Below are 144,179 nucleotides of genomic sequence, written 5' to 3'. Positions count from 1 at the left end.
AGTAACTTATATTTTATTTCCTACTTTGAAATTAATTAAATAGCAGTATTTATTAGCTTATATTATATATTATTCCTATACTTATTTTATATAGCCTTAGGCAAGTTATTATAATTCATATAATTAATTTACTAATACTTTAGCTTTATTCCTATTTAGCTTTTTTTTAGGTAAGTTAGCTTTAATAAAAGAGTTCTAATCCAGAGAAATATAAGGCTTATAGCCCTTTTTAGTTATAAATAAGAACTAGCTAATAGTTTTATACTAAAGGAAAGCTTATTAATAATTAATTATAGTAACTTATTTGTCCTAGTTATTCTAGTAATAGTTAATATACGGGTATAATCTCTAATTAAAGTACTAATTAATAATCTCTATTTATTTATTTATTTAGGGATAATTAGCTATAGAGAACTTGAGCTTTATACTAATTCTTATATAGAATTTGCTTTAAAAATCGGATATAAATTAGGGTCTCTAATCTAATATAATTATTTCTGAAATACCTATTTAGTATATTATATAGAATAAAAACAGAAATATTAGCTATTTAGCTATAATTATATCTTATATAGGAATTGTAATTAGATACTTAAATAAGTAATCTATAAATATAGTAATTATATTATAGCCTAATTTGCTTTCTGGATAGCTTTTAAAATCTATAGTAATATACTATTAGGGATAATTAGAAACTAGAAGGAAATAAAGCAAACTAGGCTTTTTATCTCTAGGTATATATAATTTTTTATAAGTATAATAATTACTATAGTATTAATTAATATCCTTATTTATAGATAGCTAGTAATATTACTTCTTTAATAGCTATTAGAGCTTTATATATTCAGGATATCCAGAAAGAGATTTATTATATATTTTATAAATTAGGGCAGTCTATAAAAGTAATCTGGGGGTTATTTCGTTTTTTGTAATATAGAATTTTCTATAATATAAAAAGAGGCTATCTTATAATATCTAGATATTATTTTTGGCTTAGGCTATTATATATAGCTTTTCTAGATCCGGTAATATATAATTATTCTATAGGATCTTATTTATAAGTTATAAACTACTATATTTAGCGGGAGCCTTTAATAGTACTTCTATAGGGGCTATTATAGCAGAGTCTACTAGTAAAGCTTCTAAGAAAATACTTTTTTCTAGGGGAATTATATCTTTAATAGGGATATTTTTCTCTGGAAAATCTTTAGTATATATTTAGTTTTCAGGGCCGAATTCCGGATTAAGTAAGCCAATCTTATAGAATATTATTATAAGCTATAAGTTATAGATAATCTCCGGATTAATCTTATTTTTAGAGAAAAATACTTGAGTTTATAGCTTTTCCTTAATCTGGCCCTAAATATTTATTTTATTTTATCTTTATAATAAAATATTTGCTTACTTATTTAATTTTCCAGAATAATATATAAGCTTAAAGTAATAGTAAAATAAGAGCTTAGCCTATCTAGCTTATTAAAAAGAGAGCTTTTTAGTAGTTATAAAGTACTTTAAGATATAGTAATTAGAATAGATCTTAAAGAAAATATTCTAAAAGCCTTCTAGCTTAGCTCTCTATTTCTCTAATATTTAAACTATAATAAATATCTCCTTATTATATATATTATAATTAAGCTTTACTAGAAGTATAGTTTTAGAAAAATAAGCTATAGAATACTAAAGGCCTATTTCTGGGTCTTATTAAGAAAATAGGCTAGTAATTACTTCTTTAAATATATCTATTTCTATTATTATAAGCAAATCTAAATTATAGTATTATAAAACTAGAATAGAAATTATAGCTTTTTTTAGGTAAGTAAAAGCCTTTTGGTATTACTTAAACTATTTAAAGGAAATATTCTTTTTTATAAGTAAGGTAAGAGGTCTAGTAATTCGTCTATATTCTTTAATAAAATATTTATAAAAGTTATAGAAGCTAAGAAAAAACTATATACCCTTAATTATTTTTAGGAATTACTAGTTATATATTACTTTAACTATATTAAGATCTATTTTAATACCAGATATAAAAATAATAAAGCCTAAATATTTTATATATATAACTTTGAATTCCGATTTCTTAATATTTATTTAGAGGCTAGTAAGATATAAGTAATCTAGTACTTTTTATATATATTATTTATATTTTACTAGGTTCTCTAAATAAATAAGAATATTATTAAGATATATTATATAAAAGTTATTTAGATATTTAAAAAATATATTATTTATATAGTATTAATATATAACCAGGTTATTTATAAGGCCTTTCTAGAAAATATTATATTTATATATTCTATAATAAATAGGGAATATTATTAGTTCCTAAGAGTCCGGGTCTATAATTATATAATAGAAAGCTTAGTAAATATCTAATTTAATATAGATCTTAGCCTTAGATAATTAATTTAAAGTCTTATTAATAAAGAAAAGAAGATATTAATTCTTTTAGGTAATATTATTCAAGTAATAGAAATTAATATAGAAATATAAACCTTTATTTGCTTTTTTTATAAAAAGAACTAGTAAAGTAAAGGGAGCCTAATTAGCTTTAATAAAGCTCTTAGCTAGATTATTTTCCAAGAAATGCTTGATTTCTAGAAGCTCTTAAATAGACTATTACTAGAGAAATTAATATTTAATATTCTCGGTTTTCTTTAGGCCTTTAATCTGAATTTTATTATTATATAATCTATAGGAAGAAAGAGTATTAGATTTTTTCTTAAAGAAAACAGAAATATATTTCTTGAATTCCGGGAATAATATTTAGAATAACTATTAAAGCTCTATTTCTTCCGGTTATTAATTCTCTAAATCAGGAATAGCTTCTTTTTTCCGAGCTTTAAGCTCCTTATTAATCTTATAAATAGAGATTTAACTAATAATATTATTTTCTCTCTTAACTATATAGTTAAATACTATAGAAATAAGAATAGCTAGATCTAATATTTGCTTTTTATTAAGAACTTCTTCTTATTTCTTTGGCTTTTATTTAGGTATTATATCTTAATTAGGCTATAAAAGCTTCTTTTCTATAGTTTTATATAATTTCCTCTAATTAGTCTAAAAAAAGAAAAACTACTTTAGAATAAAAGATTTCTAGAAATAGCTTATAATAAAATCTTATTAATTAGTATTTTTTTAATATTTCTTATTAGGTTATTTCTCTAGCTATTACTATAAAGTACTAATAATATAACTAAATTATATAGATTTAGGCTTATTTTTTGGCTAAATAAGCCTATATCTTTTATAATTAACTAGAATATTAATATATATTACCTATTTCTTACTAAGAATAATATTATAATCTCTAAGGTTTAGAATAATTATAGATATATTAATACTTTATTTATTAATTAGAAGCAAAACTTCTATATATTTCTTAGTAAACTTAGCTAGCTTTCTATTAAAACCATATATAGTATAAAATAAGGGAAAAGATTATGGTTTTACTTCTAAGAATTACTTTATAAGTTAAATAAGCTTTATATTAATAAAAGTATAACTATTAGCTCTAGTATTAATAAGAAAAAAAGACTTAATTCCTAATTCATTTATACTAATAGTATAGGGTATTATAAGAGTATTTCCTCTTATTAGATAAATTAAGTTAATCTCTACTAAATCTATACTATAAGCCCTTAAAATAGAAACTTTCTTTAGAGGTACTTATTTCCCGGTTCTATACCAGAATTAGAGCTCGAATTCTCTAAATACTTTATTAAAATAATATATTCCAGTAAAATAGAAACTAAGCCTAGTTTAATTCTAGAAAAAATTATCTTAGTTTCCTTATTATATAGAACTAGATAGTATCTAATATAGTAGCCAAACTTATTATAGTTATAGTACTTAATAATTAAGAGATCCTCGGTTTTTATAAGATATTACTTATATTTATAAGGGAATATATATTTAATAAAAGTAATTAATATAGGCTCCTTAGGCTTCTTTTTAGAAATATATTCTTTAGAAATATATAAGAATATAATACTAGAAATAAACTTAACTAAAATAGTTCTTATTTTCTTATATTTCTTAGTTTTCTTATATATAGCCTTAATCTACTAATTATTAGTAATATAATACTAAATAAAGCAAGTAATATTAATAGAAAAATTATTATAGTATATATATACTAACTCCTAAAGCTTTAGTAAGAGCTTCTTATTTAGTTTATATTTAATATCTTAAAGACTAATACTACCTTCTATAAATAGTTATAAAAAAAGAATATAGAACTTCTAAAATACTTAACTAAAGTATATTTAAAACTTATTAAAAATACGGCAAGTATTCTATATCTTATTAGAATTAGAATATAGCTTCTTTAGGTAAGAATAAAGCTCTAAGAGCTAATAGTACTAATTTGGACTATCTTTATTTATATAAGAATTAGTTAGGGCAAAAGTATTATTAGTAAGTTTACTAGAAATATAAATAATCTTGAGATTCTCTAAGAAATATAAATTAGTATTTCCTTATAGCTTATTCTTGACCTAAACTAGCCAGTTATTAAAGATAATATAATCTCTAATAAAGAGAATTAGATCTGGAAGCTTAGTAACTCTAGTATTTCTAAAGGAAATATAAGATATAGGGAATTCTAGACAGGAATAAATAAGAAATAGTTCGGAATTCTTTTAAGAGGGGTTTAAAATAGCTAAAGCAGGTAAAGCAAAAGTAATTAGAGCTATTATAAGCCGATTTACTATAGCTATATAATACTTAATATTATTTTCGAGCTTGGTATTATAAAGCTTAGTATTCTCGAGAATAGCTTTATTATAACTATAGGTATTCTTATATAAAATAGCTCTTTAAATGTTTTCCCGATAGTTCTTTATAATAATATTAATATCTAAAAGCAAGATATCGGATTTCTTGGCCTATTTATATAACTCTCCGGTAGTAATATGATTTTTGGTTTCTAGAAGCTTTATAATAAAAGTAGAAGATTCTATTTCTATAGACTTATTTATAAATTCTCTAGAAATACTAACGGGATACTCGGTTTGAGAAAGGCTGCTAATAGAATAACCTGAACTAGTAGGAGCTTTACTAGAAGCCTTAGCGGAAATTAATATAGTTCCTAGTTATATAGTATTCTAGAAAATTAACTTATTATACTTTTCTTTTACTATATTCTTCCTAGTAATCTCGTTACCGGTATATATATATAGGGCCTATAAGGTTATAGGATAGGGCTTGAGGGTAGTAATTAGGTTACTAGCCTATAGGTACCTATTACTTTAGAACTTGATTAAAGAGTAGCCTTTATTCGAGGTTCTTTGATTTTCGGGTTTTTAGGAGGGTTTCTAATATACTACTAGTATATATTTATAAAAGTATAAATATCTAATTCCTCTAAGGATTCTAAAGCTTTTTGCTTTTATTATTCTGAAGTCTATTACTTGTATTTCTGAGGTTCCGTTATCTTAGCGGCACCTATATTACTAATAGTTCTGAATTAGTTTATTTAAAATCCTCTATAGGATTAAAGAAAGTAAGCTTTAAATACTATTACGGGTACGGTATTCAGGGCTTGGAAAGCAAGGTAGAAGGTCCCTTACAAAGACGATTCAAAGCTAAGAAAAGAAAGCTAGAATACAGGAGGCTATAGGCTTAAGTACACCTATAGTAAGCTAGCCCCTAAGGGGCCTAGCGTCTTAAATATCTCCATATGCATTCCTATACTAGCTATCAGGTAACTATATCAGGTAACCAGAACATCGAAACCTGAACTATAACATTACCCCCCCCCTTTATAATAAGCTCGTTCCCGAGCTTACGAAAACCATAAAAAGCCTCCAGAAACGTCAACGGGGTATTCGGATCAGAAAGGGTCACCAACGGGGCAATCTGATCCAGCAGGAGCTTGTAAACCATCCTACTCCCTATCCGTATGGCCCAATATAATCCTCTGCAAGTAGTCAAGGCTATCTATCTCTTCATCGCAATATTAATCCATTTTCTGGGCTAGCTAACGAGCTTGTTTCTTAACAACGTCCGTAAGTGCATTAATTAGCGTAGTTTGAGCCTCGCCAGAGAGCTATAAAGGTGGAGAAGTGGTTCTAGTTAAGAAAACCGCTTTTGCGAAGGAGACTAAATCGGCCTGGAAGACTGCTTTAGTAGGGAAATAAGGCTCCTTTGGCTTGAGAGAGGTATTAGACTAGCCGATTACAAGCTGGATCAATTAACGGGTATAGCTATCAATTAAGCGTGCGAACTGGTGCTTATTATCGATCAGGGACTATAACTTCCAAGCTTGACATACGGTATCCATTTTAAAAGAGAGAGGGGGAGAGAGAAAGGGTATATATATATATATATATAACAGTAAGGTTACTGGCCTGTGGTACCCAGAGCTCTAGGGCTTGATCGAAAATAGCCTTTGAAAGTAAAGAATTCGTGAAATTCGAAGGATTCAAAGCTTGACGGGTGCGGAGGGTTTAACGTGGGTATTACAGAGAGGACATCGTCTCGTATGATTGTCGTAGCAATTAGTTACTAGCTCTGTAGGTAGCAATAAGGTACAAGCTCCGGTAATAGGGGTGGTTCTGACACGCTACTAGCGTATGAAAATCTGGAGCTTTCGCTCTTGAGGGTTAGTTTATTTAATATCCTCCACAGGATTAAGTAGTTGCTACGAGAGCGGGAGAGATCTTAATACCAGTTAATCCGAGGCTATTTATAGAGGCTCGAATAGAGGGTAACCAAGAGCTAGAGGAGGTCCTAACGCTAGTCGATCCGAGGCTATTTATAGAGGCTCAAATAGAGGAGGCTAGGAGGCTAGGGGAGGTCCCAATACTGGTCGATTCGAGGGTCGCAAGTAAACGCTGGAATGGAAGAGGATCGGGAGCTAAATAAGCTTTAAATACTGTTACGGGTACGGCATTCAGGGCTTGGAAAGCAAGGTAGAAGGTCCCTTACGAAGACGATTCAAAGCTAAGGAAGGGAAAACTAGAATACAGGAGGCTGCGAGGGAGTATATGCACCCCACAGTACACTAGTCCCGAAGGGGCTAGCCTTCTAAATATCTCCAGTACATTCCAAGCATATTTCCCTAGCGAGGCGGCCGCGTCACGTGCGCCTAGAAGGCATCTGGCATCTGGCGAGGCATCTCAGATACCGAGCATCTGGGAATCGTAACAAAACTCGTATTTTACTAAGTTTATAAAAAGCTAGTATTATTATAATTATTCGAGTATATATTAGACTACTATTATATACTATTCTAGATTCTCTAAATAAATTAAAATATTATCTAAATAAACTATATAAATAATATTTATAAGGCCTATTAGTATATAATTAATATATATCTGAAATATTATTAAAATATTAGAAAGTTTAAAAGATATAATATAATATTTAAAATATTTATAATATATTTAAAATACTATTTTTTATTTATTACTTTCCCGTATTTATAACTAATAATAAATATTCTTTAAATCTAGCTTTATATATATCTTTATTTTATAAAGCCTATTTATTGTCTTATTAATAAATAGTAATAGTATTTGGTTCTTAATAGTAATTCTATTTAGATTTCGGTAATTAATATATAAATATAGGCTACTTTCCTTTTTTGAAATAAATATAATTAGAATACTAGCTAGGCTAATAAAATAATAAATTTATTTCTTTTCTAAACTAATATTAAAATATTCCTAAAAAAATTTAAGCTTTCTTTCTAATAAAATATATATAGGACTATATAATAATTAGAACCCTAGTTCCAGATTTATATAATACCTTATTATATAATAATTAAATAATATATCTATAATTTCTATAGAAAATACTCGGAAAAGATTCTAATACTTTTTAGGAAATATAATTATCCCGTTTATAATAATAGTAATAATTCTTTATTTATCTATTATAAAATAAGTAATTAATAGAAAAATATATATCTTATACTTTATTACTTTAGTAAATTTCCTAATATTTAGAACTTTAATTTTCTATAATTAAATCTGGTATTTTTATATTATTTCCCTAAAGGAAATTAGGGAATTAATTTAGTAAAACTATAAGAATTCAAGTATTATATTAATATAGTTTAAATTAAAATTATATAATATAAAGTATATATTAGTCTTTCTTTAGTTCCCTAATATATTTTCGGTAATAATCTCAAAAATATAATCTTTATATAAATAGATTCTTTTTTTCTCTAATAAGAATAAAGGAATTACCTTTAATATTACTAAAATACCTATATCTAAAGCTAATCTCCTTTTTATATAATTAGCCTCTATACCCGAATTAACTAATATTCTAATTCTTTATTTATTTTTCCTTATTTTAATAATAATTTTAATTATTATTCTCGTTTTGGGAACTTTGCTTTTTATAATATAAATAAATATAATTATTATAAAATATATTTATTTCCTGGCTTTTTTGGTTTTAAGTACTTATATAATTTATAGCCTGACTTATTATAATTATAATAAGTCGGTTTCTTTTAATTTAGGTAAATAATAATATAATAACTCTTTTTCTAATAAGTAAAGCAAATTATACCCCGTTTTATAGATTCTAATACAGGTATTATATTAAACTTTATTATTATATTTTTATTATTTCGGTTTTATAAATCTTATAATAGAAATATACTTCTTTTTCGTTTTTCTTTATTATCTTCTTTTTCTTTTTTTTTATTTCTTTTCTTTTACTATTTCGTTAGCTTATTATTATATTTCTATTAAATAAATAAGTTCAAATTATTTTTAACTTTTATAGCTATAAAAATAAGCTTTTCTCTTTCTTATAAAATATTTCCTTAATAATTAATCTTATTTCAAATCTCCTGTCTTAAACTATTAAATAAATTATTCCGCTCTTATAATAAACTCGTATATCCCAAATTATTTAATAGGCTATTTAAATAAAATATAAAGCTTTAAATACTCTGGCCTGGCTATTATTTAGTATTTTTAAATTTAATAAAAGTATTATTATTATAGTTTTCTGGATTTAAGATAGAATTTTTTATAAATTTATTAAAGGTTTCCTAATCTATAGTATTAACACCTATTAATTACTTCTTATATTTTTAGATATCTTTAGCTATATTTTCAAAATAAGAAATATAATATATAATCTTTATTATATTAGTAATTTAGGTAATTTTATTATTTTTATATTATTTTAATTATACCTAGTAAATGAAGTCCTAGGTTTCTTTAATATTCTTTTTCTAGTAAATAGATAGTTCTCGGGTTTTTAAAGTTCTTTAAAGTAAGAATATTACCGGAAATATAACGGGTTTTATACCGGGTATCCAAATATTTTTAAGATAATAAATCTGAGCTTTTAGCTTTTTCAGATTCTTTCTTTATTATATTTCTACTTCTAACTCAATAATATAATAGCAAGCCGCTACTAATTTCTCTATTATTATTATTATTATTCTACTAGCTAGTTCTAAAGATATTTGAGTTCTATTTCCTTCTCCTAATTAGGTAATATAAAGAGTATCTAACTAGGCGCTTTCCTAAATATCCGGCTAGGTTATTCTAATAATAATAGAGGTATTTCTTCTAGTTAATATTCTAGCTATTAATAGTTTTATTTATTAATAGCTTAATTATCTCGTAATAAACTATTCTCTAAAAGTTAAATTAAGTAAAATATAAGATATATAATAATAAAATAATATATAAATAGTTAAAATAAGTAAGTTATAAAGTAATACTTATAAATATAACTAATTCCAAGAATTAATTCTAATAAAAAACTAATTAATACTTCTTTCTAAAGCTAGAAGTATTTCTTTATATATTTCCTAGTATTTAGCCTAGCTTATAAAGCACTTTATTTAACTAGGAAATATAATTTTATATAATTTATATAATTCTAATTACTTATATAATTCCAATTACTTATATAATTCCAATTACTTATATAATTCCGATTACTTATATAATTCTAATTATAAGCTTTATTTAAAATAGGAAACTAAATTTATAATATCTAATACCTATTTATATATTATTATACATACTTATTATAATAATATTAAATTAATAAATTAAAATAAATCAAAAAATATAAAGCTATTATATTATTAGTTTAGCCCGTATAAAGTAAGATATATAGATTAACTAAAAGAATATTATATTCTAGAAAAGCTTAATAGTATTATATTTAGAAAAATATATACCGGGAATTAACTAAAATAATTTATTAAAAGAAATGAATTCTAGTACTTTCCTAAAAATATAATTAATAATAAGTATATATTTATAAATAAACGTCCCAAGATAAATATAAAGTTAGAAAAAGAAATAATTATAAAATATTATAATTAAAATACTATTTAGGAAATCAAGAAAGCTACTAGTATTATTATATATATTCTAAAATTACTAGAATTAGAAAAAGTATAATATATTTCCTTTATAGAGAACTAGAAGAAAGTATTTAATAATAGAAGCTTTCCTTAACCTGAAATAAAACTTATTACTTTTAATTCTTTATATATCTTTTATTTTTTTCTTTTAATTATTATTTATAGCCTTTAGAAAATATTATTATTAGATAATATTCTTAATATAAGATTTTTTTACTAGATTTTAAGAATTAAATATAAAGTATTTCTTTTAATAGAAAAATAAATAAGTAATTAAGAGATTACCTTATAAACTCTTAATTCCGAATTATAATACTTTTTTAAAAGTTCTTATAATATAAATAGTTACTATATATAAAAAAAGAAAAGATAAAAAAAGAAGCTTTTTATATATTTTTTTATTAAACTAGAAATCTTTTAGGAGCTTTATTTATCTTTTTAGCTAGCTATTTTTATAACTTATACTAGTCTAAAGCTTAATTATAATACTTATAAATCTCGATTTTAACTTGAATTACTATTATAAGTTTATTTATAATATTTAAATAAACTTCTTAATTAGAAATTATATATAAACGAAAAAGCCAAATTAGAAGTTCTATAAAAGAAAAAAGAAATCTTATTTAATCTAATAATTATTTCTAAAGATATTTAATAATATATAATTCTGGAAATCTTTTAGATATTAAATAAACTAGATTTACTTATTTAAAGCCTATCTTATATCTAGTCTATTTTATATTAAGAAATCTGTTTTCTTTTTTATATAATTATAATTATACTTAAAACCTATTTTCTAATTATAATATTATTTTATTATTAGAAATTAATTACTTTTTTAAAAAACTAGTATAATTTATTAATTTTTATTATTAATCTATTTCTTATTATTAAATATTATTTAAATAATTAAGAAAATACCTTTAATCTTATATTCTTAATACTAATTTAGAATACTTGATTTTTCTATATTTTATATTAATTTTAATATTAATTATTTTAAACTTAATAATAGTATTATAAATCTTATTTATATTATTTTATGGTTTTTTTTTCTATAATTTCCGAAGCCTTTAATATTACTTTTATAAATATAGATATTATTTTAAAGTTCTAAGTAACTAAATAGTTTTATATTATATAAAATCGACTTTAATAAATATTAAATAAATATAATTAGCTTTTAGAAAAGATATAAATTAATTTCAGAAGAAATAATATTTTATTTTAAATTATTTCTTAATTTTATTATTCTAATTTCTTTTTTATTAATACTTATTTTATACTTTTCTAATATTTTTAATATATTTATATATTTTATTTTTTATATATTTCTTATTATTTCTTTTTTTAATATTATTTTTTGAGTTAATAAAAATATTTCTAATTTATAATTATATTATCTTAAATATATCTAATTATTACATCTATTTTCCCTATTATATATACTACTATTTTAACTTTATTTTCTTATTAGGAAAAAAGAAAAACTCGAATATATATAATACTTTTATATAATTCAAGTTTATTCTAATTTATTTTTTATTTTAGAAAATATTTAAAAGAAATTCTTATAATTTTAAGAACTTTTAATTCTATAACCTATAACTATTATATTAATAATATTTATATAATTTCTTTAAAAATAATAAAATAGCTAAAGAATAGATTTCTTAAGCTAGTAAAGTATAATAGTTAGTTCTTATAAGCTATAGTATTATTAAAAGCCTATAAATTAATAGTATTAAAGTTTAGAATATAAAGAGAACTTAAGTAATTATAGAAAACCTACTAATCCTAAAAAAGATAATTATAATTACTAAATTTAATCTAAATATTTTAAATAAGCTAAATAATATATATAATAAACTCTTGAAATAGAAAACCTTTATTAGAAACAGAATTAGACTAGAATTAACTAAAGAGAAACTAAAGAACTACTAAGCTAATAATAAGAAGTTCGAGAATATTATTAAAGGTATTTCTGAAAGCAGATAAGAAAAGCTTAATAAGATTAAAACTATAATAAATAGTTTTAATATTAAGAATTAGAATAGAATTATATTATATAATAAAGCCTTTAGCTAATATATTAATAATATCTATAATAATTTTAGTAAAAATATTTATAAAAAGTTATACTTTTTTTTAAGATAAAAGCTTTAGTATATAAAGCTATTTAGTTAATTAATAAAACTATTTTAGAATATATTAAAAACAAAAAGTATTAAAATAATAATATATTTACTAAATTAGATATTACTAAAATATTTAAGTATACTAAAGCTATTTTAAAATCTAGAGAATTAGTTTTTAAGCTATTATTAGCTAATATTCTTAAAACTAAATAATATATCTTTAAAGCTTTCGAAATTCTAATTAAGGGAATTTATAATAATAAGTCTTTTTTTGCTTTTCAAAATAAGTCTAAAAAATGAACCCTTATTATATTTTTAGCTTTAACTTAATTAGATTTAGCTAATAAGAATAAAGCTAATTTAATATAGCCTAGTAATAAATTTATTAGTAAAACTAGTAAAATTAGTATAACTAGATAAAAAGAATCTAGTAAAAATAAAAAATAAGCTAAATCTAAAACTTCTAATAAATAGTAAAAATCCGAATACTAGTCTAAGTATAAGGCTAATAAAATAGAAGAAAATATAGAAGAAGCAAGTAAAAAGAAATTCTTTATTCTAAAAAGAAAAATATTATCTAGAAAAACTCCTGTATTTATATCTAGAATTAAAAAATAAAAGACTAAGAATATTAAGTTGGGGGAAATTAAAGCTAATAAGTATATTTATAAGATACTAGTTTCTCTAAATAGAAATTAATACTAGCTTAATAAAATAAGTATACTTTTAAGAAAATATATAATAATATTTTAGAACCTATTTATAAATAAGAATATTATAGAATTACTAATAGATTTTTTAAAACTTCTTATAAAATATATATTTAATAGCTTACTAATATTTTCTCTATTAATATAAGAGATATTTATATTATTAAGAATACTCTAAAGCTAATTACTAAGATTTATAAAGTTATTAAAAGTAAAATATATATTTCTATTATTTAAATAAATAAAGAAATACAGGATTCTTTTTTAGAAAACTAGGAAATTAAAGAATATAAATATAAGTATTATATTTCTAATTAATTCTATCTAAATCTATAATTCTAATTTAATATTATAGTTCCTATTTCTAAGTCTAATATTACTAATCTAGATATAAATAGTTATATTTATAAGAAAAATTATCTAAAGTAAATTAAAAAACTTAGTATTTAAGAGCTCTTAATATAGGAAATAAAGATATTATAATTCTATTTCTAAAAAAATAATATAAAAAATATAGAAATCTAGATAATAGGTATTTTATCTTAGTTTCTTAACTTTTAATAGCAGATCTATTAATATAGCTCGGATTTCACGAGATATTAAATAAGTATCTTATTTATCTAATTATTTATTCTTAGCTAGCTAAATACTACATTCTTTTTATTTCTAGAAATATTAATTATAATTAATATAAAAATAATACTAAAGATCTAGCTATTACTAAAGCTTTAAATAGCGAATTTTACCTTAGTAAAGAGTATTAAAATATTAGCTATATTTTTCTTATAAACTATAAAAAGGCTATTATTTTTAGTAAAAAGTTCTTTAAAGATATTAATTATTTCTTTATTTATAATAATTTTAAGCCGGAAATAGTAAAAGAAATAGGCAAGTATTTATTAAAAGTAATAAGAGGAAAGACTTCGAATATAGTCTATTTAACTAGATAAATAAATGCCTTTAGCTAGATAATTTATAAGTCTGGAATTATAGATAAGTAATAATTCTCGAATAATATAGAAACTAAAGAATAGCTTAATAATAATTTGCTACTTAATAGGCCTTTTATTATAATTCTAATAAGTCTAGTTACTATTAAGAATAAAATATATAAAAGTAAAGTCTCTTATAAGGTTATTAAAGCCTCTTATTTAAAGCTTTCTTTTTTTATTAAAGGTTAATTTAAAAATATTATAGATAATACGAAATTCAAAGAAGCTATTTATTTAAAATATATTAGTATAATTTATAATATAATTTACTATAATAAGCCTTTTTAATATCTAATAATAAAGGCAGAAATTAAATAATAGTTAAAGGCAAATATTAATTAATATAAGAATATAGCTAAGCGAATTCGGATTACTTTTAAGCAAGTTTGGGAATATAAAATAAGACTATTTAAAAGTAATAAATCTTATTTTAAGTATATTAAAAAGAAATTAAATTAGCTAATAAAGGAAAATTCTAATTATTTTATTATTTCGGACTCTAAATAGGATTTTTCTATTAGTTTTAATATTTAGAAAATAAGTATAAATAAATAAGAAATCGAATATAATATAATAAGATATATTCTTTAAAAAATTATATTATTTTAGTAACTTTAAAGCTTTAGTTATATAGTAAAGGCCGCGGTCTTTTATATATAACTTATAGAAATTATATAAGAAAACTAGTTTTTCTATAGTTTTAGAGAATAATTCCTTTTTAGTATTTAATTAATTAAGCTTTTATATACTATATATTATTTATACTTTATTATTTATATTTTTAATCTTATTATTTTACTAATAAGTTATATTTTTTATTCTAGTATATTTTATATAGGTTTTTGTCTTATTATAGTTTCTTTTCTATAATAATTAAAGGCTATTTAACTAAAGTTTTTAAAGTTATTTTTGAATAAATTTTAAAGGATTTTATTACTAATATTATAAAAATATATTAATATAGCTTAATATTTAAATATTTAGTTATTTATTCTAAAATAGTTATAAGAATATTAATTTCTTAATTATATTACTTTATTTATACTTTTTATTTCTTTAATTATAATATTAATAAAACTATTTATAATCTCAATAATTTTAAATTAAATTATAATACTTATATAAGAGATTTAGATATAGAATTAAATATATCTAGAAGAAATAAAATATTTGCCTATAAATAATAAATCTTTTATAACTAGAGGCCTTTTAATTCTTATTAAAAGATATTAGCTATTTTTATAAATATCTTTAGTATTAGATTCTTTCTAATATATATATATATATATATATATATATATAATTTAAAGTAAAAAGAAATAGTTTATAATAAGATTTATAATAAGAAGCTTAGTAATAAGAGTATTATATTTAAAGTAAATATTTTAATTATAATATAAAATTTAGAAGTAAAATATTATATTTTCGAGAAGGCTTAAACCTCGAGAAGTTTAATTTAAAAGTAAAATTAATATTAAAGTTAAAATTAAAGTACTTTAAAGGTATTTTAGAGAATAAACTATTTCAGAAATTGGAATATTATATAAATAAATAGAATAATTAGTAAAAAGATAGTTTTAGGCTATAAAGAAAATAGTTTTAAAGAATAATTAAATAGTTAAATAGCTAATTACTTATTAATTAATAAGAAATAATGTTTTTTCTTTTTACAAAAACGAATTATAAATAAAGTAATTAATAATTATATTCTTTCTTTAATATAAAATAATAGCTTTATTTTTAAGAAATTAAATCTTAGGCAAGTATAGCTTAATTCTTTTTTCTAATTTATATTACGCTTTACCGCTTTACTAGTAAATTTAGCGTCACGTAACCGCGATAATACATGCGGCTATAGCTAGTATTTAGAATACTAAAGCTCCTGTACTTAGAGCTTCTTTCCTTAGTTTAGAATCCTCGGATTAAGAACTACTCTACCTCTTTCCAAGCCCAGAGCCCGGTTTCGTAATAATTTATATATATAAATTAATTAGTATTAGTTTACTTATAATATATAATACTATTATATAATATATATAAAATACTAGTTATATAATTAGTAATTAAATTAATTCTAGAAAAAGAAAAAGTAGTATTATAGTATTAATAATTGCTTTCTAATTTGCTAAGCCTAATTAGAACTAGCTTACTAGTCTAGTTATATATATAATATAAGGTTATATAATTCTTAATATAATAGTTATAATTATAGTTATAGCTATTATAATAGGAATTTGATTATTATATAAATTTCGGACTATATATAAATATTAGATATATAAATAGAGATAAAGAAAATAGAAAGCTAAATAAATAGTATAAATAATTAAAAATAAGGAACTCTAAAAATTAATATATTAAAAAAGCTAATTATATATATAAATAGAAGTTTTATATAATTCCTTAAACTAGTACTAGTATATTTAAGAAATAGAATATATAATAGTAGTTATGAAATAAGAAAGAAAACCTCCTATTATATTATACTAATAATTATAATATAATTTAATAATATAAATAATAATTTTTTGCTTTTAAATATTATTATATAATAATTTGTATTTAATCTATTTTTTATTTTATATTCTTTACTTTATATAATATTATAATATTATAAGAAAATAATTAAAAATACTTCTATTTACTTTTAATTTAATTATTATTAATAAAAAGAAATATATATTATTTATTTATTAAAGTAAATATTTCTTTTTATATTATTTAAAATTGTAATATATTTAAATGTTTTTATTAAATGTTTTAATAAATAATATTATTTTTCCTTTATTAATAATATTTTTTAAAAACTTAAAACTTTAAATAAATTATATTATTATATTAGTAATTTTTTTATTTGTTTAATTAGAACTATTCTTTATAATATATTCTTAATATAACATTAATTATATCTATTATTTTCTTTTCTTTTATATAATTACTATATAAATATTATATATTACTAATTTTCTGTTTTTAACTTTAATATAAAAGAAGCCTTTTATATAAATATTAAATTTTTATAATATAACTATCTCTAAAAAAAAATAGTATACTAGTAATATAGAAATTTTAAAGTAAATTGGGTTATTAGTTCCTTATTTATTAAAGTTCAAAAATCGGGAGTTTTAGTATAAAATGACCGTGCATTGACTCTGGTCGTGCGTTGACTCTGGTCGTGCGTTGACCTTGGATCTCGGTTACCTCCCAGACAAATTTACTATATAAAATACTTGGCCAAATCGCTCGGGTGATCAAATCGCTTTCACGAACCCACCAGGGTGTAAGGGGGAGGTACAGGCGGGTAGGTGTTATATTCGTGAAATACATCGATACCCGATAAATATTTCTAATAAGATCGTCGTTGAGGATATTAGGAAGTCGATTTGCAAGGTGGAATGAAGTCAATGTGCAGCTATCTAGCAAGCAGAATCGCAAGCCAGTGGCCGCTGCTCAATCTACGATCGATACGCACATTAAAACCATGAACCCTGCTCTTGAACCATACGGGAGACTGCTAAGTGGGATATTCGAGAGTTAAGTGGCATCGTTAGTGGACGGTTTATTCGTGCGTTGATTTCGATTCCTGCTGGTCGGTGAGTGGACGCTCACTGACCGTCAAAATTCGATTTGATTTTGCAAATTGGTGAAGCAATTGTATTCAACCCACGATAGCGATTGGGAATTTGTTCAAGTACCAGTATCTTCTCCCGCAAATACAGCACCAGGTGATAGTGTTTCCCTTGTGGATGTTGAAATATTGACCAATTGAAACACGCTCAAATGTCGCCACCAGCAAGATGTACTTTCCCCGGAATTCCCATCAATGGGCATGAAATCCAGACATATCCACCCTTCGCATATTTTTTGCCCTTGCCTCCCAGTTTGCATTTCTGTATTGAAATTTTATCTTCGCCATCTCAAGATCTGCCTCTTACTCGAGCAAGTCTCTTTGTGCCTTCTACATCTCCACTTCAGGTATAGCCTCGTCGGAGATCAAATCACGGCTACCCTTTCATTCATCGCATTGAAAAATATAGTTATACTTATACATTAAGAGGAAAAAGTTTCTCAAGTCAAGTCTGTCCAGACCATTCCCCCCGATCCCTGTAAGTATAACGTCCTCTCAGTCTCTTCGCCGATGTTTGTTTAACCGTTCGTATTCGGAATATACGGGAAACCCAACTTCCCACGTATAACAGCGACGAAGTAACAAAGGGATTGCTTTACCCGTTCTCAAATGTTAGCTGATTCAGGATATGCCTCGGGGCTTTGATTTTGTTGCACGATTTCGGAGATTTTATATTTGTAAATAGGTAAAATGACTATCTTTCAATATCAAGGGACGTCCCTCTCCTTATGCCCACAACTTCACCCATCTAGCGGACTCGAGCCATCTTTATTCGTGGACAAAACTGGCCAAGGTGCCAGTTAGCCTTAATCTTGATTCACACTCTCTCGACCACTGAGGGGCAGCTGCGTAGACGGATCACAATCCCAATGCCAGGTGCCGGATTCCCTCACCTCCTCATTACTTCTCATCTCTCCTCTAAAGATTTCCTTCCCCACCACCTACACAATTCGTCAATCTTAATCCCCGAATACTTTGTAGACAATCGTCTACTCGAGCTCAAGGGTTCCACTCTGTACGAGTCCTTGGTCCATGATTACTAAAGCCTCCGAATTCATAAGACCATATATATAACTTTCGCCGAGGAACTTATACTTACAAGCCTATTGGGACTGGCGAATGATACATGGAGTTGGCCCAGAAAAAGGCACAGACAAGATCTCCTGCTGTGATGTCTGCTGGTCCAATGCTAACGCGACTGTTCCTCGTGCTGAAATATGGACGACCAACACATGCCATATCAACGTTGTCGCCGATCCCTGCCTTTGCACCTGACTGCGCTGTCCTGAAATATAGGAATTCCTTCATCATGTGAGAGTCGTCGACTCGATTTGATATGCCAGCCGTCATTGTGTGTAGCTTATTCGCAATCAATGTACGCCAATGCTCTTCTGTAACACTATTCGGCATCTCGTAGCGCTGCTGGGAGACTTAAGGGACGCAGTTTCCCACTCCAAAGTCTATTGTACAATACGTGGTCGATCGGAACGTGCCCAAACAAAATGCGACGCAACGGTGCAGACGACAGCATCAATGCTCAAACCCTGCACTTGAATATTGTCGGAAATTGATAAAACCTTGATGCCGCTTGACGTATTTGGAAATATTCGGCAACCTGCTCGAAAACCGCAGGCTACTGCGAACGTACCCAGAACATTGGCCGCTGATGGCTGGCATAAATTAGGACACCATAACTGTAGGCTGAGTAGGTCGTTAATTCGGCATGGGCAATGTGATAAATAGAGGGTTGGGCCTATTTCGAGTACAATTTTGAAGAAATTGATAAATGCGGCTTGGATCGTTGACTTGTAATTAATTTGTATGCGCTTCCGGAGCTCCATGCTAACAAGACCAGTAATAGCGTAGATCCTGTTAATATCCACTATATATTGCTAGGGCCAAGCTATGGACTTATAGTGAGCCTTTTCTAGGCGCAGAAAATTAATCTGAGCTACCGCAGAGAAGCCATCCACGCGATCCGTGCGCCTGGAAATCTCACCTCTGATGAAAAAAACGCCAGATATGCCCTTGATATGCTTAAAACCAACGAAGATAGCATATTCTAGTAGCGAGTATACGGTCCCAAATAAACTTTCAAGTTCCTCGCAAGTATAACTTCTTGCAAAGCCCAAAGGCGCTCAAACCAACTGCAGCCAAATATAATACCAAGGGTGGCCCAGACAGGTGATAAGATTGCCAAAAGTCCATGGCACTCAAAATTGGTCCTCGCCACCAAGACTGTTCCGCCAATGTCATCCAATGCCTTTTGAATGGACGGTATTGAATCAAGACCCATTTGCTGAACATTTTGTGGACACAAGAACAGTGTGTCAAATGAATAGATTAGATTAGAATACTGGCTAGTAATCTAATTTATTAATCAAAAATACCCACTAATTATATTCTAATCAGATTCTAATTGAGGTAATCATGAATATTCATGAATACTTTGATTACTATACACGTGACTATCTCACGTGATATACTAACCTAATTAGGTATGGCTCCCGATCTAGCATCGTCTTTGGAAGGCTTTCGACCCACTAATTAGGCAGCGAGGTGGCGCTAAGGAGATACTAGAGCGGGATCTCTACTTAATTAGGCTAGAATTTCACGTGCTATAGTCACGTGCAGAGTAATCAAGGTATTAATGAATATTCATAATTATATATTCTAATCTAATCAAATTATTTAAGGGTTGCGGTAATTATATTTTATTCAAGCTAATTATGAATATTCATGAATATTTGGAATACCTTGATTACTTTTTTGATATACTATATATGAATATGCAGGGAAATTTGGAATTCTAGTTCTGGGGCCCGGCAATATTAGCTAAACGTGAGTCCAAACTCAAACAGGCAATGTAAATACATACGATCTGTACTATTTAGTATATCGAATGATTTTATTTTATTTGATTAGAGCCTACTAATCAAATCAAATCAAGTTATATAGTCTTTAATTAAATTATACTTAATTATAATTAAATATATTTAAGTATATTTAATTAAATTATCACGTGACGATGCACGTGTTTCTAGAGCTAAAATAAGGTTATAAATAAAAACATAAAATTAAACGCTTTTACTAATTAATACTTTAAAATTATAAAAGTATTTTATAATTAGAAAACTAAAAGAAAAGTTATTAGTATTACGAGTTACTTAAACTAATAGATATATATATAGGAAATAGCTTTACTATATGAGTAAATAGACTAAAAAGATATAATAATTAGTATATTAAAAAAAAATCAAGGCTAATTAATTATAATTAATTATAGTTAATTATAGTTAATTATAGTTAATTATAGTTAATTATAGTTAATTATAATTAATTATAATTTGATTTAGTAAATTTTGACTTAATTTAATTTAATTATAATTATAATTAACTATAATTATTATATAATACTAAGAAAACTTGAATTTCTCAAATAACTTAAAAGATTATTAAATAACTAATAACTATATTAATAAGATATAAATAAAACTTATAGAATATATATATAAGTATAAAGCTAGCCTAAATCGGGTATAAAAAACTAGATATATTTCTTAGAAACCTCTTTTTTATCTTTTTTATTCTTATTTATTCTTTTTTATTTCTCTTTATTTTAAGGAAAATTAAGGTTAATTAAAGATTATTAAGATATTTTCGAATATATAAAGTAAAAATAAGTAAGTTTATAATCGAAAGCTTCTTAATTAGAGTTATAATTATTAAGATATTTATATATAAAATAAAAAGAGAAAGAAGTAACCTAAGAGAGATTACTTATTTATATATAAATTCTTTAGAATCTAGAAAATTATTTAATAAGTATTTAATTAGATATAATTCTCTAAATTTAAAGCATTTATTTATAAGAGAGTCTATTTTTAGCTAATTTATTTATTATAATAATATTTATAAAATAGTAAAGAATTACTAGAAAATCAAGGAGGTTTTAGTATCTTTAGCTTATACTGCTTTATTTATTAAATATTGCAATACCCGATTTAGTAAAAAGCGCCTTAAGTAATACCGGATATAAACTAGCCTAAGACTTATTTTAGTCTTATCTTGCTTTTAAATCTTTAAATATATATATATACTTATATAACTAAATAATTAACTATAATTAACTATAATTAACTATAGTTAATTATAGTTAATTATAATTTAATTAAGTAGATTTTAACTTAATTTGATTTGATTTAGAGGCTATAATTAAATTAAACTAAATTATTTAATATACTAGTAATAATAAGATTAGAAGCCTTATTAGCTATTTTATTATATAAGGATATAATATATATTATATAATATAATAGGTATATGTAATAGTATATAAATAAGTATTAGATATTATAGATCTAGTTTCCTATTTTAAGTAAAGCTTATAATTGGAATTATATAGGTAATTAGAATTATATAGATTATATAGAATTATATTTTCTAGTTAAATAAAGTACTTTATAAGCTTGGCTAAGTACTAGGAAATATATAAGGAGATACTTCTAGCTTTAGAAAGAGATATTAATTAGTCTTTTATTAGAATTAATTCTTGAAATTAGTTATACTTACAAGTATTACTTTATAGCTTATTTACCTTAATTACTTATATATTATTCTGCTATTAAATACCTTATATTCTAATTAATTTAATCTTTGGAAAGTAGTTTATTATAAGATAATTAAGCTATTAATAGACAAAATATTAATAGCTAAAGTATTAACTAAAAGAAGTGCCTTTATTATTACTAGAGTAACCTAACCGGATATTTAGAGAAGTATCTAGTTAAGTACTCTTTATATTACCTAATTAGGAGAAAGAAGTAAAACTTAAATATTTCTAGAACTAGCTAGTAGAATAATAATAATAAAGAAATTAGTAGCGGCTTATTATTATATTATTAAGTTAGAAATAGAGATATAATAAAGAGAAGATCTAAAGGAGCTAGAAGTTCAGATTTATTATTTTAAAGATATTCGAATATCTAATATAGAATTCGTTATACTTCTGGTAGTATTCTTAGTTTAAAAAGCTTTAAAAACCCGAAAACTACTTATTTACTAGAGAAAAAATATTAAAGAAGCCCAGAACTTCTTTTATTAAATAAAGTTAAAGTAATATAAAAACGGTAGAATTATCTGGGCTACTAATATAGTAAAGGTTATATATTATATTTCCTGTTTTAAGAATATAGCTAGAAATATCTAGAAATATAGGAAGTAATTAGTAGGTATTAATATTATAAATTAGGAAACCTTTATTAAGTTTATAAAGAATTCTATTTTGGATCTAAAGAACTATAATAATAATACTTTTACTAAGTTTAAGAATACTAAATAATAGCTAGGCTAGAATATTTAAAGCTTTATATCTTACTTAAATAGCCTATTAGATAATTTAGAATATATAGGTTTATTATAAAAGTAAGATAACTTATTTAGTAGTTTAAGACAGAAAATCCAGAATAAGATTAATTATTAAGGAAATACTTTATAAAAGAAAAAGAAGCTTATTTTTATTATTATAAGAATTGAGAATAATTTGAATTTATTTACTTAATAAAAATATAATAATAAGCTAATAGAATAGTAAAAGAAAAGAAATAGAAGAAAAGAAAAGAAAAATAATAAAGGAAAATAAAAGAAAAGTATATTATAGTATAGCAGGCTATACTTATCGAAAATCGTATTATTTTGGCGGTTTTAAAATTTAGGTTATATAGTAAAGGCTATAGTCTTTTATATATAACTTACAGAAATCATATAAGAAAACTGGTTTTTTTATAAATTTAGAGAATAATCCTTTATAAGTATTTAATTAATTAAGCTTTTATATATTATATACTATTTATATTTTATTATTTATACTTTTAATTTATTATTTTATTATTAAATTACGTTTTATACTCTAGTATACTTTATATAGGTTTTTGTTTTATTATAGTTTCTCTTTTATATATTTTATAATAAGTAATATAGGGAGAATAAAAACTTTATAATTAAGGTAATACTTTTATAAAGTTCTAAGAAATATCTATAAAACAGATTATTAGCTTAGTAAGTTAGAGGAGAAAAGGGCTATTATAATACCTTAAGCCTAAGGCTAAAATATTAAGAATATATAAGTATTAATCTTAGTATCTTATATTAATTTCTAATATATCTAGTAACTTGAATACAGGTTAATTATAAAATATAATTACTAGTATAATATATAGGAGTAATAGAAATAGAAGCTAATTATAAAAGAAAAAGAAGTAAAAGAAATAAAATAAGAAATATTATACTAAGATAGTATAAGTTAGACCTTAGTTAGAATTAGACTTTAGTACTCGGAAATAAAGTTATACTATTAATTTATATATTATTTTTAGTTATAGTAAAAGCCGGAATTAAAGTAGCTTTAATCTTAATAATAAAGCTTATTTCTAAGTCCAAAAAAGATATTTAAAAAAAAAATATTCTTAAATTTAAATAAAATAATAAACTAGAATTAGAAATAAGAATTAAAAAGAAATCAGAAATAAGAAATTATATAAATAAACTAGAGAAGCTTCTAGAAAAAGAAATAGATACTAAGTAAAGAAAGAAAAGAGAATTTAGAAAAGTCAGAAAAATTAGTAAAATTATATTTATTATTTTTATTACTTTTAATAGTATTAATAGATATATCTAGTTTAGTGAAATTAAGAAAAAATACTATAAATATTAAGCTAATAAAATAGGAAAGAAAGTATAAGTAATAGAAATAAGACTAGAAAAGCTATTACTTTATTATTACTAATACTAAAACTCGAACTTTAATTATATTTATTATTATTAACTAGTTTCTTTCTAATTCCGGTTCCTAAATTAAAAAATATACTTAAATAGGAAATTAGTTTTTTAGGAATATTATTAATAGAAGTCTCAGGTATCCCTTCGTCGGCCATCAACTATCCACGCTAGCAGGGGGGGCCTGGCTCAGGGCGAAAACGTGTGCCTTTGCTTAGAAACCTATTAGTCATCTATCGCGTTTTTGCCCTGAGCCAAGCCCCCCCTACTAGCGTGGACAGTTAATGGCCGACGAAGGAATAGAAACTTTATAATTAGCTATAGAAGAAATTATTAAGATTAATATAGCTAAGAATAAGTATATACTAGTATTAGATTTAAACCTGCTATTTATAAGAGCTCCTAAAATATTATAATTTCAGGAAAGTAATATCTTTATATTCTTAAAATAATATATAAATATATATAAGAACTATTATATTCCTAATAATACTAAAAGAAAGAGAATTATCTATTATATTTCTCCTATTTATAAGAATTAGATTAAGGCTATACTAGAGTACTATATTAATAATCTAGGAAATTACTAGGAAATCAAGTTTTTTAAAGCCTTACTAAAGGAATTCCGAGAATATAACTAGGAAATACTTAAAATTAGCTATAATTTTCTTAATTAGATTATTATATAAGTTTAGAATAAAGGAATTTTATCTAAGTCTTATATTAATATATTTAATAAAGTATTAAAAAAGTTACTAAAGAGAAAAGAAATAGATAAAATTACTTAGTATCAAGAATTTATAAGGGAATTATTTATTCTAGTAAGAGATTATATTCTTAAGAATATAAACTTTAAGTCTATAGATATTTCTATCTATAAATATAGTAAGATATATAAGAAAATAGTAATATCCTATTAGTATAAAAAGAAGAAATATTATTTTAATATTACTAATAACCCAGATATATCTAGACTTAGATAAGAATACTTAAATATAGTAATCTATAATATAATTTCTAAACTAGAAAATAATTATTTCTTACTAGTTTCTTCTATTATACTTCTTAAAGCTATTATAGGTATAAGTAAGAGGAGAATCCAGCCTATAGCTAATTATATGAAATTTACTAAAAGTAGTAAACCTAAGGGAAATAATATTAACTAACTAATAAGAAATCTGGAAAAACTATTTATTACTACTATAACTTAAGAGAACCTATAAAAATAACTTAATATAGCTACTATTATAATTCGGGAGGATATTTATAGCCTGCTTATATAGCCTAGCTAACTATAATAAGTATAATAGTATTAATAGCCTAGTAAATATAATTTGAATCTTCGGGAAAAATATATTAGAAGTTATAGTAGAAGTTATAAAAAATACTATAGTAGCTATAGTAATTAAGCTAGAATAAGTAAAGGATCTAGATAATTATATTCTAGAAAAAATTAGTCTCAAGTATAATTAGAAAATATTATTTAAATTAATATAGCTTATAATATAAACCCAGAACTAAAAGAATAAATTTACTATAGGTATTATAATAAGAATAAGAATAATAATATTAATCCAGAATATATCTATATCTCTTAGTTCTATTACTTACTAATAAAAGAACTTATAAACTATAAATATACTTACTAATTTAATAGAAGATAATATAAAGAGCTATTTAAGCCTAGATAAGAAAGTATTTCCTTTTTCCTTACTAGTAAGTACTAGTAATTTAACTAAATTATTTCCTAAATCTAAGAAAGAGAATTCGACTATAATTTAAATACTTAACTTAAAAATATCTAAAGATTAATAAGAAATACCTAGTTTACTAGGTAAGAAAAAGAAAAGGAAACTAGCTAACCGGGATTTATATATAAGAATAAGCAAGTTATATCTAAGGAATCTAAATAGCTACTTTACTTTAGAGGAAATTATATTAGAATTACTAATACTTTAGGTTCTGAAATTAATAAATAGTACTAAGATTTAGCTATAAATAGCGTTTCTATTAATACTATAACGGGTTCCTTATTAAGAAGAAAGAGAAAAGAAATAGAAATAGCTAAAGAGGTTTTCTAAAAACAAGCCAGAATAAAAGAGAAGCTACTTTATATAAGAGGCCAGAAAAATACTACTTTAAGTAGTAATAAATAAAAGAATAGCCTAATTAAGAATATAGATATTAATATTTCCGGAAATAAATAAGACAAATTAGAGATCTAATATATTCTTAATTATAATAAATATAGAATTCCTGAAATTAATAATATTTTAATAAGACTACTAAAGAAAGTAATTATTCTATTTCCGAAGATTTAGAAAAAAATAAGAATACTTATTAATACCTTAAAAATACTAGATCTAGTTACTATACTTTAGAACTAATAAATTTAGAATAATACTTCCTATTTTATTATCTTATAAATAGAAAATACTATTATATTAAGTATAGTTAGATATACTAGAAGATTTATAGAACTAGTAGCTATAACTTATATAATAAATAAAATATTTAAAGAATTAGAAATACTAGCTCAGATACCTAATACTAATAGAATTATTTAATTTAAAGGTAATAGTATTAATATTCGAATATTACTAGCTTATAAATATATTATATAAGCTTTATATTTTTGATTTATATTTCGAGAACCTTAAGGAAATATTAAATATAAAGAAATAATTAATACTAGAGCTAAAATTAATATTTTTCTCGAAAAGATCTCTAGAAATATTAGTAAAGTAGTATATAATACTATAGATTATTAAATATTTATTATTACTAGAGTAAAATTTGAATTTATAGGAATAGTAAAACTTAGAACTAAGATTATAAATAAAGTAAAATATAAAGATATATTTTTCCTAATTAAAGGGGCTCTAAAGATCCTACTTAATTAACTATTCTTAGTAAAAATAAAAATAAATATTATATATAGAAATAATAATTTATAAAATAGAAGGTTTGCTAACCCTAAAAATAACTAGAATACCTATATTATTATAATTATTTTACTTTTAAAGAATACCGGGAAGTAAAAGAAAATAATAGTTTAAAAGTACTAAGCTTCCAGAATTAAGAAATTAAATAATATAAAATAGGAAACTAAAAAGAAAAAAGAAAAATAGAGCCTAGTATTATAACCGGTAATAATATTAGAGGAAACGAGAAAATACCGGAATTTCTTATAAATTCTTTTATTTTGGGTTTAGGAATTTAGGAAATTAATAATATTTTTAGAGAAACTAAAGCAGAAATGGTTCTAATTAAAGTATTATTAAGAGTAGTTCCGGAATTAATAGAAAAAGAAGTAAAAAGAATATTAAGTAAAGATATTTCTAAAAAAGAAATAAAGTAATATCTCCTAATAATAAAGAAATATATTCCCGAAACTAAGAAATATTAAACTTAAGACTAAAAAGAATTCTGGAATATATAAGAGCTTAAGAAAAGTATATTAAAATATTAAATAAAAAAATACTCTCTGTATCTAATTAGGAAAAAGCTAAGTAAAAAAGTTATAAATTCTAGAAATTAGATAAAAAGAGTACTAGAGAAAATAGCTATAGCTCTTAAAAAAAAGGATAATAACTATAATTTATTTCTAGTTATAAGAGTATATAAAATAAAAAATAAGAAGATTTAATTAGTAAATACTAATAATAGAACTAGAAAAGGCCCTAGTAAATATCCGGACTAGTTTAAGAGATCTAAAGCTAGAGAATACCTATAAAAATATACTAGAAAATATAAGAATTACCTTTTACTAAAAATATTAGCTATTTTAAGAGGTTTATAACTTATTCCGGAATATCTTAAATAATTAGATATTAGTAACTGGCTCTAGAAAGAAAAACTAGCTATATTTCAAGAATTAATAATTAATTAAAAAGATATAATTATATTTAATTAAAAAGAAATAAGAAAAGTTTATAAGAATATTAGCCTACTTATTCTAATTAAGACTATTAAGTATAAAGCCTAATAAGAGAAGAATTTCCTATATCTCAAAACTCTAGTACTAGTAATAATAAAAATATTATTAGAATATCTAGATTATAGAATTCTTAAGAAATATAATAGATCTTACTAGAATCTATAGTTCTTAGTTATAAAAAAGGTTACTAGAACTTATAAACTAATTAATATTATTATAAAGATAAATTTAGTAATCCTATAAAATACTAACTTATTTCTGTCTATTAATAAAATCTCGGAGAAATTTACTAGATATATTTATATTTTTCTAATTAATTTCTTTTCTAGATATAATTAATTTATATTAGATACTTATAATAGAGATTTAACTATATTTATAATATTTCTAGAACTATTAAAAATAACTATATTACCTTAGGAAGCTACTAATTCTATTATATAGTTTATATGGGTTATTATAATTATTCTAGAAAATCTATTTCCTAAAATTACTATATTATTTATTAATAATATTAGAGTTAAGAGACCTTATATAAAGTATAATAGGTAGCTTATTTTACTCGAAATTTGGTATTTTATATTTAAATACTTTTAAAACCTAGATATAATCCTAAATAAAGTTAAATAAGCTAGAGCTAATATAAGAGAAAAATCGCAGTTCTATTATAATAGTATAATTATTATTAGCTTTATTTATAAAATACTTAGAAAAAGCCCTTTAAGTTTAGGAATTACTAAGATCTTAAGATAAGAATATTATAATAATATAACTAAAAGTAAGGTATTTATTAGAATTATTATTTACTATTATATTTGAATTAAAGGCTTTATAATTATTACTAAACCTATTTATTACTTAATAAGGAAAAATATAATATGGAACTAGGATAATAAATAAAAGCAAGCTATATAAATCCTTTAAAAAAAGCTTACTATAGCTCTAATACTCTATAAGTTATACTATAATCTATTAGAAAATTAGGAAATAATTATATTAGTAATAGATACTAGCCTAAATAAATAGGGCAGAACTCTTAGTTAATATAATAATAAAAGAAAAAAGAAAGTTATATAATATAAGTCTGAAATCTGAAATAATACTAAATAAAAGTATAATATTACTAAAAGAAAATACTAAAGGCTAGTAAAGTATCTATAAAAAGTATAATTCTGGTTATATGAAATTTATTTTATTCTTGAACTAGATACTAATATACTTGTTATATAGCTAAGTAAAGTAGCTATAGATCTTCCTAGAGCTCTAATTACTTACTAGCTAGTATAAATTTAGTTATTTGACTTTAAAGTTAAGTATATTAAGAAAACTAAGTATATTACTACTAATAGATTGTTAAGATATCTATAATAAGAAGGTAATACCAAAAATAATAAGGATATTAATAAATATTTAATAATAAAGCTTAATACTATTAGAATAGTACTTATTAGGCAGAAAATTCGGATAAAAAAAGTAGTTCCGATTTAGTTATATAATATTATTTTAAGGAATTAGACTTCTAAAACCTTTACTAGATATTTGGATAATAGTATTTAGTTACTAGAGATTAATAATTAAAGCTTTACTATATCTAGAAATAAATTAGTAATATTAAAAAATAATAAAATCCGGAAGTTATATAATAAAAGCTATAGCCTTTTATATATAACCTCTAGTAAAATAGTAAATAATAATACTAACTCCTATATTTTATTTAATAATTCGACTATTTTACTAGATTTTTTAGATAATAGCTATTTCAAATAATACTAGAATATTATATAATATCTTATAATACTCTCTAGACTAGAAGAAATATCTAGAGCCGAGTTTTAAAAGTTAAGTAAAAAAGCTTTAAATTATAGTATAAAAGATTAATTACTCTAGAGAATTATATCTAAAGTATATTTATCTCGACTTATTATTAATAACTAAGAATAAAAGGAAATTATTATTAAAGAGCTATATAATAAGATTAGATATACTAGAAGAAAAAGTACTTTTTATTTAGTAGCTAGCTACTATTACTAGAAAGGTTATTATAACTATATATAGAAATATATTAATATATATAAGGTTTATTAGTATAAGAATAAAAGAAAACAAGAAAAAGCTTTATATCTAATAAAAGCTATACCTCTTTTCTATTACCTTAGGATTAATATAATTAAATTACTAGATTATAAAGAATATAACTCATTAATTATTACTAGAAATAACTTCTTAAGATAAGTTAAAGCTAGACTTTTAAAGAACCTAACTAGTAAGAAAATAACCAAGTTTATTTAGGAAGAAATTATTTATAAATATAATTTATTTAGATAGCTTAAGGTAAATAATAGATCAGAATTTAAAGAAATAGTAATTCAGGAACTTAATAAGCTAGGAATTAATAGAATTATTATTTTGGCCTATAATTTTAAAGAAAATAGTATAATTAAAAGAAAATATTAACCGATTATTCAAGTATTTATAATACTTATAATAAGTAAAAAAAAGCCTTAGGTAGATTTACTATTATATATTCTATTTACTAATTAAATTACTATATATAAACTAACTAGATTTACTTCCTTTTATATAATTTATAATAAGAAAGTAATACTACTTATAGAAATACGCTTTCTAACCTGAAAAATACTTAAATAAGACAAAGTCTATAATAAAGAAACGCTTCTAGAGATATATATAAAGTAAATATAAATAATAAATAAAGACATTAAAGAAGCCAGAATAAAAAAGAATAAAAGATATCGAGAAGAAAAAGAGTAATTTAATACTACCTACTAGATTTATTTAAAGCCTATTTCCGAAAAGAATCTAGTTCTTATATATAATATTAAATTAATAAATTAAGATAAGTCAAGAAATATAAAGCTACTATATTACTAGCTTGGCCTATATAAAGTAAGATATACGGATTAACTAAAGAAATACTATATACTAGAAGAATTTAATAGTATTATATTTTAAAGAATATATACCGGGAATTAACTCAAGTAATTTATTAAAAGAAATAAATTCTAGTATTTCCCTAAAAACGAAGTTAATAATAAGTATATATCTATAAATAAATATTTTAAAATAGATATAGAACTAGAAAAAGAATAGTTATAAAGTACTATAAGCAAAATAGTATTTAGGAAATTAAGAAAGCTACTAGTATTATTATATATATTTTAGAGTTACTAAAATTAGAAAAAGCAAAATATATTTCCTTTATAAAAAATTAGAAGAAAGTATCTAATAATAGAAGCTTTTCTTAATCTAGAATAAAGCTTATTATATTTAATTCTTTATATATTTTTTATTTTTTCCTTCTAACTAATATTTATAATTTTTAAAGAATATTATTATTAAACTATTATTCTAGAAATTAGATAAGCTTTATTATTATTTATTTCTTACTATTATCTAATTATTATTACTAGATAATATTCTTAATATATGAAATTCTACTACTAGATCTTAGGAATTAAATATAAAGAATCTCTTTTAGTATAAAAATAAATAGAGAATTAAAAGATTACTTTATAGACTCTTAATTCCGAACTATAGTAATAGATAATAACTATATTTGAAATTAGAGAAAGAAAAGAAAAAAGAAAAAAGTCTTTTATATATATCTTACTAAACTAGAAATCTTTTAAAGGCTTTACCTGTCTTTTTAACTGGCTATTCTCGCGGCTTATACTAGTCTAAAGCTCGACTATAATAACTATAGATCTCGACTTTAACTTGAATTATTATTATAAGTTTCCTTATAATACTTAAATAAACTTCCTAATTATAAGTTATATATAGACGAAATAGCTAAATTAGAAGCCCTATAAGAGGAAAGGAAAACTTTATTAAACCTAATAGTTATTTCCGAAGATATTTAATAATATATAATTCTGGAAATCTATTAGATATTAGATAAACTAGATCTGCCTATTTAAAGCCTATCTCGTATTAAAAAACCCACTTCCTCTTTAATATAATTATAGCTATTCTTAAAACTTATACTAAGGCTTAGTTAGTATATTATATATTCCTATTTCTATATAAAGAGAACTTCTTCTATATAGAACCTATTCCCTAATTAAGATATTATTTTATTACCAGAAACTAATTACTTTTTTAAAAAGCTAGTATAATTCATTAATTCTTATTATTAATCTATTTCTTATTATTAAATATTATCTAAATAATTCCTATATCCTTAATACTAATTCGGAATACCTAACCTTTCTATATTCTATATTAACTTTAATATTAATTATTTCAAATTTAATAATAATATTATAAACTCTATTTATACTATCTTATAGTTCTCTTTTCTATATACTTTAATGCCTTTAGTATTACTTTTATTAATATAAATATTACTTTAAAGTCCCAAATAACTAAATAGTTTTATATTATTTAAAATTAATTCTAATAAGTATTAAATAAATATAATTAGCTTTTAGAAAGGATATAGATTAGTTTTAGAAAAAATAATACCTTATTCTAAGTTATTTCTTAATCTTATTACTCTGACTTCTTTTCTATTAATACTTATTTTATATTTTCTCTAATATCTTTAGTATACTTATATATCTTATCTTTTATATATTTCCTATATTATTTTCTTTCTTTTATATTATTTTTTGAGTTAATAGAAATATTTTTAAATAAATAAGAGATTAGAATATATTTATATTATAAATTTTTTATTATTTCCTTCTATATTTTAATACTTTAGATATTATTACTATATTTATATTTCTATTATATTATTTTCTTATTTCCCTATTATTACTATTTAGTTTAATTTATTTTAATTATTTCCTTAATTATATTTCCTTAGGTATATATATTTATATTTTTTTCTATAATAAAAGCCTAATTCTATATTTTACTTTCTATAATTATTCCTAATTCATAATTATATTATTTTAAATATACCTAATTATTATATCTATTTTCCCTATTATATATATTACTATTTCAGTTTTATTTTCTTATTAGAAAGAAAAAAAACTCGAATATATATAATATATTTATATAATTCAAAACTATTCTAATTTACTCTTTATTTTGGAATATATTTAAAAGAAATTCTTATAACCTCGAGAACCTTTAATTCTATAACCTATAACTATTATACTAATAATATCTTTATAATTTATTAAGAATAATAAAATAGCTAAAGAATAGATTCCTTAAGTTAATAAAATATAATAGCTAGTTCTTATAAGCTATAGTATTATTAAAAGCCTATAGATTAATAGTATTAAAGTTTAGAGTATTAAAGAAGCTTAGGTAATTATAAAAGGCCTACTAATACTAGAAAAGATAATTATAATTACCGAATTTAATATAAATATCCTAGATAAGCTAAGTAATATATATAATAAGCTTTTAAAGTAGAAAACCTTTATTAGAAACAGAACTAGACTAGAATTAACTAAGAAGAAGCTAAAGAACTATTAAGCTAATAATAGAGAATTCGAGAATATTATTAAAAGCATTTCTAAAGATAGATAAAAGAAGCTTAATAAGATTAAGACTATAGTAAATAGTCTTAATACTAAAAGTTAGAATAGAATTATATTATATAGTAAAGCTTTTAGCTAATATATTAATAATATCTATAATAATTTTAGTAAGAATATTTATAAGAAGTTATATTCTTTTTTTAAAATAAAAGCTTTAGTATATAAAGCTATTTAATTAATTAATAAAGCTACTTTAGAGTATATTAAGAATAAGAAGTATTAGAATACTAGTATATTTACTAAATTAGATATTACTAAGGTATTCAAATATACTAAAGCTATTTCGGAATATAAAGAATTAGTATTTAAGCTACTATTAGCTAATAATCTTAAAGCTAGATAGTATATCTTTAATATTTCCGGAATCCTAATTAAGAAAGTTTATAGTAATAAGCCTTTTCCTGCTTTCTGAGATAAGCCTAAAAAATAGGCCCCTATTATAATTTCAGTCTTAATTTAACCGGATCTAGCTAAGAAAAATAGAGCTAATTTAGTAAAGCCTAATAAGAAAACTACTAGTAAAGCTAGTAGAACTAATATAACTAGATAAGAAGAATCTGGTAAGAATAGAGAATAAGCTAAGCCTAAGACTCCTAATAAATAGCAGAAATCTAAATATTAGACTAAGTATAAAGTTAGTAAAATAGTAGAAGGCGAAAAGAAGCCCTCTATACTAAAGGAAAAGATATTATCTAAAAAGATTTCCTTAACTATATCCAGAATTAAGAAATAGAAAACCAGAAATATTAAGTCTAAAGAACTTAATAAAGATATCTAGTATACTTATAAGATATTAGCTAAATAGAAGTTAATACTTGCTTAGTAAGATAAATATACTTTTAAGGAGATATATAATAGTATTATAAGACTTATCTATAAGTAAGAATACTATAGAATTAATAATAGATTCCTTAAAGCTTTTTATATAGTATATATTTAGTAATTTACTAATATTCTCTCTATTAATATATAAGAGATTAAGAATACTCTAAAGCTAGTTATTAAGATCTATAAAGTTATTAAAGATAAGAAGTATATTTCTATTATTTAAATAAATAAGGAAATACGAGATTTCTTTTTTAAGAATTAGGAAATTAAGAAATATAAATATAAATACTATATTTCTAATTAATTCCGCCCTAATCTATAGCTCTAATTCAATATTATAGTTCCTATTCCTAAGTCTAGTATTACTAATTTAAGTATAAATAGCTATATTTATAAAAAGAATTACCTAAAATAAATTAAAAAGCTTAGTATTTAAAAGCTTTTAATAAAAGAAATAAAAATACTATAGTTTTATTTCCGAAAAAATAATATATTAATATATAAAGATCTTAGTAATAGCTACTTTACCTTAGTTTCTTAACTTTTAATAGTAGATCTATTAATATAACTCGGATTTTATAAGGTATTAAGTAAATATCTTATTTATCTAGTTATTTATCTTTAGCTAGCCTAATACTTTATTTCTAGAAATATTAATTATAATTAGTATAAAGGTAATACTAAAGATCTGGCTATTACTAAAGCTTTAAATAGCGAATTTTACCTTAGTAAAGAATATTAGAATATTAGCTATATTTTCCTTATAGACTATAAAAAGGCTATTACTTTTAGTAAGAAGTTTTTTAAAAATATTAATTACTTCTTTATTTCTAATAAATTTGAGCCGGAAATAGCTATAATAGGTATATATAATAGTATATAGATAGGTATTAGATATTATAGATCTAGTTTCCTATTTTAGGTAAAGCTTATAATCGGAATTATATAGGTAATCGGAATTATACGGATTATATGGGATTATATTTCCTAGTTAAGTAAAGTGCTTTATAGGCTTGGCTAAGTACTAGGGAATATATAGGGAGACGCTCCTAGCTTTAGAAAAGGGTATTAATTAGTCTTTTATTAGAATTAATTCTTGAAATTAGTTATACTTATAAGTATTACTCTATAGCTTACTTACCTTAACTACTTATATATTACCCTATTATTACGTGCCTTATATTCTAATTAATCTAACTTTTGGGGAGCAGTTTATTACGAGGTAGTTAAGCTATTAATAGACAAAATATTAATAGCTAGAGTATTAACTAGGAGAAGCGCCTTTACTATTACTAGGGTAACCTAACCGGGTATCTAGGGAAGTACCTAGTTAAATACTCTTTGTATTATCTAATTAGGAAAAGGAAATAGAACTCAGATACCCCTAGAACTAGTAAATAGAATAATAATAATAGAGAAATTAGCGGCAGCTTACTATTATATTACTAAGTTAGAAATAAAAATATAATAAAGAGAAGATTTAGAGAAGCTAGAAGCTTAGATCTATTATCTTGAAAATATTTGGATATCCGATATAGAACCCATTATATTCCCGGTAATATCTTTAGTTCGGAGGGCTCTAAAAACCCGAGAATTACCTATTTACTAGGGAAAGAGTATTAAAGAAGCCCAGGACTTCTTCTATTAAGTAAAGTTAAAATAGTATAAAGATAGTAGAATTACCTAGGCTACTAATATAGTAAAGATTATATATTATACTTCTTATTTTAAAAGTATAGCCAGAAATATCTGAAAATATAGGAAGTAATTAGTAGGTATTAATACTACAGATTAGGAGACTATTATTAAATTTATAAAGAATTCTATCTTGGATCCGGAGAACTATAGTAATAATACTCTTACTAAGTTTAAAGATATTAAATAATAGCCAGGCTAGAATATCTAAAGCTTTATATCTTACTTAAATAGCCTATTAGATAACTTGGGATATACGGGTTTATTATAAGAGCAGGATAACTTATTTAATAATTTAAGGCAGGAGATTCGGACCAAGATTAATTATTAAGGGAATACTCTATAAAAAAGAGAAAAGCTTATTTTTATAGCTATAAGAATTAAGAATAATTTGAACCTGTTTACTTAATAGGAATGTAATAATGAGCTAATAGAATAGTAAAAGGAAGAGAATAGGAGAAAAGAGAAGAGAAATAATAAAGAGAAACAGAAAAGAAGTATATTTCTATTATAAAGTTTATAAAACCGGAATAGTAAAGATATAGTAATAGGGTCTAATATAGTACCTGTATCGGGATCTATAAAACCGGGTATAATTTGCTTTATTTACTAGAAAGAGGGTTATTATATTACTACTTGCCCTAATTAAGGGAAACTAACTTACTATAATTATAATAAGTCTAGCTATAAAGTATATAAGTACCCAGAACTAAAGAAGCCAGGAAACGGGTATATTCTATAGTAATTATACTCGTTTATACTATAGAGGGCAAGGCCCCTAAAACGAGAATAGTAATTAAGGTTACTATTAAGATAATAAAAGATAAATAAAGAGTTAGAGTATTAGTAAACTCGGGTATAAAGGCTAATTATATAAAAAGGAAATTAGCTTTAGATATGGGTATTTTATTAATATTAAGGGCAATTCCCTTATTCTTACTAAAGGGAAAAAGAATCTATTTATATAGAGATTATATTCTTGGGATTATTACTAAGGATATACTAAAAGACTAAAAGAAAGCTAATATATACTTTATATTATATGATTTTAATCTAAACTATATTAATATAATACTTGGATTTCTATAGCTTTACTAGGTTAATTCCCTGATTTCCTTTAGGGAAGTAATATAGAGATACCAGATTTAATTATAGAAGATTAAAGTTCTAAATACTAGGAAATTTACTAAAGTAGTAAAATATAAGATATATGTTTTTCTATTAATTGTTTATTCTATAATAAATAGCCAAAGAATTACTACTATTATTATTAATAAGATAGTTATATTTCCCAAGAAGTATTAAGACCTTTTCTAAGTATTTTTTATAGAGGCTATAGGTATATTACCCGACTATTATATAATAGAGTATTATATAGATCTGGAACTAGGGTCCTAATTACTATATAGTCCTATATATACTTTATTAAAAAGAAAGCTTAAAGTTTTTCGGGAATATCTTAATACTAGCCTAGAGAAGAAATAGATCTATTATTCTACTAGCCTAGCTAATATCCTAATTATATTTATTCTAAAGAAAAGAGGCAGCCTATATTTATATATTAATTACCGGAATCTAAATAGGATTATTATTAAGAACCGAATACTATTACTATTTATTAGTAAGACTATAGATAGGCTTTATAAAGCAAAGATATATATAAAGCTAGACTTAAAGAATACTTACTATTAGTTATAAATACGGGAGGGTAATGAGTAGAAGATAGTATTCCGAATATATTATAAATATTTTAAATACTATATTATATCTTTTAGACTATTTAATACTCTAGTAATATTCCAGATATATATTAATTATATACTAATAGGCCTTATAAATATTATTTATATAGTTTATCTAGATAATATTTTGATTTATTTAGAGAACCTAGAATAGTATATAGTAATAGTCTAATATATATTCAAGTAGTTATAATAATACTAGCTCTTTATAAACTTAGTAAAATATAAGTTTAATATAGAGAAAATAAAGTTCCTGGAATTTGTAATTAGCCTAGATAGTATAGAAATAGAAGCTAGTAGGGTTATAGCTATTAGGAAATAGCCGGCCCTAAAGAATAATATCCGAGAAGTTCAAGTATTTCTGGATTTTACTAACTTTTACTAGAGATTTATTTATAAATATTCTAGGGTAATAAAAGAATTAACTAATTTATTAAAAACTAGTAAAAACCCATAATATTATTTTAGCTAGATAAATAAGGTAGATAGGGCTTTTAAGGAGCTATAAATTATATTTATAATAGTATTAATTCTTTATTATTTTAACCTAGCCTTAAAAATTTATATAAAAACGGATACTTTAGGATTTATAATTATAGATATAATTTCCTAGCTCTTTAGTAAGAAAGCAAAAGCCAGGTAGTACCCTATTGCTTTCTATTTAAAAAAAATAACTATAATTAAGAGTAGGTATAAGATATATAATTCTAAGTTTTTAGCTATTATTCTAGTATTCTATATCTAGTAATATTACCTAGTATATATCCGGTATACTATTATTATTAAGATAGATTATAATAACTTGAAATACTTTATAACTAAGAGAAAACTAAATAGTTAATAAATAAGATAAGTAAAGGAACTAGTTATCTTTAACTTTATTTTAGAGTACTAGCCGAAATATAATAATACCGCTAATAGGCTATTAAGAAGGCCAGACTTTATAGCAGGTATAAATAAAGATACTTTATTACCTATACTTTATAATAAGCTATAAAATATAGAATAGAGAGCCCTATAAGTAGTAGTAATAGGACGCTATACTATTCCTATAATACTATAATTTAAGGCCCAGGAAAAAGAAAATAAGTACTTCTTAATTAGTAAGATACTAAGAAATTCCGAAAAGGAAGTCTATTTTAGTAATAGAGTAATACCAGAGATACTATTATTTAAGCCTATTACTAGTATAACTAGTTATAAATAGTATATACTACGGATTCTAGCTATATAAATAGCTAGGTCCGAAATAGTATATAAGAAAGATAAAGAAATATTACTTAAACTACTATTATAGTACTAAAGGCTCAATTTATTAGTATAATACTAGTAGTATAAATAGTTCTTAAAGGGAACTTTTACTAGAGCTATTAAGACTTGAGAACTTGATATATCTGGATTATTAAGATATTAGGATATTATCTATATACTAAATAAGCCGGCTCTTAAAAAAGAATTACTATAAGCTAACTATAATAATCCTATAGGTAAGCATTTTAGTACTAGTAAGATACTAGAGATTTTCTAGAAAAAGTACTTCTAGTAAAGTATAAAAAAGAATATAAAAGACTATATTAGAACTTGTTCTATATATTAATAAACTAAGATAAAGAAATATCTATTATATAATATATTTAGTTCGTTTTTTCTTTTCTTTAAGCTATAGTAAGAAATTACTATAGACTTTATTATAGAACTATTCTCTTCTAGGTTTTATAGTAAAGTATATAATTCTATACTTATTATTATTAATAGATATATAAAAATAATATAATATATTCCGATTATTAAGGAAATCTCGGCTCCTGAGTTAGTAGAGCTATTTATGTATTATATTATTAAAGATTTCGGTATGCCTACAGGTATAACCTCTAATAAAGAATCTGTTTTTATAAGCAAGTTCTAGTTAAGTCTGTATTTCTACTTAAAGGTTTAATAATAACTAAGTATAGTATTCTACCCGTAAACTAATAAATAAATAGAGAATCTAAACCAAACTCTGGAATAGTACTTAAGGTATTATACTAGCTACTAGTAAAATAACTGGGTAATAAAGCTTACTTTTATAGAATTCATATATAATAACTTTATATATTTAATAATAGGAATTTCCTTATTTTATATATTATATGAATTCTATTCTAGTATTAAACTATATATTAAGAATAATATTCCAGAAAAAGAGGTACTAGTAGTATAGGAAAGAATATAGAGGATTTAAGTAGAACGGGAAATACTAGAGAAATAATAGCAAGAAATAATAAATATATAAAAAAAGTACTATAATAAGAAATATATTAATAAGGAATTTAATATATATAATAAAGTTATACTTTATATAAAGAATATTTAATAGCTATAACCTAGTATAAAGCTAGTAAATAGATATCTCGGCCTCTTTAAAGTTCTAGAAGTTATAAGAATATATAAACAGGTATATTACTTGGAATTACTACTATTATATTAGATCTATAATGTTTTTTATATTTCTCTCTTAGAACTATAGTACCCGCAAGCTGGTATTATAGTAGAACCAGAACCGGTTAAGATTAAGAGTAAAGAAGAATTCAAGATAGAATTTATTATAGCTTATAGAGAGGATAGAAAAGGAAAGAAGTATCTCGTTTATTAGAAGAGCTATTTACTAGTAAATAATATATGGAAACTACTAAGTAATCTAGAGAATATAGCTTAAGAATTATAAGAATACTTGGAAAAAAGTAATATTATAATACTATTAGTTAAATAAAAGTACAAAAAATAAATACTTTTATTAGGAAATTATTAAAAACCATATATTTATTCTTAGAAAAATCATATGAAAATTATTAAGAACTCTAAAAACTCTAATTTCTATATTCTATAAATATCCTATTCTTATAACTACTCTTTATTATTCTTATTATTATCCTTATTAGGATTCTCTCAAGAAACAGGTAGCAAATTAGCCTATAAAGCTATTAGCTATTAGTAAGAAATGAGGAAGAAGTAAACTTACTTAATACTAAAAAATATTAATTATATTATTAAGAGTACTTTATACTTATACTAAGCTAGTAAGAATTACTTAACCTATTCCTTGGATTATTAGGGAAATCCGTTAGCCTCAAATAATAGCTTTAATATGAGAAGTATATACTATTTAGTATAAAAGAAGAATAGTAATAGCCTTTTCTTTTTTAGGTAAAAGATAGGAAAGATGCTTATATATATTAATGGCTTAAAGAAGGCAGTTTAATTATACTATATATACTTGAGAAATCTTAGATAGTATTAGAATAGGAAATAAATAAAGGAAATTATAACTTATAGAATTATACTTCTTATTCTTAAAGTAGTAGTAATTATATATTAAGTAATTATTACTCTTAATATAAGTAAGATCGGGAAACTTAGTAATATTCTTGGAATATTAAAGATAGTAAGGGCGAATTAAGAATATAAGAGTATTAGCCAAATAGATAGTAATAGACTAATAAGTACTAAGAGAAGTATTTATCTTAATAAATAAAGAAGTAGAAGAGGGAATTAGAAGGGAACTTAAATAAAGCTTGAATAAAGTTTGAATAAAGCTTAAAGAAGCTTAAAGAAGGCTTAAAGAAGGAAGATAAGAGACAAGGAAAAGCTGGGTATAGTATTATGGTTAAGGAAAGAAAGATTAGTTAGTAGGAAAAAAGAGACCTTTTTATAATACCCTCTCCCTAAATAGTAATTACGAATTTAGAACCGGCTCTATGCCAGGAATACCCAGAAAATTCTAAAGAAGGGATTTATAAATAAACTAGAAGATTAGATTAACTTTTCCAAGCTCTTGGGCCTATAAAGTAATAATTTATTTATAAATAGAGGCTAAGTTAGGATTTACGAACTAATTAGAAGACCGGAAGAGCTTCCTGCCTAATAGTATATATCATACCTGTACTACCTTTATAAGGGGGAATTACTAGAGGCAATTTGCAAATTAGCTAGGCAGGGTTAGTAAACTATATCCTCAAGTCTATTACCTGGTATAATAATGGGGTAATTATAAGGAGTTTTTAGAGAGGACTAATAGCCGGAAAGATTTCAGGAAATTATTTATAAAGCTATTTATAATTCTCTCAGGCCTCTTGAGAATAAGGGCCCAGAGGGGGAGTTAATATAATAGGTATATGTAATGGCATATAGACAGGTATTAGATATTATGGATCTAGTTTCCTATTTTAAGTAAAGCTTGTAATTGGAATTATATAAATAATCGGAATTATACGGATTATATGGGATTATATTTCCTAGTTAAGTAAAGTGCTTTACAGGCTTGGCTAAGTACTAGGGAATATATAGAGAGACGCTTCTAGCTTTGGAAAGGGGTATTAATTAGTCTTTTATTAGAATTAATTCTTGGAATTAGTTATATTTACAAGCATTATTTTATAGCTCACTTATCTTAACTACTTATATATTATCCTATTATTATATGTCTTATAATAGCTAAGAAAATAGATAAGTATTTACTAAAAATAATAGGAAAAAAAACTCTAAATATAGTTTATTTAACTAGATAAATAAATACCTTTAGCTAGGTAATCTATAAGTCTAAAATTATAGAAAAGTATTAATTCTCAGATAATATATAAGTTAAAGAATAGCTTAATAATAATTTATTATTTAATAGGCCTTTTACTATAGTTTCTATAAGTCTAGTTATTATTAAGAATAAAATATACGAAAATAAAGTCTTTTATAAGGTTATTAAAGCCTCTTATCTAGAGCTTTCCCCTCTTATTAAAGATTAATTCAAGAATATAATAAATAATACGAAATTCGAAAAAGCTATTTATTTAGAGTATATTAGTATGATTTATAATATAATTCGCTATAATAAGTCTTCTTAATACCCTATAATAAAGGCAGAAATTAAGTAATAATTAAAGGTAAATACTAATTAATATAAAGAACTATATTAGATTTAGTATAAGAATATAGCTAAGCGGGTTCGGATTACTTTTAAGTAAGTTCGGGAATATAAAATAAGACTATTTAAAAATAATAAGTCTTATTTTAGGTATATAGAAAAGAAATTAGATTAATTAATAGAGGAAGATCCTAAATATTTTATTATTTTGGATTCTAAATAGGATTTTTCTATTATTTTTAGTATTTAGGAAACAAGTATAAATAAATAGGAGGTCGGATATAATATAGTAGGCTATATTTATTAAAAATTATATTATTTTGGCGGTTTTAAGGTTTAGGTTATATAATAAAGGCTATGGCCTTTTATATATAACTTATAGAAATTATATAAGAAAGCTGGTTTTTCTATAGATTTAGAGAATAATCCTTTATAAGTATTTAATTAATTAAGCTTTTATATATTATATACTATTTATACTTTACTATTTATATTTTTAATTTATTATTTTATTACTAAGTTACGTTTTATACTCTGGTATACTTTATATGGGTTTTTATCTTATTATAGTTTCCTTCCTATAATATTCCCGTTATAAGATTTATAAAACCGGGATAATAAAAGTATAATAATAGGATTTAATATAATACTTATATTAGAATTTATAAAGCCGGATATAATTTGCTTTACTTACTAGAAAAAGAATTACTATATTACTACTTACCTAAATTAGAAAAAACCGACTTATTATAACTATAATAAGTCTAGCTATAAATTATATAAGTGCCTAGAACTAAAGAAACCGGAAAACGGGCACGTTTTATAATAGTTATATTTATTTATATTATAGAAAGTAAAGCTCCTAAAATAAGAATAGTAATTAAGATTATTATTAAAATAAAAATAAATAGGCGAAAAATTAGAGTATTAGTAAATTCGAATATAGAGGCTAATTATATAAAGAGGAAATTGGCTTTAAATATAGATATTTTATTAATATTAAAAGTAATTCTTTTATTTTTTACTAAAAAAAAATCTATTTATATAAAGATTATATTTTTAGAATTATTACTAAAAATATATTAGGGAACTAAAAAAAGGCTAATATATACTTTATATTATATAATTTTGATCTAAACTATATTAATATAATACTTGAATTCCTATAGCTTTACTAGATTAATTCTCTAATTTTTTTTAGAAAAATAATATAAAGATACTAGATTTAATCTTAGAAAATTAAAGTTCTAAATACTAGAAAGTTTATTAAAATAGTAAAGTATAAAACATATATTTTTCTATTAATTATTTATTTTATAATAAATAGCTAAAGAATTATTACTATTATTATTAATAGAATAGTTATATTTTCTAAAAAATATTGAGATCTTTTCTAAGTATTCTTTATAGAGGCTATAAATATACTATCTAATTATTATATAATAGAATATTATATAGATCTGAAACTAAAATCTTAATTACTATATAGTTTTATATATATTTTATTAGAAAAAAAGCTTAAAGTTCTTTAGAAATAGATTTATTATTTTACTAGCCTAGTTAATACCTTAATTATATTTATTTTAAAGAAAAAAGCAGCCTATATTTATATATTAATTACCGGAGTCTAAATAGAATTATTATTAAAAACCAAATATTACTATTATTTATTAGTAAAACTATAAATAGGCTTTATAAAATAAAGATATATATAAAGCTAGACTTAAAAAATATTTATTATTAGTTATAAATATAGGAAAGTAATAAATAAAAGATAGTATTCTAAATATATTATAGATATTTTAAGTACTATATTATATTCTTTAAACTATCTAATATTCTAGTAATATTTCAGGTATATATTAATTATATACTAATAGGTCTTATAAATATTATCTATATAGTCTATCTAAATAATATTTTAATTTATTTAGAGAATCCAGAATAATATATAATAGTAATCTAATATATACTTAAATAGTTATAATAATACTAGCTTTTTATAAACTTGGCAAAATATAAATTTAATATAAAGAAAGTAAAGTTTCTAAAATTTATAATTAGCCCGAATAGTATAGAAATAGAAGCTAGCCGAATTATAGCTATTAGGAAATAGCTAGCCCTAAAAAATAATATTTGAGAAGTTTAAGTATTTCTGGGTTTTACTAATTTTTATTAGAGATTTATTTATAAATACTTTAGAATAATAAAAGAATTAACCGATTTATTAAAAATTAGTAGAAACCTATAATATTATTTTAGCTAGATAAATAAGGCAAATAAGGCTTTTAAGAAACTATAAATTATATTTATAATAGTACTAATTCTTTATTATTTTAATTTAGCTTTAAAGATTTATATAGAAATAAATACTTTAGAATTTATAATTATAAATATAATTTCCTAGCTTTTTAGTAAAAAAACGGAAACTAGATAGTATTTTATTATCTTTTATTTAAAGAAAATAACTATAATTAAAAGTAGATATAAGATATATAATTTAAAACTTTTAGTTATTATTCTAGTATTTTATATTTAGTAATATTATTTAATATATATCTAGTATATTATTATTATTAAAATAAATTATAATAACTTGAAATACTTTATAACTAAGAGAAAACTAAATAGTTAATAGATAAAATAAATAAAGAAGCTAGTTATCTTTAACTTTATCTTAGAATACTAGTAGAAATATAATAACTTTACTAATAGGCTATTAAGAAAGCTAGACTTTATAGTAGATATAAATAAAGATATTTTATTACTTATATTTTATAATAAGCTATAGAATATAGAATAGAGAGCCTTATAAGTAATAGTAATAAAATACTATATTATTTCTATAATACTATAATTTAAGGCCTAAAAGAGAGAAGATAAGTACTTTTTAATTAGTAAAATACTAAAGAATTCCGAAAGAAAAGTCTATTTTAATAATAGAATAATACTAGAAATACTATTACTTAAGCCTATTACTAGTATAGCTAGTTATAAATAGTATATATTACGGATTCTAGCTATATAGGTAACTAGATCCGAAATAGTATATAAGAAAAGCAGAGAGATACTACTTAAACTACTATTATAATACTAAAGGCTTAATTTATTAGTATAATACTAGTAATATAAATAATTCTTAAAGGAAATCTTTACTAGAGCTATTAAGACTTAGAAACTTAATATATCTGAATTATTAAAATATCGGGGTATTATTTATATATTAAATAAGCTAGCTCTTAAAAAAGAATTACTATAAGCTAATTATAATAATCTTATAAATAGATATTTTAGTACTAGTAAAATACTAGAGATTTTTTAAAGGAAATACTTCTAGTAAAATATAAAAAAGAATATAAAAAACTATATTAGAACTTGTTTTATATATTAATAAACTAAAATAAAGAAATATTTATTATATAGTATATTTAGTTTATTTCTATTTTCTTTTAAGCTATAATAAGAAATTACTATAGACTTTATTATAGAACTGCTTTTTTCTAGATTTTATAGTAAAATATATAATTTCATATTTATTATTATTAATAAATATATAAAAATAGTATAATATATTCTAATTACTAAAAAAATCTCGGCTTCTAAATTAGTAGAGCTATTTATATATTATATTATTAAAGACTTTAATATATTTATAAATATAACTTCTAATAAAGAATCTATCTTTATAAATAAATTCTAGTTAAGTTTATATTTCTATTTAAAGGTTTAATAATAACTAAATATAGTATTTCACCTATAAACTAATAGATAAATAGAGAATCTAAACCAAACTCTGGAATAGTACTTAAGATATATACTAGTTACTAGTAGAATAACTAAATAGTAAAGCTTATTTTTATAGAATTTATATATAATAACTTTATATATTTAATAATAGAAATTTCTCTATTTTATATATTATATAGATTTTATTCTAGTATTAAACTATATATTAAGAATAATATTTCAGAAAAAGAAATACTAATAATATAAAAAAAAGTATAAAGAATTTAAATAAAATAGAAAGTATTAGAGAAATAATAATAAGAAGTAATAAATATATAAAAAAGATATTATAATAAGAAATATATTAATAAGAAGTTTAATATATATAATAGAATTATATTTTATATAAAGAATATTTAATAGCTATAATCTAGTATAAAGCTAGTAAATAAATATTTCGGTTTCTTTAAAATTCTAGAAGTTATAAGAATATATAAATAGATATATTACTTGAAATTATTACTATTATATTAGATTTATAATATTTTTTATATTTCTTTTTTAGAATTATAATACTTATAAGCTAGTATTATAATAGAACCAGAACTAATTAAGATTAAAAGTAAAGAGAAATTTAAAATAGAATCTATTATAGCCTATAGAAAAAGTAAAAAGAAAAGAAAGTATTTTATTTATTAGAAAGGCTATTTACTAGTAAATAATATATAGAAATTATTAAGTAATCTAGAGAATATAGCTTAAGAATTATAAGAATACTTAAAAAAGAGTAATATTATAATACTATTAGCTAAATAGAGATATAAAAAATAAATGCTTTTATTAAAAAACTATTAAAAACTATATATTTATTCTTGGAAAAAACTATATAAAAATTATTAAGAACTTTAAAAACTCTAATTTCTATATCCTATAAATACCCTATCTTTATAACTACTTTTTACTATTCTTATTATTATTCTTATTAGAATTCTCTTAAGAAATAAATAGTAAATTAGCCTATAAAGCTATTAGCTATTAGTAAGAAATAAAAAAGAAGTAAACTTACTTAATATCGAAAAATATTAATTATATTATTAAGAGTACTTTATATTTATACTAAGCTAGTAAGAATTACTTAATTTATTTTTTGAATTATTAGAGGAATTTTTTAGCCTCAAATAATAGCTTTAATATAAGAAGTATATATAGTTTAGTATAGAAGAAAAGTAATAATAGCTTTCTTTCTTTTAGGTAAAGAATAAAAAAGATACTTATATATATTAATAGCTTAAAGAAGGTAGTTTAATTATATTATATATATTTAAGAAATCTTAAATAGTATTAGAATAAGGAATAAATAAAGGAATTTATAACTTATAGAATTATATTTCTTATTCTTAGAATAGTAATAATTATATACCAAATAATTATTACTTTTAATATAAGTAAGGTTAGGAAACTTAGTAATATTTTTGGAATATTAAAAATAGTAAAAGCGAATTAAAAATATAAAAATATTAGTTAAATAGATAATAATAATAGGCTAATAAGTACTAAGAGAAGTATTTATCTTAATAAATAAAGAAATAGAAAAGGGAATTAGAAGAGAACTTGAATAAAGCTTAAATAAAGCTTAAATAAAGCTTAAAGAAGCTTAAAGAAGCTTAAAGAAGGCTTAAAGAAGGAAGGCAAGAAATAAGAAAAAGCTAGATATAGTATTATAGTTAAGGAAATAGAAGGTTAGTTAGTAGAAAAAGAGAAATCTTTTTATAATACTTTTTCTCCGAATAATAATTATAAATTCGGAACTAACTCTATACTAGAAATATCCAGAAAATTTTAAAGAAGGGATTTATAAATAAACTAGAAAATTAGATTAATTTTTCTAAACTTTTAGGCCTATAGAGTAATAATTTATTTGCGAATAAAGACTAAGTTAGAATTTACGAACTAATTAGAAGACCAGAAAAGCTTTATATCTAATAATATATACTATATCTATACTATCTTTATAAGGGGAAATTACTAGAGGCAATTTGCAAGTTAACTAGACAGGGTTAGTAAATTGTATTCTTAATTCTATTATCTAGTATAATAATAGGGTAATTATAGGGAGTTTTTAGGGAGGACTAGCGGCCGGAAAAGTTTCAGGGGATTATTTGTAAAGCTATTCGCAGTTTTCTCAGGCCTCTTAGAGATAAGGGCCTAAAGAGAGGGTTAATATAATAGGTATATATAATGGCGTATGAATAGGTATTAGATATTATGAATCTAGTTTCCTATTTTGGGTAAAGCTTGTAATCGGAATTATACGGGCGATCGGAATCGTACGGATTGCATGGGATCGTATTTCCTAGTTAAGTAAAGTGCTTCGCAAGCTTGGCTAAGTACTAGGGAATATATAGGGAGACGCTTCTAGCTTTGGAAAGGGGCATTAATTAGTCTTTTGTTAGAATCAATTCTTGGAATCAGTTACACTTGCAAGCGTCACTCTGCAGCTTACTTACCTTAACTACTTGTGCATCACCCTGCTATTAAGTGCCTCACACGTAACTAGTCGCGCACGTGATACACAACTATAATAATTAGTTATTTAATAATTTTTATAAAAAAATGAATTTTTATTCTTTTATATAATAATTACAATTAATTATAGTTAATTATAAATCTAATCAAATCAAGTCAAGTCAAAATCCTACTAATCAAATTATAATTAATTCTAATTAATTAGCTTTTGATTATTTTTTGACACCCTGGCACTATTTGTTTGGTACGGCGGTGAGTCTAGTCAAGAGAAAAGACTCGCGAAGGAGGACGCGATGTTTAAGATAATGGGACCAATTACGTGTCTTTTAATAGCAAGGCCGGGGACTAGTGACTCGTTTACTCGTTAGAACTGCGCTAAGCACTCCGCGTTTCAGCTTAATTTTGACTCTGGCCAGCTCCCGAAATCCAAGTGTTGGACTTCATTTTATAAAACAAACCTTTGACTGTAGATCGCTGTCAATGGCATTAAAAGACAAGGTATGATCTCCTCTCCATGTGACTTGCATGGATAGATATCGTTGTACTTCCCAAGCATGTCAACCGACCATTCAAGCCTACTCCCAGCCTCTTGAGATGTGACCAAAACTTCAACTCGATAAGCAATCTGACAAAATGGTTGTTCAGAATTTTCCATGTTCGTTTCATGAACTCTGTTTAGCCAAGGTCAAGTGCCACCAACTGACAGGACTAATGCAACTATATCGTCCGCACTCGAACTTCGTCTCCAATCAAGTATCTAGTTTGCCCAGGTACTAATTGGGTATCTGGCCTTCCCAAAGTTGTTCTGATAACACGCTCGACCTCTTGTCATATGCTCTTCCTTGTACCATTTGATAATATAGGAAGTCGGGAAGAAACAAGGGTTTAAAGAGTGGGCATTGACCGAGTAGGGCCGCGCAATGAGCCTTTCGTGGCTTGCCTGGGGTTGGTTGCACGACAGGATGAACAAACTCAATTTAGCAAAATTCAAGAAAATGGTGTGAGCTCCAGCCAGTAATAAAGTCGAGAATATATGAAATGCATTGGTGCAGCGATAAAGGCTATCGCCTCCAATGAGAAGTCCGGGAAAACACGAAATGCATCAACGCAGCAATATTTCTTGCAGGAAATGGGCTCACTGGTGTGTATGCCGCCAAATGAAGGTCCAAGGAAGACACGTAATGCATGCATGAGGCAATATTGTGTGCAGGAATGGTGTGCATATCGGCCAATCCAAAATTCGGGAATGCGCGAAATGCATCGAGTGGGTCAGCAGGACTCCTTTCTCGTTTTTCTTTTTTTGATAAGGCGGATTCGGAGTTGGCTATCTCTTCAAGTATCACTCATGTCGACGTAGTGTGGTAACTGAAACGGGAATCCAGGACCGATGGAGCCACTTACAGTCTATATTTTCCAACTCCAATGTCTTAATGTGGCACACTTCCTTGACAGCTTCCACAAGCCGCCAATACGTGGACTTCATACGGCAGAACCCAACAAGAAGAAATGATATGTGTCATTCGGGTCCGGGTCTGCATGATTTCTGTGTATCTTGCAGTGTGTAGCAGGCGTTTCGTCCTTATAAACGCCAGTCTCTCGCTCCCATCTCTATCTCAAGGTTCTACTCCTCAAGGGACTCCTCGACTCGCTAGCACTTCTCGTCCATTTTGACTTGATTAGTTCGTCTTCGTTTCTCTCTGAGTATATAATTTTGTTCACTTGCTCTCAATACCTCTATCCTCCAGTGCTGAGGCGTCTGGAACCAAAATTTCACCAGGAGTCATAATATGGCCATGTTTTGCGCCGCAGTCAGGGGTTGGAATGCGATTATGCAGGAGGAAGAGAGCCACGATGCTTCTGAGGTAAAACCAAGTCCAAAGGACCCATGTAAGCACAGATTCTACTTCAGATCAATCTGGTATTAAAAGTTTCCAGATTTTGGAAAATAGGGCAAGCTAGTGGCCGGGGATTTTGATTTTTGCAAGATGATACTATAGGGAATCTGGTATTTTAACATTGATTGTCTGGAGAATCAAGGCACGGACCGAGAGACCAGTGTGAAAAATGCGGGTTTGAAGTTATACGAAAAGGTCTCAGAACGACGTATCTTCCTGGCCATGTGAAATTGTCAGACATAATGGTGATGGTTAGGCAAGCAGCTGCCAAGATGTCCAGCATGTTTTCTAGGCCGCAAAATTGTTCGTCTGCTAAGCCTGGGTTTCATGATCAGACAAATATCATTCTACCCAAACTCGGAAATCCACTCACCAGGGTTATGAGTCAGCGCCAGCCTCGGCTCGACCAAGCGATCCAAGTGCCTGAAGACCTCACCAAGACTCTCCGCTTCAACAACACTAGCCCTGTTTGTCGGGGGCTCGCAGATCAGTAGCCTGATCGGTGATAGAAGCCATGATTTGTCCTCATCACGCTCTAGGCTCCCGCGCCTTCGCACAGGGTAGGCCCGAGCTTGTCGTGTACCACTTCAAAACTTGCGGTTTATCGGGGCTTCGGGGTTGGAAAAGTTGTCATGTGATCAGCCGTCTGGAAATGTTTTGTCAGCACTTTGCATAATTCGTACCAACTTATAACTTATCTCATTGGTCTTACCATCCACACCATCCTACAGCCTTGCATTCAGTGCCGCACATAAGCGCCAGGAGTTAGCGTGCCTCGCCGCTTACGCCGTGGTGTCGCGGCAGCTGAACTTCCCCTGTTGAAGCGAGGTGGCTGAGCATCCACAACCAACCAACCCCAAAACACCCCGCTTCTCGCGCTTCAAAGAGTGCCTCACGGATGCCTATACGAGCAGCGGCTCCAATGACCGGTCTTCAAGCTCCAAGGCAGACGCGGCTGAAGATAATGAAACGCGAGGGATCGGAGGAGTCGACATGCAGAGATCCTGGTTCAAGCGCGGGAAAGTATGATGTTGGCTGAGGAGGCGAAACGCGGTAAGCAGTCCCCGGGAATCCTTCCTGATAACGGATCCGGTATTCGAGGCAGCGATTCCTATTTGATATTCAAGCTTTTGATCTGCAATTGCTTGCGTGTCTGTTACTCGGTGAGATTGGATGTTGTTTTCACAGGGAATTGAGTTTGTGTCCCCATGGCTGAAACATTCGTCGTGTACCGTCTTTGCTGGCTGTTAATGGGTATATAAGTGAGAGCTACATTCCCTCTTCCTGTGCATCTTGAAACATCGAAGTATCCAGAGATATCTCATCTGCGATTCTACAAAGTTATCCTCCTATACAAACTTTTCCTTTGCATAGGTGTAGTTTTGCTCACGTTCGCCATGCCAACCTCTATTTTCTCCTACACTTCGTCTCAAGGAGAAGGGAGTGATCAACCAGATACACAACCGCAGGACCCCTGTGGGTAATCATCCAAAGATCCACGGTTGTAACTGACTTTTCACAGTTTATGGACAATGACTCTTGGATCCCTGCATTCCTCAACTCTGAGAGGTATTGAAACGGTGTTATGGCGTTCTGGATTTTGGTCTTCTTTGTATGTGTATTAGGGAGTGGTGTTGTAGGTTAGGAACAGAGAGCAGGGAGGTCATCAATTATCAATCAAATATTGCATTCAATTATTCCCTCAAAGGTTCCAAAGAATGACTAGCCGCCTTCAACAATTTCTGCAGACTACAGAAAGACTCATCAGCTCTTCAGAAATCAGATCAATGCTCATCAAAATTCACCGTAGTCTTCAATGCCACGGCATTTCCAAGGGTGATTCCGGCGCCGGAGGAGAAGGGGAAGTGCATACCGCCAAACACACGACTGTCCCCATTCTCAATGGCCGCTTCTGTCAAACTCGTATAAGTCCTGGTGATGACTCCACGATTGTTAAGCGTGACGTTGGAGCTGACAGTCACAGAAACATCGTCACTTCCATTGTTGTAAGCCCTAATGACATCTCACGGCCTGGACAAGCTGTGGAAGTGGAATGTGGTGTGTATTGTGTAAATATGTAAGAATGATTGTGCCTTAAGGGCGGTGAAGAAGCTATATACGTGCCTGTACGTAGCACGTGACATGACAGCACTCCCAGCACCGCTAAAGGTTGCATGGGTGGAAGGGTAATCTGGATGACTAGGTGTTGGAGACAACAAAGGGGCCCAGGCTGGGTCGGAAACATTCAACCCAGCTGAAAGCCAGATGTCTGTTCGTTGGATTGTTGTGACTGGGCGCCAGTTTAAGCTTTGAAACTTGACGTGCCATGCTACTATTCCTCCATTTGCGAGTGCGAAATTGAGCTGTGCGAAGAATTTCGTTGAAGCTAAGACGTTGGTTGCGAGGGTTTCGCCGATTACTGCTCCTGCCATTCTGTTCCAAACACGGTTTAACTCATGAGTCTGCATTTACACCTTCTATTCTATTTCAGATTTCGGAGGATTTCGGTCTGAACGTACGTAGGACTACTTTCCCGCCAGAAATAAGCAGTATCAGAATCATGTGACTTCCTGACTGTCGAGTTTGCTTCTCCTTCATCCTTCCCATAGAGCAGGTAGCCCTGGTAACCTGCCTTCGCGGGATCTGGAGGCGGAGAGAGAGAAAACTGGGTTACGTCGCCGACGGAAGCGAAGAGTTTCACAAATTGTGCTTGTGGAGTATCGGGTAATGGACTTCCTCCCGGTGTTGCCTGATAAACTCCTGTATTTAGAGGACCGTAAACGTAATCGACAAAATAATTAATCCCGTAATCGGCCATCCTTGAGATCGCGAATCTGGCAGCCTCTCTTTCCCAATCTTTACAGCTGCTTTACCTTCGTCAGAAGTCGGATCATGACCAATTAAGGAGAGGATGGATTTGAGTGACTTGTCGGTAGAAGCATAGTTTCGTGTTCCATGGAAGACCCTTGCGAGGGTGTTGTGTGCGGCGTGAGATACGGCGAGTTGCTGGAAAGCGAGGGATCCGTGGTTGGATTTAAGTGCAGCGAGGTACTGTGCTCCTTGTACGATGGCTGGCGTCCAAGTTGATGGTGGGGATTGGAGGCCCCCAATTATGGAACCGTTGATGATGATGGCGGTCTAGTCGACCCCGGGGTCTTTATAAGCAATAATAAATAGAAGGGAGGGGAGTAAAAATACCAGTATTGACAATATCGCCAGAGTATGCTGCGTTTGTGACAGCTCCACTGAATATAATTATTAACAATATTGAGAATCTCATCATGAACAACAGGACATATTTACTCATTCCCTAGTATGATAAATATCTGATCAAATTGATCTCATGCGAGCTTTACTCGACTTTAATCCGAAGGAACTTAAAATCGCTCCAACCCACTGAGAATCGCGCGAAGCTGCTAAGGAAGCTTGATTCGCGCCCCCTTTCACCCTGGGTTAAGTGTGCCACTCCCGGGGTTGGAACACTAAAATTCTCGGCAACGCGCGCCGTTCGCATGCGCCGCTAGCCGCTGCCCCTCCCTTCCCCTTTTCTATCTCGCTTATTTTGCTTATGCAGGGGTTCACCAAAAACATCCATCTACAAGTTTCGAAGACTTCTAGCCTACATAAAATGTCATACTACAACCTAAATAGGGACTGGCTATAGAATTTTGTCCAGCATGAAAATCAGGTGCCAACAATCTCGACGCGATAGGTAGGGTGAATATCACTGAAGGCAAGATGGCCTTTTCTTCCTCCTAGAAATTGTCAGAGAGTCTAAACAAATCGCAGGCCGTGGAATTGAAATTTTAAATCAGCCCTATTATCTGCGATTGGTACTTCTACTTCCATCCTTCATTGAAATTTTATTATGGGATCGTCTATGCTACGCACGCAACGATCCTCAGCTAACCTGCGACGACTACGAAGGCGACGGGCATTGAAAATCGTCCATCTACAGAGTGCGCGCAAGAACACCAAAATTGCCTTGTGCGGAAAGTCGCACTAATCCCTAACGCAACTCCTAAAACTTTCCATAAGAGTGTTATATAATAGAAAAATAGCACATTAATCTTTTCCAAGATTTTTATAACGATTAATTTTAGGGAGAAATTGCGAGACATTTATAACCGCATAGCCCCTAGACTTCCCAAATCCTCGCTTAGCGAGTTGAACTGATTTTAATGCCCGCCGCCTTCGTAGACTCAAAAACACGCCCTCTAAAGTCAAAATCGCTTCCCGACTACAGTACTTCGCCGCGGAAGACTTCATACTAAGCAGTCCTTTCCCCGGCTACACCTAAATAGCAGACTCTACCCCGATTCCCAGACTCTGCAGAGACCAAAGATAGAACGGATGTATGCTGTACTTATTCGTTGCAGTACAGGGACACCCCCAAGCAGTCGAGAGCTCGCACGAATCAGTGACACCAGGGAGTACACAAAGCAGCCCAAACTTGAGCCTAATATCTGTACAGGTGTCGGGACAACACGGTGTCGGCACATGCAACGCACACGCCCGATCCCATACCCGTAGCAAAAATACTCTACAGTTTCCGAAGTCATTATCACAGTCACGGTCTTGTATCCAGGCGTGTAATTGTCTTGGAAAGTGCGGTGGTGGTTGCGATTACGAAGTCGAAATCGAGAGCGGTGCTGGAAGAGAGAATTACAGTCGCGGCGGGTGGGCGATGGAGGAGCAGGCTAGGGACAAGGCTGAGCTTGGGCGGCTTGTAAGAGATGTCGGGGAAGCGGGAAGGGGATGGCTCCTTTTGGGAGATTGAAGCACGCTAAAACCCTGTGCGCGCTTCTTGTCATGAAACTTCCGCCAAATATTAGGAATCTACGAGCAGTGAGCGATTAGCTATCTGGCTTGCGATGAACTGACTTACACTGAACTGCTTGTTACGTCGTTCTCAGTCATTAACCCGAAAGCTGCTAGCAGGCCTTTAACTTCGATAAAGAAAGAAGAGTATATGTCATAGGGGAGAGAACGGGTAGGTTATTGCAAAAAGAATTGTAACATAGCTCGTGTCAAAGATGAAGGTATCTGTCTCCATGCATTTTGAAACGGTCTTTTGCATAATTTTTGTCAGAGCCGTGGGCGTCAGAGTCATTGCGACAGTTGGTAGCGGCTGAGTAGTGGAGGTAGCTAATGCAAAACCGTGGAGCACTGTCGGGGGCGCCTTTTGAAAAAGCTTTGGATGTTCGAGGGTGCACATATTTTGGGTGGGCCTGCTGTTGCGAACTGGTTCAGCAGCATGACGAAAGTATGTGATTGTAGAAGGCACAAGAGAAAGACAAGTGATGTCATCGTTGCAATTCAACAAGTGTAATAAATTGGGATTAATTCATGACAGAGTATCGTGGGTGGTTCAATCCTGGCGCCAAATTTTTCAAACAAGGTTACAAGAGCCAGGAGAAACGTAAAGATGGGGCCCCACCCACTTAGTTGTCTCCTTTTTTCCTCTTTCTCCACTGCCTGTGCAGGCATGGACATAAATCTTTCCGTAGCGATAATAGTGATAAATGCATGAAGTACTTCGTGACCTAATCCTCAAACTCATCGCGGCTGCGCCTTTCTGGTGAAGCATGATGTTCGCCAGTTCTTGGAAGCCTTACTTGTGCCAAGCGAAGACGGAACCAATTGATTGGATATAGGTTATCTATTTTGGAGCAGCTGAAGGACTTCGTCGCTTGGCATATTAAGTCACCGGCAGGTGGACGGAAGCTGAAAGCTTGAAAGGGGCAGCGAGGGCAAAATAAATTGGGACAAAACCAATTGCACGATTCTGAGACGCGAGGTTACTTGGATGGATCTTTATAATTTGGGGTACATAGATGATCGCTAAGCAAGGAGAATGCTCAGACTTCTGAAGTGGCCTTGAGAGCAGGGCAGGAAGGTCACTTTCGAATGAACGGCGTCTTTTCTATATTCTTCATCACGGAATAAAAATAACAGGAATGCAGCCCTCTCCCCGAAATTCCTAGTAACTTTAAGCGAAACTAACCAAAGCTTAGCGAGACCGCCCCAAAAGAAAGGGGAGCTACCCTAGGAGAAGTTAAAACCGCGTAGTTGATGCCACTTCATGCTATTATCCCTACCTCATTTGTCTATCCTACTATCCTCAATGCAACATCTCGAAGACTTCATGGAAAACCACCTGCACGTGACAGCAAGCTAAAAAGCTTCCTTCTCAGCCTCAGCAGCCGCCACTTGCACCGCCAACGGAAATTGCCACTTCAAGCCAATCATCAGCCCAACGCTCCTTCTTCAACAATTTCGGAGATGAGAAGCTCCAAACCTTGGTTCAGCCTTATGGATACTCCTTTTCTATACGCCAGGAAGCATTTCGGCATGTCTTTGAATAGTAGTACAGCCTCCACAGTTTCGGAGCTCTCTTTTAGCTGTCTTGAAATGAACATCACTACAATCCATCACTCTGTTGATAAATACCACCTTTGCTCCTCAGGGAGAGTGATAAAACACAGCCTTCTACATTTACTCACTTTGACAATTGTGATATCTCTGCGATCCTAGCAACTATCTCCAAAACTGTCGTACATCTTACTCCAGGCGCCAAAATGCTTCAAAACATCGTAACCTTGCTTTCAATAGTCGCTACTCTCCCCTTGTTTGGATATTCCACGCCTGTGAGCCATAATGGCACAAGTATGCTAAAGAACTCTTCCTAGCCTAGCCATTGCCAACATCTATTACAGTTCCCACTACCAACGAAACGGCGCCATATATTGCACCTCACAGGACGCCAGCGCCCCCACCCATTGCTGTTCCCACTTCTAACGTAACATTGCAATACGTCCCACCTCCCACAAACCCTCTCCCTCCAAGGTTCGCACCTTTAAATCCACGAAGCGGCGGCGGAACCAAACCAGTCGTCGGTACACCTACTACTACACATCCGAACTGTGCAACAACAACGGCTGCCGCGTCTCCAGCGACGGCTATATGCAAGTCATCCAGCTCGACGGCGACGGCTTCACACTGGGCGGCACTGCCCAAGTGGGCAGATTCCGGACTTCGGACTCGTCGATCATCTGGGGTGCATATATTATTGCGAGACAGAACAATGGCTTTCGAGATGGGAGTTGGGGCGCAAAGACGGATTGCTTCTTCGAGCCGGGTCCGTATCCCCCGATACGGGCGTTCATTGCGGGTCATGATAATGAGAAGGGGGTTTGGTCGGACTCGACTGATATTGGGAACGTGGGGTGCTCGTTGGTGTGATGAAATGACTTGTTCAATAGACAATGTTTTTGAGTTTGTCAGTATTGTTGTTGGCTTTTTATCATTATGTAACCGCAGCTTTACATTCTGGTCTGAGGGTGGGAATATGAGAGGAGAATCCGAGAATACAGCGAGCGCGAAGTAGATAGGAAATCTCTCCTCTTTTCTAAGCTGGGAGAATGTAGGAAACGGAATAAATCTTGAAGACCAATTTCATGAAGAAGACAGAAGCCCCCGAACAGTGAAGTGCATGAAAGAACATGGCTCACTCGCAAAGACCTCCACTTCTAGCTCCCTTAATCTCAAAGTCAAGAGCAGATCTCCCCAGTTCCCAACCAACAAGTAATCTTGGGCCTTCTCATGCAATTCCTCGCTGCTTCATTACGGCTAACAATCCGGTCTGAGTCACTCGCTTTACAAGAATACGTCCCCTACACACACACATTCTGCGCACACTTCTCCACACCAGTACAATATTTCCCATCATCGCAATCCGCATCAGAAGCATAATACACCACCGGTTTACTCGGCAAAAACATATCCGCCTGCGCATCCTGCTGCAACAAACTCACGAAATTCTTCTTCATGACGAAATTGCGATCTCCTTTTGCATCCAGATTGAGAGCTTTGGCGATAGCGGCGGTTAATTTTGTTCTTCAGCTGGGCGGACTTCCTATCCACACATTTCAACTTCGATGCAACAGCCTCTTTAGCCAGACACGGGCGGATGTCATTCAAGACCGCCGAGGGCAAGACGAAACTGTGTCCTGAGCCCCTGAGTATGACGCCGAGTTAGCTAGAGCCTAGAGCCAATCCTAAGCCTGAATAAGGATTCTTTTCCGGCCCCCTAAGAATTGGGCATTGGCTTTGCGTCTGTTTCTAATAAAAAAAAATAAAAAAATAAAAAATGCAGATACTTAATTTTGAAATATAAATACTTCCATAAACCCATTGAGATATTATAATAATATCTATTCTAGCTCTCTAATCTTATTTATTAAAACTCTTTACTAAGATAATTCAAATTATATATTAAAATAAAACTAATTATTATTATAAGCTAGTATAAGAATAAAAAGTATATCTTATTTTATACTAATAATAATATAAATTATAGTGCAAAAAGCAGTATAGTTACCCGAATACTTCTCTTAATTAGGAAATCAATCTATTCTTAATAGTAAGTGTGTTGTGACGTCAGTGTCACATGACCTGGCCCTAGCGTGGCACCCTGTACTTAGCTCGAGCTCCCCGCTCTCTTCTCTCTTTAGACGTTACATACACACCCAAAAAGAGCTGTTTACCAGACCAGGTCTTCAGCCCAGGGACGTGATAAAGTGCCAGGTCATGTGTTACTTGACCTTGTCCAGCCTAATATTCCTGTGACGGCGGGATCAAGGCAATGGTCAAAGGCTCAAAGTTCCGAGAATCCCATGTATTGAGAGTACTAAGCTTAAGAGAAGAAGAAGGGAGATACTAGCTAAAACCACTGAAACGCCGGCTGACCAGGTGAAACCAGTAATGTGACCGCCACCCCCAATTCACCCTAGCCAGCGCCATTACAATGCCCAGGGGTAACCTGGCCTAGGGGAACTAGGGGAACTACAGCATGCGTCCTTGGAGGGCAAATCAATCTCGCAATGCTTGCTCATGTTAGTTCAAGCGTATGCTCAAACCTTACATACGAATGCTCACCTTTGGTTTTAGTAAATGAAGCACCTGCTGATATGTCAAGCGCCACCCGCCTTTGTAGCTACATATTCTGAAGCATTTTTTCTTGGCTACAAGTCTTGCCTGAGTCGAGGTCAGGCTCGGCAAAAATACCTGAGGCATCGATACCGGTATCGATAGTATTAGGTATTTTTCAGGTATCGTAAGAATTAATACGTATTAATACCTTATCGATTCTTACCCCTAAAAATTATCTCTTTATTTTATTATTTTATTTATATAAGAATGTATTCATATATAATTCCTTTAATTTCTAGTCTTTCTATTAAAAAATTTATTCACTATTATTAATAAAATTTAATAAAATCTTAAATTTAAAATACCTCTCGTATTCGGAGAATTAAGCCCCGTATTCGTATTTCTTATCAAGGCACTAAATATATAAGCGAGCCTTACGAAAATCTCAAAAGCTCATTCTTACTTAAAATGGCCGCATTGAGATTAGTTTTAGCCTAAAGTATAAGATAAGTAGCTAGATAGAAAGCCTAAATTAAGGAGAATATTTATGCTACCAAAAATTTTCTTATAAGAGAAGTAGTTCGAAAGTTAATTGTGATTAAAGGGGAAAATTAGGTTCAGGGAATCGATACCTTACGATTCTGGCATCGATACCTATCGATACCGGAAATTTAGGTATTTTTGCCGAGCCTGGTCGAGGTTCTCTTTGGAGTAACGTAAATGTTTGAATTCTGCCCTCGTTGCGCTGGAGGGTGCTTCTTGTTCGATGGTGTCGATCGAAAATGAGGAGCAAATTGGAAAGCTATCTGATATCTATCGAGGTTTGAGGATTCTCGGCCAATAACTCTTTCTGCATCTTTGGATCCAGGTAGCGGTCGACATAACATGAACCCAACAAAATGAAGTGGGATTGCTCTGGACGAAGGAGCATTGGTGTCAGGCAGCCCTGGATGAGGCAAACCACATCATCTTCTTTTAACTCCACAAAACAGCCCGACCAAGTAAGTCCGATATCTCCACCCGTTGTCACGAAAGGAGTGTCACCGGAGAGCCGATTAGCCAAGTTATGAAGATAGCCAACAGTTTCATCCCCAAAAGTGAATCTCTTCTCGTCCTCTTCAGATAACAGATCTGGATGCATGAAAAGTTCAAAAATCCTGTGCTGGTCGCCAATCGGTCTAGGTAATGGGATTGGGTAGTTCTCGGTTGATGTAGTGACTGGAAAACCCAACTCTCCCAGCGGCGGCGAATGATGCATTAAAGTCCTTTTCCAGATCTCGGCTATATCTTGACTTTTTACATATCTCTTCCGAACAGATGTCGAATTTAGGATTTGCTCTTCCCATGATTTGAGAATTTTGTAAAGGGAGGTTGGACTTAGGTCTCGAAATCCGGGGCAACCCGAGCCAACTGTTGCAATGCGGCTAACGAGTATTGCGTTGGTGCGTAGTGTAAGTCCATCTCCGGGAAAGCCGATATCCGTAGGACTAAGAGTTGATGCGCCTTGGGGTAGAGAGCTCAGATTTGAAGCATCTGCGATGAATTGCACCTTTCCGGCCCAAGTTGGCACCCAAGAAGGGAGCTCATTAGGAAGTCCATCTAAGTCCCTGGGATGCGAAAAAACCAAAAACTCTGCACTCCGTAATTCGCTAAAGAGATATTTGGCAGACTTGATAAATACCTCGGTCGCGGTTGCGTTGTAGTCTGCCCTGAATCCTTGATAACCCGACTGCCCTTCCGCAAACCCCAAGAGAGAAAAGATTCTGTCTCGACGATCAGTCTCCTCAAACCAACCTCCAGTAAAAGAAAGCAGTGTGGCCAACAATCGCGCAGGATGACTTCCACTTAAAGTTAATAGTGAATGTGAAGATCTTATTACCTCAATGGTTGAAATTGACATAGCCCGCATTCGAATGAACGCCTCAGTGCGAGGGGGGAGCGAGGCGAGATTGGTCGTCAAGCAAAGGGCAACGTTCCGAAAGGCTCTCCAGGGCGTTCCACGAGAGCCACAAACAATTCTGACCCTGGAAATGTGCGGCAGTACTACTTCCTGTACGATCCAGCGACGCGAGAACCACTTTCTGGTCAGAAGGTTAAGAAAGGCCCGAAACCCGTCATCCCGATCAGGGTAACCTTGGCCAACGCTATGGGTTTTTATGGCCTGCGAGAAATCCCTATATGATGTATTTGCAAACTGTCGAGCGAAATCAAAAGCCATCTTGGTCCTTTCGGCTGATCCTCCCCAGTTGTCTTGAGTTTCTTCCATATCCATCCCCAGCCAAACTAGGACTTCTGTGGCGTCCTTATATATTGAGCCCATTTGAGCGAGTTGGACGTTCTTCTCTGCGACATCTGCCTGATTTATACACACGGCATCGACCCAGAAAGCCATAATTCCGTATTCGCTTCTGATATGTCGCAGGGCTGCTGCAAGGTTCTTCGTTACTAGATATTCCTGTCCGAATAGCTGGATCGGCACAGTGTCCCTTGGATTTCCCCATTCGTAAGACAATGCAACGTATTTGGGCTTGGAGGCAATTGGGACCTCGATAAGAAAGCCAGTGATATCATCGTTAAAGCAACCCGGCATCAGCATAAGGAGACGCAGTGTCGGTACTGTGGGCGAAAGTTGGGTGTACGGTGGTCCTGCGTATTCTGCATGTTCGAATCCGAACGCTGCATCGAGGTCCAGTTGTTTTGATAGAACCCAATCCGCAATAAGCGGATCTCTTTGATCAACTGTATGTGCCTCTGTACGTGCTTCTGTATGTTCTTTACTCGAGGTATTCTCTGTGGCTCGTGCCCTATGGTCGCGATTGGTCTGTTCGGTCATTGTTGTAGAAGGCAGGTCAGCAGTGAGTATCAAAAGGCATTGTAACCAAACAAGATTGATCAATTGCAATGCATTGAAAAAATTTCAGTTCAAGAAAACTCTACACACTAGCAGAGCGCGAAGGCTGAGGTGGCTATTATTGAACTAGCTTAATAAAGCTAGGGTCACGTGCGTGCAATATAAACCAAGTAATATTGAACTAGCTTAATAATAAAGCCAAGGTCACGTGCTTGCAATATAAACCAAGTAAAACGTAATGAATTAACTACTATTCTATAGTAATAAGTAGCCTGTATATATAGCCCTAAATTCCTTAAATTATATATATTAAATTCTTATATTAGCTAAACTAATTTTAGTTATATAAAGTATTCTAGCTATATAAGATATTTTAACTAGATAAAATATTAAGTTCTATTAATATATAACTATATAATATTTAGTTTTAGGATTTATTAAGCTTATTAAAAGCCTTAGGCCCCTAATTTTAATAAATAAAATATATTAAATTAATTACTATTCTATAATAATAAATAGTTTATATATATAGTTCTAAATTCCCTAAATTATATATATTAAATTTCTAAACTAGAAAGCCTTATATTAAACTATTTAATTTTAATTAAACTAATTAATTTTTATAAAATATATTATATTCTAAATTAATTTTATAAAATATAATATATTTAGTAATTATTACGAGTACGGCATTTAGGGCTTGGAAAGCAAGATAAAAGGTCTTTTATAAAGACGATTCAAAGCTAAGGAAGGGAAAACTAGAATATAGGAGGCTATAAAGAAGTATATATACCCTATAATATACTAGTCTCAAAGGGGCTTAGCCTTCTAAATATCTCTAGTATATTCCAAATATACTTCTATAATAAGGCGGCCATATTATATATATTTAAAAGATATCTGGTATCTAGTAAGGTATCTTAGATACCGGATATATGGGAATTATAATATTACCCCCCTTCTTTGGAATAAGCTCGTTCCCGAGCTTTATAAAAGCCATTAATTCATTTAATTTAGTATTATTTTCCTTTCTAAAATAAACTAGTATCTCGGATATAGATATTATATATAAAAGGCCGGGGCCTTTATTATATAATTTAGGAGAATTTATTATTATTTCCGTATAGTTCTAGATAAGTATTATTTTTTATATAGTCTAGCTAATATTATAGGTTTTATAGAGGTCCTAGTATATTAATATTATTATTATAGAAACTCTATAAAACTAGAGGGCTATTACTTAGTACCGAAGCTAGATACTATATTAGATTCTTATTCCAACTAACCTAATAAATTCTATACTTTAGCTTATTTCTTACTAGCTTAACTATAATAACCCGCTTAATGCCATATTCTTATTTACTATTCTCTAGTATTAATAGGGGCGGTTCCGGATTTATTTAACCTAGTAGAGAATTCTGGAAGTCTTTTTATAGCTTTTTTATATAAAAAACTAGGTATATTTTTATGGTTTCCGGTAATTTCAGGAGAAATAAATAGCTATACTATTCTAGAATCTTAAATAGGCCTTCTATTTAGTTCCCTAGCTTCCGGCTCGGATAATCGGATTTCTAGTACTTTATAGTAATCTATATTTTGTCCCCGACTTTGAAGTTAATTAGATAGTAATATTTATTAGCTTATACTATATATTATTCCTATACTTACTTTATATAGCCTTGGGTAAGTTACTATAATTTATATAATTAATTTACTAATACTTTAGCTTTATTTCTATTTAGCTTCTCTTTAGGTAAGTTAGCTTTAATAGAAGAGTTCTAGTCTAGTAAAATATAAGGCTTATAGCTCTTTTTAGTTATAAATAGGAACTAGCTAATAGTTTTATACTAAAGAGAGGCTTATTAATAATTAATTATAGTAATCTATTTATTCTAGTTATCCTAATAATAATTAATATACGGGTATAATCTTTAATTAAAGTACTAATTAATAATCTCTATTTATTCGTCTATTTAGGAGTAATTAGCTATAGAGAGCTTAAGCTTTATACTAATTCTTATATAGAATTTGCTCTAAAAATCGGATATAAATTAGAATCCCTAATCTAATATAATTATTTCTAGAATATTTACTTAGTATATTATATAAAATAAAAACAAAAATACTAGCTACTTGGCTATAATTATATCTTATACAGGAATTGTAATTAGATACTTGAATAAGTAATCTATAAATATAGTAATTATATTATAGCCCGATTTGCTTTCTAGATAGCTTTTAAAGTTTATAGTAATATATTACTAGAAATAATTAGGAACTAGAAGGAAATAAAGCAAACTAGGCTTCTTATTTCTAGATATATATAATCTCTTATAAATATAGTAATTACTATAGTATTAATTAATATCCTTATTTATAAATAGCTAGTAATATTACTTCTTTAATAGCTAATAGAGCTTTATATATCCAGAATATCCAGAAAGGGATTTATTATATACTTTATAAATTAGGGCAATTTATAAAGGTAATCTGGGAATTATTATATCCTCTATAATATAAAAGAAGGCTATTTTATAGTATCTAGATATTACTTTTGGCTTGGGCTATTATATATAGCTTCTCTAAATCTAGTAATATATAATTATCTTATAGGATCTTATTTATAAGTTATAAACTACTATATTTAGCGGGAGCCTTTAATAGTACTTCTATAGGGGCTATTATAGCAGAGTCTACTAGTAAAGCTTCTAAGAAAATACTTTTTTCTAGGGGAATTATATCTTTAATAGGGATATTTTTCTCTGGAAAATCTTTAGTATATATTTAGTTTTCAGGGCCGAATTCCGGATTAAGTAAGCCGACCTTATAGAATATTATTATAAGCTATAAGTTATAAATAATCTCTGGATTAATCTTATCTTTAGGAAAAAGTACTTGAGTTTATAGCTTCTTCTTAATCTAGCCCTAAATATTTACTTTATTTTATCTTTATAATAAAGTATCTATTTACTTATTTAATTTTCCAGAATAATATATAAGCTTAAAATAATAATAGAATAAGAGCTTAGCCTATCTAGCTTATTAAGAAAAGAGCTTTTTAGTAATTATAAAGTACTCTAAAATACGGTAATTAGAATAGACCTTAAAAGAAGTATCCTAAAGGCCTTCTAGCTTAGCTCTTTATTTCTCTAGTACTTATATTATAGTAAGTATCTCCTTATTATATATATTATAATTAAGCTTTACTAGAAATATAGTTTTAGAAAAATAAGTTATAGAATATTAAAGGCCTATTTCTGGGTCTTATTAAGAGAATAGGCCAGTAACTATTTCTTTAGATATATCTATTTCTATTATTATAAGTAAATCTAGGTTATAGTATTATAGAACTAGAATAGAAATTATAGCTTTCTTTAAATAAGTAAAAGCCTCTTAATATTACTTGAATTATTTAAAAGAAATATTCTTTTTTATAAATAAGGTAAGAAGTTTAGTAATTTATTTATACTTTCTAATAAAGTATTTATAAAAGTTATAGAAGCTAAGGAAGAACTATATATCCTTAATTATCTTTGGGAATTACTAGTTATATATTATTTTAACTTTATTAAGATTTATTTTAATACTAGATATAGAGATAATAAAGCCTAAATACTTTATATATATAACTTTGAATTCCGATTTCTTAATATTTACTTAGAGGCTAGTAAGATATAAGTAGTCTAGTATTTTTTATATGTATTATTTATGCTTTACTAGGTTTTCTAAATAAATAAGAATATTATTAAGATATATTATATAAAAGTTATCTAGATACTTAAAAAATATATTATTTATATAGTATTAATATATAGCCGGGCTATTTATAAGGCCTTTCTAGAGGATATTATATTTATATATTCTATAGTAAATATAAAATATTATTAGCTCCTAAGAGTTCGGGTTTATAGCTATATAATAGAAAGCTTAGTAAATATCTAATTTAGTATAAATCTTGGCTTTAAATAATTAATTTAAAGTCTTATTAATAAGAGAAAGGAAATATTAATTCTTTCGGATAATATTATTTAGGCGGCGGAAATTAATATAGAAATATAAACCTCTATTTACTTTCTTTATAAAAAAAACTAGTAAAGTAAAAGAAGCCTAACTAGCTTTAATAAAGTTCTTAGCCAGATTATCTTCTAAGAAATACTTGATTTCTAGAAGCTTTTAAGTAAACTATTACTAGAAAGATTAATATCTAATACTTTTAGTTCTTTTTAGGCCACTAGTGGGTATCAGAATTAATAGCATACAGACTACAGACCACCAAAAAGTTACTATCTTTATAATATTACAAATACACAATACTCTTATAAAATAAGCCAATTTCAAAGACCAGATTACCTTTAAAGCTAATAAATAGTATAAGTAAGATATATTAATAATTAGGTTATAGAATATTTATAAAGGTTTAGTATTATTATATCTTTAAAGTAGACTAGAATCTTACCTATAAGGCGAGTTTAAGTATAAATTATAATTAATTAAAATAAATAAGAGAGTATATTTCGATTATAATCTAGAAAGATAGATTGATTTTACTTTACGTTGTGACTTTATATTTTCTTAAAGTCGGTAACTTTGGTTGAATTTTAATAAGGATTTCTCGCGTGTGCTATTAATTCTAATACCTACTAGTGGGCCTTTAATCTAAATCTTATAATTATATAATCTATAGAAAAAAAGGATATTAGATTTCTTTTTAGAGAAAATAGAAGTATATTTCTTAAATTCCGGGAGTAATATTTTCTATAGCTACTAAAGTTTTATTTCTTCTAATTATTAATTCTCTGGGCCAGGAATAGCTTCTTTTTTCCAAGCTTTAAGCTTTTTATTAATCTTATAAATAGAGATTTAACTAATAGTAATATTTTCTTTCTTGGCTATATAATTAAATACTATAGAGATAAGAATAGCTAGATCTAATATTTGCTCTTTATTAAGAACCTCTTCCTACTTCTTTGGCTTTTACTTAGGTATTATATCTTAATTAGACTATAGAAACTCCTTTTCTATAGTCTTATATAATTTCCTCTAATTAGTTCAAAAAAAGAAAGATTACTTTAGAATAAAAGATTTCTAGAAATAGCTTATAATAAAATCTTATTAATTAATATCTTTTTAATACTTCTTATTAGGTTATTTCTCTAGCTATTACTATAAAGTACTAATAATATAACCGAATTATATAGATTTAGGCTTATTCTTTAGCTATATAAGTCTATATCTTTTATAATTAACTAGAATATTAATATATATTACCTATTTCCTATTAAGGATAATATTATAATCTCTAAGATTTAAGATAATTATAAATATATTAATACTTTATCTATTAATTAGAAATAAGACTTTTATATATTTCTTAGTAAATTTAGCTAGCTTTCTATTAAAACTATATATAATATAAGATAAGAAAAGAGGTTATAATTCTATTTCTAAGAATTATTCTATAAGCTAAATAAGCTTTATATTAATAAAAGTATAACTATTAGCTCTAGTATTAATAAGGGAAAAAAACTTAATCCCTAATTTATTTATATTAATAGTATAGGATATTATAAGAGTATTTCTTTCTATTAAATAAGTCAAGTTAATCTTTACTAAATCTATATTATAAGTCCCTAAAATAAAGACTTTTTTTAGGAATACTTATTTCCCGGTTTTATACTAGAATTAGAGCTTAAATTCTCTAAATATTTTATTAGAATAATATATTCCGGTAGAATAGGAACTAAGCCCGGCTTAATTCTAGAAAGAGCTACTTTGGTTTCCTTATTATATAGAACCGGATAGTATCTAATATAATAGCCAAACTCGTTATAGTTATAGTATTTAATAGTTAAGAGATCCTCGGTTTTTATAGAATATTACTTATATTTATAAGGAAATATATACTTAATAAAAGTAATTAATATAGGCTCCTTAGGCTCCTTTTTAGGAATATATTTCTTAGAAATATATAAGAATATAATATTAGAAATATATAAGGATATAATATTAGAAATATATAAGAATATAATATTAGAAATAAACTTGGCTAAAATAGCTTTTATTTTTTTATATTTCTTAGTCTTTTTATATATAGCCTTAATTTACTAATTATTAATAATATAGTACTAAATAAAGCAAATAGTATTAATAGAAGAATTATTATAATATATATATATTAATTTCTGGAGCTTTAATAAAAGCTTCTTATTTAGTTTATATTTAATATCTTAAAGACTAATATTACCTTTTATAAATAGTTATAAGAAGAAAATATAGAACTCTTAAAATACTTAACTAAAATATATTTAAAACTTACTAAAGTTATGGCAAGTATTCTATATCTTATTAGGGTTAGAGTATAGCTTCTTTAGATAAAAATAAAGCTCTAAAAACTAATAGTATTAATTCGGACTATTTTTGTTTATATAAGAGTTAGTTAGGATAAGAATATTACTAGTAAGTTTACTAGAAATATAAATAATCTTGAGATTCTTTAAGAAATATAAATTAGTATTTCCTTATAACTTATTCTTAACCTGAACTAGCTAGTTATTAAAGATAGTATAATCTTTAGTAAAGAGAGTTAGATCTAAGAGCTTAGTAATTCTAGTATTTCTAAAGGAAATATAAGATATAAGGAATTCTAAATAGAAATAAGCAGAAAATAGTTTAGAATTCTTTTAAGAGGGGTTTAAAATAGCCGGAGCAGGCAAAATAGAAGTAGTTAGAGCTATTATAAGCTAATTTACTATAGCTATATAGTACTTAATATTATTCTCGAGTTTAGTATTATAGAACTTAGTATTCTCGAGAATAGCTTTATTATAGCTATAGGTATTCTTATATAAAATAGCTCTTTAGATATTCTTCTAGTAGCTTTTTATAATAATATTAATATCTAAGAGTAAGGTATTAGGTTCCTTAGCCTATTTATATAACTCTCTAGTAATAATATAGTCTTTAGTTTCTAGAAGCTTTATAATAAAAGTAAAGAGTTCTATTTCTATAGACTTATTTATAAATTCTCTAGGAATACTAATAAAATACTTGGTTTAGGAAGGGCTACTAACGGGATAACCTGAATTAGTAAGAGCTTTACTAGAAGCCTTAATAGAAATTAATATAGTTCCTGGTTATATAATATTCTAGGAAAATAACTTATTATATTTTTTCTCTATTATATTTTCCCTAATAATCTCATTACTAGTATATATATAGAGCCTATAAGGTTATAGGATAGGGCTTAAGGGTAGTAGTTAGGTTACTAGCCTATAGGTATCTATTACTTTAGGACTTAATTAAAAAGTAGTCTTTATTTAAGGTTTTTTAATTTTCGGGTTTTCGAGAGAATTTCTAATATATTATTAATATATATTTATAAAGATATAAATACCTAATTCCTCTAAGAGTTCTAAAGCTTTTTGCTTTTATTATTCTAGAATTTATTATTTGTATTTCTGAGATTCTATTATTTTAGTAATACCTATATTATTAATAGTTCTAAATTAGTTTATTTAAAATTCTTTATAGAATTAAAAGAAGTAAGCTTTAAATACTATTATAAATATAACATTTAGGGCTTGGAAAGCAAGATAAAAGATTTCTTATAAAAATAATTTAAAGCTAAGGAAAAGAAAACTAGAATATAGGAGACTACGAAAAAGTATATATATCTTATAGTATATTAGTTCTAAAGGGGCTTAGCTTTCTAAATATCTCTAGTATATTCCAAATATACTTCTATAATAAAGCGGCCGTATTATATATATTTAGGAGGCATTTAATATCTAGCGAGATATCTTAAATACCGGACATCTAGGAATTATAATAGTAATAAGGCTATAAAATTAGAACTATTTTATTAAAATTTAAATCTAATAGTTTTATATAAGCTTTAAAACTAGTTTTTAATTTTATTCTAATTTTAATTTAAAATTAAAAAGTTATATAATTTTAGTTTTATATAAAGCTTTCTCTTTTTTTATAAATTATTATATTTTATAATTATATTTATAAAGCTTTTTTTTTAATAAACTATTTTAAGCTTTACTTTTATTTATTAAACTTTTTCTTTTATTTTTAATTTTTAATTTTTTTTAATTATAGCTATATTATATTTATAAGTTTATATTAATATAATATATAAATATATAAGAAATTAGTTTTTTTAAAAGCTTTTATTTAAATATTTAGCTTTTTGTCTTATATATTAAACTTAGTTTATTTATTTTATTTCCGGTATATATTATAAATAAAAAACTAACTAAAGTTTATAAAAGACTTTTTTTTAATTATTATTATATTTTATTACTTTATTAATAAATTTAATATTATATAATAATAATAATATTTAAAATATTAAGCTTCTATATTTATAAGTTTCTTTTTTTAGTTTAGAATTCTCGAAATAAAACTATTTTATTTTATTTTCTAAATCTAGAAACCTGAATTTATAATAATTATAAAAGAAATAATATTACTTTTATAGGCCATTTATTAAAGCTATAAAGTTCTCTCGAATTTTCTGGTTTTTTTATAGGCTTTTTTAAATCTTATTCTTATTTATAAAGATTTTTTTTCTATTTATAAATTCTTCTAAATTTTATTTATTTTTATAAGCCTTTTTTAAAATTTACTTTTATTTATATTCTTATTTATAAGTCTTTTTTTTTAAGTCTTATTCTTATTTAGAAAACTTTTCTAATTATTTTCTAAGCCTATAAAGCTCTTTTATTTATTTATTAAGTCTTTCTAATTCTTTTTATTATAAAATAAAGTTTCTGAATTTAGAAAATAAATAGAATAGTTCTTAATTCAAGAATTCTAATTTAAGGAAAAAAGCTTATAAATATAAGAGCTTTAGTATTCTAAATACTAGCTAGTTATATATATTATTATAATTATATAATACTAAATTTATTAGTAAAATAATAGAATATAATACTTTTTCTAATTTATATTTCTTTTTTTTCTATTTATAAATTCTTTATTAGACTATTCTTTATTTATAAAGTTTTCTAAATTCTTTTATAAGTTTATATAGCTAATTTATTACTAATATAAGCCCTTATAATACTTTTTCTCTTTTAAAAGCTTTTTGTCGGTTTACTAGTAATATATAGTACTATTATATAGGTATAAAAGTACTATTTATATAAGGTTAGTAAAGTTATTCTTCTGAAATAGGGATTATAGTATTGTGGTATTAATATGTAATCCCTAAATCTACTAAGCCTAAAGAGGTCTAGTCTACTAGTTGAGTTACTAATAGGATACAAGGTCACATAACTATATCCCGTATCCCATATCTCATTGCCTATATCCTATTACTTATGTCCCGTATCCCGTGTCCCGTAACTACGTATATAACTCCCAAAAGAATAGCTATACTAATACTAGAAACTTTCTAGAAAACGCGAAAAACAGAAAATAGTACTTCCCTCTAATTGCATACAAATTCCCTAATCCGGCCTAGTACCAGATTCCCCAAATGCTCTATATATCTATATTGCTTTTGAGGTTTTAGTTATATACTAAAAGCCGCGGCCTTTTATATATAACCTCTCCTCTCATATGTCTATATTCCCTAATCCGGCCTAGTACCAGATACTCAGATACCAGATGCCCAGATGCCAGATACCTAGATATCAGATGCCCAGATACTAGATACTAAGGGAATCTCTATATATATCCTCTTATTCATATATTTATTTCCTATTCTATTTGTATTTAACCCATTTCTCTATATCTAATTATATAGTATTCGTATTAATAAGGCACTTGAGGGCGTTTAATAGCTTTAATTTTGTTATAGAGTTAGTAGGATTTAATTCTCCCTTAATTTACTTAACTTCCGTAATCTTTTATTATTCGTATACCTGGTAGAGATATATTATATTAATTATTAGACATTTCTCTCGAGTAGTACCCAATTTAATAAGGCATTCATATAATGACTTTAAATCCGTATAAATAACTAGTAATAGTTCTATTTCTAGTATTTTATTAATTATAGATTTAACTAAAATACCCATATTAAAACCGTGAGCTATACTATAGAGTTCTAAAGCTAGAATGCTTCTAGTAACTTTCTTATATTTAGTAAAGAACTAGTAAATAATATTAGTATATCTAGTCCTATTTACTAGAACTAGAATATATCCGATTTAGGAAAAAAGATTTTTATTATTTATAAATAAAGTATTTATAAAAACAATTAAATATAAGAACTCCTTTACTAGCTTTATAAATCTTAGTTCTCTAGTAGTATTCTTAATTTGCTATTAAATATACTTATTAAGTACTTTTATATTAGTTCCCGAGAGTTTAATAACTTAAGTAGTAATTAATAGGTTATATAAAGCTTCTAGTTAATAGACTAATATAATATATACTTCTTTAGTATATTAGGTAATATATTAGTTCTTAATAGAAAGGTTTTAATAAATAGTATTCTTATTACTTATAGTAGTAATATTCTTTATAGAAATAGTTCGAAGGTTTTTATATTAGTATTTTTATATAAGAATAATTCTAGTAATATCCGTATAAATAATACCTCTATTAAACTTGAGATTATAGTTAAAAGTAAGGAATTTATACTTTTTAGCCAAGAACTTAGCCTTATAAAGCTTTAGTTACTTTGCCTTTATAAAATTATTAGTTCTAATAAATAAGGTATTATTAGTTTAAAGGCTAATAATTCCGAAGAATTACTTACTATAGAAGAGGCAAGAATTATAAGTCGATTATTTTATAGAAAGCTTATTAATATAATAGGAATAATAAGTCTTAAACTAGTAATTCCTAGTTTCTAATATACTATATAGTGGTTTTATAATCTTTAGAATAGAATTATTCTTTAGATTTAGCTTTCTAGTAAGCTTATAAGATAAGTTAATATAGAAATTATAATTAAATAAGATTATTAATTAGATATAAGCTTATAAGATATTATATAAATATAAATTCATAGTATTTATTATTATAATAGTAATACTAAGGATAATTCTCTGGCTAATATATTAGATAATAGGTAATTATATTAATATTATATATTTCTTACTATTATTATAAGCTTAAATAACTAGTCTTAACTTCTTAAGCTTTTTCTCTATATTCTTATTCTTAATCTTATTAATAAACCGGAAATTAAAGATATATATTTCCTTTAGTACCTGAGATCTAGAAATAACCTCAAATATATTCTTTTTTAGGAGGCTAGTAACTTTAACTTAACGGGAATTCTTATATAGTTTATTATCCTATAGGAATACTGTTACGGTTGTTACGATATACGGTACTAGTAGGGGTTAGACTAGAGCTAGAGAGGCATCTGGCATCTGAGCGAGGCATCTGTAGTCACCTGATCGTTGCACGTGACCCCGAGCTTAAGCTAGCACGTGGGCCCGTGCGTAGCTCGCGATTATTTAGATCCGAGGCCCCTTCGGGATCCTCTTCTCTCTTTAGCTTTGAATCGTCGAAATAGAGACAGTCTAACCACGCCTTCCAGGCCCTAGATCTTGTGCTCGTAACAAATACTATAATATCCGGGGTCTTATAAGAGTATTCTTTATTATACTTTAGTGAAATAGCAGGAATAGTAAGAGAAATTATACCCGTATTACTTTTGGCCTTATTATTAGGTTCGGGAATAAGTTTAAGTTTAGAACTATTAGTAATAACCTTAATATTCCTTATATAAAAGGGCTTTATAGAGGTTAAACAGAAAGTAATATTAGTAATACTAGAACTATTTCGGATATTTAAAGTATTTATAATTTAATATCTAGCTCGAAGTTTCTAAATTTCTACTATTACTTTCTTAAGTACTATTAATTACTATAATATAGTAAGTAATAGGGTATTATATTTAGTTATTTAGGGTAAAGCACTATAAACTAAAAGAATTAGGATAATACTATTAGGTTTTATAAAATTATTAATAGCCTTAAAAGCTATTTAAAGTATAATATTCTTATTAATTCCGTTAACTTTAGCTATAATAATAAGATAAATATATTAAATTAGGCTATAATAGTATTCTATAATTCCGACGGAGTTATAAGCTTTTATAAGAATAATCTTGACTTTAGTTCCTATAATATTTGCAAGCTAAGCGAACTTCTTACTAATAAACTACTTTCTGGCATTTACTATAATCTAATTAGGAGGGCCTAAATAGTTATTAATCTAGTATTACTTGAATATATTTCAGGTATATATTATACTAATATTCTAGAGCTATTAGCTAGCTTAATATTAAGTGCCTTTATTAATAATATAAAGTATAGGCTTACCGGAAATATAGAAAATATTAATAATAATAAAGTAATTAAAGCTAATATTATTTTTTAGATTAAACTTAAATTATTCGGGTAATTAGCTATATTTCTAGTATTACTTATAATACTTTATAAGATACTTAAGGGCTTCTATATTAATATTATAGCCTGCTTATTCTAGTATATTTCGGAGCTTACTAATAAATAAATAACTAAAATAATAATATAGATATTATAATTTAAATTTTATAAGAAAGCAAGAGTTATAAGTAAAGAATTCGGAAATAAAGCCTTATAATATAATATTCTAAAGCAAGAAAAAGTATCTGAAATATTATATTATAGGTATATATTTTCTAGTAAAAGTAATAAGATAATTAATAAAATTATTAAAGTAAATTCCTAGTTTATTTATATTAGCTAAGCTAAATAAAAATAAAGTTTATAAAAATATAATATAGAATTATACTTGCCTAATTAGTATACTTACTATTATAGATTTAATAAAAAATATAGATCTAATATTAAACTAGATATTAACTTAATTTTTAGTAATTTTATTAAGTTTAATACTATTATTAGTTTACTAAAGAGCTTGAAATTAGTTAGAACTAGTAATTAAGTATCTAGAGGCTCTAGTATTAATTATAACTTTATAAAAGTAATAAGTATTATATCTTAATATACTATTAATTATAAAAGTCTAGGTATTTTTTATTAAGAGTTTAATAGGCTCTAAGATATAGTTTTTGCCTGTTATCTAATATATAAGAAAAAGAGAAATAAGGTTATTTATAAAGATATTAGCTATAATTATTAGTAAAGTAAGAGCGGCAAGAGTAGCTAAAAAGCTCTTAACTAAAGTAAAGTAAAAATCTGGGTAATATTTCTTTTCTTTATTTATTTCTACTAATAAGGCCTTAAAAGCATTATTTACTAGTTTATTCTTATTATTTTTATTATTTTCTTTATTTTTAGCTTTAGTAATATATTATATATAAGTATTACTAAAGCATTTATTAAAATTGCAAGTATTTCGGGATCTAAACTAATAGATATTTCTATTCCTAAATTAAGCTTTCTTAGTTTCTTATTTCTCTAATATATATTTCTATAAGTAGTATTCGGGTTTCTTATATATAAAACACGACTTTAGGGTATAATTATTATAATTATAGGGCTTGAAATAGTTATTTCGGGTTCCGAAATTATGGCTAGATTTATATTAATAATTTCCGGAGAAATAATAGCTTAAAGAGTTTTAAGAGTAATATTATTAATTAGTAAAGAAGATTTCGGGATTAGCTTATTATTTACTCTTATATATAGTAATAAATAACTAGAGCTTATTAATAAGCTAGTCGAGATTTATAAAAAAGTCTGAGATTATATATTTATATATTCGAAAGCCTTAATAAGAGATAATAATTTTATTATAAAAGAATTTAGTATTTCGCAAATTAGGTATAAGACTATATTATAGTTAATATAGTTTATTAATTAGTAATTAAATAGTCTCAAATATTGTCTTTTCCGGAAATTTAGCTATTATAGAAGCTAATATAGTAATATTCTATTTATCTAAATTTTAATATTTGAATCCAGGGCTTTTAAAGAAGCTATAAATATTAATATAAGCCTCTTTATATATGTATTAAGAAAGCTAGTTATTATAGAAGTAGTTTTAAGCTAGTTTTTTTAGTATAGTAAGAAAAGCTCGCATTAGTATCTTTTATAAAAGCTTTATATATTAGTAAATATTAAGGAAAATAGTAAGTTTATAATTAAAATTACTATTAAATCTATTATACTTTTACTTTTTAATATAGATCTTAGCGATTTCCCTAATAAGTTTTATAATTAAAGGAAATTAAGGATTATTCGAATATAATTATAGTAGTAGTAATAGAATTAGTAAGAGAATATTATTTATTTCTAGAGCTTTTATACTAGTATATAAATCTAGTAAAGATATAGGATATAATAGTAAAGAAAATAATAAAGAAGGTAATAATATAGGAATATTAAAGATAATAGGTTCTAAATACTTATTTTTTATAAGAATAATAAAGTCTAATAGGTTTAGTTCCTTAATAAGATCTAGTCTAGCTACTAATATATCCTTATTTAATTATATATACTATATATTCTCCTTTATAATAGTATATAGGGTATTTATAATAGTATTAATAGTACTATTCTATTATATAAATATGTTATTATACTAAAAGATCTTATATAAATATAATATTTCCGGGAGTTCAAATTTATTAAAGTTCTCTTAATAAGTAAAATCCTTAAAATTATATCTAAATAGCTTCTAAAGATTATAATTAATTATTTTATAGAGAATATATTAAAATAGCTTAGTATTTAAGAACTTAGTTATTTTATTTACTTTAATAAAATTTAGATTAATTTCATATCTTTATTTTCTTATTAATTTCTTATAATTATTATTATATATAAAGTAATTAGATTAGATAGATCTAATAAAGGAATTATTTACTATAATATATTTCGTTATTATATGTTTTATAGGCTTGTATCTAGTTTGAGGTATAGTAGTTTATAAGAAAAGTAAATTTATAAAAAGGAAGATAGTTTATAAAGTAAGTAATTTATAGAAGGTATTATATTTAAAGTAAAAATTTCGTTTATAATAAGAAATTTAGGGAATGAAATTTAAGAAATGAAATATTAAGATTCCGGAAGAACTTAATAATTCTAAAGCTTAAGAGCCCCAGGAATTTAAAAAAAGATAGTTTTTAAAAGGATTTTATAGGAATTAAATAGGAATAAAGTAGGATAGCTAAAATAGCTAATTATTTTAGTACTTAGTAAGATTAAGTATTTTTCCTACCTATATAACCGAATTATAAATAATAGAACTAATAGATATTTCTTTCTTTAATATAATATAATTGGACCTTAGTAAGATTAAGTATTTTTCCTACTTATATAACCGAATTATAAATAATAGGACTAATAGATATTTCTTTCTTTAATATAATATAATTGGACTTTAGTAAGATTAAGTATTTTTCCTGCCTATATAACCAAATTATAAATAATAGGATTAATAGTTATTTCTTTTTTAACTAGAATAATGGCTTTATCCCTAAATAACTGAATTTTAGGTAAGTATAGCTTAATTCTTCCTGATTTATATATATAAATAGATCTTATTCTAATCTGAATATAAACTAATTAGTATTAGTTTACTAGTAATATATAGTACTATTATATAAGTATAGAAGTACTATTTATATAAGGTTAGTAAAGTTATTTTTCTAAAGTAGGAATTATAATATTATAATATTAATATATGATTCCTAAATTTGCTAAGCCTAAAGGGGTCTAGTTTACTAGTCGAATTACTAATGAAATACGAGGTTATATAACTATATCTCGTATTTCATATCCTATTACTCATATCCTATTACCCATATCCTATTACCCATATCCTATTACCCATATCCTATTACCTATATCCCGTATCTCGTATCTCGTAACTATATATATGACTCCTAAAGAAATAGCTATACTAATACTTTTAATTTATTTTTATATTATATTCTAGTTTTTTATAAATTTCTTTTATATTTATTATTCTTATATATTTAATTAATTATTTTTTTATTTATAATATTAATTATAAAATCGAATAAAATATATAAATAAAGAATATATATATAAGAAATATATAAATAAGAAATATATAAATAAAAAACATATAAATAGAAAATATATAAATAAAAATGTATATAAGAATATATATAGAAATATATAAAGAGCTTTAGTATTTCTTGAATAAATAATATATAAGAATTTAAATTCAAGTTTTAATATTCTTTATATAATTCGTTTTTTAACTAGTAATCTAATTATATAATAATATTATATAAAATATTTAAATTCTATTAATATATAGTTTTTAAGGCTTTATTTTAGAATTTATTAAATTTATTAAAGGCCTTAAATCCCGAATTCTAATAATTATAAGCTATATAATAATTTATATATTTCTTTAAACTAAATTTTTTTTAAATATATATTTATTTGAATTAAAAACAGATTTTATTATATATATAAAACTAGTCTTTTTTTACTATTAGCTTTTTAGTTAATAATAGTAAATTTAAGGTTATATAAATTAGAAAATCGAATAATCTTTATAAATTTGAATTATTTAGGAAATTCTTTAAAATTTAAAAGCTATTATAATAATTAAAGATTATTTTATTAATTACTATTTTTTAAATATTACAATTATACTATTTAATATTAGAAAATATTATAAAGTAATTTAAAATAAAAAGACTTTATAGCTAGTAATAAATATAGTATTAATATATTAAATAATTTAGTTTAATTTAATTATAGCTTTTGAATTAAATTATAATTAATTATAATTATTTATTTAGTTATATATTTAAAGATTTAAAAGCGAAATAAAACTAAAATAAAGCTTAAACTAGTTTATATTTTATATTATTTAAAGTACTTTTTACTAAATCGGGTATTATATTATTTAATAAATAAAGTAATATAAACTAAAAATATTAAAACCTCTTTAATTTTCTAATAATTCTTTACTATTTTATAAATCTTATTACTATAAATAAATACTTTAAAATTAGAAAATTATATCTAATTAGATATTTATTAAATAATTTTCTAAATTCTAAAAAATTTATATATAAATAAATAATTTTTCTCGGGTTATTTTCTTTTTCTCTTATTTTATATATAAATATCTCAATAATTATAGCTCTAATTAAGAAGCTTTTAATTATAAACTTACTTATTTTTATTTAATATATTCGAAAATATCTTAATAACTTTTAATTAACCTTAATATTTCTTAAAATAAGGAGAAATAAAAAAGAATAAAAAAGAATAAAAAAGAATAAAAAGATAAAAAAGAGGTTTTTAAGAAAAATATCTAGTTTTTTATATCTAATTTAGACTAGCTTTATATTCTTATATATATTCTATAAGTTTTATTTATATCTTATTAATATAGTCATTAGTTATTTAATAATTTTTTAAGCTATTTAAGAAATTCAAGTTTTTTTAATATTATATAATAATTATAGTTAATTATAATTAAATTAAATCAAGTTAAAATTCACTAAATTAAATCAAGTTAAAATTTACTGAATTAAATCATAATCAAATATAATTAACTATAGTTAATTATAATTAATTAGCTTTAATTTTTTTAGATATACTATATAGAATTATATAGTACTATTGGAATCAAAAAAGGGTTAGCAAATCCTTCTCCTCCTTGTCCCCAAAATCTAAATCGTCTCTCGACATTCAAAGCCACGAATGGTCAGGACAAGCTATATGCAATCATCGGCCTTTAGAAAGAAGGCCATGGGCCAGAAGATACTTCTTGATTCAACCTGACTACCACCAGTGTTCGGCATTAGGTTGAACCTGCCCGGCCTGCACCCCTTATAGGTAGGTAACCTAACCTAATTTGAGAGCTGTAGGTAGGTTAACCTATATACAAATTTTGATAGGCTGAATAGGTTCAACCTATAATCTATACCAAACCTAAACCTAAATAAATCCTTTAAGTAGGTAACCTACGGTAGGTTACCTAGGTTGGACCTATGAAACTCAACCTAATGCCGAACACTGACTACCACCAAAGATAGGCTCTGATCTCGCTTTCGCTGGTCCCATTTTAGTATCTAGATGTGAGCAGCGGCTGCCTTTACCTGAGCTAAGGGTGAACAAACCCGAGCAAAACTTGAGCAGAGCCAGAAGTATCCTGAGCACGCCCCGAGTCATTATAAGGCAGGTCTTATTCGGTGTCCTGTGTATCCCCGCTATAGCCTAATACTAGAACCACAAATATCTTAGTCGAAAGACAGAAACTATTGGCAAACTTGATCATGTCCTGCTTGGCGATATCATCAAACCTCAGTTTACTCCTATCACGTCCCAAGCATCAGAAGTAATATAGCGTGAAAATCTAGGGGGGGGGGGGGGGGGGGACACCTCAATTGAAGGGTAGCCTCGCGTACCGCCGCGGCCACCAAATTTACTCAAGCTAACGTTATATTTTATATCTAACCACCTTTCACCAATATCCTTTTATGTATTTCCCAAGTACAAGAGAAGTTCAAGGGCAGAGCGCAGACTAGCAACAGGCGAGCTCTCAGACCAACTGCTGAACTATCAAAGGCGCTTGACTTCTGCTGCCAACCTGTTCGATCCCATCAGGGTACAAATTCGGAATCTCGTAAGCTGCCTGAGCTATGCTTATCGTTGAATTGTCATAGTTGACATAGATGTATGCAGCTCGAAGGAAGTCTTCACCCAGAGTTGTGCAGCTAAAATGAGTGGCTCCCCTGGAACAATCGTACTCCGGCGTAATAGTAAAGTAACACACGTCAGACACGAATGGTCGGATAACTTGTTTAAATGGAACCCAGATGTCCGCGTACTTTCCGTCAAACCCATAAAAGGTGTATGTCAACCCTCCATCGGAATTCAAGTACTCACAATCTACCTGATTAGTAACCGGATTGACTTCGAGCACTTCCGTAAGCTGGTAATACATAGAGCTAGGTATTGCTGATCCCGGACTTCCTGTGTCAAGAAGAATAGAAGTGCCCAAAGCATTTGGTGTCTCTGGTCGCAGAAGTTCTGTCTTTCCATTCGTCGTCACGCTCACTGAAGACAGCCAAATCTGGAGCCTTGGGAATTGGTCGGGTGAGGGGGCTAACGGTAGAGGAACTAAGGTTCCAGAAAACCTTGAAGGGTTATAGCCTCCGAATGTGATCTCGCCTGGGGCTTCATCCCAGTAAGCTGTTGGCACATATCAGCCACTGTACCCGAGACACCCACCAGTATTAGCTCACATTGGCCGCCTAGATATATCCCATAAGTAGAAGCGGTAATGACTTGCTCGGCTTTCATTTGGTCTAGAAGGCCCGGAATTGGTTGTCCAGTTTGCGCGGCAATAGTCTGAAAACCGATCAAGCCAATCCCTAGAATGCCTCCAGGGTTCCAGGAATTTTTGTCAGTGCAATTCACAACGCCGAAGCTAACGTTGAGAACAGTAGTATCAGCTATGTTGAATTCGTCCGATACATAAAAGCCTGTGACTGTGGGCCCATAATTTTCCCAGAACAGTATATCCTTGTCGATCAGTACACTTGATTCTGAGGCAGAAACGTTGTCTGCTGGCCGTTAGTTGGGAATAAGAATGCGCAATTGGATAGGTATTCACATGTTTTGAAAGTACAATTGTGACAGACTTCGGGTCCGCTGATCCAAATATCCGAGCTTCCTGTATCTAGCAACAGGCTCACAGATTGTAGAGGATAGCCAATTTCGAAGTCGACATAGTAGTACCACTCACTACGTCTGAGAGTGCTAGACGGACCTCCCGTCCAAAGAGGAAAGTCAGTACTGCTAGGTTCGCCGCCATGTTTGGGTCTAGCGGATGGTAGCGCTGTGACGGAAACAAGAAGACAGGACACGAGAAACGACTGCTTCATTTTCGACGTTTCGTTCTACAACAGCAGAGTGTTGAGTTGGAAGAAACAAGAGAGGGGGAAGAAAAAGGGCCTTGCAACACGATTATCTTAGACTTTAGCTAAGTCCCTTCATTCTCATGCGGGGTCTTATCTCACCCGCATGCATTGGGAGTGGTATGCTTACAAACATCGCTCTGCCTGCAGCTGCAGTACAGTTCATGCAATGGCGACTTAATGTATCTTACAATTGGCTGCGCAAGGAGCCAGGCCTGAGATGTGTTGCACCTTTTGGTGCGTTGATTGGCAGTGCAGTTTCGCGCCAAGCCTTAACAGCCCTAAGCTTGACTTGACAGCCTGAGTAGTCTAAGCGACAGGTCTATTAGTAAACCTGTTCTGTGTCATTTCCAACAGTGAGGTTGATGCTGGTTAGCCGACTACTTCTCGTTTAACTTGTCTTTTCAGTTCTCCGAGGTTTCTTTGGCATCATCTGAATTGTTAGACACCTGCTCTTTGACAGAGGAGTCCAATATCGGCTCCCGGCATGGCAGGGACCCTGTAAAGGGGCAGGAACGGATTCCCGGGCAAAACTCGGCAAGGAAACTGTAGCCGGCGCACATGGAGTGCTAAAATGGGCTCCACAATGATGTGCAGGTTGACTCAGGGCATGCCCAGGATGCTTAGGCCATGGCTCACGGTGGCTCAGGTTCTGCTCCGCATACCCATCCTCGGCTCAGGTAAAAGCGGCAGCTGCTCACGTCCGGAGACTAAAACGGAACCAGCGAAAGAATAAAATCAAACCTGAGTCTTAGGGAATTAGCTCTAACTCAATTTATATTCCTCAGATGCGGTTGCTCCCTTACACACCCTCCTTCGCTCACTCTTATCTCGGTGTGAAACCTGTTCCCAAAGGATCAACAAGACAGAAAGAGCTAGTATTGCTGTGTGAACAACACCGAGTATCACTGTGCCATACATCAGTTGTGGTGGCCAGTTATTCTAGGCATTCGGGGAGACCGTGCCAAGATATCTGGCTTCAAATATCTCAGCAGTACACACGAAGCGACTGAAAAATATACTGGCTCTTAAACCTAACACTGAAGTTTGGCTCACTCCAACACTTCTGATCTATGGTCGACGTCACACAACAACGTGGCTAGTCTAAATTTCTGGGGGACATTATGGAGACACTGTCGTGTAGGGCAGGCAGGGCTGGAGTGCATGCAGTCACACAACGCACCACGGCGGCGGAAGTCCTATAAATGGCAGGTTCAAAATGTGTTACGATGCGAGGAAGAAGGAGAGATATATTTTGGAGCCGACGGTACTGAGGTACGGAGTCGAATAGTTGATATCTGGCAGTAGCACAAGATCCTCAGCTGAGAAGCCGAGACTCTCCATTGCTTTGCGGATGAGAACACTCGAGGCGAACCAGAGAAAAAGCAAAAGCGTAATTGACAGACCGTGAGGCCGAGAAATGAAAGTAAAAGGACCATAATGGAAATAAGATTGAGATAAAAATAATGCAAGTCTTTGGAAATTTGGAAGAATGATGGCTGGCTTCAGCTGAAATTGGTGGAAGGGGTTGAATTGTAGTAAGGGGTACTCCAGCCCGAGTTTGCAATGTTGGTTTGTTTTATTTATGTTCTATGCTCTGCTCGTAGCTTCTTCTGGTGCCCGCTTTGGATTATGTCGAGTCAACGCTGCTGACCTTTTTTCACAGAACTCCAACAATAAATACCCTCTGTACCCGTAACGCCATCATGCTCTCTAACCCAGAATCTTCAACCCACCCTTTGTCTTCGCCCCGGCTTTCTGAACGCCCGCACCAGTCTTATCCTTGTTGTCTTTGCCCTTCCCTTTGTGCTTGTTCTTATTATTTCTCATATCCTTCGGATTGACAGCCTTGATCTCCGTGGTGCTTCGTCTCAACAAGACCGGATGACTGCCAATATACTTTCCCTGCATATCCCTTGCGGCCTGGAAGAACTCGTCTCCATCACTGAAACTAACAAATCCATAGCCCTTACTTTTCGTTGTGCGCTTGTCGCGAATGACTCGCGCTTTCTGTACTGATGGCCACCGAGAGAATGCCTTGTGGAGTGTATCGTCTGTGACTTCACCCGCTAGGTTTCCTACGAAGAGTCGGAAATGTGCCGGGTCCCATTCGAGAAGAGAGGAATCAGTCCATGTTGTTCCTCCGCCGGAGCGAACGACAGTTTTCGTGTTTGTCTTTGCATCGCTGACCACTGTAGCAACACCGGTATCGTTGTGAGCTGCGCTGGTCATGGCAGCCGAACTCATGCTCGGTCCATCAACTCTTCCTCCCAGAGGGGCGGCATTCGCGGAGGTCGCAGCTCCAGCGCCCTCGCCTGTGTTTGGATACCGTCGAACTGCACCGGTGTAGCCTGACGAGCTTTGTCCCTCTTTACCAACGTATGCAGATTGCCATTGTGCGATCTGGGCAGCCATCTCTGGGTCCTCCTCATAGCCTCTGCCTGCTCCTGTAGCACTCGGTGGCGCGAAGGGGTTTCGGATTTGTGGCGCAGCACCATAGGCAGGCTCTTCTTGTGGTTGGGCGTAGGCATTGTATGGTTGTTGCGCTTGCGTGTATGAAGATTGTGGGTAGTTGTTAAAGGCTGGTGGTTGAGGAGCTGCTACTTGTCTGGGCGCGAAGCCGGCGAAGGCGCCGAACGAGGCGGAGGGCGCACCATGGCCTGCATTGTAAGAGGGCTTGAAAGTTGAGGTTGAGGGCGGCGGTCTGGCGGGTAGAGATGGATGTGGTGCGGGTGTGGATTTCGAAGGGAGACCTGGAGGTGGGGGATAGGACATGATGAATTGCTGTGCGTGGATCTCTTGATAGAAGTCACGTACCTCTTGCGTCTTGACGCAGATGGCTTCCTCGACCTGAAGTGGAGTAGATGTGGTGCGTCTGGGTGCCTTGGTTGCAGGGCGCAGCTGCGACGTCGGGCAGATGCTCGAGTTGCGATGCGATGCGAGGTTCGCTGTTCGAGGTTGGAGATGAGTCGCGGTCGAGGCTCAGCAGTTTATTTTGACTTGGTGTGGCTGAAGATTTGAGAAGGCTTGGGGCTAGCTTCCGCTCTGCCCCGCTCCGCCCGGCAAATGAGGCTGGGTCAGGTGACTTGGATAGCCCGAGTTTCTAAGAGTGGGGGGCTCGTGGGAGGCTCGTGGGGGGATCTTCGGTCAGTCAAGCCGACATTTTTCTTTTCACCGAATCGAATCGAATCTGCGCAGCCTCGAGCGACGCCGAGCCTTCAATGTTTCCGAACAGCTGTTTCCGTGAGCTGGCACTACGACCCAGACTAGCCGTGAAGCCAGAGAGCAGAGTCTTTGCAGAGAGATGAGGCTGTTGACTGGACCTCAATTCCACGGCTCAACTTCCAGCTTCTCCGAACGGAACACCCAAGGCTGAGTTCGGAATATCGAGGGTTCTGCTCGCAATTTCCTGTTTCCAAGCCGTGGGTAATTACGTCTAATATCCAGCTTTCATGACTCAGATCCTGTACGTTCTCCGGACTTCGTGGTCATTGGACCATCCTCCCCCGTTCATGATCTTGGGCCTTCGTTGCATGAAACCCCACTGGAGCCTACCTTGTCTGAATAATCAGCGGGCATGGATCCAGAGGGTGTTTTGGACAAACATCGTGAACTCGACATCATCGGGAATTCAGCATCAGCATTCTGGAAGAGTCTCCCGACGCAGTCAGGAGTTTCCTCCTCCAAAGCAAAACACGCAGCATCTCCCATCTCCCGCCTCCCGCCTCCCGCCTCCCAGCGGCATCCCGCTCAGATGCCGGCCACAGCCACTCTGTGCGTTCCCACGGTGATACTCTGCTCGTCAGGAGTCGCTGGAAGTGCGTTGAACCGGCGTTTTGCCTACTAAGCAAAACAGCTTAAGCGGGCCTAGCTTCCCCGAGCCAACCCCTCCATCCGTCAAATCCGCCCAACGACTTCTTCGTCATTCCGAATTCTTTTCTCCTGCAACACCTTCGCTCTACTGAATCGCAATCCCATTGTTCCAATCCACCACGGAACAATCTTCTGAATAGCTTCGCGCGCATTCTCTTCCTTCACACCCATTGAACTTGACCACCATGTCAGGCGCCACGTAAGTTTTGCTTTTCCGTGCTGTCAACATTACCCCACCATCGCTATCGTCACTGTCCCGCTGGCTGTGGAACAACGCTGCTGCGTGCGGCGGTAGCGTACAAGCAGCAGAGGGAGAATCGATGGAGTATCGTCAGCTTCAAATCTAAATCCCTCTGACCAATCTCTTAATCCTCAGCGCACGCCTTGATCGCATCAACCTGGGCGGCAACGCTCCCGCGTATCAAGTACATTCAACTGACAATGAACCCAGAGGAGATTTCGGTCTGATCGGCTTGGCCGTGATGGGCCAGAACTTGATTCTCAACGCCGCTGACCACGGGTACAAAGTCATTGCTTTCAACCGAACTGTCTCCAAGGTGGACCACTTCCTTGCCAATGAGGCCAAGGGTAAGCCACAAAATTCTCTGAGGAAAGCTCTTTTGTATTGATCCGGATACAACGACAGGAAAGTCAATTGAGGGTGCCCACTCCATCGGAGAATTCGTCTCCAAGCTCAAGAAGCCCCGCCGTATTATGATGCTCGTCATGGCTGGTAAGCCAGTCGACGACTTCATCGAGACTCTGCTGCCCCACGTCGAGAAAGGCGACATTATCATTGATGGCGGTAACTCACATTTCCCCGATACCACACGCCGAACAAAGTACTTGTCAGGCAAGGGCATCCGATTCGTCGGCACCGGCGTTTCCGGGGGTGAGGAAGGTGCCAGATATGGACCTTCTTTGATGCCCGGTGGAAACGAGGAGGCCTGGCCATACATCAAAGATGTCTTCCAAGACATTGCTGCCAAGAGCGACGGCGAGCCTTGCTGCGAATGGGTCGGTGATGAGGGTGCTGGTCACTACGTCAAGATGGTGCACAACGGTATCGAATACGGTGACATGCAACTGATTTGCGAAGTATGTGCTCTATCTACAAGCTCAATTGACTTAGCTGACACCTCCAGGCCTATGATATCATGAAGCGCGGTCTTGGAATGCCGGACAAGGAGATTGGCGATGTTTTCACAACCTGGAACAAGGGTGTCCTCGACTCCTTCTTGATCGATATCACCAAAGACATCATGTACTTCAACGACGATGACGGAACCCCACTCCTCGAGAAAATCATGGATTCCGCAGGCCAAAAGGGAACCGGAAAGTGGACTGCTATTAACGCCCTCGATCTTGGCATGCCCGTTACTCTGATCGCCGAAGCCGTGCTCTCCCGTTGTCTCTCCTCCATCAAGGGCGAGCGTACCCGCGCCTCCAAGGTCCTTTCATTCGTCGGCCGAAGCAACAAGTTCGAGGGCAACAAGGAGCAATTCCTGGAGGATCTCGAGCAAGCTTTGTACGCTTCCAAGATCATCTCGTACGCCCAAGGATTCATGCTCATGCAAGAAGTACTTATCTCCGCCCCCAATAAAACATAGATGACTAACAAGCTGCAGGCTGCCAAGGAATACGGCTGGAAGCTCAACAAGCCCTCTATCGCCCTCATGTGGCGTGGTGGCTGCATCATCCGCTCCGTCTTCCTCAAGGACATCACTGCCGCGTACCGTGCCAACACCGATCTCGAGAACCTCCTCTTCAACGACTTTTTCAACAAGGCGATCCACAAGGCGCAACCCGGCTGGCGCGACGTCGTCGCCAAGGCTGCTCTTCTCGGCATACCGACCCCGGCATTCTCCACCGCTCTGTCCTGGTTCGATGGATACCGTACCAAGGACTTGCCCGCCAACTTGCTCCAGGCGCAGCGTGATTACTTTGGTGCGCATACCTTCAAGATCAAGCCTGAGTTCGCGAACGCAAAGTACAAGGAAGGCGAGAATATTCATGTTAACTGGACCGGACGTGGTGGTAACGTGAGTGCGTCAACATACCAGGCATAAATGGCGTCTGGTGGGGAAAATGGATGATGAGCAATCATACGTGGGGAAGTTGAATAGGAATGTATTTAGACTGATCACAATGAAAAATCTTTGCTGATACTCGATTGGAACCCTGTGAAGTGTGATATTAATATCCATGGGTGGCTGGTACCTATATACATTTTCGGTCAAGATCAAATGGAGTCGAGGTTGTTTAGTGGAGAGAAGTATGTTCACTGAATCGTGCAATGAGAAGGTTCGGAGATACCTTGCATTTTGAGGTGCGAGAAATGATCGACTAGACCTCGACGAGTGAATTTGTACCGCATGAGAGAAAGGACAATAGTACAGACAATAGCCAAGTGAATCTTGATTGTAGCTATTGTCGACAACACCAGCAATTGCTACGACAGGAAGAGGAAAGCGTGAATAGGGAATAGAGAATAGGGAATAGAGAAGAGTACTGTATTGTCATGAGATGGAAGAGATGGCTTCCACCTCGAAGAAGCAATTCCTCTTTCTTTCTTTCTTCTTCGTCGATTGTTCTGTACCATACATACCAACGCTCTTCTCGTCTCTCCTCCAAAAACGATTTCAAATAGATACGGAGTCTTGTACCACCATGCCTTTCTTCTGGGAGATGCCAAAGTTGTAGCTGTCGACTTTCGTCGCGGCCGGCGTTGGTTTTCCACCGACGTTGCTTGCGGGTTCCTTCCCTATGGCCTCGCCGAGCTCTCATTCCCCCTCCATAAAGGAGGCTCTCCAACACAACAAGGGAATGCTCCGGTGGGAGGACGAGCAAGCAAGGCGGGGTCATGGTGATATGTGTTGGTTACTCGACTGGGAATGCGAGTGGGGCGATGACCTCCTGGACAAGAAGGGGGTGAAAATACGAGGTAAGTTTCTTAAATAGGCTTGAAATTGTACATTGATAAAAGCGACGTCGGAGTTAGTGGATGGCCATGATTACGGAGTGTGAGTTGAGATTCTGGGTTTGAGAGATGTTCTTTGCTGACCGGACTTTAGCGATAGCTGAGATGAAGCCGGCCAGCCACGTGACCTGCTAGCTTCGCGCTAGCGATTGTCGCGATTCTGGCCTCGCGTTTTCAACACTTGTCAACTGTCTCTTCGACCAGATCCCCTTCGCGCTCTTCAATTTCTCGACATTCAGCTTCACTCGGTACAATGCAGGATCCCAGCCAAGGAATCCAGCGCGAGCTGGTGAGTCCGCGACAATCTTCCCCTGACAAACTGACCCGCTGACCTCGAATCAACAGCAACCTCATGTGCATTTACTTTCAACGTACAGATTTCCTACACTTCAGCAACTTCATCCAGACAAGGTAGCAGAATGGCTACTCAGCGCTCCCAAAATTACTCGCGATCAAAATCCTTTCTTCTGGACATATCTCGACCGCCCCGTTGACAATTCAATCCTGCTCGTTTGGCAATCTCTCTCACTAGGCTCTGACTTCCCCAGCGATGGATATGTTTGGCCTCCCCAGGAGACAGCGTTCCAGGTAGAGGTCTCTGGCGGCTATGTAAGTTTCCACCCTTCTCGCGATGCTCTCGAGGCCGTTGCTGACTGTTCGTAGACCCTCGAGATGTACCAACACAAGACCGGCTATGCTCCCGGAGAACAATTCGCATCTCATGCCCGTCGTCGATATCGTCTTCTCCCTTCCAAGTTCCCAAATGCCCAACCTGCACCTGATCCAGCTCTTTGGATCGTGCACTATACACAATCCGAACCCCATGAACGAGTTCCTTCCAGCGTCATACCCATCGACATGCGCATCCAGCATACAATGAATACGCGACAATACCTACACTCACAAGGCCAAATCGTCCAGAAAGACTTTATGCTTCACGATCGTGCCAATTGGCCTCAAATCTCCTTCCCCAAAGGTCCTCCTCGAGGGCCTCCTATGTACGGCGCAAACGTTCCACAAGCACGAGTTCCCCAAGCCATGGCCTACCCGACCCAGCATGCAGCAGCTGGTCCTCCTGCGAAGCGAGCCCGAACTTCTGCAAATGTGAATCCAGCAGCTGCTGGCGGCGCTGTTGCTGTTCTCGACATTGATGATGAAGAAGATACTTCCCGTGGAGATCTCTTCGACCACACAACGCCTCGCGAAATCAGCATGAGCAGGTACAAGCAGAATCACGAATGGATGGAAGAGATCTTATCTTCGCCATACTCTATCAATCAAATCATTCCTGCAGATCTCGGCCTTGGTGTGCGTGGTGAACTTGCAAGTCTCACGGCCGGAATCTTCGATGCCCCTTTCGATCCCGAGAAAGATGTCGCAAAATATGCCTATGTTGGTCGCTTAGATTCTGATAAGGCAGAGGAGTTCCGGAAGAGAGCTCACGATCGCATTGCGCAGACCAACAGGGAGATCGAAAAGCTAAAGGCAAAGCATGCGAGAAGATTGGCGAAATTTCAAAAGGGCTCGCTCACCACCCTTTCTGAGAAGCAATTGCGCACGGCAGTCGATGATCCTACTGATACTGGGCCAGAATATTGGCGCCTCGAAGGCAGAGTTGACGAAGAGGAAAATGAAGACGGCAAAGTCGTTAGTCGAGTTCTGCCAAAGGTTGATGACATTGTCGCTCAAGTCGAAGCATCTGTGGGTCGTCACGCGGCAGCAGTCAAGGAACTTATCCGCATTCAAGATGGTGGTTACGAAGAAGCCCAAGCTATCCCATCTCCTCAACCTGCTCCCGCGGAGCCAACTCCTCAGATCACGCCTCCTGGTTCACATAATGGATCTACGCACAGTGGGGTCCTGGTTAGCGATGCAGATATGGATATGAGCAACTCGGCAGCTGGTATGCTCGATCAATATCACACTGGTCTTTCTTCAAATGCCACTCCAGGAAGCAGTTTCCCTACACCTCAGCCCCACCTCCAGCAATCATCTGTCAACACACCAAACTTGAATATCCCATCTCCACAACCTGTGGCCCCGCCAAATACCCAACAGCCATCTCAAGGCGACGTCAACATGTCCGATGGACCCTCCAATGATCAAGCGCCGTCTAACGACCAACCAGGCGACGACTGGGTCGTCGTCCCTCCTAGTGGCATCTCACCCACCGCTTCCACACAACCCCACCCTCCTACCACTTCGCCAAACCAAGCTCAAATCAATCAACCAGCACCTACCACCTCAGCACCCATTTCCAACCCCTCTCCCTTCCCCATCACAGCCGGCACCTCAGCAGCCAACACCCCCGGGCTCCCGGACTTCCATACCTCGCCGAACGATTTCGCGGATCTCGGGGACCTGGATACAGCAGGTGACGCGCTGGCTAGCTATGAGGGCCTTGGTGATGGGGAGATGGGCGATCTGGGAGATCTGGGCGAGATGGGCATGGATATTGGAGGTGAGATGGATGATAGTGCGTTTGGGGATGCGTTTCATGGGGTTGAGCAGCATCAGCACGGTGTGGAGGAGGAAGGAGATGGGATGGGGGATGGGTTGTAGTGTGAGCTTGTGATGTTAGGATTCAGGGACTGCTGATGAGGAGTTGGAGTGCGAGAGTGAAAAGTTTATCGGCGAGAGATGAGGGAGGGAGAGCTGTATACATTAGATTCGGACTTTATCGTGAGAGAAATTTGGGAGCGCCTTAATCAATGGATGATTCTGTATCTACTTTCCATTCTATTCTGGTTTAATCTTGTTTGCTGTGACTTGAAGTCAGGCCCTGGATTCGCTGGCCTGAAGTTCCAGCATCAGAGCCTTGCGACAAGTGGTCGTCTCCTTTCTTCCTCCTCTCCTCCCTGCGCATAAAATTATGCAATATAATAGTGGCAAGCCCATTATACATAATATAATTATGTAAAAAAAAATCCATCCCTACTCGAGATGTACATGTTGAATGGTGGTTGCGGTTCCGTTAGCGGGAGGTTGTTGCTCCGGATCGTTTCCAGTGTCTGCTATCAAGCCCTTAGTTCTATGCTGCACTTTCTCTCGTTCTCTGACACTTCATCAAGACTTATCATTTGGTTGGCGAAGAATTTTTAATGGTATTTTCCAACCTATCAAATTAGCGAGACCTCCCTACCTCAATGGCCATGAGAGGAAACTTTGCCAGGGACGGGATATATAGCCTCATGTGCATTTCCAGCACTTGGTACTCTCAGTCCTTGGTTTTGACCCTGCCCAGGCGGAGTTTCCACCTTGGAAATCACCGGCTCGTGGACGGACTTGGGTTCGGATACCGCCCTGGAAATGGCATGTTTGGTGGAATTCGAGCCAACGAGGATATCTAAGTAGCGACAACTCTTAGTTAAGAATGTATCGCAATACACGGGGATGGTTTTTTGAAAGAGACTCCGTGGACTTCAGCCAAGGTCGAAGAATGCCTCAAAACATACACGTACAACTCTAGAAACGCGCGCGTGCATCCACCTGTATGAGGCATTGGGGATTGATATCCTTTTAACGCTACGTTCTACCGCATCCTAACGGAGAATACGGTTGGGCGAAGCGTGGCATGTGACAGCACGAAGTTTCATGCGGACATGAAAATAGCAAACACTACGCTCGAGCTAGGGTCTCATTGGATCGTGTCCCATAATTGGATAGGAAAGAAACATGGACAGAGCTGGAAATAGAAGCATGCTAGATCCAGGTTCAACTGCACAGCTGTTCAAAATAAAATAAAATTTGCTATCGCCGTGATATTCTAAAGTGCGCCGATTACAACGAGAACCTCTAGCAGAAGGGGATGTCTGTGAGCAACGCCGGAACGCCACAGTGGGTATCTTGCTTATTCTCCCCTTGGTTACTGATTATCTCTCCTCCGGACACATGGGCTCCGTAACCCTTTTCGTAAAGCATGTGCCGTTTTCCCTTTATCCCTCTGCGACTTCATTGGTTTTCTTTGCCTGATGCCCAATAAAACGCTCGAAGCGGGTTCTCTATCCAAATTTGGCGCAGAAACTGTTGCTCCATCTTCCCAGTCCACTCGAATGCTGTTAGGTTTGTTGTATTGCGAACCATCGTACCACAGCTCAAACTGAATATCTGCCGGTCCGATGACAACCTTGATTTGATGTTCCGCAGTTCTGTACTTGTCCCTGGGAGTGATTCTCTTGAACCAAGATTTATGTTCCTTTACAAGATCGAAGTCGTTCAGTGTAAGGCTGGACAGGTTTGAGGTTATGTTGCAAAGAACGTGGCAATCGGCTTTTGACGAGTCAGTATGTTTTGAAGGCCCCTTTCCGAGGAAATCAACTTGAAACTCACCATGTGCAATATTGCCTGGTAAACGGTCTGCTTCTTGATGAGATATGACTATCTTGTCCTTCCATATCATATGATTTTTTCTTGCTGCATCTTTGTCATTCAAGCGGCATATGATCCGTACAAAATCGTGCGTAATATCATCATCGACGTACATCATTTCGCCCTGTTGATAGATCAGCAAGATTCAGAGAAATGATACTTTACCAACCTTTTTGATCATCCAATCGACTTGATCCTTGACATATATTAATCCATCAATTGGATATCTATACGTTTCCTGACCGACATGTTGCTTGTTTTTCTTATCATATGGCAGGTCACACAGCACGCCGTATGACGCTGGGCATATCCGTCCTACCAGGACATTCTTCCTAGTCACGATCTTTTGCATTCGATCAATGACGAGGCCTCTGCAGACAGCTAATTGACTGTGTGGCTTTAACGTTAATTCCCGAACTGACCACGGGTTGTCTATACGTACGGCTCAGCAGAAACAAGGATCCTAAGAGAGGGTGCAGCGCGATGCGTGATCTTTACGAATTCATCTTGAAGTCTAGAGAGAAGGTATGGCGAACTCCCAAGACCACCAGAGAGAATCATATAGTTCTATCGTGGATTTTTAGCTAGCACCACTGGAAAAGAGGTGAACTGGACTTACCACATATTTATCTTGCGCTATATTGTTTAAGTGCTTCCTAACGAGAGCTATTATTCGATTCACCTGAGGGTCGAAAAGAGACCTGAAGTCGTCGCTGGCCAGAAAAATGAGTATTTATCTGGTCCGATAACCGGACGCTTGTTTGTTAACTTACTGTGAGAAAGCCATTTTGCCCCTTTCAATACCAGCTTGGCTGTTCGACACGGACTCGAGGAGATATGGAACAGGAACGAGGAATTTCAGAACATCTTCGTTTGAGCGGTCCCCAAAACTACATTTCCACTCTTGAAATTCGGCACTGTGCATCATGGTCCACGCAGTGTTCTCAGCAAGGTCCACCCTGCCTACTCGAAGCCGCTCGTCGACTAAAAGCTCAAATGCCAAGTCGATATTCGTACTTCCGACGTCAACACCTGGGATCTTTGCTAGTTCTTGAAGCCATGGTCTCTCATTTTCGGAAGAAATCTGTTCGAGGAGCGCAAAATCAGTTGTAGCTCCTCCAGCGTCACACACAAGCAAGACGTCTCCGTTCTCGAAAGTCTGTAAACTGTCTTTTGCTGCATCAACGGCTGATGCTTGGGGCTCAGTAAGGCCAAATTCAATTGTATGGCGGCCTTGGCTGAATCCAGCTTCAACAAGCAATTCTCGGAGGCTTGTGCTGATTGCTTGTGATCCGAACGTAGTGGGAAGGCTGAATAGAAACTCAACACGCTTGGACTCCCAGCCGCCCATTTGGGGCTGAAGTACGTCCTTTATGTAGAGGTACAGGCATCGCATGTAGTCTTTGTACCATTTTCTAACCTCTGCGGTGGAGGGAAGATCTGAATCAGGTTCAGCAGCGCGAAGCGGATCTAGAAATTCTGGTTCTAGCCACCGCTTGAACCACTCCTTCTTGCCCTCACTATATTGACAGGGAAACCCCCATTCGGGATCGTCTCTTAATGGCAGATAATTGATAATTGAAGGTACTTTGCGTGAAGTTTCGTGTTTTTTCCCCGGCCATGTCTGAATGACCTTTGGCTGCGGCATATTCCTATTGGAATATGCAACGCCTGCGAAGACTACCGATTAGAAATGATCGTACTACAGTAAAATGGGGGTGGCAACCTGTGAAAGTCATTCCAAAATCAATTCCAACAACGATTTCTGGCTGTATCGACGACATTTTCGACGTCTACTGATGGTGTGAAACGAATATCAAACAATGGAAGAACAAGTTGGCCATGCGACAAGAATACAAAATAACAAATTAGTCATGAGTTAGGCAAAATTTGCCATTTTGCCAGTACAGGTGCTGCCTGAGAGTTTGTGGCTTGGGCAGACAGGAAGGCTGAACATGAGGCTTGGTTCTCCAGCCCCCACAGGTTCGAAAGGGGGTTTTTTTTGGGCGTTTGCACAGCCTGATGCAACCACGATGCAATATAATCAACCTTTTTCCATTTTTGAGAACGCCCGCATGGTGGACTAGACTATTGGTGCCAGCCTGGCAAGCCTCCTGATGATCATACTTCAGCTGGGTTCGCCAGCCTTTTCTCAAATTGGTGTTCTGTTAGATTTTGTTCTCCCACTCACTACTACTCGTCATGGAACACGATTCTATATTGAAGAAATCTTTCAGCGATCGTCTTCTTGAGATGATGGCTCGTTTGAGATCAAAGAAGCAGCTATCTCAGGATGAAAGGTATCGCACCACACTCATGAATCTCGATGACTATCTGGCGCAGCCCGAGGAGGATCGAAAAATAGGATCGAAACTGAAGCTACTTCAGAACTTCATAGATTCGCATGCAAAGTATTACCACGACAAGCCGATAGGCCTGTCGAAGGAGGAGATATTGGCCCTCTTGGAAAAGAAACTCTTCACATCAGACAGGGAAGCGACCTGGAGACTCGCATACAATCTCTATCATTTCAACTCTCACAGAGAAACGTTTATTCGCATCGTAATTTCGAAAGCGATAGCTTTGGGCATCGACTTCCATGGCAATCCTGACATTTCTCTTCTTCCACAGGAGATTGTACTGTTCATGACTGCTTTTAAGGAGACCCCTCGCTCGAAGGAAACTTCACAAGGTAACCACTTACCTGACGTTAGTTGCAGCTTAAACTAATTTCTTGGAGTGGACGATGTAGCTCTGTGTGAATGGCGACGTCTCGGGATGTTTCTTCTTTCCGGCCCGAAGACCAAGACAGTACAGCTTCGGAATTCGGGCTTGAGGATCGATGCAATGTTAAACTTACTTGATGAGATCCTCAGTCCATTTGCAGAAACTGTTCATACCGGTGAAGGCAGTGGGAGAAGGTTGGATAATCTTCGAAGACTACTTGAGATAGGGACGGAGTTTGGGGTATTACTGTTTGGGCAACCTTGCGGTTGGGAGCTCAATTGGGCCGTAAGGCCGTCAGATGAAACTCAAAGGGAACTTGAGGTTCTGAATAATGGCCTAGCACACAGCTCAAAAGCCTCAGAGCTAGTTACCAATATCGGCAATACGCAATACCCACCTTTGGACAACGGCTTAGAACCTGAGCCTGATCCACCGAAGCGGAGACGAAGGAGGCGGCTCGGACGTAGTCAGTCTATGAAGGAAAAGAAGTCTCGAGAACAACCACAAGGAAAATTCTACCCACCTAGCACTTGGAGAAGTCAAAACTTTGACACGTTTGTGGAAGAGAAATCTGGAGCTAGTTTGCAACGGACGATTACCGGGGGATCCGACACTCAGCATCGGCACCAGCACCGTCTACATCCTTCGCATCCTCAGCATCCTCATTATGACCAATCTCTCTCTCTGAGGTCTCAGTCTGAATCCAATTTCTCGCCGGCGTCCCACCAAGACTGGGTAACTCCTGGCAGTAAACACAATGTGCCGACAACGCAAAATGAAATGGGGTCAAACGATGAAAATTATCGCAAAGATGAAATTAAAGATAAACCCTCTCCAACGCTCCCAAAAGACGTCAGCGCCATTGAGCTACAGCTCAATGAACCTCCATTAAGGCTTCAAGAGCATCCCGGCACGCGATCAAGAGAGACACAGCAAGAGACCTCGTTCTTGGACGGACCAGAGACAAAATTCACACCGGAACCAGCTTCCACCGCTCCGAGAAGGCAAACAGCGAAACCCATAACGTATTTCCCGGCCCTTCTCAAGACCAGAGACGAATATGGGTGCAAATTATCTCAACATATTGTGGTATCAGAGCCTGTGGTAGACAAATCTTTCTTGACGCATTATTATTAACAGGTTAAAGTGTATTTGAACCGAGTGGTCCTCGTATAACAAGTAGAGGAACGTAGAATAGTATTACAATTCGAAGCAAAGTCCCCTCCATTCATTATTTCATAATCCACATGACCAAAGCACGTATGAAAAGCAATGCCGTACAGTCATTCTAATCTGGACATCCTGCACTCACTGCCGTCAGCCATAAATAGTATTACCCAATCTTTCCTCTTCCACCACAGCACCCATTCTTTCTCTATTTACTGTGCGAGGCATTCGGCGGAACCTCGGAGCAGTTGGCACTACGCGCCTCGATTGCGTCGGACTTGATGCGCGATCTTGAGAACTGGGTGTAGATGGTACGCGTACTTGAGGAGCCTCTACTTCGAGGGAGAGCAAAATCATAGAGCTTTTGCCCTTCAAGGTGCGCTGCTGACTCGGACTTCTCAAGATCTTCGAATTGCCCGCCAGCGCTCCTGGACTGTAAGGAGGAGGGGTGGCAGATTGTGGGACTGCTAGAGCAGCAGTATCCATTTTCTGACTTGCTGCCAAAAGACTTATGTGTGCCATGTTTAGAACTCCTTGTCGACTCGCGAACCGATCTTTCCCTTGCACTACCCATTTGAATCGATACACGGGCGATATTCTCTTATTGACATCGCGCTGCACACGATATGCTTCGACGAGTTCGCCTAGAGATAATGTTGCTGCTTCTGTGTCTCCAATAGCACTCTCGAGATGCTGGAAATCTGTGGATGTAATTTGGTGACTCAGGTTGGATCTGCGGCTTTGAAGCTGACGTCTTGCATAGTTGAGGTCTCGTTCCACAATTGCAAGAAGCTTGAGGCAAATCTTGAGGTCTTCGTCGACTTCAGCAAGTCTGAAAAATGTTTGGAACAGCGAAAAGGTTCCGTTGACAATAGTGATCGAGCTAGCCACAGCCGCACTAACTAACTCTGGCATTTTCCGGTAGATTGACAAGAGCAGGATATCAAGGCATGGAGGGAAGTGAGAAGAACCATATTAAGTGACACAGGCCAGAATCTGTTACGCTCCACAAGGCCTCGGTGAGGTCTTCGGGCCTAGCTCACTGAAACAGCGCTGGGCCGTCACTCAGAAACATCAACAAGGCTGTGCTTGACTCATGCTATGCAACGGGACCAATTAAGTCAACTCCGCCATTTAGCAACTGCGTCCAGAATTTAGCGATCCCCAACAGGTTTTTTCCCTGCAGCCACTGCTGCAAGTTGTGTTATCTGTGATGAGGACGCACCGAGACAGTCTCGTCCGATATCTGCACACGAGACAACAAGAACGCCATTGAAAACAGTCACAGCGGCAGAACAGAGCCCAGAAGTGCGCCAACCAGGGGTAAGTATTGAAAAAGAATATTGACGGCGCTGGCTGAGCTCGTGTTAAAACATTCGTATGACGGCATTTTAGGCGAGGCTCCGCCAGATTGCGCTGCAACAGTTAATCAACCCCCCCGGACGAAAATCCGGAGCTGACGAGCAGACCCGAGAAAAGCGAACTGAGCGTCAGAAAACAGGCTCTAGAATGGTAACCGACGTTGGATGTTGAGCTGTGAGGAATGGGAAATGGTTCGAAGATTGGCATAGGAGGGAGGGGAAGATGGGGGCGGACAAAAAAACCGAAGAACTTTAGCCCTGAATTGTCTGATTCGGTCTGAGCCGTGGTGGGTTTGGGAGAGGCTGGCTCTGGGGTCTTTGAAGTGAGCCTTGGATGAAAATACTCATAAAACCGGGGCGATAGATGCATGCATAAGCTTCCCGCCCCCACATCCTCCCACACCACAACATATCTGACATTATGGTTGGACGAGATGCATCGTGTGCTGGCATGGACCACCACGCAGGCGGGGAGCAACCATGAACACGTCTGGAAGTGGAGGCTCATGCAAGGCTGTGCTGCTCAAGGAAACAGCAGCGTTTGCTACCCGGGCGATCCACTCGAGCTTGGATGTGAAATATGCATTTCGTAGGCACCAGCTCCCAAGGGTCCTTTCTGAGACAGCGAGGAGGTTTAGCGTCTCCCCAACGGTAACAATTTTCAGAATTAAAAAGCTACTGGAGTTCATTACAATGAGGATGAGGCTGATAGACTTCGGTTTATTTCAAGTTGCCGACGATTAAACAAATCAGGTGAAGATGACAAACAAGCTCAGAAGCAGAATTGGATAATAGAGTTCTTCATAATTCATTTCGTTGAAAGTGACTGTACGCACTTATATTTCCCGGTCCAAGCTGCCCACACATAGGATAACCACAAGTAAGTTTGCCAACGCCTTGGTGCTATTCCCCGTTTCTCTTGGCGCCATGCAAATCACGATACATACTCCAGTAACGCCTGCCCCGTTCCAACAGGCAACATCTCAAACCTCTCCACCTCCCTCAAGCAAACAGCAGCAGCAACATACTTGAAGCTTAGCAGATGCTCCTGCTTCCTGTACGTCTTCGGTGCCTCAAGACTGACGGCCAAGCACGCCATGCTCCGCTCCAATGACTCCTCGGACCAGTCTCCATCTTCTTTGAGGATGCAGTTCACGATGAAGAGAGCTTCTTCTTCGAATTTGTCCTTCATGTTAGTGGAAAGCTCTCGTTGGTGTCTGCTCTGTGCGCCGGTTTTGCCGAGGATGTTTCCGATGAAGGCCTCAAGTTCGGTCAGACGGCGGACGGGATGCTCGCTGTACTCTGTCATTATAACGAGGAGTGCCTCTTCGTACCTGATATTGGACATGTATTAGTGAAGTTTCAAAATCAAGAAGGTGTAGAAAGTTTACTCACATGTCGCGAATATCCTTGGCCCAATCTCGATGATGCTCCCATTGAATGAGCTTGCATGTTCGCTGGACATACGACCAAACTTCATCAATGACTGTCGTTCTACTGGTAACATTCTGGCTCGACGCACGGCGCTTGATGTCCTTGAATATTTGACGCTCGTCGATAGCACGATAGAGCCTGCCGAGGATCTTGGTGCTCTCGTAGTATCGATAGTGAGAGAAATCATCGTCTTCGTCGCCAAGGTCGCCGGGATCTCGATCATCCGGATCTTCAAAACTAATTCCATGTCTGTTCTCAATTCTTACATGTGGACCTGGGGCTTCAAAGTCGGGGCGCCAGGGATTGTATTTCGGCATCCTCGACAAATCCACCTGAACGTGCGGATGTCAGCGATGAATGGATTTACAAATGAAGAGAGAATACTTGCAGGTATTCCTGTCTTGGAGAAATCGACAGCAGTGGAGTGCATCTCAGCCAGAATGATACATTTCGGATCCGATGTACCAAGCACCTCCTGGTCGGCGAGAACACGATGTAGTACAGCAATACGACCAAGTTGGTCAGTCTCCATAAATTTGAGAAAGAAGTCCGTCATGTCATCCTTATTCACAGGTCGGTTGAGCTCATCTGGCTTCTGACGTGGATAGTCTGCAGGAGCAAAGTATCTCTGGGGTCTACAATTCTTGTCCCACATGATGTAGTACCGATCTCCATCAAGATCGCCTCCGCTGAGCTTACTTGGCAAATCTCTGGCACCCTTTTGACTAAAGCAGACGCAGTTAGAAAGTGAAAGCAGTGGAGAGTCAGGTGGTGGCATGACTCCTTCCGCCAATTGCACATCTCCAGGATGGAGGGCGGGTGCCCGCGTGACGATCAAGTCTTTCCCTAGAATTGCCTGCGATTTACCGTCAACCGTGACAGAGCAGTAGATTTGCCCTTCCTCTAGAAATCCAGTCTCATCCATCAATCCATGGAGATGCCAACCTTTCTCGACAGGGATCCTAGTTTTGTGCTTCAACAGACGCAGCTCAACGAGAATAGCCATCTCCAAGACATCACGTAAAAACCCATCCTTTTGAAAATCCAGATTCAGCATTGCCAATTTGTTAATAAGCCAGGGGAAGTGGATCGGAGTACCGATTGTTTGGCGTCTCAGGAAGCTGGACGCGTTCACCGGGCTACCCGTGATCATGCGGAGGCGTTCAACTTCTCGTGCTTGGAGGTCGAGGAAGAATTTACCGTCGACACCCATATCTTCCAAGATCTTGATGAACTGTCGGTTCAGGTACATCGGCAATGGCTTGTACGAGGCATCGCAGATTTCGATGTCCGTAGATGTTGACCCTTCGAATTTAATCATCGATGGGCGCAGCACCAGAGCATCCCCCTCCAGTCGAGGGTCTAATGAAATCATACCTTTGGCTCCTGCAGCGGCGTCAGTGGCGGCATCAGTTGCATGGTCCACGGAAATTCATACCTTGAAATCGAATTTGGAACAACGTGGGCTTGACCAAACGAGCCTTGGGAAGTCTGTTCCAGATTGTGTACATGACTGAATAGGACATTGTTCCCACACCGTCGCTGAACACTCGACTATTGAATGTCACATCTGGCTCACGCCGAATGATTTCAGTGTCGATTGGAACAGCTGTTCGAGTATCTGAGAAGGCTTGTCCGATTCTGGCAGCGCACTTTGCCGAAGATCGGATCATTGAGAAGTCGCCCAAATCTTGAATAATCATTCGATCCCACAGAACACTCCCATCGTAAATGAACGGTGCCACAAACCAACAGGACTGGGCCCGGAGAGAGGAGTGAGAGAATCCGAGGAAGGAATATTCTCGTCCCGCAATATTGATTCCTTTTTTAAGGATGTTTTTGAATCTACCACGAAGAATTTGTTCGTTGGAAACGCGAGGATTAAACCGAACCGGCTGTCCATCTTCGTCACAAAATTGAACTCTAAGGAAGTAGTCATGATGATTAGGGTACTTTCGAAGAACTCGATTGTTGGATTCAGCCTCGGGCCCGTAGAGGTGGATTGCTGCGGGAGTAACTTTGACTCTGTGAATGACTGCAACATTATCCGGTGTCCTCGTCTCTCCATCCATGACAATTTCCTCTCTCGTACACTGCTCCTCATTTTGCTTCATCGATTTGATCAATTTAGGGAGTTGGAAGTTTGTGGATTCGGTATCCGGTCCTGGGAATTCGATTTGGTTGAACCACTTCCGAATGGTTTTGACGCAGATGGGGGCGGATGACCGAGTTGTCATCTTCTTGATTTCTGGTAAAAGCTGAATTACAGTGTTCGGAGGAAGAAAACCGTCTTGGGCAAGCTTCTGAATCTGGAATGCTAAGACAAACGGGAAACCAGAGTCAATGCTCGACAGGATCTCGTGTAGTCGACGGAATGATTCAGCGAAAGTCTCTTGGGGTTGATGTATTTGTGTCTTCCGAAAGATCATCCGCGGTATTGTAGGAGCAATTTTGAGGGACTGCATCCGACTGCTCATGTCACTACCGCCTGCTTGTTCCGAAAGATCCTGCTTCAGGACAATTCGATACACAAAGCAGCTTCCGGCAACATGTTTGTGTTCGTCGTCGAGGCAGGGCAAACGGTGTCGTTGAGGGCCATTACTCCGGACTGCAGCCTGTTCAGTCTGAATTCCTAGCTGCGCCATGAGTTCCGCCAGCGGGTCTGAAATCCTTTGGAAGAAGTGCGGGGGCTCATACATCGAGAAGATGAATGAGGGTTCGGACCCATCCTCGGCTGTAACGTCCACAACACCAAAGTATCGAAAGTCGATTCGAGTACCATCGTCGGAATTCAGAATCATGCTAAGCTCCCCGAATTTCAGATGGCCTTTCAAGGTCCATGTCAACTGCGGTTCGAAGACAAGGCTGGCGCCGATGTAGTTCCAGACACCGCACGAGATGGAAGAGCAGTCGAAGAATACCGGAAAGATCTGAGATGGCTTTGAGTGGTTTATAGTCGCTGTATTCGTGATCTTGATTTGGCGATCCTTTTCCTCCTTGGTGAGGACTCGGACGAGGTATGGGTTGGCATCATTCTTGCTTTTCTCGAAATAGACGGGCTGCCCAAGGAACCGGAGATTGACACAGGTGACACTCAATGGCGTTGGACGGCGACCTGGAGCGGCTTGTGACTGTCCATGATGATGCAGGAACTTCTCGGCGTCGGGAATGTAGAGGAATGTCAATGTTGCGTGAGTCTTTCCTCGCGGTTTTTGGCAATGCACACAACGAATCGATAGCTTGTCGAGATAAGGCTTGAGGAACTTCCAGAACGCATTCTCTGTGCTCCGTTCTGGGACGTGGCGAACGTGTACCTCCATGGTGGTTACACAAGATCGAGGAGAGACTGCGGGGTCGGATGAGGGCCTTTCACGGCAGACTCGGGCAGAGGCTCGTTGGTGATACCTTCTCGCAAGAAGATTTCGGGGTCAAGGCTCAAGTCACCGAATTGAGTACTGACGAAGGGGTGGCGTTGATGAGTTGATGAAAGATGGAGGGGAAGAGCTTTTGACGAGGCTGCCAATTGTGCCGTAGTTATGTAGCAAACGGAGTGAGTTGCTGTATAGTCCAGTAAAGCTTCACGTTGAGATAGGTTCCTACATTTCTTGAGCTCAAATTGGACTTACTGCTTGAGGAGCGCGTTACTATATTCTCAGTCTATCAGATTTGATTCTTGATTGAATTAAGATGAGGTTGAGTCGCGACGCGATCAACTGAGGAGTAGGTCACGTGTCGGAAGGGTGCGTCTCCAGCCTTTCCTCTTTGGGAGTTAGCCTCGTGACTAGACAGCCTTACTTCCTTCAGAACATCATACTTGGTCCTCAGCTTTCATCAAACCTTAATAAACCACTTTTCTGATATACCTCATTCTTGGCACGATTTTTGACTTTAGCATCTCATCACGTCGACACCCATGTCCTGTTAGGAGTAGCTATGCCGATACAGAGGCAGTCGCATCTTGGACGAACTCCGGGCGGGCAGCTCTATCTCCAGAAACCGCAGCGAGCTCGTGCAGCTGAATCTGTCGAACCATACTATATCTCCGTCTTGCCAGACGAAGTTCTTTTCGAAATATTGAGTTACATACCTCCCAAAAGACACCGCTATGAACTTGTCAAGGACGAAGAGAGATTTCCCTTAACGTTAATGCTCGTTTGCAAGAAATGGCGACGTATTTACGAGCCAGTTTTATTTCGCACCATAATGACTCATTACCATACAACAATATTTCTTTCGCGCATGCGAGGACTACTTGATCTTTTGTACACTCGTCCGCATCTTCGAGGCTACCCACGGAACATTTGCATATCGATATCTCGGACCGTTGCTCATGCTGCTGTCTGTCGTATTCTTAGTGCTGTCATCAAATGCTGCACTGGGCTACGCGTGGTATCATTTCACTCAGTGTATATCCCGGATATATCTGAACATTTGGACTTGGGAGGTCCATCACTACAGCTATTTTTTAGGGACTTTACTTTACCCTCCTTGAAAAGCTTGTACCTGTCTCGGTACGGTCCAGGTAGAAATCCCGAAGATACTTCTGCGCCGTGGCCAGGAGAACCGATTTCAATCACGCGAACCGGTCTTGAGCACCTCCTACCACCAAATAGGTATCATACTGGAAATGTAACCAAGGTGTTATTGCGAGATCCAAGCTGTCTACAGAATGTTACGGAACACATCCTCCGTTGGCCTTCAGCTCTGACAGATCTTTCGATCTGGCTCTCACATTCTACTGGCGGGAAATACTACACAATGGAAGCGACGCAGAGAATCCTCGACATTCACCGCTCCTCACTAAAGCGCGTCACCATAGGAATGCTCTCAGGGGGCTATGTCGGTCGTACCGGATCACCCGACTTCTCTTCTTTTCTACATCTCGAAGAGTTGGGAATGTCAGCATACAACCTCATCCGCTCAGAAACCGCCACCGACGCCGCGAGAAAGCTATCAGCTCCAAATCTTCGCTGCGTGACTCTTAGTTTCAGCGTCGAGGACCAACATTCTGAAAGCCGGAGTGATTTCGGGAAGGAGCAGGTTACGTGGATACAGGAATTCGCAAAATTGAAGGAGGAAAAGTACCCGGTAAGCAAGTTGGAGAAAATGGTAGTTTTGTTTGATCCGAATGAGAATCCTTATCATCTTCGTAGACTGCTACGAGGACCCCCGGAACAGGTTCCTGTGAGTGAAATTGCAGAGCCTCTCACTTGGCCGTGGGAATACCTGGAGGAAGCGAAGCAATGTGCTGCAGAGTTTGAATTAAGGGTTGAATTTAAGGCGGGATGGACGAGGGAGGAATGGGATAGGGTTGTTAAGGATGAGAAGGTTGAGATGCCTGATGTTTTAGAGGATTTGCAGCCTGGGCTTGATGGGTTATTTTTTAGTGGGAAGGCGGAGTAACTTCAGAGAGAATAATAGCATCTTTCTAGAGAAATAGGTGAGGAGAGAGGAGAGAGGAGAGAAGAGAGAAGAGAGAGGGAACATAAGGTGAGATATGTGAGAAGAAGGGTGAGAAGATAGGTGAAGAGATAGGTGAGAAAAGATACGAAGGCAAGAGGGAAGTGGTCATTTATAAAGTACGTAGCCTTGGGCAAAATGCGGAGGACGGTATAAAACAAACTAAAATAAGACCTGGAGAAAGGTCTTACGAATAAAGACAGGCAGACTAGGATAACTATCTGGAAATAAGTTTAGTAGGAGTAGATTTGGGACCCCTGGCTGGGAAAGGGGGCCTTTTCGGGCTCCTCGTTAAAAATTGATAATTTCTAGTGAGATAGGTGAGCAGACCTGAGTAGACTTCAGCCGAAGTTGAGCCAGGCCTAAGCTGCCCTGAGCAAAGGCGGCGCGGGTCACGTGGGCCAGAGGGTTGGGAGGTGTCGAGGTTCCGGTCAAGAAACAGAGGAGTTCCCACTCGCAATTTGCCTTACATAGAAGGTTTCACTGGCCAACCGCCCAAAATCACAGTTTTCCAAAAAAAATCATAATTCAACATCCACATAATATTTTACTATTAAATCAACTGCTTTCTGAAGCTTTTTTAGCCCCTCAACATGTCTGTAAAGAAAAATCGCTATACCGAATTCGCGAATAATCCTAACGAGCTCTCAGAGAGCATGCGATTACAGATGGCTCATAACGATATCTCGATTATAAGAAGGCTAAATCCATTGGGAAATGCGGAGAGAGCATGGAATTGTATACGAAACCCTTTGAGATCGAATTAATGAAGCAAAACCAAAGGCATAAGATGCAAAGGCATGACAGCGTTTATTAGTGAGGCAAGAAGCAGCTAACCAATTAAAAGGAGGCATAAGGTTCACTATATAATAGCGAATTTGATTAATATATAATACGAGCTTTTATAATTGAAAAATCGAATAGTACCTAAATTGCAATTCAAATATTTATATAATGTGAGCGATTCTTTGCCCCAAGAATTAGGTACCTAAATTTAGGTTTATTACCTCACTAAATACAAGTTACTAATTCTTACTCTAAAGAAAAATTAATAAGAAAAGTTGTTATAATAATGCGAAAAACCTTCTAATATGCTCTCTTATACTAAGCTATATATTATTGAAGTATTTAGGACATTCATAAGTTATTTAATTAAATGCATAGGAATTAGCAAGGGATAGAAATTGCGAAATAAAAATTAGGGGAAAATGCCAAAAACGCTACTAAACAAATAATTTTAGCAGTATTATATAGTCTTAAAGTAATATATAGCTATTAGGGGGTCGAGAATACTATAAAGTATTAGTATCTAATGGGAATCATGAATTTATAAAGGCGTTGATTAAATATTAAGTTTTTTTGGTTGGGCGGTTGAGTAGTTAGGGCGGTTGGCCAGTGAACCCTTCTAAGCAAGTCTAAGCGAGACAAGGGTGAAGAACCAGGGTGCAGAGACTGGGTGCGATATGCAAAATTCTTCGTCTCTCTTGCAGAGAACATTGGCCGTCATTTTCTATTATTTCTTATAGATCATATAATTATCACCATGACGAGCATTGGTTAACCTGTGTCCCAGGAACATTTAGGCAAAAAGCAATACCGTTGGAAGTCGGAGCTTCAACTCCACTCGTTCTCCAGGGCACAGATTCTGATCTCTTCTAAGGCGGGATGTTACCTTACCTCCGTTCAGGCGATCCCCGAACCCAGAGTCGTGCCAAGATCCGAGAACGGATTGGACTTTGAAGGCGGCTTGAAAACCAGGGTTCCGAAAACAAGGATGAGGACGTGCCAGGCAACGCCGTCATGGCGTCCAACCCCTTGCTTTTGGTGACCTGCTAAATACGCTCGGATGTTCCTGCGTCTCTGGATAAAATCTTCATCCCAGATCTTTGTGTGGCATTCTCTACAAGCTAAACTGGCAAGAAACCACCTCGATTGTGAACAGCTTTGGTTGCATCGCAGTGTTTCCCAATCCAGCACATTGCAGCATAACGACACAAGACGCTTTACTGAATAGCTGCAGTGGAAAGTTCTACCTTAACGAATTTCTGTGTGAAACTCGGACAGTCCAAGTTTTTGCCAGAGGCGGCTGCCTCTGCTCTCGTGCGTGCCAGCAGTGTGAAGGAAGCAGTTTCACCCACAGATGATGAGAGAAGCTTCTTTGCAAGACGCTAGAGCGTCAGTCAGTATGAGAGCGAGATCAAAGGCAATCAACAAGACCACTAGAGCAAGTTTCTTTCAGCGACGATTGATTGCTCGTCCGTGCAAAGTGGTGTTAGAGTTGAACACCTAGATACGGATCGCTGAGAGTGTTCTGTTCAACGACAGCAGATATTCCATTTGGTGAAGGTACAAAAGTCTCGTTGTGAGAATCGTAAAAGCGAATGTCTCTCGCCGCAGACGTTAAATGAAACCGCCTTTCATGGTTCAGGAACACTTCTCCACCAAGTATAATACACTCTTCTTCCTCTCTGTCTCTTTCATCATCTGCCTCAGACGGCAGCCGCTGTCCTCACAGTGTATTCCCTTTCTACGGCAATCTTATGTGGTGGGATAGACTGCAAATTATACATGGAACCATGCAAGTTCTCTGTGCTTTCTGCTTCGGTTGAGACTGTTCCCTTTGTTTCGGATGGCCTCGAGAATTTCGCAGGAACCCAGGCCGAATGCTTTGCTGGTCCTTGGCGTACGTAGCCATTTGAGTTCGGCGGAGACTGTTCGGAAGAGCCAGAAATAAAACCGGGAATGAACTTGATCGCCAATGTTCGCAGTATTCGCAGGCATGCCGCGAGAATCGCCATGCTAAGCTCGAGGTATGACCAAGTTGCCGCATCTGTATTGTTCCACGTTGGATCTGATAGTTTTGTTGCTGTTTTGAGTGCAGAGAGACGTACGAGAGAAATGATGCAGGTGCTGATCAAGATTGGTTTTATTGCCTAGCAGAAGGATTGAGGGAAACTTACAAGAAGCCGAGGCCGAAGATGAACAAGAGCATGACCTTCTGTCTACGTGGTAGCTGCAGCGACTTGATAATGGGTAAAGGCAGAACCCAGGTGCCAAAGTCGGTTGCAATATTGATACATGCCGGGGCGTAGTATGCTGGGAGGAGAGGCAAGCAATGGCCCGGCACGGCATGATCCCAGAGAGCTTGGATGGGCACACAGAGCATTGACAGCATCATGGTAACTGTGAATCCCCAGGCGGCGATGATAACAAGGCCAATTGTTGTGGCTCGTTGCATTCCTGGCGTTGCGAAAATTCGGCGGTACTGAAGCAGAATGGAGATTTTGACCAAGGTCAGCGCGCCATTATAGACGAGAATGCTGGCGTAGAGCGACTACTCCTCGTTAGTATCAAGTTCTGCCGTGTTCAGAATAACTGACTTGGAAGTAGGGGGTGAGATTCTCCTCAGGAACAGTCCAAACATGTTTGCCCATTCCAAATTTGGCCTCTGCAAATATCGTCAGTCTTTTATAAGAACAATAAAGACATGCTCAAACTTACCAAGTCCAATTATAACACCAGCTCCGATGGCCATAACCTAGAAATAAGAAATTAAACAATGCCAAGTCTTGAAAATTAGGAGTTCATACCTGAGCAACAGCAATCATGTAATCATCGGGACCCGCTTCCGAATAATTGCAAACCGCGTAATAAGTCTCAGAACAACCACAGTAGTCGACAAGATACACTCGACGAGGAGAATAGCCAGGATATCAGGAAACCTCGTCTCTCCGCTCCTTGCCATCATCTCGGGGGTTAGATCTGGTGCTGACATCTTGACTTCAATGATCAACAAACATCAATGCTTATAGAACAGAATACCAAATAGGATTTCAATCTGGCAAGATACATTCGATTGAGGGCTTGGACGACAGCTCAAATCGGATGGCATATCTCCCCTCTTATCTCTTTCCATCCTCTATCCCTCTCGACCTCACACCTTGCAAAAGTTCTTACAATCCTGCCGTGTCTCTCCTCGCCATGACATTTTTCAAGCAGCTCAACCAACTGCGGCGGTCCGGTAATCAACCAGTCAGCCATATTTATCAGGCTTCTCTGCCATCATCGCTGGCATTCTCCGCGGTACTTCACACAATCACCGCCTGTACAGCCAGTCCATGTCCACTGCACATCACGTCCCTCAGTCATCCCCCAGCCATCGCTCGCGAACTTGACAGCCTGCAATGCGCTGCACTGCAAGCGCTTGGACCCGCGTCTCTCGCAATGTCACATTCGATTGGGCTCTCCGTGATCCTTCCATGGAAGTCGGTTCTGACGTACCGGGGAAGGGATACAGGGAGGGCACCGGGAGCCCCGTGCGAGGCGATGTGTGCTACGAAGGGATACTCTCGTCCCCTTTAAATAAAACGTAGCGTGACAAGGATGGCACGGCCGTTCTGACCTATCCGTGCCCCGGCCGCGCTACGTTTTATCTGGGGCGGGGGAGAGTAGGGTGCAGAACCGAAGCTATTACGGAAAGCCATAAGGATCAAAAGACCAAGCGAACTTTTAACTTACAACTTATGACTTATGACTCGGTACAGACGTGCTCACCCCACCAAAAATCGCAAATGCCCGCACACCACACCCACATATAGTAGGGTGAGCACGTCTGTACCGAGTCATAAGTCATAAGTCGTAAGTTACAAGTTTGCTTGGTCTTTTAACCCTTACGGCTTTCCGTAAGCTATGCACGTTCCGGGGATCTGGCTGCGCTGTCGCGGAAGTCGGGGCTTGATCAGGGATCGTGCGCGGTAACACCGGGGATAGGCTCGGTCCTTCCTTCTATCTTGTCCCAGATGTCATGGGAAGATAATCGTGCGGCGACGCTCGCACTAAACCGCTCCCTTGCAAGTTTAGTGCGGTGCAGCAATACGGTCGAAAATCAGTAATATGGTCGCTTTTTTCTCCCATTTATCGATTTTAATTGATTAAATATTAACACCATGGCCGAGTATGACCCAGAAGAAGAGAAAAGGAAGGCCCAGGCCTCCGATTTCTATGCCAGGAACCCACATGTCAAAAAATCTGCGATTGCGCGTCAATTCAGGGTAAAATATCGACTGTAGAAAGCGCGTTTGGCTGGACGAAAACCACAAAACACCAAAGGTGTCACGGCCTGGACAAGCTGTGGAAGTGGAATGTGGGTGTGTTTTTGTATAAATATGTATGAATTAATGGTGCCCTAAGGGCGGTGAAGAAGCTATATATATGCCTGTGCGTAGCACGTGACAAAAGGGGGCTATAACAAAACACTTAATCCTGACCTGGAGGAGGGCCTCAAGTAGTTTATCGATTTCCTGGTTTATTTAGGCCATAAAACTGATCTCAAATTAGTTCGGGAGGCAGCTAATAAGATTCTGGCGGAGAGCGCGCCACCCACCAATGTCTGAGCATAATAATAAATACTGGCTGGAGAGCTTAGTTTTGTCAAGCTACCCCCCTCCCCCTTTATTTGATAATAATGGCTTTGGTAATATAGTTAGATTTGATGCTAGTGGGGAGGAAACGATTATTGGGTACACGAATTAGGACGTGTTTATTGTGTAATTAATTGATTTCTTAGAATGGTAGCATTTTGGGAGGTCGCCGACGAGGTAAAATAGGTAATATTTCTACTATTTTTTACTGCACGCATATGCGATGTGAAAGTAAGAGAATTTGATTTATTAATTATAGTATGAACTCCATATAAACTGTAAAATATTTTTCTGCGATTTGCATTAAAATTCTAAAAATTGGTGTTCCAAAAAAAGGACCATATTACTGATTTTCGACTATATTAGTGATACGCACTAAACCCGCAGGGACGCAGGGGTTTTAGTGCAAGTCCTGACGCACGATTACCGAGTTGCGATGCTGGATATAATCGGTCTGATCCAAAAACGACAAAACGAAAGAAAGCTTACTATAATACTAATTAACATAAATCATATTAATCGGAATTATTATATATCTTATAGTAATTAATTCCCTGTTCTCTGATTTTAATATCTTTTATATTATAAGAATTACAAGTACGTGTTTATTTTTATATAAGTTTTTATATAAATTTTAGTATTTTATATAAATAAAAATTATGCCTTATATTTATTTTATTATTACTAAAAACGACTTATATAAACTAATTTTCTTCTCGATCTAATTTGAAATAATTTATTATAAAAATTATTAAAACTGAAATTTCAATTAAGTAAAATAAATTTGTAATATAAGACTTCTGTCGTATATACGGGTACTAGGGAGCTTTAGCTTCGCTTACTCAGCGGCCCCCTTTTATTTAGCTAGATCCAGAGGCTCCCTTTAGAGCTTCTTTTAATCAGACAACCACTTATGCAAATCACTGTTCCTTGCTATTTTGCGATAACTTCTTAATATTCTTAACTATTAATAAAACTCGTTTCTAGTAATAATAAAACAAATTATATATAGAATTATATATAATGAAATTATAAACTTTTATTACTTTATATTTCTTTAGTAATAGCTTTTAAAACTTAAGCTTTTATTATATATAATAAATTTATAAAAGCTTAAAGAGCCTTTTAAGTATAAATTTAATATATTATTTACTTAAGCAAATATAATTTTACTAAAATACTTTCATGTTTTATATAATTAAAAATTAAAAGTATAAATTATTTATATGCTTTAAAATTCGATTACTAGTTAACTACGAATCTGATTAAAAATCACGTTAAAAGGCATTATTTGCCTAGTTCTATACTATAATTATACGACTTAATATTAATTAATTAGGGGTATAGTTAAGAAGTTGTTGTGAGCGCAAAGGGCAGCCGTTTGGTCATTTTGGATCGGACAGCTGGAGGTTGTGCGACTTTGACTGAGGATCATCGGTTGGGATTAGAAGGGTGGATTAGGATCACGGCATCGTGGGATTTTTCGGGAGAGGAATCTGGAGGGTTGAACTGTTGATGATTTCGTGCTTCAGAAGGAAAATCGAGGTGATGGGAGAACCTGCTTTTCATCCTGGCTGCTCAACACGGAAACGCAAACAAGGTATTGCTTGATTGGGTTTCAGGTTTCAGCTTCAAACCGTCCCAAGTTCGTGTTACCCAGTGGTGCCAGTACGGACAGCCGTAAGTACGTGACGTCCAAGGGAGAAACGTAGCATGCAAAACACGAAACGCAAAACCTACTTGCATGCCTCACACCACTAAAAATCGCCCACGCGCAAAGACCGTGCCCCTCCCCTCCCTACTATTATTTAAAATATTTACTCTCTCTCTCTAATTCTTATATATATAGAAGTATAGGGGTGGTACGGCGTAAGATAAAAATCGAGAAGTAGAAAGCGAACTTTGAGAGTCGAGAATAACGAGGACAAGGAAGGCTTATAATTATAGGCGTTTATCGCTAAATTATAGGCTATAGGTACTAAAAAAATTAGTGCTTGACTTTTTCGTGGAGTGCGGCACAGATTTTTAGTGAAGTTAACTATAAGTACTTTTTGGGTTTCTTACTTAGATTTTATATTCTTACGGTTTTCTATATATATAGACGAGTGCGATAATAGATTTAAATAGAGGGACTTGAGTTAGGTAGGGTTGCGCACGCAAATACAGGTATTTTGCACCAGTTGGTTGCGCGCGATTTTTGGTGGGGTGAATCGTGAAAATCCGATTTTACGTTTTGCGTTTCTCGCTTGGACGTCACGTTCTTACGGCTTTCCGTATGCCAGAAATCGAAATTCGATGATGCTTTTGTCATTTCCCCCTCATCATTGAGATTTAAGGCGTTTCCTCATAATGCGTTCATATACCGTCGTTTTGTGGCGACTTGAATCGTTGCAGAAGGATGCGACTGCTGAAGAACCTTATGATATGGGGTCGAGCTAAAGGATTTTTATGCTTGACAGGTTCCTGAACCGTTGGCATTTCTGAGCTGGGACACGCCTTGCAAAATATGTGGCGCTCTTGGTGGTGACTGCTATGTGACAAACAGGGTGGCATGAGATTTGGCTTCTCAACTAGGCACGAACTAGCAGGCACCGCCTAATTATGCCGTGTTTTGATTCTTCAATGAATTATGAGTTGCGGTAATGCAAATGGAGTGCAATTTTTGTCAACTTCCCTTGGGTGGATAATCGAAGGTAGCAGAACGCAGGACAGAGATGGTGGGTTAATATAGTCAAAGATACACAGATCTACCTTCCAAAGTTGCCACTTTTCATCCTCAACCGACCCCCTCCAATTCAGGGGCTGGCTCGCTAAAATTTGCTTCGTCTCGCTTATCAGTACCGCTCAGGGACAGGGGGCTCGCTGCTGGCACTTCCTTCTATTGAGAATTGGAAACTGAGATTTGGATCTTAGACGCTCTAGAGGTAATTGGCTGGAACAGGTGAGAGTTTAAGGGAATCCAAGACGCTGACAAAGACGTTCTCAAAGATTTAGTGGGGGAATGAAAGACGAGTCAAGCGGTCCTGGAATAGGTTCAATACTTCCAAGTTTCACGAAATTTTCTCGAGCCATCATTGAAAGTTATGACATCAGAGACCGATATAGCACTCGACATGAAGGAAAGAATCTCATTCTACTTGAGGACCCGAAGCGACTATTCACGACGGAGGAGCTGCACAGAATCGAAGTGCACGAGTTCGCGGTTCCACCCATTTGTACCATTATCCATTCACCGACAGAACCTATCTTTACAGGGTATACAAGAGTGGGGGCACTAAATTACTTCACAATACGAGAACTCCAAGACTGCGGCTGCTGGAACAAGGACGATGCTATACCGACTAATTTAAAGACACCGATTCATCCTGTCTATCAGAGGGATTTTTGGCTGGAAGTACCGATGAGATTGGGGACACTATTTCTGGCGACTGCAACGTGAGAAACAATGAAAATCTCTGGGCAGCGTTGAAGCCGTGTCTTAGATTGGCCATGCTGATGATTACACATAGTTGGGCTTTCACCGTGATAACAGCCCCTAAATCCAATCTACAATCATTGTCTTTCTCCTCCAACTCAGAGGAGCAGCCATACGGAGACTTTTACCATTTAGCAAATTGCAGTCTCGACGCCTTAATGGCCACCAAATGGCGAGATGTCCCAGCATCAGAAGTCCAAGACGGCTGCTCTCAGCAGGTACAATTGTGGCGTCACGTGTCTCGCCCTCTTATGGCCACCCCCGGCTTAAGACAGGCTCCACTGCTTATTGTTCATGTGATTGATTCCCTCTACTCTCTTATATTTAGCTTCACTCTCTGCTCTAGCTAGCTCTCCAATTTTATCACAGTTCAAGGCATCTGACAGTTGCCCACCAGCATCCCCAGGTTACTACACACTCCTTCCACGCAAGTTCTACTCCACTCGTCTCCTCCTCTGGCGGAAGGCTACATAAGATCATCTCGCAAGTTTAATTTTGGCCTACGAATCACACCCACTCTTAATTCTGGACCGCATAGCTTGGGGAAATTTAGAAGGGGAACCATCTGCGCACCGCTGGCAAGTATACTAATGAGGAAACGTATACTGGTGGTGTCTTACGCTAAAGACGGATATAATTTTGCCGTTGGAGTGGGACTGAATATTTTTGAGAGGCTTATGCAGCAATTTGGAGTCGCTAAAACAGTGAGCGATATGAAGAATAGTCGGGGAACTAACCAAACAGGACCACGGTTAAGGGGCAAATCATAGATTACGCATGAGACCATCGCAAGAAAGATTTTGGCACATCCAAGCAAGGCACTGGTTTCACGACCTAACTTGCATCCAGCATGTTCTTGGAGCGTTCTCTGCATCCCGACAATCCCTTCCGTTCAGTTCTGCCGAATCGGTAGGATCAGACCCCACCTGCAACGACTATTGTCGAAGTCTGATCGTAAGCCTAATTATGACTAATATGATGCAGTTTTTCGAGGATGATCATATAACAGAACTTGGACGCTCTTGGGAAAGTGCTATATGTCATCTCACAAACCCTAAACAAATTCCAATGGCATGCTAACAACGACAGACGTTCGGCGGTATGACCACACTGCCACAGGCCTTGCCGACAGAGAGCATCTTCAACTCAACCGATCTTTCCTAGGCCTAAGCATTGCAACCTGACCCAATTGGAGCGACGACCTAGATGGCATTTACGCTAAAGGAACTAGCAAGAGATATAGACAAACTGATGCATTTGAGCCGGGTCACCCCCGTGACTGGAAAGATTTGTGGCTACTGAGCATCTCCTTCATAGAATACATCTAAGAACGCTCTTTCTGGAAGTCCGTCGTAGCGGCATTTGGGGCAGTTGTTTTCAACCCTCCAAAGATGCTTGGGTGGAGAGTGTTCGGAGAAGGAGAAAGAGCTTGAGAAGAAAGAACCTGGAAGAAAGGCTCGACACGAAGAGAAAGGAAAAGAAGACTAAGCAGTAGAGGCAAAGATACTGGACCGCGCACTTGAAATATGCGACCCGGAAGCCGAGTCACTAAGCCTAGGGCTCTCCGAGCCTCTTAAGGGATCGACATTCCCGAGAGTGAGAGCTGAGCAATTTCTACGTCTGTCTGTTATTAAAACTGCAGACCCTGAGGGACGGGGATTGAAGCAGAAGAGGCTGGCCAACCAGGAATTGATGCTGATTAACGACGATGACCAGGCCCTAATCCAGCCCTAGAACGAGCGCGGAAGAATTGGCAAAATTAGTAGATCTGAAGGCAGCGAGAGATGTAGAAAAGAAGATGGGAACAAAAAGAAAGGGTCACGACGAAGTAGAGGATGGGAGGGGTGGGAAGAAACAGAAACTATCTCCTTCAGCCATGGAAATCGACGATGATACCGAAGAGGGTGGGGTAAAGTTATACGTGGGGGGGTTACTTCCTTGAGAAGAAACAGATGGCATTGAGAGTCATGCCATTGCTAGTGGATTAAAGGGAATGTGCGTTGCCCGTAAAATATATGATCAAATCAACTTCCAGCAACAAGTGAGTGGGACCTTAAAAACAACAATTAAATGCAAGTATGCACATCTGGATGACCTCAAGAACCAGGCTTTATCAGGCTCGGCAACGATTGGCGTTTTGCACTATCGATAACAATCGATGCCACAATCGTAAGGTATTGATTGTTTAGCGAGCTAATCCCTACATACGTATGATTTTACCCCTTTTCTAATGCCAGAATATCCAGGAGTTTAGTAGAGTACTATACTATATATAATAAAGGTAAGGCTCTCTCTTATTTACTTATTTAAAGAAAGTATCTAGAACTCTACTCCTTTTCGAGTACTTAAGGTACTCCTGCGTCTTGTCTCGGCTTCAAGCTGCCTCCTATTTGTTACGGTTGTTACGATATACGGTACTAGTAGGGGTTAGACTAGAGCTAGAGAGGCATCTGGCATCTGAGCGAGGCATCTGTAGTCACCTGATCGTTGCACGTGACCCCGAGCTTAAGCTAGCACGTGGGCCCGTGCGTAGCTCGCGATTATTTAGATCCGAGGCTCCTTCGGGATCCTCTTCTCTCTTTAGCTTTGAATCGTCAAAATAGAGACAGTCTAACCACGCCTTCCAGGCCCTAGATCTTGTGCTCGTGACACTATTCTAGGTAGCTTACCGTACGACAAGCCCCTGAAAAGACTCCCTCTGGCTCATCGCTCATTAGTACTATTGAGATAATATTAATAGCTATTCCTGCGTCCGGTAAGATATAGTCCATACTAGTAAGAGGGTCTATTACGATTTACCCTACCAAAAATCGGCCGCACTCACATATTACTGCCCCTCCTTCCTTTTCTCTCAGCATTTACTATTACTTAAAATATTTACTCTCTCTTTAATTCTTCTCTCTCTCTATATATATAAAAGTATAAAAGTAAGAGGGGGGATTAGGGGATATCAAATTCAAGTAGTTAAAAGCCTTGGTTCTCATTATTAAAGGCGGGGAAAGGCCCCTTAATATAGTACAAATCCACTAGTCTCCCACTAGCCCCCCCATACGCTAGCTGCCTTAGGCCCATAAGCTTGGCAACTTTTAATGGGGGGAGGGGTTAAGAGGGCGAGTATATAAAAGTAAAAAGCAATAAGTGGAGAGAGAAAGTAAGAAGTGAGCTTCGAGGCTTGTGGGTTGCGAGGAAAAGGGAGCCCTATAATTATAGGCTGCTTATTGCTAAATTTTAGGGCTACGGTCGCTAAATTATAGGCTATAGGTACTAAAAATTTAGTGCTTAGCTTTCGTGGGGTGCGGGGTAATAATCGTTTAGTAATCGATTACCAATCGATTATAATCGATAGCTAATCAATAGTGCATATAATCGATTACTAATCGATTGCTCAGCAATCGTTGCCGAGCCTGGGCTTCATGATTTAGTCTGTAAAACCCCCAAATTTCTAGTGAAATACCAGCTATTCACTCGACTGTTTTGCTGATATTGAACAAAACAAATAGAAACGACAGCTCCGGCTGGTTGTTTTGGTCGCTAAGCTTGTATATATCATGACATTCCATCCACATCAACATCCGTAACCATGAACCACTTAAAAGATTGAAATTTAAGGGGCTTTTGATCTCCGTTATTCACCAGTGGGAGAAGTCTTTACCACGACCGCAACCACTCAAACGATGGACCAAATACCTGCAGCGTAGAAAAATGGAAGACCAATCCAAATACCTCTCCAATCAAGACCTTTGCCAAACGCAAATGCCAATATTGAGTTGGTCACTGTTCCTCCAATTAGATCAAAGTAAAAGAGCATCGTGTAAAGCCCCGTTGTGTAGTCCTCAGAGAAATCTTTCACCATGGCGGTTAAGGTTGCTCGGGTTGACATTCGGAAAGCTTGCCCAGTGGCACAAATGACAAGACCTGAAGTTCGACAGTAAGCTCTTGCAATCGCCATGACACAAAAATGACCGAAACCTGCCTGCCATTATGATAACGTAGTTGTCTGCGATGCCAATGACCAGAAACCCAATCGTCATCATGAGGGCGGAAAATCGGCTGATGGATATCTCTCGGATAGATAGCACCCGATTTCGGTGGAAGTATTGAAGAATACTATTCTCCAGCCAGAGTCCGAAGCGTCCAAAGATAGCGGAATTCAGTTTTCCGCAAACTAGAAAAGTGATGATCAGGGATATCATGTTCATCAAGTCGCTATTAGCTTGAATCCTGTAAGCCTAAAGAATTCGAAACATTAGCAAAAGAGCACAGAAAATTATAATGGGATGGATTGCTTACATCTGCCAAGTCATATCCAAGTTTCTTCTCAATATATTGAAGAAAGACAGTTCCTGCCATCAATTGTCCGAAGGTGCTAGTAACCCAGAACGTGCATGTAAGAAAGAAGATACCGGGAGATAAACAGAGCACTTTGAAACTCTTCTTATTCTGAAGGATGATGTTCTGGAGCGAATTTTGCTCCTCTGCAGCTTGCTCATTTTCACTTGTCGCTTGCTCCTGTTGCCCATCAGGATTTGGCACATCAACGGCCGATGGTCGAATCACCTCAAATGGCATGAACCAGATAATTGACCAACTTATCAGTATAGACACCAACCCCAGAGCTATTGGAACGTATAGATTGTATGCCATGAGCATGGCAGCGATTCTTTTTGCAGCAACTGCCAGTGGAACTACGATTATCTGTCCAAGAATAAAGACGGTCAAACTAGTAGAATCAGCCGTCAAAGTCGATTCCAAGAAGGGAGAGACCAACCGTTCATCTTTTTTGGTTCCATCTGCAACAATCATAAATATTGTCTCTTGTCTCATTTCTGGTCCGCATGCAACGAGGAGGAATGCAGAAGACAATAAGGTTAACTCTACTGACAAATCACCGCATGATACTGCTCGACAATTATTATCAGCTAGCGTTAAAAAGGAGGTGGTAGTAATTAGATCTGGTTCTCACAGAGAAAATATATAAAAGCTTGGGTGCATAAATGGCAACCAATATTCAGTTTAAGCAAGATTCTTCTGCTTAAACCTCTAGTATGAACACTTGCCAGAAGCGCTACTCAGGTTAGTGAACACAAAATTACAAACTCCGGAAGTTACGTACAAGCCCATAAGTTGATTTGTGTTTGTTTGGCGAGAAGTATAGCAAGTTCTTGTTGGATTGAGTCGATTTTGCAATTCTCCTCCGGTATGTCACCACCTGATCCAATGACTGAGGGGACACGTTCTCTGTAATACCTCTTACAGATCGCAGCTTCGTACAGACGATAGCCGGGAGCTTCTATGAAGGCGTAGGACATGCTGATAAATACCACCGCAACCAAACTCCACAAAACTGTGTTTGTGGTACCATTTTGGGGAGGCAACGCTGGGTTATGCTGATTGGAGGCCAAAAGTGGATCACGCTCTCCTGGAAACCCATTCTCAGCGGCCATCTCTCCTTGAGAATGATGTTGCAATATTTGGTAGCCGTCAGAGAAAAACTTTTGAGGTAGGCAGCAGAAAGTTCCGCAGTGACGCCACCAAGGAACTTACAACCGAGCCATGTGCCGTGTCTCATATTTTCGTGAGTCAGGAAAAAGCAAAACGTACTTACAATCTCCAAACACCGATGAATTCGAAAGGATTCAATTTTTGTACAGGAATATTAGGAGATATATGGGCAACGTTATTCAATTGTCGACAAGATCATACAACCCTCGTATTAGTTATGCTGGCTGATTGAAGGCCTAGATCTCATCTCGCTGGAGTATAAGGTATCAATTCCATCTTCGATGCTCGCCCAAATACTCCTCCCAAATTCCCCATCACTCCAATAAATTCTAATAAACCGCAGGCTATAAGATACTATTTCCACTTAAAATATGGCCCCAAACCCGAAAATAGCACCTCACTGAAGTCCCTAGAAGATATATTTTTTCCCAACTGATAAATGCGGCGTCCCGTACTTTCTGGGTGGCGAACGCTTGCCGCTTTGTGAATCTGTCAGACGCTCGAATGTAACACATAAAAGATCAAATTTGAGGGCACTAAAGATGTGGTGATATTGTCTAACGAAGATCTAGCCAATGGAAGTGAAAATTAAAGCCTAATACCGTCTCACGTGACATCCATTTGACAGCCTAGGCATGACTAAATGGAGGGTCGCGGAGCCTAATAAATCTAGAACAAAATTCAAACTTATCCAACATCATTTTTTCTATGTTCCAGAGGTGCTCATCACCCCCCTCGAATAAAGGACAATTCTTTCATACGAAATCTAAATAGATATGAATGAAGCGCCCATTGTGCCTTAGGCCCAGAATATCAGCCCAACATGATCTCAGATTGAGGCGACAAAATCCTTGTCACCGCTCTTCGATCAAGCGGCTGGGAAGCTGGGCATGTGTATCTGTCTGCAGCAAGATCCCCGGGGCTGAGCCTCGCATAGGTCCATCCAACGAGAATGATTGAAGGCTGCGCGGGGGATTTCAGGCGTAATTGCGCTGGTCAGGTGCATCGGGTAGCAATGCGGCGCCTCCCTGCTTTTGTGCCACAGCATGCGATGACCTCTCGGCTGTGTCGCAAACAGGGCAGATTTTCGTCATATCTCGATCTTCAAATGTTTCTGATTCCATATCTTCTTGAGGTCCATGTCATCGAACACAAAAGATTGAACTTCCCACCTAAGAGGTTGCCATGTCGAGCCGGACCCGAAGAGAGAGAGAAGGACATTCGAAGCGCGACGGAAGGGAGAGGCGACGCCATACCGAGACAGGCAATCGACACGAGAGGCATTCGGAAAGCATACCACGGAGCTATAACGATGGAACCGATTCATTCTTTTCGCCCGCCGATGGGGACCTGGCTGGAACGATGGCAAGACTGGAAGTTGATCCAAACAGCCGGGGAAAGGGAAAAGGAAAGCAAGAGGAACCCGCGTGGTCAGGTTGGACATGGAGTGACCAACGTAGTTGCTATTATCGGGCAAGATTGAAGCAATCCGGAGAGTATGAGTATGAGTTCAGTGAAGCATATACGACAGCACCAGGTAGTGTATCGGGATCACAAGAGGCCTCGGTGTCCCCAACACCCCAACATTCCCAATCCTACAGTAGCGAAGCTCAAGAGGAGCCACCTACCAGGCATCCCGCCGAAAGTCATCACACCTTGCAAACAGGCACATACCCTCTGGGGGATTCATCCCACGATGATCGGGAATACGACTCGACTGGTCGGTCTTCTGTTTATAATGCGGAAGACAATCCGTCTGCAGGTGGCCCTTCAGAGTACTATCCACCAGGTCATCCAGGTTATCCACCGGCCAGTTCAAGTTATCTATCTGCTAGTTCAAGCTATCCTCCCACGAGTTCGGATACTTCATCCACTTACCCCCCCTCAGGTTATACGTCGCCACAGCACTACCAAAGCGGTTCAACAGCAGCATCTACTGCTTATTCTGGGAGCTACGACAGTGGTTACCCAATGACAGGGCGCTCCATGGGATCTTACAGCATGAGCTACGGACTTGGTTCTCAGTGGCCAGATGACCAATTCCCCCCAGTATTCGTTCCCCCTCCCGATTGTGACTGTGATCCAAAGAGACCTGGAGAAAAGCTTTGCGGTGTCATCATATGGCCTGAACAACCTACACCGGATGATGGAAAAGTTACAGACGACCCATATCAATCTTCGAGACCAACAGCAACTGAAAAGCTTGTTGTTAGGGTAAGAAACCACCAATCTTTAAATCTGTTGATCTCTTGACACCTTCGTTAGGGACCAAGTGGACAAAATTGTGGTCCGCTGGTAATGCCTGGCATCACGCCAGGGCCAAGGCCCCCGATGCCTGCAAGAGATGCTCCCCGGACAGTCAGGAAGGCATACGAAAAGGAGGATGCAAAGTGGCTGGAAGAACATGCCCAATGGTCAAGGATTACATGTCCTTGTGGCTTTGGGTATTTCGACAGCAAGGGGGTTTGGATTTCTGGAGGAGAAGCCCAAGCTGGAAACTTCAATCCTCTCTGGGCAGAGAATGGGGGCAGAGCAATTCTTCAATCAGAAGGCCCCCGAGGCAGGGATATTGACCTCAAATTACGAGAAAGGGATCCCCCCCGTCGCCGGTAAGGCTTCAGCTTTCACCTAATTTTATGAAAATGGTTAACCATTCCTCCAGGCACAGATGACCAATAAGCAAGCACGAGCACGAGCTTACGGCCGTGAAACAATACAGTCTTGGTTCTAAGCAGGCGGTTTTTTTGTATGAGAGCAAGTTGTGTGAGGGACATTGGTAACTCCTTTGACAAGGCATTTGATACCCACAGAGATGAGGCGCATTGGAAAATTGGAGGGTGATACTCCTACGGCCATCGAAAGATTTTTTTTGGGGGGGGGGGGGGGCGCCTGCGGGATGAGCGGGGTCGATTTTGTGTAACCCACCCACAGTAAGAATGAAAAATGAGGCGAGCAGTGAGGCGAGCCGCGAGAGCGCTGATTATGCATCTCATCGCTTTTGCTTGGTATTACCAAGCCACAAGCTATCGAACGGCTCCCGATTCTGCTTTCAGGTTTCAGCATGCTTGTGAATTTCTCCCCAAGACCTCCCACCCACGAGATGCCCAAGGCGACCTTGCTCTCCAAGGCACTGGCTGAACAGTAGACCAACCGATAAATAAGGCATTGTGAATCATTGATTTTCTCGTAGAAAGCTCGTGTCAGGAATCAACCTTCTCCGCATGATTGCATCCGCCGTGACGGGATTTTGAGACACGCGAGGCTCTTGTTCTACCTGCCGAGATGGCATCCGCGGCTGCGTTGGTCAGTGCTGGAAGTTCTATTGAGCCAATAAACACGCGAGGCGGCTTATTGCAGGGTCATACCCCCACTTCGCCCTTGGAAATGGGCTTGATGGTGAGTCTCATTCTGACCGATTTGTTTCATCATGTCATGTGATCCGTTTATGGGGAGGCTGTGGCTGATAATAAAGCATTTCGCTTGGTTTAGCTCTTCAATGAGAACCTCACAAACGACGAAGCGAAGAAGATTGGAACCACGTCGACGACTATCAATCATCCACAACAGCCTTGCACCCTCGAAGATCTTTTACAAGAAGTAACGAAACTCCAAGAGAGCTGGAATAACGATCGCTCGGACGCCCAGCGAAGAGTCGACACGGTGATCACCACGATCGACCAACACGCGCGAGTCATCGACGTTCTGATAAAGCAGCAGCCTGACATAACTTCACTTGTATGGGGCGCTATTCGCTTCCTCATCGGCGTATGCTGCCTACCTAGAGTCCTTGCCATAACTTATTAACTAACAAGCGGGGATTCCGATAGATTGCCGCAAAAGAGATAGATACGACGGAGAAGATCAGCCAGTCCTTAATCCAGATATTAGGAAGCCTTGCGCGCTGGAACAAATACATTGAGCTGTTCGATGAGTTTTTTCGCGTACGAGAGACGGCTGCTCATCTATTCAGTCAGATCATCAACTTTCTGGTCCGTGCAAAGAGCTACTACTCTAAGCCACGTCACGGTAAGCGCTCACGATCTTTGTCGAAATTGTTGGTATGATTTGACACTATTGCTGCTAGCTCGAAGTTTCAAAGTTGCTTGCAGGACGTATGCACAGAAATTCGAAAGCATCATGAGTCTCATACACGCCTATGATCAGGCTCTTGAGCAAGAAGCCTCTCTCGCAGCAGAAATTCGTAAGGTTTCCAACGGAGTTCCCGAAGTCTTGCTGTGTGTTCGCCCCATGCTAATTTGGACTCGCGTACTAGGGCGTGCCGAAGATCGAAAAGGTAGATTTGTGATACTTTCGTGTTGACTTCAACTGAACAATCTATAGCACAAAAGGAACAATTCGACATTGCACAGAAAGAGATTGCGAAACAAGATCAATTTCGATCAGGCATGACTTTCGTTCTCAAATACATATCTTTCTAACTGCTCTAGATTTGTCACATGATGTAAGAGGGATTAGGTATACCTTTGAAGACGGTAAATGAGCAATGTGGTAATCCATCTCAGTTCATGTCTAACCCAACACCGTAGATCAATTGCGCCGAGATACTACAACCGCCATTGAATGGCTGAAACAGAGCCAGTGTATTTACCCGGTACTTTCCGAGAATGAAGAAGGGACTGGTACATGGATACAGCGAAGTGAGCAATGGAATACTTGGGAAGCAAATATCAATAACAAGCCTCTCTGTATTTGTGGGCCTCCAGGTCACTACTATACCCCCCGCTGGCGAAAGACAATGGTTGACAAATTATCTCAGGCGCAGGAAAGTCTACCATCGCCAATCTCCTATCAAGAACCGCCAGGACTTGTGTCACTTTCGTCTACTTCTTCCAAACCATCACCAACAAAGAGCAAGCCACTTCTATTAGCCTTGCAGCGTCAATTCTCTACGATATTTTCGTGTTCCTCCAGCGGCAAGGCGCCAGATCCAATCCGCAACACTCTGTATCTGTGCATCAAGTTCTAGCACTTTCGAGCCGAAAGAGGAGAGTGGTTGATGTTAAATTCCGTGAACTTTGGGATGTTGTGCTACACGCAGCATCCGAACTCCCAGATTTCACGCTCGTTATCGACGGACTTGACGAATGCGAAAGTGCTCTTGAAAAGTCGCAACATGAGCTTATTGTTGAACTCCTGAAACTTTCCTCCGCAAGAAATGCACGCCTGATAGTTCTCTTTCGAAACCATCCTCAATTAGAGACAGTTTTCGCTGGCTGTCCCACAATCGAGATTACCCCAGAGGCAATCTCACATGATATTCACGTCTATGTCTCTGCAGAAATCCAACGCCATCCGGACAAGTTACAAAGATTGGAAAAACAGATTCGTCAAACTATCTTAGAATATTCCCGAGGGATGTTCTTGTGGGCAGTGATGATAATGAAATGCCTCAAATCCGCGGAGACTTATAACGAGCAACTCACGTATCTTCAAAGCCCCCCACCAGACCTATATTCCTTCTACGAAAATATCATTTCCAGAACGACCATACGTCTTACACCAACTGCTACACTTAGGCGACGAGAAATCTTCATCATCTTGGTCGGAGTCTACCAACCACTCACATGCGAGGAACTTTCCTATGTTTTGAGTCTCGGAACCGCGGATACGCCAGATGCCACAGAGTTCAATACCCTAATTGAATCCGAGAATGCGATCATGCGATCATGTTGGCCCCTAGCAAAGGTTTCGGACCACCGCGTTCACCTCATTCACGCTTCGGTAAGGGACTTCCTCACAAGTCCTCAGTTGGAAACCAACTCTCCGATTCACATCACTTCGGACGAGTCAGAGTCCTATCTCGCTTCAAAATGTCTGTCAGCTCTTTCACAAGCGGAATACAGATCCAAAAATATAATTGGAATTTTGATCCGAAGAAATGTTGCGTCCGCCGCGGAAAAGGAAGAGGATAAGTATTTCTATCAATACGCAGCAACTCACTGGTTCGTCCATTTGGTGGCCGTTCAAGATCCCGAACTTAGCTTAGTCCAACAAGCAGCAATCTTTTTGATAGGAAATGAATTCGTGTCATGGTCTGAATTCATCTTTCAGCTCAGTGGCTCTCAGGGCACAGTGTTGGAGGTTGAATCTAAGTTAAATATCTGGCGGGAAACACTCTCCAAAGCGTTCCAGGACATTTTAGTTTTGGATAGGTACTTCTCAGGCCCATACCGCGCAGTAGCCGAGGAATTTCGAGAGGATGGTGGGGACAAAACCCTGTCATACCTCTGCCTTTTCCAGCTTGGAGCATATTTCAATCTTGCCACACGCATAGAAGAAGCGTTTGAGGTAAAGCGGGTTGTGGCCAGAGGACTCATCGATTTGTTAGGGGAGAGACACCCTCTGGCACTCATGGCAGAGTCAGAATTTGCATTTGAATATTTGCAACAGCGCCGATTTCCTGAAGCAGAGGCAACCTTCCGTCGGCTAGCACAGATTCAGCGGGAAGTACTTGGGGTTGACCGGCCTGATTGTTTCCACTCTCTCCAAAGGCAGGGAATGGCAGAGCTGTGGATGGCGAAGTTTGCCGATGCCGATTTGTGCCTTACCGAATCGCTGTCAGGGCTCATTAACACTGTTGGTGTCACAAGTTTTCTTTATCTCATGTCCCAATTGACTTTGGGCCAAGTCTTGGAATATCAAGGGGATATTAGGCGTGCCTCGATGGATTATGAGCATATTTGGAGATATCGGAGAGAGATCCTCGGACCGGACAATCCGATGGCGATTTGGGCTCGTTGTGCGATGGTTTCAACGTTCCGCAAACAGGGCAAATACGAAGATGCGGAAAAGGCTGTTCTAGAAGTGATTGACTCGAGAACGAGGACCATCGGCCAAACATCATCATCTACTATTGATGCCATCATTCAAAGAGTGGTCCTGTGCCTTGACATGGGGAACTACCCAGAAGCACTCGAGCTAATTGAGTTCATCCTTGACGGCGGACTAGTAGATAAATGGTTCGAGAGAGTAGTTCAAGTGAACCATGTACGGGCATTAGTAGAGCTATTCATTGGTAACGCTGAACTAGCCATGGATATCATGCAATCACTTGTGGACCGAGGTATCGAGAAAGGGGTTGGAGGCCGGATTAGATCTCTTTTGTGGGTCCGAAATGACTTGGCAACTATCTATCGGAAGAACGGCAGGAGCGATGAAGCACCGATGCTCTTTGACGAGCTTGTCACATCCATCGACAGTGATTCAGACTCCTCATGGGTAGAACCGCAATCGCCGGTTGAGCTTGCTCTTGCCGAGAAAGCTTTGAAATTGGTTCGAGAAATGAAGGCATATGACGCGGAGTTGTTGTTGAAAGAAAATGGACTTAAGTGGTTGCGGCAGGAAGACTTTTGGATTCTGAATGGCGATCCTGCGGCTGATACAGCTTGGATGAGAAAGCCTTACACTTAAATTGGTCTAGATGTGTAGCGAACCGCAGGCAAACAGGGCTGACTCGAGTATTTGGAGTTACGAATATGTCTAAGCAAGATTGTTCACCTCGGACAAAAGAACTGTTCAAGAAGATATATGCTATTTGGACTTATGAGGAGAACTTTGTTGGTCGCTCTCTGCTGATACTGAGGCCATTAGCGGGCTAGCGGACAAATCCGAGAAGCGAAAAGTGATTTTCTGATTTTCTGATTTTCTGATTTTCGCGCCTATACCCCCCCACCACACCTCACTAAAAAAAAAAAAAGTATAGTATATATGCCTTATTCTCGACTACTCCTAACCCCCCCTTAGCTTATATAGTTCGTAAGGCAAATCCTATAGATTACAAGGTATATCTCTATTTCCCTTACTCTCTATATCCTTTATACTACCTATATTACTCAAATTATCTATATCTTCTTTATTTCCTTCTTCTCTAGTATCCTTACTTTCCTCTACTATAATCTTCTTCCCTATTATCTTCTAATCTTATATCTGTTTTTATACTTACTTTTTATATCTTATAAATAGTTAAGGCTTTAATATAAAGAATTTTATAGATATAAAATAAGGCTTTTTAGACTTAGTAAAATTAGTATTAAATTAATAGAAAATATAGACTTTATTATTATTATTATATTTATAATTTATATAAGTACTATTAAATTCGCCTTTTATAACTATATAATATTTAAAAGAATTCTTTAGTCTCTTTTTATTACTATAAATAATATAAGCTTAAAAGAATTTAGTTCTATAAATATATACTAAGCTTATTTCTAGATTTGCTTTACTTTTCTCTAATTCCTTTAGCTTCCTATCCTAATATAGCTCTATTTCTCTAACTTTAGTCTTATTATTAATTTGCTTTATTACTTTAATAGTATTATTAGATAATATAAGAAAATTAAAGTATTATTATAGAAAAAGAAAAAAAGAAAAAGGAGATTATATATAAGAAGAAGATTAAAGAATAAAGAAATTTATTAGTTAAATATATTAATAAGAAAAGATATTATAAACTAAGTCTAAATTATTAGAGAATATATTATAAATATTATCTTTTTACTTATTTATAGCTTTATTATCTTTTCTATTACTTTTATTTTTACTAAAGCTATTACCTAAAGCTATATTTAATATATTTTTAATAAAAGAAAGCTTTAATAATAGTATTATATATTAGAATTAAAGTTATTTTTAGAAAGAAATTAAGATTAAGACTAAGATTAAAGCTAGTATAATTATATCTTTATTATTTATTTTTAGAATATAAAAATATATATTTAATATAATTATTTAAACCCGAATAAATTTATAATAAATAATACCTGAAAATGAAAATATTAGTATTTAATAGCCCTAGATTAAATATATTTAAATATTAAATATTATAATTATAAAAATAAAAATATAAAAATCTTTTTTTTTCTAACTTATAAAAGGTAAGATATACTAATAATAATTAAATTAAACTCGACTTATATAATTAGCTAATTTACTTTACTAATTATAAATAATTCGAGGTAATTTAAATTTTTTTAAATTTCTATATATAGCTTATTATATAAACTTCTATATTTCTATATTTAGTAATACTATAATTATAATTTTTAGATAAGAAAAATCTTCTTGTTCTAGTATATATAATTATATTTATTTCTTATTTTTTAAATATATAATTATTAAATTATAAAGGCTTAAGAATTATAAATAATACTTTTTCCTAAAAAATATATATTTTTAATAAATAATAAAAGTAAATATTCTTAATAAATAATAAAAATAAATATAGAATTATATAATAATATAACTATTTTATACTAGTACTTTTATTTTCTATAAAATTATAACTTTATTCTATTTTTATTCTAAAACCTTTATTCTTTTTCTATATTTTTTTAACTTTACTATTAATACTAAGAGCTTCTATTCTTTATTAATATCTTCTCTATTAATATCTTTATTAATACCTTTATTAATACCAAGAGCTAATATCTAACTACCTTATAATCTTTCTCTCCTCCTTATTTCTCCTTACTTCTTTTCCTTACTCCTTTTCCAAATCCCTCCTCCAAACCTCTTTTCTAAACTCCTTATCTAAATCTTTCCTCCGAACTCCTCCTCCTTTAATACTTCTATTATTAATACTAAGAACTAGTATCTAACTGCCTTATAACATTTCTCTTCTTCTTACTCTTTCTTATTTCTCCTCCTTATTCCTCTTCCGAATTCTTCCTCCGAATTCCTTTTTCGAATTCCTCCTCTAAACCCTTTCTTCTTTAATACTTCTATTATTAATACCAAGAGCTAGTATCTAACTGCCTTATAATCTTCCTCTCTTTCTTCTCTCTTTTCCAAACCCCTCCTCCGAACCCCTTCTTCTTTAATACTTCTACTAATAATATTAAAAGCTAGTACTTAACTACTACTTCCGGGTTACTTTTATCTAGAACTCTTATACTATAAGTCTTTAATTCACTTGCTTCTTAGAAAGCTAAATTTTAGATATTTTCTTCTTTTCTCTAATATCTTCTTCTCTCCTTTTCTAATATCTCTTATATCTTTAGGCCCTTTAGGAATACTTTTTCTCGAACTTCTAAAAAAAAAGGCTAATTCCTATTTAGATTTCTTTAAACTTTAATACTTCCTTTCCTTTTCTAATATTTCTTATATCTTTAGGCCTTTTAGAAATACTTTTTCTTAAACTTCTAAAAAGAAGCTAACTTCTATTTAGATTCCTCCGAACTTTAATATCTTTTCTTCTCTTTTAATATTTATAAAAGCCTTTAGACTATTACTAAATATTCCTATTTTTTGTCTTAAAATATCTACTAACTTATTTTTATAAGAAATATCTTTTTTTCCTCTAATCTCGATTTCTTTAATATATATTTCTTGTTTTTAGACTATTTAGATATTTCTCTATTTACTTTTATAAAATATATACTAATTTATTTTTTAGTTCCTCTTATCTTACTTCTTCTTTAATATTACTATATATATATCTAGTTAGTACTAGTTCTTATAACTTATAATTAGGCTTTTTATTTATTAAATATTCGGGTATTTTATTTTATTTTTATTTTATATATTTTATTTTATATATTTTACTTTTCTTTTATTATAGATTAGAACTCAAATAATATTTATCTTAAATACTTATACTTTCGGGTATATAAGACTTTTATAGATTTTTCGGAATTATAAACTAGCTTACTTTAGTTTAGGGAAGCTTTCTTAAAAATATTTCAGGAATTATAATATTTACTATAATTCTTTCTAAAAATTAATATAATATAAGTATTTCTAGTCTATTCTCTTTTTATAGAATAAACTATTATTCTAAATTTATATAAAAGCTCTAATTATTTCTTAAATTAAAATATAAGTATTTCTTATTTTTATTAAATTAGATATAAAAAATAGCAGGTATCTTTAAGCTAGACTATAGTACTAGTTAAGTACTAAGACTTTCTATATTTATCTCGCAAACTTATAGCTCGAAATATATTATATTTAATAGGGCTTTTATATCTAATTACTTTATATTATAATAAAATATCTTAGTATTATAATTAGAGGAATTCTGCTTTATAATTTTATATATTATTTATAGATTTTCTAGCTAATAAGTCTTAGCTAATAACTAAGAAATTTATTAGCTATTTTATTTAAAGCCTCTAAAAGCAGGAAGTTATTCTAATAAAGACTTAGTATTAAAAATGGATTTAACTAATTAATTCAAATAAGAAGTTTATAATAAAAGTTTTTATATATAAGTAATTTCATATAATAAACTCAAGTTTCTATTTCTAATTATATAAGTTATAATATATAATAAACTCAAGTTCTTATTCCTAGTTATATAAATTATAATATATAATAAACTCAAAATTTTCTAGCTTATTAGAGCTTAGGTTATTTTTAAAAGAATTAGTAAGCTTTTCTAAACAAACTTATTAAGGCCTTATTTTTTAAAGATATTAGTCTAGCCTTTTTATTTCTTTTTTAAATAATAGTTTGGCTCTTAGGAATTATATATAAATATTAAAATAAATAAGGAAATATATTATATATATTTTCTAGATAAATTAGAATAGAATCTATAGAATTCTTGTAATATTTATATTAAATTTATAGTACTAGCTAGTAAAGACTTTAATAACCTTAATAAGACTTAAATTATAAGCCTGGTCTTTAGATTTTCTATTTAATTTAAAGATTAAATAGTTTATAATAGATTACTTATTATAGAATATATTATATTCTTTTTCTAAAAAGTACCGGATACTAGTAATAATCCGGAAGCCCTAAAGCCCTTAAGACTCTTTATAAGTTTTGGGCTTTAGGGCTTTTTTATAGCTAGCTAATTATATAAAGTTATATAATTATATAAATCCGGTATTAATATAAAGTAATTAGTAACTTTATATATAAATATAATATGGTTTTTAGTATAGCTAGTCTAATATATTATATATTTATATATAAATACTTATAATTTTATTATTATAATATAATATATCCTTAATATATTCTTAATATAAAAATCCCTTTATAACTCTAGATTTTTAGGAGCCTTTTCTATACTAAAAGCAAAATATATAATATAGTTTAAATATTAAATTCAAAAGATAAAAAATTATAAAGGCCCTAATAATTATAAAACTTTATAAACTTAAGTAAATTTAAGTATTATAAAAGTATTAAATTTAGTAACCTGACTTTTAAATTATATAAGAACTAATTAAAAAGTATTACTTTAAAGTATTAATTATAAATTTCAAATATATATATATATATATTTATAAGAAAATAAGACCTAAAATAATACTAAACTAATTATAAAATATAAGAAAAAATATATTAGATATTAGGTTTATTTTTTCTTAATTACTTTAACCTTAGTAAATATTTATATATAATTTATTAGATCTTATATAATGGGTTTATTTAGGAGAAGTAAAATTAATTAGTCTAGAAAGTTTAATAATAATAATTAGACTTCTATTTAGTATAATAAGCAAAATACTAGTAATAGCCCAAATACTTTAGGTTTTACTTATAAAACTAAAGATATTATATTTCTTAATTCTCTATATTTAATAAGAAAGAGAAATAATATATTTATTATTATAGAATAATACTTATATAATCTATAAGATTAATTATAGTTCTCTTTACTAGAAAAAAGAATAATAAAATTAAAGAAAAATCTAATAGCCTATTACTATTATTATTATTATTATTATTATTAGAATTAGCTTTAATAATACTTTTTATAATACTTTCTATATTATCTTATAGCTCTTAGAAATTAGTAAATAAAAAAGAATTCTGGTATATATAAGTTAATTAAATCTAAAAATAAAAAAGGATCTATAAAAGAAATAAAAAGTAAAAGCCAGAATTAAAAAAAAAGATTTATATATATACTTTTATTTATTTACTAGTTTATTAGATACTTTCTTACTTTTAAAGTCTTATATTTATACTAGTAAGTAATACTTTTCTAGGCTCTTTAGTTTATTATTTAATTTCTTTAAGTTATTATATTTTCTAAGTATTTTCTAGCTTTTTATAAGTAATTTTAAAATAGAAATCTTTATATAAAGTCTTTTTCTAAGTATTTTCTAGCTTTTTATAAGTAATTTCAAGACAAATATCTTTATATAAAATCTTATTCTAGTATAAAATAAGGAAAATTATTTAGATATTCTTAGGGTCCAGATATATATTATAGTAAGAAAGATTAAAGATAATTTAAATAGAACCTAGTAAAACTATAAGTTTCTAGGCTTTTTTATTATTAGAATTAATATAGAATACTAGTTTATTTATATTATTAATAAATTAATAATAGTAAGTAAATTTATTAATATAGAAAGAGAAATAAGGAAATAGCTATTAAGAAACTATATTAGAAAGAATAGAAAAGACTTAATTATTTATTTTAAATTAAAAGCTATTTATTAAAAAATATCTATTAGAATTTATATAAAAAATCTAATAAAAGAAATAGGAAAAAACTTATTACTAATTTCTTTAGAAAATTAAATAGTTCTTTATTTAGCTCTCTAATTCTTTATATTATTAAATACTTACTTATAGAGAACTAGCTATAAAACTATAGTCTATAATTTTATAAGACTAGATCTGGCTATATTTTAATTTATAAGACCTTAAAGGGCTTCAAATAACCTATTACTAATATAAGAAGTTATAGCCTAGGTAATAGCCTAAGTAATTCTTATATTTATAGCCCGTTAAGCTTATATAATAATATAAGTATTATTAGAAAAGTAGTTAGATTAAGTAATATAGCTTATAATAAAAGAAAATATAAAAGGAAGTAGTTATAGGGCTATTAGAATAAAAGAAGCCTGAGATAAAATAGAAATAGTATCTAGTAATTATATAGTAATAGTAACTAGAGAAATAAATATAATAGATATTTCTAGGAAAAAAAATAAGATAAGAATACTAAGAAAAGCTAGAGATCTAAAGTATTTCAGGTATAAAGAAAAGAATAGATATAAACGGAATTCTAGAACTATAAGATTTAAGTTTATTAATATTACTATTTTAGATAAATAAAACAATAGCTTTTATATTATATTTATTATTAGTAAATTAATAGAACTTATAATATTAGATATTATTATACTAGTATTTAGCTATAAGATATATAATATTAGAATAAGTTTTAAGAAATAAGAATTTAAGGATATAAAATATTTATATAATAAATAAACTTAATAATTTTATTAGTATTATTCTTAAAAATAAAAAAGGGATTTCGAAAATAATATATTTAATAATAAATAATATTTATTTTAATATATCTAGTTACTTTATAACTAACTTATTTAATTATCCTATATTATTAGAAGTATTACTAATAAAGAGCTATTTCTAAATAAAGTCCTGAATTATTAGGAATTATATAGATATTTTTCTAGTCTATATATTATTTATATATTTTATATTTATTAGAATAACTTATTTAAGAATTCTATTTTATATAATAATAATATTATATTTACTAGTTAGCTTTTCGGACTTTTCTAATATTAGTAGCTATTTTGAGGCTATATATATCCGAACTATATATTAGAGCTAGTAATAAGCTTAAATATATAGTTAGTTACTATTTCTATTAATATCTCTTATATAAATATTAGCTATATTTATATTATAAGATATAAGCTTCTAATAATATTATTCTAGTATCTCTCTTAGTAGAAACTCATTAATATTTATATTAATATATAAGTAAACTATTTATATAAAGCTATATAAGATTATATTACTTATTCTAAACTAAATAATTATTAAAGATTATATTATAAAGCTTTATATTTATAAGATAATTCTAGTATTATACCTTACTTAGAAGCCTTATATATAGTTTAAATAGCTTACTAGCTATTATATTAGGCCTAGATCTGTTTTTTCTAATTCTATAAATATTCTATAAGTCTATAAACCTATATATCTCGTTTTGAATCTATTATATATAAAATACTAGTAAAGTAATCCGGTCCTATAAATATTAGTAATTATAACTTCCGGTATAGGCCAGTTCTTAAAAGTAGTTCTATATATACTAATTAGAATTAGTTATATAATCTAGTACTATAATACTAGATCTAATAGCCTTAATAAAAAGTAATATAATTATTAATATCTAATATTTTCTTTTAATAATAGAAAAAACAAGAAATAAATATAAGGAAACGGAATTACTTATATATTACTAGTATAACTAGCTCTTCTAAAACTCCTATTACTAGAATTTAACTTACTAATTCTTAGTACTTCTCCCAGAAATAAAATAGTTCTCTATATATATAACTAATAAATTAGCTATTTATAAGAATATAAAGTATACTTTAATAATAATAAAAAGTTTAGAGCCTTAATTAGCTCTAAAAAAAGTAAAAATAGTAGCCTATTTAAATATAAATTTAAAGATATTATTATATAACTAAATAGGTAATCTAATTATAAATTCTAATATATATCTAAATAATATTATATAAATAAATATTAATATAAGTATATATCTCGATCCTAAATAATAATAGCTTATTATATTTATTAATTAACTAAATTTAGTCTAGTCTAGATATAATATATTCTTTTTTCTTAAACTATATTCGTTATATTTATAATATAATTATCTCGGAATCCAGAAGTTATAATATTATATATAAGCTTTTCCTATAAATAATAAAATATATTAGTAAATAAGGCCTTAACTTTTTAAACTAAAGTAAAATAATAAAGTATAAAAAAACTAACCGGGTTACTAGTAAACCTTATTAATAAAAATATATATATAAATACTACTATTTATAACTTATAACTCGCTTATTATTTAGCTTACTTTATAATATTATAAATAATTACTTATTTATTACTTGCCTATCTATTATAGTTATATAGTAAATAAGACTAAGCTTTTTATATATATAAATAATTCTAGTAATTAAAGCTATATAGCTATAATTCTTAAGATCCTCAAATATTTCCTTATTTATATTTTCTAGATAATATAGAATTATAATCTATATATAAAAGAAAAATATATCTATTATTTAAGTATATATTTAAATATTTTATTCTTATAGTTACTATTAGATTATATATGAATTAACTAAGATTCTATATAAATCTTTTAATTAATATTTATATAAGTCTATTTAGTAATAGCTTTATAATATAATAATATTTTAATAAAATTTACTAAGTTATTTAATAGAAATTAAGTTTAGAATATGTTTTATTATTATAATATACTTTTTAGTAATATAAGTACTAAATTACTCAAATAATATTACTCCTATATAATTTTATTAATTAATTACTAAAAAAAAGTAATTAGCTAGCTTCTTAGTTATTTTAATAATTTAATTTTCTTATTTCTAATCTCGGGAATATTAAGGAAGTTATTAGATCCTATTAATAGTATTATCCTAGAAGGGCTTATAGCCTATAATTACCTAACTATAGTAATTTATAATAAATACTTAATTTTGTATTATACTATCCGGTCTAATTTTAGTATAATTTTATACGGTAGTATAGGCTCTCACTTTATTAATTAGACAAGCAAGCAGCCTTACTATTATTGCGTTATCCAAGCCGAAAGTCACGTATGGGTGCTATACCCCCTAATTAGGAATTCTGCCTTGGGGGAGGAGGGGGGAGGGGGGGGGGGGGTTGTGCGGGGCGGCCAGGTGCGAAAATCAGAAAATCAGAAAATCAATCTTTCGCTTCTCGGATTTGTCCGCTAGCTAGCTGTGGGCCTCAGTAGCTGACCTTCTTTACCGCGTTGAGTTGGCCACTACGGTACAAGTATAAATACTTCCTTTAGTCGCTTACTTTGGATCCCACAGCGGGGCGCTACCTCTCCGAACAAATTCGGAAAGTACCAATATTTTATGACTATTGCCAATCCCAAATCACGCCACTGCAACTGCCGGAATATGCAGTGTGAAAGCACACGGCCCCAGAAATACAGACCAGGTGAATTTTCTCATACACGCTTTACAAGATCCCCTACTCACAGAATCATCAGACAGAGGAGGTCCCACCACTAGGACAAGAATAGAACCTTATCTTCTTAATTAGCTCTGTCAGTGCAGGGTCTTCCAGACCTTTCTGAAAGGTGCCTTGAAGATTTTTGTCGTTCGCAGGAGGATTTTACCACCGGGCTGTCTAGTGGTCTTTTGGCCGTTTCGCCTGACGGAGGTTTGTCTGCAGTTTCCTGTTCGCATGGTATTTTGGAAATTCAAGTCCCTTTTTAGTAAATAGCGCGAGTTCGGATACAGTAGGTCGTCTTGGGCTAAGGGCCAGAAGATTGTTGTACGCGTCCGAATGGCAGGACCGCCAGGCAGGGAAAACTGCCCTAGCGGTAATCTAGCCCGCTATTTCACTTTGACAACACGCTCTGTATAAAAATGGAGGAGAGAAAGGTGGGGCTTTCCACTCGACCGCATTACCTGAACTGCCAGGAAGTGAAAGAATATAAAACGCCCCACGTAACATAAGAACAAGAGAGATATATAACGTGATACAATTAACAAGAAAAGATAGAGAAATAGTAGAAAACATGAATCGGGTAAAATGATAGCAGCGTTAATTTTGTTGTTTCCTAGGAGCAGACCCGAACCCCACTTTGTTATCGGGACAACCCACCTCCACGATCCCCATCACGACCCGTGCTAGAAAGGTATGTAGAAGCACCGTTAGAACGGGAATCAGACCACAGCATGGCAGCGCCTTGATTTAATGTCTCCAGAATCGGCCCCTTTGTCCCATTCGTTCAGGTAATCGCCAAACGATTCAAGCATCCACTTGGTATTTCTATATTATTATTTTCTAATATTATTATTTTCTATAATTATTATTTTCTATAATTATTATTTTTATATTATTATTTTCTATATTATTATTTTCTATATTATTATTTTCTATATTATTATTTTCTATATTATTATTTTCTAATATTATTATTTTCTATATTATATTTTCATATTGGAATAATCGATAAAATAAATATATAATCTTATAATTATAAATAATTAAATTTTTTCAATAAAATATTATTCTATTTAATATTATAATTAAATATAATAATATATAAATAATAATATTCATTATTAATATATAATTTCTTTAAAAATTATAAATTATAATTATTATTTTTCTCTCATTATATATTAAGAAAATTATATATATAAATAAATATTTATAATATTATTTATATATCGAATAATTCATTTTAAATATATATTAATATAAATAATATAAATTCGAAATCAAAAATATTAATATAAAGAGAAAATATTGAATAAAGTATAATAATATTATCTTATTATTTATTATAATTTTTCTTTTATCAAATATTTATATATTTTAATGAATATTTTCGATTTATAATTTATTTTATATATAATAAAAATTTATAATAACATAAAATATATATTGAATATAATTTTTCATTTTTTTCTTATATTTCTGAACGAATTTTCATTAAAATATTTTGCCTTATCCTTTATACTAAACATAATTAATAAATTTAATTGATTCGAAATATTTGAATAATTATCAATATATTTTTTTCTTATATTCATTTTAATGAATACTCTTTTTCCATTTCTTATTAATAATAATATTTGATCTCCGAATTAAACTACCTTAAACAATAATATTCGATCAATAATTTCAGCGACGTTTCCGGTTTGATTTGAGATTATTTCTTGAAGAGAATTCGATATATAAATTTTAGGCGCGAAGCAACGGTTTGGGGAAAAGAATGTTTATAGCGCGGTATTTCAGCACGGCTTGAAGTCGCATACGACGGGACATTACGGACATTCGGTAATCGCCGGTGCGACAATCGTGTCACCTGATCTAAGGCGAGTCTAACGATCTGAACCTGCAGAATATCCCGTGAAATCGCTAGTTTGGGGACATGAACGTCGCCCGTACGGGGATCCTTTATAGAAAATTAGGAACTAAAATATCCCCCGAATTTGGATAATCAATATCCTTGAAGATCGGCAGAACGGAGGTGATATTAGACTTGTTACATTACCTGCTTATCGCACCAGCGCCGGTCCGTACGGGACTTCAACGTATGAAATACCGGCGCTATAAAGCAATGTATTTATCTCCAAAGATATTCTCATAATAATCCTCCGTGGCTGGGACTCAGAATCGAATCTCTCATCGTCTGGATGAAAAACTTTTATTATTATATCTTTTATTATTATATCTTTTATTATTATATCTTTTATTATTATATCTTTTATTATTATATCTTTTATTATTATATTTTTTAGTTTATTTACTTATATAATAAAATTACTTTCTTATATATATTTTTATAATAAATATATATAATAGTATATAAATAGGTATTAGATATTATAAATCTAGTTTCCTATTTTAGGTAAAGCTTATAATCGGAATTATATAAGTAATTGAAATTATATAAGATTATATTTCCTAGTTAAGTAAAGTATTTTATAGGCTTAGCTAAATACTAGGAAATATATAGAGAGATACTTCTAGCTTTAGAAAGAAGTATTAATTAGTCTTTTATTAGAATTAATTCTTGAAATTAGTTATACTTATAAGTATTACTTTATAGCTTATTCATTTTAACTACTTATATATTACCTTGCTATTATATATCTTATATTCTAATTAATCTAATCTTCGAGAAGCAGTTTATTATAAGGTAATTATATTATTAATAAATAAAACTATTAATAGCTAGAATATTAACTAGAAGAAGCGCCTTTACTATTACTTGAATAATCTAGCCGGGTATTTAAGAAAGTATTTAGTTAAGTATTCTTTATATTACCTAATTAGGAAAAGAAAATAGAATTCAGATATTTCTAGAACTAGCTAGTAAAATAATAATAATAGAGAAATTAGTAGCGGCTTACTATTATATTATTAAATTAGAAATAGAAATATAATAGAGAGGATCTAGAGAAGCTAGAAGCTTAGATCTATTATTTTAAAGATATTCGGATACCTAATATAGAACCCGTTATATTCCCGGTAGTACTCTTAGTTCAGAAGACTCTAAAAACCCGAGAACTACTTACTTATTAGAGAAAAAGTATTAAAGAAGCCCAGAACTTCTTTTACTAGGCAGAATTAAAATAATATAAAAATAGCGGGATTATTTAGACTATTAATATAGTAAAAATTATATATTATATTTCCTGTTTTAAGAATATAGCCAGGAATATCTAGAAATATAAAAAGTAATTAGTAGATATTAATACTATAGATTAGGAGACCTTTATTAAGTTTATAAAGAATTCTATTTTAGATTCAAAAAACTATAATAATAATGTTTTTACTAAGTTTAAAAATATGAAATAATAGCTAGACTAGAATATTTAAAGCTTTATATCTTATTTAGATAGCCTATTAGATAATTTAGAATATATGGGTTTATTATAAGAGTAAAATAACTTATTTAGTAGCTTAAGATAAAAGATTTGAAATAAGATTAATTATTAAGGAAATACTTTATAAAAAAGGAAAAAGCTTATCTTTATAACTATAAGGGTTAAGAATAATTTAAATCTATTTACTTAATAGGAATATAATAATAACTAAATAGAATAATAAAAAAAAGGAAATAAGAGAAAAGAAAAAGAAAATAATAAAGGGAAATAGAAAAGAAATATATTTCTATTATAAGATTTATAAAACCGGAATAATAAAAATATAATAATAGAATTTAATATAGTACCTATATTAGAATTTATAAAACCGGATATAATTTGCTTTATTTACTAGAAAGAGAATTATTATATTATTATTTACCTAAATTAGAAGAAATTAATTTACTATAATTATAATAAATTTAATTATAAATTATATAAGTACCTAGAACTAAAAAAGCCGGGAAATAAATATATTTTATAATAGTTATACTTATTTATATTATAGAAGGCAAAGCCCCTAAAACGAAAATAGTAATTAAGATTATTATTAAAATAAAGAAAGGTAAATAAAAGATTAGAATATTAGTTAATTCGGGTATAAAAGCCAATTATATAAAGAGGAAATTAGTTTTAGATATAAGTATTTTATTAATATTAAAAATAACTTTCTTATTCTTACTAAAGAAAAAGAAAATCTATTTATATAAAGATTATATTCTTGGAATTACTATAGAAAATATACTAAAAAACCAAAAAAAGACTAATATATATTTTATATTATATAATTTTAGTCTAAATTATATTAATATAATATTTGAATTCCTATAGCTTTATTAGATTAATCTCTTAATTTCTTTTAGAGAAATAATATAGAAATACTAGATTTAATTATAAAAGATTAAAGTTCTAAATATTAGGAAATTTACTAAAATAATAAAATATAAGATATATGTTTTTTTATTAATTATTTATTCTATAATAAATAGCTAAAGAATTACTACTATTATTATAAATAAAATAGTTATATTTTCTAAAAAATATCGGAACTTTTTTTAAATATTCTTTATAAAGGCTATAAATATATTACCCCGACTATTATATAATAAAGTATTATATAAATCTGAAACTAGAGTTCTAATTACTATATAGTTCTATATATACTTTATTAGAAAGAAGGCTTAAAGTTTTTCGGAAATATTTTAATATTAGCTTAGAAAAGAAATAGATTTATTATTTTATTAGTTTAGCTAATACTTTAATTATACTTATTTCAAAAAAAAAAGCGGCCTATATTTATATATTAATTACTAGAATCTAAATGGAATTATTATTAAGAACTAAATACTATTACTATTTATTAGTAAAATAATAGATAGGCTTTATAGAACTAAAGTATATATAAAGCTAGACTTAAAGAATATTTATTATTAGTTATAAATACAAGAAGGTAATAAATAAAAAACAGTATTTCAAATATATTATAGATATTTTAAATACTATATTATATTTTTTAAACTATTTAATATTCTAGTAATATTTCAGATATATATTAATTATATATTAATAGGCTTTATAAATATTATTTGTATAGTTTATCTAGATAATATTTTAATTTATTTAGAGAATCTAGAATAGTATATAATAATAGTTTAATATATATTTAAATAGTTATAAAAATACTAGTTTTTTATAAACTTAATAAAATATAAATTTAATATAGAAAGAATAAAGTTTTTGGAATTTGTAATTAGTTTAGATAATATAGAAATAAAAGCTAGCCGGGTTATAGCTATTAGGAAATAGCTAGTTCTAAAAAATAATATCCGAGAAATTTAAGTATTTCTGGGTTTTACTAACTTTTATTAGAGATTTATTTATAAATATTCTAAAATAATAAAAGAATTAATTAATTTATTAAAAACTAGTAAAAACTTATAATATTATTTTAGCTAAATAAATAAAGCAAATAAGGCTTTTAAAGAGCTATAAATTATATTTATAATAGTACTAATTCTTTATTATTTTAATTTAGCTTTAAAGATTTATATAGAAATAAATACTTTAGGATTTGTAATTATAAATATGATTTTCTAGTTCTTTAATAAGGAAATAAAAGCTAGATAATACCCTATTATCTTCTATTTAAAGAAGATAATTATAATTAAATATAGATATAAAGTATATAATTCTAAACTCTTAACTATTATTCTGGTATTCTATATTTGGTAATATTATTTAATATATATTATAGAAAAGAAATTATAATAAAACAAAAACTTATATAAAGTATACTAGAGTATAAAACATAACTTAATAATAAAATAATAAATTAAAAGCATAAATAGTAAAGTATAAATAGTATATAGTATATAAAAGCTTAATTAATTAAATACTTATAAGGAATTATTTTCTAAAACTATAGAAAAACCAGCTTTTTTATATAATTTCTATAAGTTATATATAAAAGGCTATAGCCTTTACTATATAACCAAAACCTTAAAACTATTAAAATAATATAATTTTTGAAAAGTATAGCCTGCTATATTATATCTGATTTCCTATTTATTTATACTTATTTCCTAAATACTAAAAATAATAGAAAAATTCTATTTAGAATCCGAAATAATAAAATAATTAGGATCCTCTTTTATTAGCTAATTTAATATCTTTTTAATATACCTAAAATAAGATTTATTACCTTTAAATAGTCTTATTTTATATTTCTAAACCTGCTTAAAAGTAATCCGAACTCGCTTAATTATATTCTTATACCAAATCCGATATAGTTCTCTATATTAATTAATATCTGCTTTTAACTATTACTTAATTTCTATCTTTACTACTAGATATTAAGAAGGCTTATTATAGTAAATTATATTATAAATTATACTAATATATTCTAAATAAATAACTTTCTTAAATTTTATATTATTTATAATATCTTTAAATTAG

At 32.5% G+C, this 144,179-nt stretch overlaps 18 protein-coding genes across 18 annotated transcripts; 8 read left to right on the top strand and 10 right to left on the bottom strand.

Annotated features, from left to right (window-relative positions):
* Positions 1-18,747: 18,747 nt before the first annotated feature.
* K444DRAFT_629230 (uncharacterized protein) lies at positions 18,748-19,250 on the bottom strand (the record flags this gene model as incomplete). Its single annotated transcript, XM_024883032.1, has 2 exons — positions 18,748-18,781; positions 18,940-19,250. 2 exons carry the CDS (start codon positions 19,248-19,250, stop codon positions 18,748-18,750), a joined length of 345 nt encoding a protein of 114 aa, XP_024737653.1.
* Positions 19,251-52,885: 33,635 nt separating this feature from the next.
* On the bottom strand, positions 52,886-54,665 carry K444DRAFT_721162 (acid phosphatase/Vanadium-dependent haloperoxidase; the record flags this gene model as incomplete). Its single annotated transcript, XM_024888512.1, has 5 exons — positions 52,886-53,398; positions 53,516-53,818; positions 53,905-54,229; positions 54,259-54,523; positions 54,594-54,665. 5 exons carry the CDS (start codon positions 54,663-54,665, stop codon positions 53,170-53,172), a joined length of 1,194 nt encoding a protein of 397 aa, XP_024737652.1. The 3' UTR covers positions 52,886-53,169.
* Positions 54,666-57,966: 3,301 nt separating this feature from the next.
* On the top strand, positions 57,967-58,630 carry K444DRAFT_629228 (uncharacterized protein; the record flags this gene model as incomplete). Its single annotated transcript, XM_024883031.1, has 3 exons — positions 57,967-58,054; positions 58,105-58,234; positions 58,342-58,630. 3 exons carry the CDS (start codon positions 57,967-57,969, stop codon positions 58,628-58,630), a joined length of 507 nt encoding a protein of 168 aa, XP_024737651.1.
* Positions 58,631-62,585: 3,955 nt separating this feature from the next.
* K444DRAFT_488537 (HET-domain-containing protein) lies at positions 62,586-62,969 on the bottom strand (the record flags this gene model as incomplete). The annotated part of the gene is made up of 1 exon (XM_024873167.1): positions 62,586-62,969. A coding segment is annotated over one exon (384 nt), but the record flags the coding sequence as incomplete, so codon positions are not given.
* Positions 62,970-81,535: 18,566 nt separating this feature from the next.
* Positions 81,536-82,983, bottom strand: K444DRAFT_663100 (acid protease; the record flags this gene model as incomplete). The annotated part of the gene is made up of 3 exons (XM_024886786.1): positions 81,536-82,288; positions 82,342-82,662; positions 82,845-82,983. 3 exons carry the CDS (start codon positions 82,981-82,983, stop codon positions 81,636-81,638), a joined length of 1,113 nt encoding a protein of 370 aa, XP_024737649.1. The 3' UTR covers positions 81,536-81,635.
* Positions 82,984-84,729: 1,746 nt separating this feature from the next.
* On the bottom strand, positions 84,730-85,791 carry K444DRAFT_527992 (RNA-binding domain-containing protein; the record flags this gene model as incomplete). Its single annotated transcript, XM_024874677.1, has 1 exon — positions 84,730-85,791. The coding sequence occupies one exon, from the start codon at positions 85,789-85,791 to the stop codon at positions 84,730-84,732; it is 1,062 nt and encodes a 353-aa protein (XP_024737648.1).
* A 649-nt stretch (positions 85,792-86,440) lies between these two features.
* K444DRAFT_388300 (uncharacterized protein) lies at positions 86,441-87,487 on the top strand. Its single transcript, XM_024872414.1, has 3 exons — positions 86,441-86,834; positions 86,888-87,088; positions 87,341-87,487. The coding sequence occupies exons 1-2, from the start codon at positions 86,594-86,596 to the stop codon at positions 87,061-87,063; spliced, it is 417 nt and encodes a 138-aa protein (XP_024737647.1). The 5' UTR covers positions 86,441-86,593; the 3' UTR covers positions 87,064-87,088; positions 87,341-87,487.
* K444DRAFT_642933 (putative 6-phosphogluconate dehydrogenase, decarboxylating 2) lies at positions 87,075-88,958 on the top strand (the record flags this gene model as incomplete). The annotated part of the gene is made up of 5 exons (XM_024884796.1): positions 87,075-87,088; positions 87,341-87,477; positions 87,536-87,987; positions 88,035-88,469; positions 88,518-88,958. The coding sequence occupies 5 exons, from the start codon at positions 87,075-87,077 to the stop codon at positions 88,956-88,958; spliced, it is 1,479 nt and encodes a 492-aa protein (XP_024737646.1).
* A 1,101-nt stretch (positions 88,959-90,059) lies between these two features.
* Positions 90,060-92,797, top strand: K444DRAFT_560735 (DUF1750-domain-containing protein). Its single transcript, XM_024876910.1, has 3 exons — positions 90,060-90,158; positions 90,215-90,478; positions 90,533-92,797. Exons 1-3 carry the CDS (start codon positions 90,123-90,125, stop codon positions 92,429-92,431), a joined length of 2,199 nt encoding a protein of 732 aa, XP_024737645.1. The 5' UTR covers positions 90,060-90,122; the 3' UTR covers positions 92,432-92,797.
* A 2,020-nt stretch (positions 92,798-94,817) lies between these two features.
* K444DRAFT_528105 (uncharacterized protein) lies at positions 94,818-96,021 on the bottom strand (the record flags this gene model as incomplete). The annotated part of the gene is made up of 3 exons (XM_024874689.1): positions 94,818-94,950; positions 95,011-95,908; positions 95,964-96,021. The coding sequence occupies 3 exons, from the start codon at positions 96,019-96,021 to the stop codon at positions 94,818-94,820; spliced, it is 1,089 nt and encodes a 362-aa protein (XP_024737644.1).
* A 418-nt stretch (positions 96,022-96,439) lies between these two features.
* Positions 96,440-98,101, top strand: K444DRAFT_629221 (uncharacterized protein; the record flags this gene model as incomplete). The annotated part of the gene is made up of 2 exons (XM_024883030.1): positions 96,440-96,929; positions 96,978-98,101. 2 exons carry the CDS (start codon positions 96,440-96,442, stop codon positions 98,099-98,101), a joined length of 1,614 nt encoding a protein of 537 aa, XP_024737643.1.
* A 378-nt stretch (positions 98,102-98,479) lies between these two features.
* Positions 98,480-99,037, bottom strand: K444DRAFT_502880 (uncharacterized protein; the record flags this gene model as incomplete). Its single annotated transcript, XM_024873362.1, has 1 exon — positions 98,480-99,037. A coding segment is annotated over one exon (558 nt), but the record flags the coding sequence as incomplete, so codon positions are not given.
* Positions 99,038-100,247: 1,210 nt separating this feature from the next.
* Positions 100,248-104,585, bottom strand: K444DRAFT_560729 (RdRP-domain-containing protein). The gene is made up of 4 exons (XM_024876909.1): positions 102,365-104,585; positions 101,315-102,312; positions 100,888-101,258; positions 100,248-100,826 (listed from the first exon to the last, which is right to left on the bottom strand). The coding sequence occupies exons 1-4, from the start codon at positions 104,244-104,246 to the stop codon at positions 100,427-100,429; spliced, it is 3,651 nt and encodes a 1,216-aa protein (XP_024737641.1). The 5' UTR covers positions 104,247-104,585; the 3' UTR covers positions 100,248-100,426.
* A 274-nt stretch (positions 104,586-104,859) lies between these two features.
* K444DRAFT_663093 (uncharacterized protein) lies at positions 104,860-106,488 on the top strand (the record flags this gene model as incomplete). Its single annotated transcript, XM_024886785.1, has 1 exon — positions 104,860-106,488. The coding sequence occupies one exon, from the start codon at positions 104,860-104,862 to the stop codon at positions 106,327-106,329; it is 1,470 nt and encodes a 489-aa protein (XP_024737640.1). The 3' UTR covers positions 106,330-106,488.
* Positions 106,489-108,856: 2,368 nt separating this feature from the next.
* K444DRAFT_388119 (uncharacterized protein) lies at positions 108,857-110,132 on the bottom strand. The gene is made up of 5 exons (XM_024872413.1): positions 109,977-110,132; positions 109,888-109,924; positions 109,767-109,834; positions 109,347-109,720; positions 108,857-109,296 (listed from the first exon to the last, which is right to left on the bottom strand). The coding sequence occupies exons 1-5, from the start codon at positions 109,992-109,994 to the stop codon at positions 108,876-108,878; spliced, it is 918 nt and encodes a 305-aa protein (XP_024737639.1). The 5' UTR covers positions 109,995-110,132; the 3' UTR covers positions 108,857-108,875.
* Positions 110,133-118,948: 8,816 nt separating this feature from the next.
* On the bottom strand, positions 118,949-120,725 carry K444DRAFT_629216 (uncharacterized protein; the record flags this gene model as incomplete). Its single annotated transcript, XM_024883029.1, has 4 exons — positions 118,949-119,196; positions 119,390-119,510; positions 119,572-120,179; positions 120,395-120,725. The coding sequence occupies 4 exons, from the start codon at positions 120,723-120,725 to the stop codon at positions 118,949-118,951; spliced, it is 1,308 nt and encodes a 435-aa protein (XP_024737638.1).
* A 1,131-nt stretch (positions 120,726-121,856) lies between these two features.
* On the top strand, positions 121,857-123,273 carry K444DRAFT_388096 (uncharacterized protein). The gene has a single exon (XM_024872412.1). The coding sequence runs from the start codon at positions 121,969-121,971 to the stop codon at positions 123,034-123,036; it is 1,068 nt and encodes a 355-aa protein (XP_024737637.1). The 5' UTR covers positions 121,857-121,968; the 3' UTR covers positions 123,037-123,273.
* Positions 123,274-123,877: 604 nt separating this feature from the next.
* On the top strand, positions 123,878-128,471 carry K444DRAFT_388061 (uncharacterized protein). Its single transcript, XM_024872411.1, has 10 exons — positions 123,878-124,179; positions 124,273-124,548; positions 124,611-124,705; positions 124,754-124,809; positions 124,868-124,984; positions 125,057-125,077; positions 125,125-125,187; positions 125,232-125,276; positions 125,331-125,507; positions 125,561-128,471. Exons 1-10 carry the CDS (start codon positions 124,066-124,068, stop codon positions 128,212-128,214), a joined length of 3,618 nt encoding a protein of 1,205 aa, XP_024737636.1. The 5' UTR covers positions 123,878-124,065; the 3' UTR covers positions 128,215-128,471.
* The last annotated feature ends 15,708 nt before the right edge of the window (positions 128,472-144,179 follow it).

Source organism: Hyaloscypha bicolor (assembly GCF_002865645.1).
Source record: "Hyaloscypha bicolor E unplaced genomic scaffold K444scaffold_58, whole genome shotgun sequence".
NCBI classification, from domain to species: Eukaryota; Fungi; Ascomycota; class Leotiomycetes; order Helotiales; family Hyaloscyphaceae; genus Hyaloscypha; species Hyaloscypha bicolor.
Note: the sequence above shows the minus strand (reverse complement) of the source record. Positions and strands in the feature narration are given on the sequence as shown.

Excerpts from the sequence above, each read along its gene's own strand:
- K444DRAFT_560735 (XM_024876910.1), top strand. The coding sequence starts at position 90,123 with ATGCAGGATCCCAGCCAAGGAATCCAGCGCGAGCTG. Across the intron at positions 90,159-90,214 it reads AAGGAATCCAGCGCGAGCTG|CAACCTCATGTGCATTTACT; the intron begins GTGAGTCCGCGA and ends TCGAATCAACAG. Across the intron at positions 90,479-90,532 it reads TAGAGGTCTCTGGCGGCTAT|ACCCTCGAGATGTACCAACA; the intron begins GTAAGTTTCCAC and ends GACTGTTCGTAG.
- K444DRAFT_388300 (XM_024872414.1), top strand. The coding sequence starts at position 86,594 with ATGGATCCAGAGGGTGTTTTGGACAAACATCGTGAACTCGACATCATC. Across the intron at positions 86,835-86,887 it reads CTCGTCAGGAGTCGCTGGAA|CTTCCCCGAGCCAACCCCTC; the intron begins GTGCGTTGAACC and ends AAGCGGGCCTAG.
- K444DRAFT_560729 (XM_024876909.1), bottom strand. The coding sequence starts at position 104,246 with ATGGAGGTACACGTTCGCCACGTCCCAGAACGGAGCACAGAGAATGCG. Across the intron at positions 101,259-101,314 it reads TCTCCAAGACAGGAATACCT|GTGGATTTGTCGAGGATGCC; the intron begins GCAAGTATTCTC and ends CCGCACGTTCAG. Across the intron at positions 100,827-100,887 it reads GCCAAGGATATTCGCGACAT|GTACGAAGAGGCACTCCTCG; the intron begins GTGAGTAAACTT and ends GTCCAATATCAG.
- K444DRAFT_388096 (XM_024872412.1), top strand. The coding sequence starts at position 121,969 with ATGTCGAGCCGGACCCGAAGAGAGAGAGAAGGACATTCGAAGCGCGAC.
- K444DRAFT_388119 (XM_024872413.1), bottom strand. Across the intron at positions 109,721-109,766 it reads ATCTCACCCCCTACTTCCAA|TCGCTCTACGCCAGCATTCT; the intron begins GTCAGTTATTCT and ends AACGAGGAGTAG. Across the intron at positions 109,297-109,346 it reads ATCTTCGGCCTCGGCTTCTT|CACCTGCATCATTTCTCTCG; the intron begins GTAAGTTTCCCT and ends AATCTTGATCAG.
- K444DRAFT_388061 (XM_024872411.1), top strand. The coding sequence starts at position 124,066 with ATGGCATCCGCGGCTGCGTTGGTCAGTGCTGGAAGTTCTATTGAGCCA. Across the intron at positions 124,549-124,610 it reads CTATTCGCTTCCTCATCGGC|ATTGCCGCAAAAGAGATAGA; the intron begins GTATGCTGCCTA and ends GGATTCCGATAG. Across the intron at positions 124,810-124,867 it reads CTACTCTAAGCCACGTCACG|CTCGAAGTTTCAAAGTTGCT; the intron begins GTAAGCGCTCAC and ends TATTGCTGCTAG.